The sequence below is a fragment of the Rattus rattus genome, chromosome 11, assembly GCF_011064425.1.
Source record: "Rattus rattus isolate New Zealand chromosome 11, Rrattus_CSIRO_v1, whole genome shotgun sequence".
NCBI lineage: Eukaryota > Metazoa > Chordata > Mammalia > Rodentia > Muridae > Rattus > Rattus rattus.
Genome location: NC_046164.1, coordinates 67,025,287 through 67,169,086, shown reverse-complemented (window position 1 = coordinate 67,169,086; position 143,800 = coordinate 67,025,287). Strand labels below are relative to the sequence as shown.

Sequence of the window (143,800 nt, the reverse complement as noted above, 5' to 3'; positions counted from 1 at the left end):
GCTTGGAGAGGGTGAGGGGCTGGCTTAGAGTCACCAGGTAGATCTGCACTTAGCCAGAGCTAGCTCCCCATCTCCTAAACTCCCAGACAGCTGCCTTAATCCAGAGACTTTGGGAAAACAGGGGAGGAGGGTGAGTCTAGATTTCTAAATCTTCAGTCTCCGTCCTTAAAACAAAACAGATAAGACCCCCAGCATCCCTGGGTTACCTACTACTGGCAGCTCCCCGCTTGGCTGCAGGTAAGAACATAACCATCCAACCCACAGACTGAAAATTTTCTCCTCGAGCCAGCAAGATGACTCGGATTACTTGCCACCAAGATGGTCCTCTTGAGTTCATCCTGGGATCCACATGGTGGAAGGACAGAACCAACTCCTGAAAACTGTCCTCTGAGCTCAACACACAAACTGCAGAATAGCCCCCAATGAAATTAACAAAGTATTTCTATTTAAAAATAGAAAATATGGAAAATCTCTCCTCCTTGCTGTTGAGAACCTCTGTTCACAATGGCCCAGACCCCACGGTGCCTCCACCTCTCTCCTGGAAAGGACATTCCCTGCCTGATAATCGTGCACTGAGTACCTACCTACCCTGGGACAGGTGTGGTGCTCTGGGATCACTTGGGTCCCAATAGCTAAAGATTCACGGAAAAGTGAAGGGGTTGTTCAAACTTCATCTGGGAATCCCACAAGAACAAGCTGCCACTTCTGGAGTATCTGATCCATTTGCCATTATCCTTCTCGAAGCACTCATCCAAGGACCCACAGCAGAGATCTGGTCCATCTTCAATATCCTGAAGAGGAAGCTGAGGCCCAGAGAGGGACAGAGATTTCCGTAAAGACAACAGCAGCAGCACCACCACCGTGTGTGGACAGAAGGTGTCTCCCTCCAAATTTCTATAGTCCTGTCAAATGTCTCCATGTGGTGGCATTTGAGGGAGGGGCTTCTGGAGGCCAGTTAGGTTAAGATGGTTGTCATGGCATTCTGTGGCTGGGACCAGTCTTTACAAAAAGATCCGAGAAATGGCTTTCTCTCAGCAAGGTGAGACCACTACAAGAAAGTGGCTAAGCCAGGGTGACAAGAGCCCTTCCAAACACAGAATTGACTGGGTCATTATTTCTAGGCCTTAGCCTCCAGTGTCAGTTGCCGGTGTCAGGGAAATATATTTCATGTCAGCAGCCTGAGACAGCAGCCACCCCAGGGTTCCATACCCTTTCGGGCGCATTTTGTGTACCCATGAGAAGGTATGCTGAACCTGTGTCAACAAGAATCCCCACTCTGAGTCAGGCAAAGATCTGGTTAAGTTATGGTGTCTCTGGAGTGCTCAGCCTAGCAGTGCTAAGAGAAAGGAATGCAGCTCACACCCCAAGTTCAAGAACCAGAGTCACCTTACGGCTCCCCCAGCGGGCAGGGATCGGCCATGGTAAGGAGTGGCTTGGGCCCAAAGTCTGCCGTTACCCAACCGTTAGAAGGGCTCTCCAACAAAAATGTTGGAGAACTAGAAGAGTATTTCTTGGCTCTACCAGGAGAAAAGAAATCTACAAAGTTGAACCTAATAAATGTTTAATTAAATGTCCACACAAGGTAGCACCGTGTCAACATATTAAATTGCTCAATTAATTAAGCCTAAAAAAAAATCTCATTACAGGTAAAAGATTTAGATTTTTCTCACTTTGCAAGAATTTCCCAGTAAGATTGTCCCTCCTAAGAAATCACAGCCATTATAAATTAATGTATGGGAAAAATTAAAGTACTTTTCTAAAACTCTTTTCATACATTTTGCATTGGAAAGGCTGTCCACAATGTGGAGATATTGACTTGCTTTACAGGGTCCGTTGTAGGGAGCAGAGCTGGGGGCTGGTTCCTCAAAACAATGGTATCCAAGGCTGGTAACAACCAGCCTTCTGGACATTGTCAGGCATGTTACTCAGTATCTTTGAGCTCTGGTCAGGTCCCATCCAGGGGGTCCATAACCCAACTGAGAAAGCCACACCACACCCTTTCATGTGTATTTTGAACCTCATCTCTCTGCCTATGAGACGGGTTGCTGGTCCTGTGTCAAGAGTCCTTGCTCTACTAAGTCAGGCAAGGATCTGCTTAAGATATTTGTTGGGGTTCAAAGCTCAAATGCCCTGGAGGGAGATCTGAAAGTGGGGTTAGGCAGTGTGAAACTTAAGGGGGTACCCGTGACTGCAGAACCATCCAGTCTTTAGTCACTTAACACCCAGTGTCGTTCTGAGGAAGGCACTGTTGGATGGGTTTGTCATGAGGGCATCGTACCAAGAGTCAACCTCAAGTACTTCACTGGAGAGGATGTCTGCCTACAGCAGTAACCAAGCCTAGCTGGCACAGCTTGCCACACACCTGGCAATAGGACCCAAGCATAAGTAACCTATGGTTCCTGGGCTACCATCAGAAAAGGCAGACTGGTTTTTGATGCCAATAACGAGGTTAATGAGAGACCATGAAAAAGGAGATGGGGTTGATTGCTACTATAAAATGCAGGCCGTTACAGAGAGCTTTGTTCTAAGAGAAGGCTGCAAAATAACAGTAGTAAGTATAGGATAACAGTGGGCTGGGGTGGGGGTGGAGTGGTTGGTCGCACGTGTCCTTAGGATGCAAAAAGCCATGGGGTTCATGCTCAGTTTACACAACCTGGGCTTGTTGTAGCGCTCACCTACAATCCCAGTTCCTGTGAGGTGGGGGGCAGAAGAAATGAAGTTTGAAGTCATCCATGATATGGAGTTCAAGATCAGACTCGGGGGGACAGGGATATAGCGAGCACATCATCAAGAGGACTGCCTGCTGCTGTCCAGTGCGCCGAAAGTCACTGCACAGGCTGGCAATGCATCATCTTCATATGATCTAGCTATACATCTTCATATGGTCTGCCTCTGCATCTCTCACAGGCTGGCTATGCATCTTGGGCAGCACAGACCTACTCACATCAGCATCCCACAAACAGTATGTTTGGGACAAACACTGGGACATCACTTATTGTTGGGAATTTCCAGCTCCAGTATATTTTAACGTTGTGTTTCTCAACCTGTGGGTCGCGACCCCTCTGGGACCCAACCAGCCTTTCATGGGACTGCATATCAGATGCCCTTTATGTTAGATTTTTGCATTATGATTCATACCAGTAGCAAAATTACAGTTATAAACTAGCAATTGAAAATAATTTTATGGTTGGGGGTCACCACAAGATGAGGAGCTGTATTAAAGGGTCGCAGGATTAGGAAGGTTGAAAACCACTGCTACTGGAATCATCATCCGACGTACCCTGGGTGGAGAAGCCTGTATCATTTTCTTACCCAGAAAAGTAAACGTTCAAAAATGATGAGAACAAGGCAGAAAATCAGAGTCACTATATATAATTGGACATTTCCGGGGAATATAAACACACACAGAAGGTTGTAAGTGATAAGCCACGGTGTAAAATAGGAAAGCAGTACATGAGGTGAAAAAACTACAAAATCTGATGAGGAACAGAGTCGTTGCACAAAGATGATTATCAGCTTCAGGCAGAGTTCAGGCCTAGTAAAAATACTAACATACAGTGGAGAACCTGGTGTGCTAACCCGGCCCATCTGTGTGAGCATTGTGGGTAACAGGACACTGAAATAGTGTGCTGCCCAATACAATATGAGGAGAGCAAGCATTGCTGTGTGATATTTCTGTAACAGAGGTGTGATGGTTTGTATATCCTCAGCCCAGGGAGTGGCACTATTAAGAAGGAGTGGTCCTGTTGGAGTAGGTGTGTCACTGTGGACTCTCAGCTCTGCCAGAACTATGCCTGCCTGGATGTTGCCATGCTCCTGCCTTGATGTCAATGGACTGAACCTCTGAACCTGTAAGCCAGCCCCAATTAAATGTGGTCCTTTATAAGACTTGCCATAATCGTGGTGTCTGTTCACAGCAATAAAACCCTAACTAAGACAAGATGCATGCCCTAGATCCAACCAAGATGGGATGGTAGCCAGATGCAGTTGGAAGGATTTATTAGTGCATTTTCTCATTGCTGGGACCAATACCTGACAAGAAGGAAATTTGAGAGAGGGAAATTTGTGTGGCTCACAGTTTGCAAGGACACAGTCCTTCAAAGTGGGAGACAGGATTGTGGTGGAACGGGAGAAGGCTGGTTATGTTGCATTTGCAGTTGAGAAGCAGAGCAGGAAGAACTTCGGGCGCTCAGATGCCTTTCTCCTTTGTGCCCCATGCAGGACTCCAGACCATGGAATGGTGCCACCCATGTTTGTAGTGAGTCTTCTCTCCTCAATGAATGAAATCTAGAAACTCTCATACAGAGGTGGTCAGAGGTTTGCTTTACGTCGATTCCAAATCCTATGAGTTCTCTTCTCATCGACTCCATTTGTAAACCAGCTCACGAAGAGTCTTTTCTGCTTCCTCTCTTTCCATGTCTCTATCAGTGCGACACTTTTCTTCCCAGGGGAGAAGACTTAGGCCTCATTTTCCCCAAGTCCTGTGTGATACTGGTATTCAAGGGACCCCATTCCCAGAGTCCATTATCCATCACAACGGACACTACTTAAAATGCCCTGTGGTGTTTAGAAAGGCCACAGTCAAGATCAAAGAAGGCTACTGGGACCTGACTTGAAAGGCAAAGTGAGGTTTTGAACAGGATCTTTCTGTGACAAAGAACTTCGCTAGGATATATGAACATGCAATGTGACATGATTTTGAGAATTGGCCTTTTATTTCTTGGATAAACATGCTGAAGCACCTGGGGGCAGTAAGCATCATGCTAGCAAGTTGCACTCAGGTAATTCAAGACAAGAAAATTCTTTGTACAACATCTGAACCTTCTCTGTAGGTTTGAGATTACGTTGAGCACAGGTGCACATATGAATGGGCTTATTCCTCAGGGATTAGACCCGAACTCCTTCTCTGCCATTGTTAGAGTAACCATGTCCAATACTGACTGGTCCACAAAAGCTTCGTGACCTGGTCCAGCTTCTACCACGTCTTTGTATTTTCCTCTCTTGTAGCCATTCTGGCATCCTGGATGTTTCTGAATATGCCCAGCCCTCTCCCACCTCTGAGTCAATGCATGGCTGTCCCTTTGCTTGGAGTACAGCAGCTACATTTCCACACATGGCTCTCCTCACTGCCTCTGGAGTAGCTGCCTTAATGCCTCCATGAGACCTTCTAGAGCAGCCTCTCACCAGGTCATGTGCTCAGTACCTGCCCTAACTTCATTTCTTCACAGTTATGATCTAGGAAGCTAGTCCCCTGATGGGACCCATCCTCAGGCTGCTGTTTCCACCCCTTGCAATTTTAATTCAGTTTCCCTCAGTGCATGCTTCTTACTAGAATCTCAACCTGTATGGGCAAGGACTCTGCTTGTTTTTTTCCTTCTGCTTCTATGGTCTAAATCTCCTGTGTGTTTGGGGTCAGTGACCATTCCTTAGTGAGGAGCATGTCCCACCCCAGTTGCACAGAAGAAAAGTAATTCACAATCTCACAGGGGATAGTCCACAAAGGCAGTGCAACTGGAGTGTCAAAAGCTATTAAAACTCAACACTTCCCTGGGCACTTGTGAGAGGCAACAAGAGAGTTCCCCCCAACCAACTCCTGCCAAGCAGAAAAAAAGGGAGGGAACCAAGACCTCTCTCCTACTGATTCCTGCAGAGAGCAGAGGAGAGGACCCACACAGGCCCAGCTCAGGTTCAAGAAAGACAAAGGGGACTGGGAATTTGAAAGGATCTGCTTCCTTTCATTGCCCTGTCTCCCTCCCTTACTTCCTTCCCACTATCCTAGACCAGTCTAGGACTCAATAAAATAGTCCAGGCTGGCTTCAAACTCTGAACTCTGACACCTCAGCCTCCTGAGTATCATACAGCCACCTAATATTATAGGTATGTGCCACCAGGCAGTTAACATGCTCCATCTTGAACCAAGACTGGACAGCAGACTGGAGTCACAGTTAAGAATCTGGCCTAGCCCCAGCACGGAGTAGGGGCCTGTCCTTTGCACTACAGGGCAGGCCAAGCCTTCAAGCTCTAAAGCAAGTGACAAGTAGGAGGATTCTGAAAATTGCTTTAAAAAAGTATCTCGTTCTCTTCCTCCAGCCTGAGGTGGTGAATCACAGTAAACAGAGCCACCTGACACGCTCCCATGTGCAGTGCCAAGCACAGCAAGTGGTCATTGGCAGCGCTTAGCACTGGGAAGACACAGGTGCTGGTTAGGACATAACACAGGAACCAGGGACCCCCAGAGTTGACCGTTAGGAAAATAAGACCAGTCTCTGGTTGATGACTTCATAGGAAGCTGCAAGGACAGAGGCCAGGTTTCACAGCCTGGTGCAATCCCTGTGGATAGAGCCCATGGCTCCAGAGACTGCTTCTCATACCCCTCTCAGATTCAACCCTCTCTGCACCGTGAAAAATAGGCTTTCTTAACTATTGGCCAATGCAGCCAATCTAATGTGGCCAAATTCGCCAGGGCATGACTTAACCACCAGGCTGTTGGCTCAGTGTTAAGAAACACTGAACCATCCTGTGTCTTTTCCAGCTCGGATTTTGCTTGTTCTTAACACACAACATAAGTGTAATGCCAGCGCCTGCCAGCCAAGCCCTTCTCTACTGATCCAAGCTCTTCTCTGCCACTCAAGCCCTTCTGTGCACTAGCATCAACCCTAAAAGATGTGGTTGGGTTTTTCCCCCAAACTGGAGAGTGACTGGAACCATCTGAAGCCCACAAGGCATTCATAACAGAAAGGAGACTGCAGAGTTTATATTTGGAAGTGGTGTGTTTCAGGACAAGGTCTCCCTGGTAACCCTGGCTGTCCTGAAACTCACTATGTAGACCAGGTGGACCTTGAACTTGCAGAGATCCACCTACCCCTGCCTCCTGGGTGTTGGGATCAAAGGACTGTGCTACCATGACTAGCTTATAATTAAAAACATGTTTTTAATTGAAATAGAATTATATCACTTCTCCATCTTTTTCTTCCTTGATCTTCTCTCAGCTACCTTCCCTAGGGCTCCTCCCAGGGTCCCCCCCCCGCTCCAAATTGATAGTCTCTTTTGATTATTATTGTTACACTTATTGATATATATATATATATATATGCACATAATACACAATACTACCTTAGTTTGGGTTTTACTGCTGTGAACAGACACCATGACCAAGGCAAGTCTTATAAGGATAACATTTAACTGAGGCTGGCTTACAGGTTCAGAGGTTCAGTTCAGTATCATCAAGACAGGAGCATGGTAGCATCCAGGCAGGTATGGTACAGGAGGAACTAAGAGTTCTACATCTTCATCTGAAGGTTGCTAGGAGAAGATTGGCTTCCAGGGAACTAGGATGAAGGTCTTAAAGCCTATGCCTACAATGATGCACTTCCTCCGACAAGACCACACCTCCTAACAGTGCCACTTCCTGGGCCAAGCATATTCAAACCATCACATTCCACTCCCTGATCCCCATAGACTTATTCAAACACATGAGTCTATGGGGGCCATACCTAAAACAAAGCATAATAAAAATACATTTAGTCCAACTTCCAAAGCCCTCATAGTTTATAGCAGCCTCGACAATGTTAAAAGTCCAAAGTTCAAGGTCTCTTCTGAGATTTATCCAATCACTTAACTGTAATTACTCAAAGCAAGACAGAAACCAGCCAGGCAAACTCCAAAGTCTGCATCTCCATGTCTGATAATAAAGCAGTTTTCAGATCTCCAACTCTTTTTTTTAATCTTTGTTGATTCCAACAATCTTCTTTCTCCTGGGCTACTTCCACTCCCAGTTAGCATCTTTTCTTAGCAGATGTCCCACAGCTTGCATCTTGAACATCTTGGGGTCTCCAAGGCAACTTCAACACTACAGCTTCTTGTTCCAGTGTCTGGACTCTACACATAATCTTCTGGGCTCCTCCAAAGGACTTGGGTGATTTCTCCAGCTCTGCCCTCTGTAGCATTCTAGGCTCTGATTCACTCCACTCCGTTGCTGTTGCTATTCTTGGTGATCATTCCATGGTACTGGCATCTCAAATACACTGGGGTCTTTTGCATCAATTAGGCTTCACCAATAGCCTCTCATAGGCTCTCTTCATGGTGCCAAGATTCAACTTCTTTGCATGACCCCTTCAGTCCTGGGCCATCAACTGCCACTGGGGCTGCACCATCACCAGTGGCCTTCCCTGGTTTCTCACAGTGCCGAGCCTTATCTGCTTTCCATGATCCCTTCACACCTTCAAAACCCAGTACCATCTGGGTGATTCTTTCACATTACTAAGTCCAGCTGCAGCACAGGTACAACCTTGGCTATTTCTGGTTCACAGCTTCTTTGTGTTCCCACTTCCCAGAATTCACTTTAGTGATACTGGTCTCTTCTTAATCACAACTAATTTCTTAGCTACAACTAACCAACATCAATTGTCCCAATAAGTAGTACGTTCTATTCTGGACTCTAAAGCCAAAGCAATATGGCCAAAGCTGCCAGTTCTGTTCCCCACACCCCATTCTATCACCAGCTTTTTGTTTTCAATTCCCTCATTGCCTAACCTGTGTTGTCCTTGATCTTGCTCTGTAGATTGACCTTGAATTCAGAGATCTACTTGGCTCTGACTCCTGGGATTAAAGTTATGTACCATCATGCCTGGACTTAAGCTTCTCTTCACCAAGAACTTGTTCTGTCCCAGGCTGGCCTTGAACTCAAAAATCTACTTTTTGCTTTGTCACCTGGGATTAGAGGTGTGTACCACCATGCCTACACCTAAACTTAGCTGGGTGGGATCTTGCCTCAAAATCCCACTCCTTTAATCTGTTAACTCCTAGAGTATTGAACTCAGCTCCATTCTACTTCCTAGTGCCCCTTTAATAATTAATTGTACCATATATTTTGTATTTTTCCTTTCTCATCTTGCTCCTTTTCATTAAAATACTCTTCATAAGAATAAACTTCAGTAACCACACAACAGAATTTATTCCAGGCTGTTTTGAGACTTCTTTTTTCAAAGCATTTAATCTAAATTTCTTTACCTTAGCTTCCAGCAGACTGTTCTGACATCGCCAAAAGCAGCTACATTCTTCATCAAAATATCACAAGAACAGTCTCTTAGCCACATATTAAAATTCTTCTCCTTTGAAACCTCTAGAACCAGGCTTCTACAGTTCAAATCACCCCTAGTAAGTCTTTCATATTCCTACTAGGATGGCCCATTAAGCCCCCCTTAAAGCATTCCATTGCTTTCCAAATCCAAAGTACCAAATTCCACATTCTTCCAAACAAAGGTATATAGTCAGGCCTATCACAGCAATATCCCACTCCTGGTACCAACTTCTGTCTTAATTGGGGTTTTACTGCTGTGAACAGACACCATGACCAAGGGAAGTCTTATAAAAGACAACATTTAATTGGGTCTGGCTTGCAGGTTCAGAGGTTCAGTTGCCTGAGAAGGCATTTCCTGCTATGTTAAACAAAGATGCAATGGCTGGAGTTATAGCAGTCCTTTTGCAACCGTGAGGAATGAGCAGAAAGCATTTCAGCAATATTAATCCTCGCCTTCTTTGAGCTGCTGGACAAATGCCTACAACACCCACCTCTAGACACACATACCCCTGTCTAAGCTTCGGCCAGGAGGGCTTTGTTGTGGTGTGTGTGTGTGTGTGTGTGTGTGTGTGTGTGTGTGTGTGTGTGTGTGTGTAGGTGTTTATTAGTTAGTACCCTTAACTAATACAATAGCTAACAGTTTTAGATGCTTACTAGAAGCCTGGCCTGGACTTAGACATTTTATAGCTGTTATGGATTTGATTTCCCTAATAATCCTTTGAAAATGGTGTTCTAGTCAAAGTAAGTGTTTTCTCCCAGAGCCCATATCTCTAAAGATTCCATTAGCACAACTCTATCCGATCCAACTGTTGCCTCATATCACAGAGCAGTCTCTGCTATCCAACACAGTGGATAGAGGCAGGGAGGAGACCCGAGCCAAGGTCCTTTCTTCCTTCCAAAGGATAAGACAGGAAGTTACAAGTGGGAATCAATGACTTAAGGTTCTAGCCCAGTGGTTCTCAGCCTTCCTAATGCTGTGACCCTTTAATATTGTTCCTCAGGTTGTTGTGGCCCCAAACCATGAAATTATTTTTGTTGCTTCTTCATAACTGTAATTTTGCTACTTTTAAGAATCATGAAGTAGATATCTGATATGCAGGATATCTGATATTTGACCCCTGTGAAAGGGTCATTCGACCTCAAAGAGGTCATGACCCATGGATTGAGAAACACTAGTCTAGGGGTTCTGAGGATCCCATGACAATTTTGTGCTTAGTGCTATCCAGTGGACATTTAGAAGGCTCAGAAGGTGTGATGAAGCTCTGGGTATTTCCAGGTCATAGGGTGAGCTAGCCTCCTTACAGGCCTCCTCCAGAGCTAATTAAATGAGTCCATTCACAACAGGCCTCTGTGTATACCAAATACTGTCAATCACCAAGGAGTTTTAGAAGTGAGCACCCTGGGGGCACTTTAGGAGAGGGTAAATATCCTCTATGACATGTTTGTTTGCCTCAATTTTCTTTGTGGTCTCCAGGTTTTGCTTGGCAATATTAGGTAAATGGTAAAAAAAAATGAATAAGTGTGTGTACGAATGAGCCTAGCTCATGAAGGAGTGTTCAGTAGTCCATTGGCAGGCTCTTCAGGGTGCATTCAAACACTCACGTGTAACACAATCTCCACTCCAACCCCCCCTCCAACAATCTCTGTCTCTGTTTCTTGTAGGGCATGTGGGATCTTGTAACCAGGCAGGCATGAGAAATGGGAATCTCAGAAGTAAGAATGGCAGGAGTGAAGCCATTCCCTATCTGCCTCTACCAGCTCTGGAACCTGTAACCTAGATACCCCACTGAGGACCATGGGCACTGGGTCACCTAGCATAAACACCTGGGGTTCTCCATGCTAATGAGGCATCTAGATAGTGTTAGGCCAATGAGCTTCCCTTTCTGGGCATTCTTTCCCCAAAAAGTTTTTTAATCCCTGGTTCATAAGGTATTTGCATTCACATTCACCATCACATAAACCAGTATGAAAAGCAAGGATCATCTCTTCATCAAGGACTACCTCATGGAAGGCCTTTGTCTTAAAGAACTGCTTCCAAGTCTCCCAAGGCCTTCTCTCTTCCAGCCCCTCTGTACTCTTGGCACTCACTTGGATTCAGACTGGTTCTGCCCCTGTTGGGGGCTCAGCTTTCCCCTTCCTGCCCTGAATGTGGATGTCCTGAGGGGAAGCATCAGGGATCCCTTTTCCTGACTCCCCGCAGTAGGCCCAGGTACTCAGGAGACTGGGAACCACAGCAATCGTCCCAGATGCTGCTGTTTCCCACCCGGGAAAACAGGAATCGAGGACCCCCATTACGGACTGCATTCTACCTCCCCTGATCAATGGCACGCCAGCTGTGGCCAGACACTCCAGTGGGGACAGCAGTTTCTGTCTTTGTCTATCTCTTTCTCAGAGGAAATATGAAGTTACTAGGCCTTCTTAAGCTCTGTTGCTTGCTTCTTAAGCAAGAGTCAAAAGACCTGAGAAGTTAATAGGGCATTAATGTCATAGCCACTCCAAGACAGTGCTCCACCTGGTAGAATCTGATGGGGAACACCTTAAGAAACCAAGTTCTCAGCCATGGTTCTTCCTTCTGCCCAAAACAAGATAAGGAGCTATGTATTCGAGTAATGGCCTGGGGGTCTTGGGGTTCTGAGACCCAAGTGACATTTTTGAGCTGGCAAAGGCAGGTGTTAGACTCTGACCATCATTGAAAGTTGTCCTGCAAGAGAGACAGTCGAGAATATGTTTCCTAAACACATGTGTGAGGAGCTGGGTATATTTGCACCAGGTAGGCATACTGGAGGATGCCTTTAATCCCAGCATTCAGGAGGCAGAGGCAGGTGGATCTTTTAGAGTTTGATACCAGCCTGGTCTACATAGCTAATTTCAGGACAGCAGGGCTACAGAGCAACTGTCTTGGATGGGTGGGGGGAGCATGTGTGAAAGAACGGGAGGAGGATCTGTGGGTGTCGGCCCTGTGCCTTGCTCAGGAATGAGGCTGCCAAAACCATTAACAGCTCCCAGAGCCTCATTATATGAACACAGTTCTTAATAATGGGCCCACAGGGAAAGGAGTCAGACCACACTTGAAGCCTGGGCTCAGCTGTGGAAAGACATGGCCCCTGCCTGACTGGTGATCCCACTGAGAACCACTTGAGGAGAAAAGGTACAGCATTAAAAAAAATGAGATATGAGGTGGCCTCAAAGGAGGAGGGGTTCTGTCAGATTTGCCTGGGATTCATGATGAACGGACCTGCTCACAGTTTTAAAGATTTGCTGACCCAAATAAGTGGAGCATGCAGATGTTTAAAAAGCTTTCTACAAAGGAGTGAGTCCCTGCTAGGTCAGGCCTATCATCCTAGCACCTGGGAAGCTAAGGCAGGAAGCAAGATCATGAGTTCTAGCCCAGCCAGGGGGAGTTTCACAACTGTGGGAATTATTTAGATACAGCAGAAACTACCTCTCGCTGATGTTCTAGAAGAAACCTGTGTGTCCAACTAGGTCTTGAGTTTTGTTCCAGACCATTCTTCATTCAGTGTTTATTAGTTATTTCTAAAGAAAAAGGGGTCAAGAAGAATGAAGAGAAGAAAAGGAAGAGGAATAAAGGGTGAGTGGATGGTGCCGGGGATCTTAGCCTTGAAGCTGCTTCCCTTCCCTCTCCCCCATCCCAAGTGAGGGGACCACTACTTTAGGCATTCATTCATTCATTCATTCATTCATTCATTCATTCATTCATTCCAGCATTCCCAAAGTCGTGTCTGCAATGGATGCTTGTCTTTTACCATCTTGTCCCTAACACAGTGTTTGCCGGACCTGTCAATGAGCAGTTGTGGGGTAGACAGATGGGTGGGTGGGCGGATGGATGCACAATGGCAGACGGATGCTTCAATCTTTGAGGTGTTTTTTTGGAACCGTGTTTTCCAGGCTGGCACATAGCTCATGAAATATTTTTTTTAAGGTAGAGTTTGTGCATATTGTTCCATTGGAAGGGGGCCAGACAGTCAGGGAGGTGGAGTCATGCTGCAGAAGTGAAAAGCACCCTGTGGGTTTCACTGGTGTCTGGGATGCTGTGCCTGGAGCGGAAACATCGGGTCACATTTACTTCTTTCTGTGAACAGCTTAGGAGTTGCATACAAAATGAATCCTCCAAACACGCACCGAAGCTTCTCTCTGTTTCTGTGTTGCTGTTTTCCATGCTCAGGGGGTTGGGGGGGTGGTGGTGTGTGGAGGAGGGGCAATGAGATCATGTGAGGCCCTGGCCCTGAGATTCTGGCCCTCACGTACTTTCTTTTATTCAGTCTGGCTCTCCATAGTGCAGACAGATCGTATAGCGCTCTTGTACACATGTAAATGTTTTAGTGAAAGGCTTATAAGTACAAGAAAAGGTTTTACTGATGCCAGACCCCTCCCTCCACTTTCTTCAAGCTCCAGCAGGCAGAACAGGGTCTACCCAGAGTAGGGGGTTCAGAAACATCTTAGAATGAGTGTCATTTTGTCACGGGCATGTTACTCACAGTTACTTGTCAACCCACCACCAACCCTGGCATCAGGTGTGATTCTGATCTCGCAAAGAAGGAGCTAGTCAGCAGTGACAACTAAGTGAACTGGAACTCCAAAATCAGTGCTGAACCAGGACATGGGGCTGCAGGCATAGAATCCCAGCACTTGGGAGGTGGAATCGGAAGGTTCAAAAGTTTGAAGTCCTTCTTAGCTGCATAGGGAGTTTGAGCCTAGCCTGGTATAACGTGAGAGACTTTGCCTCAACAACAAAGAAACAAAAGCAGTTGCTGCCCAACTCTGGAGCCAGGGCATCTCACCCTAGACGTATCCAGCTGTTAGCCAACCCTTCCTTCTGTTGGTCACTCTCTGACAACCTGCTTCCACTGTCCCTAGGAACAAGGAAAGGACAAGCAACAGTTACACGGCTGGTGGCTAACAGGGCACATAAAGGGCAGAGGATGATATCCATCAGAACCCATGGGGGAACAGCAATGGCTCACCCCTGCTCACACCCATACCCTTAGCTTGCCCACTTTTGTTTGCTACCACATTCTGAAAACTCAGATCAGCCCCGAGTTTTCCTCATCTGTCTTGTCCCAGCCAGGATGACAAGAGTCCTGAAGACTTGACTACGGTGCACATTCTGGCCTCCAGCCTCTGCCCAACCTCATTATTTCAGAAAGATGATACCCCAGCCAGTGGAAAGACACTGAGTGCGCAAAACTCCTTAATTGTGGGTTTCCTTTCGATGCTTGCTCCCTTAATACGTTTGGAAACTATTTTATGTAAATTATATTCCTTGAGGGGGACGTTCCTAGTGCTGGGGAGGAAATAGGAAGGTCAGACCCAGGGAAGCCGCTGCCTCTTGCTCAGGAGGCAGTCCTGGTACCGATCAGTTTTTCTGTTCTGAATCAAATCCTAGGTGATCTCGGGTGTGAGTGTGCGCTCCCAGGATGGTCCGCAGGTGCACAATAGGAAGGCAGACATCTTCCCGCTGAAGGTAACTCTGGAGCAGGAAGTGTACACCAGGCCTGGAGGTGCCTGAGGGTGGGATAGGCCTTTTAGTGTGGACACTGGAGAGTGGTATAGAGTCACGGGAGATCCTGACTGAGCGGCAAGCACAGCTGGGCAAGCATCCTAACAGGGAGGTGTACGTGCTCGGGGTGTGGGTGGTCTAGTCACATAAGAGTCTCGAGGAGAGATGTCAGAATCCCTTTAGCTCCTCTACATTTCCGCCTGGGTGACCCCCATGCTCCTCTTGAGGTGTTGTTTAGATCATGGAGCTGAGCGAGTCACTTTCTGTTTCTCATCTTTTACTTCCTAACTGTGTGACCTTAACCATGTCTCTTAACTATTCGATGTCTCAATTACTCCTACTTATAAAATAGGAATGCCAGGAAGGACTACATTACCGGATTAGGCAATTTGTTCTCCACCAAACTCTGAAGATGGTGTTTGTAACCTGGGAAGGGTGGCCTAAGGATTGGCTACCACCTCATTACTCTCTTTCAGCCCATTTTGCTATAAGGAAAGAACTTTGTATTGTACGTCACCCTTGACTTCTGGAACCCTTCACTTCCCAAGGCCAGCACAAATAAATGACAAACTGGGAGGAAGGGATCCTGATGTCACAGATGTAAGAGGATGGAGGCTCTGGCTGTGACTGACTAATGGCAGAAAAGTCCACTTGCGTCCTTCCAGAAGCCGTGGGAACAGACAATGATAACACGAGGGAAGGTCAGAGAGTAGACCAAGAAGAGGTAGGAAGAAGGCTGCAGGAGGGCTCTCTGTAGGCTCAAGTTTCTGCTGACTGCTGAGTGCTGGAGGAGGTGGGTTCTAGAGTCACGGTCGGTCCAGTGCAGACGTATACCTGAAGAAAAGGAATGCTCTCACCTTTCCCTGACTGCTGGGTTTGAGAGCCATCACTTGGCAGCCCTCCTCTGCCCCCCCCCCAGGAACCATAGATTGCATGCGTGCATGTGTGCGAGCAGCAGCGAGTGTGGCGGTGAGGGTGAGGAGTGTCTATTGCTACATGAACTCTTTGTAGTGAGCAAGTGTCCTGTGCATGTCCAGGAAACAGCTGACACGGGGAAATCTTTTAATGATAACGGGTGCTTTGTAAATGTAATAACAAATGAGGGTCCTTGGGCAAAACATCACGGGCATGAGCACATTGGGAATGCAAATGTTACCAGTCGGCTCCTGAGCTCTTCCTTAAAAGCCGCCTCGGAGTGAAAGCTGTTCACTTTTAAACTCAATTTACAATAAATGTGCCCCACCATGACCTACTTGTTGGGTAGATGGATAGAAAACTCTTGCCCAGGAAGCTCACACCTGTAGCAAAGTTGCCTGCCTTTCAGAAGAACAATTATGGAAATCAGTAGCTCACTTAAAATCGTCCTAAATAAATGACTTAGAAAGTTGCTTTCCTGGGAGGCCCCGGGAGAAGCCCACAGTAGGTGGTCAGGACCTGGCTGTCCAAAACCTCTCAAGTCTTGCTGTGCTGACCTGCCCAAGCTTACAAAGCCAAGTGGAGCCGAGCAATAACGGAGGCCTAAAAATATATCAACTAAATAAGTGTGTTGTGAGGAAATTCCAAGCTTTATTAAATGCACTTTTGGTGAAAGAGGCCCTACAGAGAATTTCTTAATAAATTTCAAAGAGAGATGTTGGTCACTGGAGGAGCCTACATAAGCAACCGTGGCATCTGTGGAATGTCAAGCTGGAGATGGCCTGAGGCAATGATCTGGCTAGCACCACAGTCAGTCTTCTTAGAGTGGATCAAGGTCTGGAACAATAGGGTTGGCTCAAACAGGCACAGGCAGAAAGTTCTGTGACTATCCAGGATGCCCCAGCTTAGGAGGAGCATGAGAGAAAAGCCACCCCAAGGGCCCCCAGGCCTCAGCCAGAAGAAACACTGCCCTTATTTCAAACACCTTGCTAACTCATTCCAAAGCCCAACAACACCCACATTCAGGAAATTCTTCCTAATGTTTAGCCTAAATCCTTCATGCTTCAGCGTCAACTCATTACCTCTCATTGTGTTTAAAGCAGAAATGGGGAACAGCTGCTCTCTCCCACTGCCTCAAACACTCCAGCTCTTTCATTTCACCCATCCCCTGAATCTTCTGCTCTCCAGAATAACACTCCAAATCCCAGAACATTCTCCATGGCTTACCCAGACCACAGAGGCTGAGCATGTCCCAAGGGCTTCCTTTAACTCAAGACATTGGCCCAATGCGTCAGTCTTCTGTTTTGAGTGCCGTCTTTTGCTTGGGGAGATGTTGGCCTGGAAGTAACACAAGCATCCTCCCGGAAGTTGGAGGAGATGGCCACCACCAGTGGCTGCCCCAGCATCACCCATCAAGCCTCTTTGCTGCACAGCCACACAATATCCTTTATTAGTAATTCTAGGGCAAGACGTGTATTATCCTCTTTGTATGTAGATCATCTCATTTAACACAACAGCTCCATTGAATAGATACTTCGTGGGGTTTTGTTTGTTTGCTTGCTTTTTGTTTTTGGTTTGTTTGTTTTTTGATGTTTTGTTTTCCAGACAGGGCTTCTCTGTGCAGGTCTGGCTGCCCTGGAACTCAATCTGTAGACCAAGCTGGCTTCCCACTCTGCCTCCCAAATGCTGGGATTAAAGGCATGCAACACCACACTTGACAGTTTTATGTGGGTAAAGACATGGCGTAAAGAGTTCAGGACTAACAAATGGCTGAGATTTGAACCCGAGTTCTCTGACACAGAACTCTGTGACTCAGTTCTCCTGCTCCAATGTCAGGCTAAGATCTACCTCCTGTGCCATCAAGCTCTGCCAAACCTGGGATGCCCGAGACAGCGCAAAGAGACAGGGTCCCTTTCCCACAGTTCTACTGTAGGAGTGAGGCTTCTAAGGCATGTATCTCTGCATGCACATGTATGTGTTCTTATGGGATCAGAGGATAGCCTCAGGTGTGGGCCTTGCCTTCTATCTTGCTTGAGACAGGTTATCTCTGCTGTTTATCCCACTTCTGCCAGAGTAGCTGGCCCTCGAGCTTCCAGGGGTTCCTCTGTCTCCATCTCCCATTTTGCTGTAGAAACACTGGGATTACAGACATATGCTACTACTCCTAGCTTTGCATGAGTTCTAGGAACTCAAACTACCGACTGAGCTATCTTCCCAGCTCTCTTCCTAATTCCTGATCACAGTTTTCCTTCCCCGCCTACGGAGCAGGCTAAGATTATATAACTCTTAAAAAATTTCATTTTTAAGAGATGTCATAAAAATCAACTCAAGCTGGGTATGGTGAGGTGCCCCTCTAATGCTAGCACTCTAAGTCATGATTGGATGATTCTGACTTTGAGGCTAATCTGGGGTACACAGACTGGGGGGGGGCAGGAACAGAATAAGTAGAGAGAGTGAGCTGCCTACTTGTTCTTGTTCCTGGAGGACATTTGGGCAGAGATATGTAGAAGGAAGTATCCCTAAAGAACAGACAAACAGGGCCAGAAGGTTGAGAAGGAGAGGATCCAAGGCCCTAGAGTACTTGGCCCATTTGGCGGATTCCCAGTTCTGAGCCCCTCCCTTCAGAGGGGTGGGGTTTGCTGTTCTCTTGCTCCAATCAAGCTGATGCTTTACACTTACACCCTCTCCCTGCTCTGGCCTTCTTTCTTTCCTCACAGTCAATTCTTCCCTGTATCAATTCTTCCCAAAGATCTGCATCTCAAAACAAAGACTCAAACAAGATTTAAAAAAAAAATCCCAATGAAAACCTGTAGGCTTTGATTTTTCAAAAGCTAAGGGTTTTTAAGTGCTTTAGCCTCCCTTCTAGTCCCCTCCCCCACCAGACATAGTGGAAGGGAAAGGTTAACAGAGCAAAGGAGGAGGTGGACCTGCTTAGAAATAGTTCTTTGGGGCAAATCCAATCTGTGTTGTCAGGATATTAGCAGTTCAGTTCACGTCACTCAGCACCGGCAGCTCGATTCACTCGCAAACACCATTCACAAATCAGCGCGAATCAGCAATGGCTTGTAGATCCAGAAGACACAGAGGGGCTCTGCTGTATGCTGTTTAGAAGTTGTTCCTTGGGGCGATTCCGATCTCCGATTGTCAGGATACCAGCAGTTCAGTTCAGCAGTCTTAGGAGAGCAAACACGAACCAGCAGCAGTGGCATGATCCAGCAGAAACAGCCAGGCCTCCGCTGAATTCACATGAGTCAGCGGGAGCAACCAGGACCAGCAGGGACACCAGAAGTTCTCTGCCATGCTTCTCTCAGCAAAGACGAAGACATGAGACCAACGAAGCATTGCAAAGCTAGCTGTGGAAGCATGCGCCACTCACGAGTCCTATTTATACTCCCTCCAAACATCACATGTCCTCCCACGGGCCGTTCCTCAGCAAAACACCACGTGAGTCTTAACAAAACACCTTAAAAGTCTGTTTTGGCAAAACTTCACGTGAGTCCGTATCAGCTGACATATCCAGAAACTTCCACTTTACCCTGCTAATCAGCCTCGGAAGCAGCAAGGAACTGCAGAGCACCACCAGAAGTTTTTTGGTGTGTTTCTGTGAAACCATGACAAATGAAGACCAGCAAGAAATGGTAAGGCATACCATCTAGCATCACCCACTGTCTGTCAGGTTATATTTATTCTCTTCTAAACATCATTCGTTCTTTCATCTGTGTGTCCCAGCAGAACATCATTTGACATAACTAACTTTCCAAAGAAACCAGAAGTTTGAACTGGTTGAACCAGCGTTAGATTTTTTAACATCCATTGTGAGGTATTAAGGAGTGGGAATAAGCATGGTCTTCAGGATGGGAGTGGGTCAGAAGGGCTCTGCTCTCACAAGTGGGTTAATTCGTTACAGGTTAATGAGTTACCTGTAGTAGGTGTGTTAAAAATGCTAGCAGGGCTTTTCCTTGTACAAACTGCTCTCACAACTGACTCTGCACTGCCTCAGTATTCTGCAGAATCCTCTGCAGCGAGATGACTCTATAATCTGATGTGGCCCCTTGGACCTCCAAGCATCCAGAGCTGTGAGAATCATGACAGTTAGTTTTAAATGTCAACTTGCTATAACCCAAAATCTCCTGGGCAAAGAGATGAATTCCTGAATGGGAATTGCCTAGATCAGGCTGACCCATGGGCATGCCTCTGGAGACTACCTTGATTGCCTTAATTGAGGTAGAAAGTGTCAGCCCATCGTAGGCAGCACCATTTCTAAGACTAGACCTTGAACTGTGTAAGAGTGAAGGTGGCTAGCTGAACACAAGCAGCAGGCAAGCAGGCACCTGAGGACATTCCTTCCTCTCTGCTCTTGACTGAATGTGAAAAGAGCTGCTGTTTGAGATCCCGCCTTGACTTCCCCTCAACAATGGACTGTGACCTAGAATTGTAAGCCACATAAACCTTTCCTTCCCCAAGGTTGCTATTTTGTCACAGCAACAAAAGTGAAACTAGGACAAGAACAAACCTTTATTCTTTATAAACTATTCAGTCTCAGACATCCTATTGTAGAAACAGAAAAAAGGACCAAGAGACGCTTCATGATCCCATTTAATGATCGTTAAATGCATTTGTATACATTTTTCTGTTAGTTCTTGACCTGTTCCAATGTAGAAACTTAAGCTTTGTTTTATAGTTTCTGAACCCAGTCCAGTGCCATGTATTGGCTAGACAATGGAACCATTTGAATGCCTCACTAACCAGATACAGCCCGTGAGACATACAAGCACACATGCACTCGCGCGCGCGCACGCACGCACGCACACACACACACACACACACACACACACACACACACACACACACAGATACAAATCCACACTTACCAAAGTATTCCAGAGATAAACAGGTCTCTTTGTATAAAGGCTATGCTAACTACTCCTACTATTTCCAGCATACAGCTAGTTCCAGGTAATTCAATAGTCAGGCCACAAAGAATCACACTACATTACTATGTGACCTTGGACAAGTCACTTGTGTTCTCATATGAGAGAGGAAGAGTGTTGGTCTGGCTAATACTTAAGGCCTTTCCAGTCCCAAGTTTCCATAATTCTGTGGCTATCTATAGACTTATCTAAATAATCACAAAGACTACTTCATGCTAGAGAAACACAGTCATAATAAACTAAAGCAAAACCAAATGCCGTTCAGTATCCTGTTGTGAACTATAAAATGTCCCTAAAATCACATTTTCCCCTTGAAACAGGATGTAGGAAAAAATATTTTCCTATTAAATCCTTTTAAAGTGCAAGGGAAAGCATTTATTCTGTGATTCGCCATCCAACTCAATAAAAACAAGAGGGTTTGGCTGTCTTAATTACAGAAGACACTGTCAAAAGGCCAAGTGCAGAAACCCAAGCTGGAGACCCTGCTGCCACACCAGCAGCACAGTTCTCGAGTTTTCTGGGGGGACTCTTCAAGGGTGTCTTGAGCAGTTTATTCTGCTATTATGTCAGAGGAGCCAGTAAATACGCTTTTATGAGGTGATTTATGAAGCTCCTGGGGTGGAGAAAGCAAGCGTCGGGAAGAGGTCACATCAACTTCCAAGGCTGTGGGGGCAAGGAGAGGGAGACTTGAATTTCAGGGACTTGATTACATCATCGTTGGGAGCTAAGTCCTCTGACACGGAGCAAGCAAAGCAGGGTTAGAGTTTGAAGTGAGGGAGAAAGGATGAGAAACTTCGGAATATTTCCTTGTAGTTTAGGTATCTAAAAGTTTCTAGATTAAGCCTTTTGAGGACAGAGGTACTCATTTCTTCATCTCTGCAGAAACTAGAGTGTTATGTATATGGGGGGTGGGGGCAGATAGGGATGCTTTCAAATTGTATTGTAAAGACACCATACTTCGCAGTGTACAGAGGAAACGGCACAGGCATGTTTCAAAGGCTCAGCATGCATACACTTCCCAAGTTAGTTTGTTCTGTGTTAACCCCTTCCCAGCCCGGATGCCCCTAAAGGAGCACAAGCCCAATATCAGCAACAACGAACAGACTCAGCATTTCTATCTGTGCTTGAGCCCAAACACCCACTGAGGGATGGGTACCCAGGATCATAACGAGACTCAGACATAGAGAATGTCAACGTGACTGACTAGCCCACAGAAGGAGGAGCCTGTGCTCTAGGGAGACTAGTGCCTTTGCCTCTCCCCAATTCTCCCTCATAACCTCCTAGCAGGAGATGGGAAGGGAAATATTTTTAAGATGATAATCTGCCAGCTGATCTCTGAGTAAAGATTTCTGTTGCAGCAGAGTAAGGCCACTTCCAAAGATGTCCTGAGCCCTACTTTCCAACTATGTGTTGGATAACATTGAGGTTACACATGGAATTAAGGTCAACAACAAGTATCTTAGTTTTCTGCCACTATAACAAACATCTGATAAAATCATCTTGGAAAGAAAAGAAAAGGTTTATTTGGAAGTTTTGGGAGTTCTAGTACACAATAAACTAGTCCATTATTTTTGAGCCCTGTCACAGAAAAACTGCTCACCTCAAAAGAGAGCAAAGAAAAAAAAAAACCCGAGGTTGCCTTTGAAGGTACACCCCCAATGGCCTATACACTAGAGCCTTTTACCTAAAGATTTCATCACTTCCCAACAGTGCCAAAATGAAGGCTAAGCCTTTATGGGTCTTTAGAAAAAGTCTATAGAATGCACCCCTCTTAAGGCCAAGACAAAAAGTTCCAAGTTCAATCGATTAGAAGTGATGATCCACCAGATACACACGTTTGAAAATAAAGTCTGGTTGCTGGCTCAGCAACCAGATGACAGCTGCCAGAAAGGGTGAAGAATGTTTAGGGGTGGTCCATGCCTAGAGGAGTCACACTGGTAGGCTTGTTCCTGGCTTTTCAGGGGGAGCTCAGGGAAATCTTTTGCCTGAAGTCAAACAGCTAATGACTCAGTTGGGATGCAGATCCAAGTCCTTCTGTCTCTGATGTTTTGTGTGGGTTTCCTGGCACCCTCTGGCAATTGTTTCCTGGACTTCTGAGGTTGTTTAGATGTCCCAGCAAAGTTTGCTAGGTATTAAAATCCTTGAGGCTCCTGCTGTCCACAGAGATGAAAAGCAAGTATGGAATCCTAAGGCAGTTGGCTGACTAAGCTTCCGTGTCTGAGCACCACTAGCTTGGTGGGTATGCTAGCTACAGAAGTGCTTCTCTTGAGCTCTTCTGAAGCTTTTGATCACCAGGGTCCACACATGCATGGTACCTAGAGATGGATTCCATCAGACATCGAGTGCTCAGCAGCCCTTGGACACTAGCTAGTCACTCCCACCCCACCCCATTCATGTTATGACTCTTAGCATTAACGTTTTATGGAATCCAAGGACCAGTCTCTCAGAGCCACAGTGAAGACTTTTGAGTCCAAACTCCTGAGACCACTTCTGTCAGATAACAGCTTCAGGGCCGAATTCCAAGCTGTGTCAGGTTGTGTGTGTACCATGTCATCTTTTCCTCACTGGGCCTGCACTCTTGACAACTTACTTGTATACTAGGAGACTACAGGAGTCCCCTAGGAAGGAAAGGTATCTTTTCCCCAAGGCCAATGCTAATGACAGGAGTACCCTGCTAAGAACCAGTTAGTTGGCCTGTGTCACCACATATATTCCTTGTCTTCTTTGTGAAAATAGTAGAGGACGAGGCTTAGTTGGAGTAACTTTCCAGATAAGCTAATATCCCCATGGCGATTGCCTGAGATATGACTGGCAAAATTCAGATTACAGGTAATGCCTCACCATATTTGATGTTTGTAAACTCTATCTTAAAACCTATCCACATAGCTCTGGGGTGATAAATGGAGTATGGCCAAGAACACAGGACCCATTTTGTCCCTGCGATGAGAATCTTATGCAGTGCTGCTCTCATATTGGCTCACCTCCAATTCCAGGGGAAGCTTGTCACTGACTGACCTCTGGAGTGCTTGTGAATATGTGACCAGCATTTCTTCTCTCTCTGATTGCTCATGGAACTTTCCAGAAGTGGAACATCTTTCCAGAGTGACAGGCTGCACCTCAGATAATGGAGGCAGTTGAAGAACTTGTAAACATACCCTCCTCCATCTAAGAAATTCCTTAAAGGACAAGCTGGGAGCGAGAGCTGTGACATATGTTGCCAGCAATGCATGGGCCCTGTGTTGTTGGCCGTTGGATGGCCTATTCACTGCATCCTAGATGAAAGGTGCCCTTGTTGGCATCCTTTCTCACTAGATTAGGCTCAATCGTTCTCTATCCTCCCTTTGAGGATGTGGGTCCTGGTCACCTGCAATTCTCTGAGAATGGAGGATTGTAGGGAGATCAGAATTTAAAGTCAAGAAAGACACAGACCTAAGACAGCTTGTCTACAGGAGATGTGTGCTCAAACATGGACAGAGGACTGAAAGAGTGTCTCAGACTAAGTGAGGCAGACCCAGAAGAGGCCAGAAAATGAAGCAGGGGTCAGGGGAGGGAGGAAATTATGATATGCATTTGTTTCCTGGGGTTGCAGTAACAGGAACAAATCTGGTGATTTAAGACAACAGATATTTATCTCCCACAGTCCTGGAGGGAGATCAAACTGTTCGAAGACCCACACATCCTTCTGAGGCTCTTAGGGAGAATAATCCCTTGCTTCTTCAGCTTCTAGTGACTGTCAACATTTCAAGGCAGGCGGCTACATCTGCCTGTGTCTTCACATACTTTTGCTGGCACCTTTATACAGATACCGTTACTGACCTTAGGTCCTATGTTGTCATTCACACATGTAACTGTAACTTGGCTATTTTTTCCTTTTTTTTTTTTTTTCCGGAGCTGAGGACTGAACCGACCTTGCGCTTGCTAGGCAAGCGCTCTACCACTGAGCTAAATCCCCAACCCCTAACTTGGCTATTTTTAAAGTTCTGCTTGCAAAGTAAGTTTTAGGTTCTAACAGTCACTAGATACAGGATCTGAATATAAGGTCTAAAAAAATTCTAGATATGGACATAGTTCTTGAACATACATCATTTAAGTCATCCCAGGGTGGGAGAAATTCAAAGGAGAGTGAAACAACCCATAGGTGAGGGCAGGTGCCCTTTTCTTTAGAACTTGTCAAGTCTCATGTATTCATTTGTTTGCCCTCATTTGGGGGTGTACAGCCTGAATGGAGTTCACTTGGGTCTCATCTACACCGCAGCTTTCTCTGAATTTACAAATCTATATGGAAAACTTGGAGGCTCATGCCCACCTTTCTACCCCACCCAATTGCTCCAAGTACATGGCTCACAGAAGGCACCACCCACCATTAATATGTTTTGTGGAGCTCAGCATTCCTCCTACATAAAACTCCTTCCCACTTATCTACTTTCTAATTTCCTGGACCCCACCAAGGTTCTGGCTTTCCCTTTGTTCCCCTAATTCAACTCCTCCACTTTGTTATGCAAGGCAATTTTACTCTGCCCCAGGCTTACCTTTGCATGGTCAAAGACTCATTAATGTCTGCATAAAACAAAGCACCATTTATGCAAGATGCAAGGCAGAATCAGAGGTGTAGATTCTCTCTCTCTCTCTCTCTCTCTCTCTCTCTCTCTCTCTCTCTCTTTCTCCTCAAGTTGTATGGACAGTGTTCTTCAGGAATGATTAAGTGCTATACTCTGGATGTTAAATAATCTTTTACTTCTTTTCTGTTACACAAACATTTCCTTGACATATATTTCTTTTAAACATGTCTTTAATACTGTGGTTCTCAAACATTTTAATTTCAGAAAACTTTTACATTCCTACAAATTTGTGCAGGGCCTTAAACAATCGTTGCTTGCATGGGTTTTATCTATTGATAGTTACTTTATTGGAAATAAAATGGAAAACTTAGAAATATTTATCCACCTAAAGTAATCAGGATACATCTACTGCACATTAACATAAACATCTTCATAGGAAAATAGTTTTCAAAACAATAAAAGACTGGGTAAGAAGAACTGGCACACGCATCTTTGCAATTCTCTTTTAAGTCTGGCTTAATGGAAAACAGCTGCCCTGCATTTAGCCTATTGTCAGATCAGTGTCTCTGGGAAACCCAGCCACACAGCTGATCAGAACACACAGATGTAAAGGCCAATATGAGCCTGGAATTATTACAAAACTCGCTTTTCATCTCCATGACAGCTAAAAGCCCAATTTTAGCACACATCATAGTGTGCTTCCTTTTATGAGGAAAACAAAATCCAGAAAAGTTGATACTGAAATAAGACTAAACCATGGGGGTCACACTCCTGGACAAGAAAACTCCAGGCAACTATGGCTGCTGAGAGAGGGAGAGTTAGCCTATCCCTCTAATTGGTTGTCCAATACGAAATGATAATCCCTGAAATCATACACACATAAACAGTTTCAGCAGATTGTGCTTGCATAGCAATGGATACTTACATATATATGCAACAATTACAATTAAGGAAGAAGAGGCTATAAATTTGAGACTGAGTTGGGAGACATGGAAGAAATCGGAGGGAGAGGACTGGAGGCTGGAGAGAGAAAAGGGAAGGAGGGAAAGTGGCATAATTGTATTTTTAATTAAAGGTGTACACAAAATAAAATAAACCATGAACAAAGCATCCAGAAAAATTTTATTAGCTGACTTTAGTCAAGTTAAGTAACTCTCTTTTTTTTCAATTTCCTCCTTTCTCTATAATAACTATGACTCAAGAGAGCGCTTTTCAAAACTACTTATTTAGGAGGAACATAACACAGTTATCATTAAGCTCAGTATGCTTCACTTTTCTCTGGTTCTCATAACTTCTGCTCTCCACATCCCCGCTCAGGGATCTCTGCTCTAAGCCTCTTCTATACCATAAGTAAAAAAGACTGAGGACAATAATATTATCATCAACTGCAGCATTTACGGGCTGCGTACTAAGAGTTAAACAACATGAGAATGCGCATTCTGTTTAATTTTCTGTGCATTCTAGGAAGGTGCTAGCTTCACTTTACCGAACTGGCTGAAGGTTTAAGAAGAGAGCCCTCTGGACTCTACCTCTATACACTTACCCTTTCCTAGTTCCTGCACCCAGACGGTCATAGTTCATTGCTTCTTAAGTGGATCACTTGACGACATAGGTCAAAGGTGTTAACACTCCCCACCTGTCAACCAAACCTCACGCCTGTCTTCTAAAGAATCATAAGTGAGCGATCTTTCTAGTTTCCTGATGCTTTCGTTCCTGAAGCCCAGTTTTAGAAACCCTGTGAAACTTCCAAGCGTCTGACCCCGCTGAAGTTTGCAGTGAGGAGATGCACTGCGGGTAGCTGTCTGGAACGGAGATTCCCTGCGCTGGGCCGAGGCCGGAACCTTTCTCTACTCGACGCAGTACACGGGCTGAGAGCGGAACCTTTCTTTTCTGCTCACAGTTCCCAGGCGGAAGCGAAATCGGAACGTCCCTCAGCGACCGAGCTCTTGCTGGGGTCGCTTGCTGCTGACGTGTGCCGACCGGCTTCGGGCCGCGGCGCGGGTCGCTATGGCGGTGGACATCACACTGCTCTTCAGGGCTAGCGTCAAGACAGTGAAGACGCGGAATAAGGCTCTGGGAGTGGCCGTGGGTGGTGGAGCCGATGGCAGCCGGGACGAGCTGTTCCGCAGAAGCCCTCGGCCCAAGGGAGACTTCTCCAGCCGGGCCCGTGAAGTGGTAAGCTGGTTGCTATGGGAACGACCGGCGGGAGTCAGGGGCGAATCCCCACCAGGGACCCTGCACCCCTAACTGGGCCCTGCCTCGTTAGCTCTTGGTGAAGTGAGAGAGTCTCTAGCAAGACAGAAGAGTCGGTCTCACGGAGCCAACAGCTGGCTCGGGGTGGCGACAGGTTTATTCTCACGAAGAGGGACGCATATCTGGGCACTGAAGGAAGCAAGTTTTGAAGAGGCTCTTGGATGTCCTTGAATTCAGGCTAACTTTTAGAGGCAGTGAGTTCGCCGTGGCTGCTGACTTGAGTGCCTTGAAAGAGTTCCCACAGTCTTACGCTTCCTGTAGTAAAACTCACCACTCTCTCCACTTGCCCTTTCATGTGTTTGTTTGGACCTCCTCTTGTGCATAGGGTTTAATAAAATCCACGCTCAGCAGAACTCTCCTTTGACCTTGCCTCCAGGAATAGGTAGAACTCAGTACCTCCAGAAACTGGTTTAGGATATCACCAGTGTAGGGTAAAAGCTTTTTCCTTCAGAACTGCAACACTTAAGCAACACCTAGTGTTGTAACTGTCCTCTAATGCTTTCTGTTCTCTGGACACAACCGGCTTTTGTGTCCCCCAACATAGGAACCTTTTCCATAAGGGTAGGAACACGTTGATATTATTTCTGTATGTGTGACGGAAAACATTGCTTAGTAATTTTCCTCGGATGGATGGATGGATGGATGGATGGATAAACGAATGAACAGATATTGTTTCCACTAAACAGGGAAAAGGAGATTGTTTGCATTATATCCCTTTGTATCTTTGACACTAAGGGTAAATGTTATTTTTGTTGCACCATATACAGTCTGTTCTTTTAAAGAAACACACACACACACACACACACACACACACACACACACACACACACACACACACACACACACACACTGGTCCAAAGCATTGAAAGGTACAAGTCAAGGGAACCTAAACTTTAAGTATAATTAGTTTTCCAGTAAGCTCACCTCTGCTTGGCACATAATCCATTGCTTGATACTTATCTTTTTGAGACAGGGTCTTTCCATGTAGACCAGGCTAGCCTTGAACTCACAGAAAGGTGGCTGCTTCTGTCTCCCAAGTGCTGAGATTAAAGGCATGGGCCCCATACCAGATGACACTTGAATATTGCTTCATATATATATATATATATATATATATATATATATGCACAAGTTAATGAATGACTGTTTAATACTCAAGCACAGAAGGTGGTATGGACCAGATAAATGATGCCCCTCCCTCCAACAATAAGCATCTACTTAGAACTGAACTTGTGACCAGCATTATTTTAGAGTAACAGGATTCTACTGTTGAGTTACAAAGTTACAGTGGTGGAGAACCCTGCCTTGATTCCTGCTGGTATTCTGTAGGGCACAAGGGAAACAGTAGTTAGTTCCGCTTGGGAGAAAGGCTTCATGGGACAATGATATCAAATATCCATTCTAAAATAAGAGTAGTTGGTTTCATTACAGATAAGGTCAGGAAGGGCATCACAGCTAAGTTAACAACAGCATACTGGCCATACTCCTGGATGCCCTCACACCCAGGAGTACAGGGACAGTGCAATTAGGCTTGATGGGCTTTTTAAGAAAAAAGCCTGTGGGGGGGGGCATGAAGTTAGGGGAGGTAAAGAGGTGGGAGTGGATTTGAGAGGAGTTAGAGGGGAATGGTGGTAAATATCAGAACACATACGGAATTCCCAATGAATTAAGAAAATAATTTTTTTTTTTTAAAAAGAAACCAACGTGCACAAAGGCATGAGATAGTACCAGCTTAACTTAAGTTGGGTTTGATTAACATAAGAATGTGAGACACTCAGAAAAAAAGAGTGGTATGGTACCCAGAGGGGAATCTAGAAGGACCTTGTAGATCACTCTGCAAGAATTTGAACTTTGCCTTCTAGACCAGTGGTTCTCAATTTTCCAAATACTGTGACCCTTTAATACAGGTCCTCATGTTGTGATGACCACCTCCCCAACGATCATAAGATTATTTTCATTGAGACTGCGTAGGTATAATTTTGCTACTACTATGAATTATAATGTAAATATCTGATATTCAGGATATTTAGATGTGACCCCTGAGACAGGGTCATTCAACCCCACAAAAGGGGTCACAATACACAGGCTAAGAACCACTGCTCTAGACAGTCCAATATTATGTAGACAGTAAAACCCTGAAGAAGACCCAGGAGACCACATTGTTGTCTTAACCATGTTAGCTATTAGCCAGATTCATGCTATTAAGCAAGGTTTATTTACCTATAAAATGGTTCATCTTTATCCAAAACAGACTTTAAACCTCCATTGGATCTATCATATATGTCATATATAAAATGTCTTATCATACCATGTATCATGTTGAAGGAGGCATGACTCGATTGAAGTAAGAGGACAGGAAAATAAGGTGTCATCATATTTCTCTTATGAGTCAGGCCAAGCTGTTACCACAGTGTGTGGACGTCACCGTTTTGGTGTGTGGAGGCTCTTCCTGGGAGGTTTATTAATGCTGCACAGATTTTCAGTGCTTAGGAATAGGGGATTTCGGAACAGTTGAGTTAAGATGCACAGTTCAGCTACAGTCTTGTGAGGAGAGAGCCCCGTGGTAAATTGGACTGTTCCCCAAGTGCTGAAAATGCACTTTTGACTGTTTTCTTTTAAGGGCCTTACGGATGAAGATCCTTAGAAGGTTCAGGCAGCCCGGATAGTGGAAAGACAGTGGTGGCACTTCTGAGTCAAAGTGAAATATCAGTAAAGGCAAACATGTGGAACCTGTTCTCTGCTGCCTCTGACCACAGAAGCCAGCACTCATTTTCCAGTAGGTTACGTAGTTCAGAATCCCTCAACTCTGTCCCCTAAGAGCCATTACCAACTGTTGGGCTTGACATTAAGTTGAAATCTGCTTGATATTCTACTGGGAAATTAGTTAAAAATCAATTGTATATCTAAACAGAACCATAGACTTTTAAAGGGCCTGTAATTCATCTTGTTCAGACTAATCTTTTTAATAAATGGGAAGACTTAAAACTCAGACAAGTGCAGTGACTGGCCCCACGTCTTTGCAGCTGAGGTCATGGGCTAGAGCCAGAGGTAGAAGTGTTTTTATTCCTCTGTTCTTATATCTTAAGTATCCCCATAAATTTTTAAAAAGATTCATTTTTATTTATATATGCATTGCATATGTCTGTATGTCTGTGTGACTGTGTGCCATGTATGTGGGGGTCCCTCAGGAGGCCGGAAGAGGACATCAAATTCCCTGCACTAGAGTTCCAGGTTGTGGTAAGCTGACTGACATGGGTGCTGGGAACTGAACTTGGATGTCTACAAGAGCACTAATCACTGAGCCATTGCTCACCACCACCCAATAATTTTGAACAAAGCTGTTGGACTTCCCAATGTTAAAAGTTTTCTTCTTGAGTTCATAGTGCCTGGACTTGGACAGGCTTGGGTTTGAATCTCTTTCTGGCTTCATAAAATCAGGAAGTTACTTAACCTCTGTTATCTTTATTTTCTAAGAATGATAGCCACTTTAGAACATCACATTACTGATGAAATAAGAAATTGTGTGCAAGTGCCTGAGAATCTGAATTCTTTGGTTACAATAGTTACTTTTGAACCACCCACAACAAAATACATGTGCTGGCTCACATAATTAATGGCTTAATGTGTCTTTCTGTTGTTCCCGTTCATAAAACCCCAAGAATGGGCCCGATCCTGCTTGGACCTCAAAACCTTTGTTGTGGTCTTAGGAATAAGGTTCTTTAACTGGCTAGGCCATATGTCTGCCCCAGTCTGTGGCCAGTGTGACCTTAGGAGGGGAGTACTGTGTCCAGGAGTTAGAGCAAAGGGTGATAGACAAATGACTTCTCATACCCGACATGCCTGATACCACCAAGCACATTGAGTATCCAACCTTTACTCATCTATTAGGATAGATGCTTCCACCTTACCTGCTTGTTGTTTGGGAATGGGCTGGGCTTGAAGATGCCATATTGGGGCAGTTACTCTTCCTCACTAATTTACAGAGGTTTCAGAGGCCGAAGGAGCTACCGCACGGCTCCCTGGAGCCTGTTGAGCAGCTGAGTTGCATGCCCAGAGCTGAAATGGCTCCTGAATAGCTCAGAACAGTGATCTAGGAAACCTTGGTTATTGCCGGGTCTGCCAGGAAGTCACTGCAACCTCTCAGGTCCAATTACCACATTTGACAAGACTGAAAACTTAGACTGGATAGTTATGGAACATAATTACAGATGTTCTGACTCTAAGTCAGGTTATAGTGCTTCTGAGTCGGTAAAGAATGACGACGTTTTTTTCTTTATTATATCTTGACTTTGTGAAGGTTGAATTTATTTGTTGGTATATTGTTCATCCATCTATCCTTAGGAATTCATTAGCTTCAGTTATTGGCTAAAATCCAAAGCTCTTTTTAAAAGTATTTGTTTTACTAGGAGTGTGCTCTCTCTCTCTCTCTCTCTCTCTCTCTCTCTCTCTCTCTCTCTCTCTCTCTCTGTGTGTGTGTGTGTGTGTGTGTGTGTGTGTGTGTGTATGTATCAGTTCATCTGAGGAGGCCAGAAGTCAGATCCCAAAGACTGGAGTTACAGGTGGTTGTGAGCTGCCTGATGTGGGTGCTGGGAACCAAACTCAGGTCCTCTGAAAGAACAGCAAGTGCCTTTAACTGCCAGGCCATTTCTGTAGCCCTCTAAATTTCATAGAGTGACCCAAAGCCAGGAGTTGGCCTCCTCCCCGCCCCCCTCTCTCCTTACGTCTCACATGCTCCCTTTCACTCCGCTCCTGCTGCCATCTAGTCATCGCTGCTCTTCTCTCATATTCCAGGCCCCTTCCTATCTCTGGGTCTTTGCAACCATCGTTTCATTTACATGAAACACTTCTCCCAGAATCCACATGGGTTGATCTCTGTTAACCTCATGTGGATCAGATGTTTCCTAAGTAAGGCCTTCCTTCCTCAACTGTTTTGTATAATGTGGCAACCTATTTCTCTTCCTTGTAACATTTCGCTATTACTAATGGATCGTGTATAGTTTAGTTAGCTTCTCTACTTGACTATGTGCTCCCTAGAAAAGAGGTCGTGGGCTGTACTGAACCCATAGCGTCTAGAACATCGTGGGGACATAGGTTTGCGGTGTCCACCTCTTGAATTAGTAAACACTAATTGGCTGTATCTCTTTGCTTTCCCTTTTGGGCTATGCAGGCTTCCTTCTCATTCTAAAAGTTGCAGTCCTAATAGGACTTTTGACTGTTTCAGATGTTGATTTATACTTAACCCAGCATCTGTTATAAATAGTAGCTTTAGCTTTATTAATGAGGATCAGGCCTTCTCTTAAGGAGAAGCAGACACAGTGCAACTTGGGGGTGACTGACAAGTGTAACTCTGCAGCATCCAATTCTCAGATCCTCTTTGGTTTCCCATTTAGGGGCCCTGATATTAGGGCCTCGTAAGTGAGCTGGAACCACCTGGATTATTATCTGGAGGGGCTTGAAATAGATTTTACCCAGAAATTGACGGTAATCCTAGTTGAACGGGATTTCAGTGAGGGAACACATTTCAGAAGCAGCATCTGGTAGCAGGTGCAAAGAGCCAGAGAGAAACGGAGGAGGCAGGAGATGGGGCCAGACTGCAGGAGCAGAGAAAAAAGCTGTGGCTTGTAGATAGTGGGGAGCAGAGCAGGAGTGTGTTGAATCATACTGATTTATACAGGGCATAATCTGTTTTCCAAACAAAGTGAGGAGTGGTTTGAGTAAAGCTGTGGTGGGAAGGGAGCACAGGAAAGACACATTCATTATTCAGGCTGCTTTTATGTCTTCCCCCTCTCCTTTAGGACCCTCAGGAACAACAAGAGGGTCCAGAGACCCACTAACTGTCTTTTACCTTCATATTGCTGTGTCTTTGTGGTTTACAATAACTGATGTTTCCTGTATGTAGAACTCAGGGCCCGAGACTCTCATGATGTCAGTTGTGAGCTCTTTCTGTGGATTGCTCTTGTGAATTTTGCCCAGGATTTAGGAAGAGTACAGCTTTTGAAGTTTTGTTTTTTAGTAATTGGTTTATTCCATTACCTGATTGAACATCTGATGTGTGTTAGGCGTTGTGTGGACACAAGGACTTGGAAAATACAGATAAAGGATGCCTAAATTCCCTGGGGGAGAATTAGTGGAAACCCCAGAGAGAAAGGAGTAATTTAATTGGGGCATCAATGTTGAGAACCTTTATACTGAACTTAGGAAGGTCGACTATTGTGTGAGCTAAGACAGTGAAGCACAGTAGGGCCAGCCAAGCAGAGGCAAGACAGGGATAAGAAGGGCCACTTATTGGGTGAGGCCTGAATGATGGAGTGGCCCTAGACATGGGGATGTTCTGGATTTCATAGGTGAGGGTGCAATCTTTGGTCTGTAGGCCAGATCCAGCCTGTTCCTTGTTGTTAGTGAAGTGATAGTTCAGTTTTCTTCAAACAGGCGTAGAATGCTCTCATCCACAGCAATAGCACTGTAGTCTCACAAGCCTGTAAAGTGTAAGGCTGTATTTGAGTCAGGCCACTCTGAGGAGTGTGCCAGTTCTAGGGCACACACTGTAAAAGTTAAAGCCTGTAACTCTTTTCTTTAAAGTGTGTGTGTGTGTGTGTGTGTGTGTGTGTGTGTGTGTGTGTGTGTGTGTGTGTGTGTGCAAATGGGCATGCATACAGAAGCCAGGGGAAGATGTGATGTATCTCTTTTATCATTACCTGTTCCTTGAGGCAGCTTCTCTCTAAACTTGGTGCTTGTGTTTTCTCAGCTAGTCTGAAAGCCAGGAAGCCCCATCATCACCCTGTCTCTCTGCTTTCCTTGGAGCCAGGGTTACAGGCATGCACTAGATGCCCCTCTTGTTACAGAGGTGCTGTAATCCAAAAGTCATTTCAGAACTGTGCAGCAAGTTCTCTTAACCTCTGAGCTATCACTGTAGCCCTTGTGACCCCTTTCTGGCCAGAAATCTTTACACAGCTTCGTGTATGTAGATTATAAATTAGGCACACAAAGTAAATGTTCATTGATAGTCATACATTTTGTAAAACAATTATTTGGAATATGTTAACTATCACTTACTGGAAATGAAAGCAAGTTTTCTTACTAATGCGAATGTTTATTTTTGCATAAAGAATCAACTCTTGGCTAAATATTTGATATTGAAAGATCTTGAACATTTTCAGCATTTCTCAGAGTTAATTGATATTTTGATTTTTAAATTGTCAGTGTGAAAAATGCTGCTTTATATATATGTATCATACAAAAAAATGGCCATGCTTTGGGCAATTTCAGAAACTGTTGGAAATTGAGTTTTAACCTGAAGCCAAAATTCATTAAATGATTTTTTTAAATGAAACTTAATTTGGTAATTCAAACAGGACTTAGAGAAAACAAACATTCTAACAAGATACACTCCAAAGATACACTAATCTAATATTTCCATGCTGAGCAGTGGTGATATTAGAAGTCTTTGTTTTCTGTATTGAAACCATGACTCCTGTAGAAGAAACTGCCGTGTTTTGTAGAATCACTACAGTTCATAACATGCAGTAGCCTTCCCTCTAAGCCTAAAGGTGTTTCAGGCAGTGCTGGCTAGCATCACAGGATGTGACAGCATGCACAGTGCTATGTGTTTAGAACCAAGGCTGCAGTGACATTACACACTGTTATAGGCTAGGAGTGAGTGCTGCCAGAATATTTCATTATGGGTTAAAATTTGAGTTTAGTTTTGTCCATTTTGCCTTCAGAAACTTCATTGTTACCACATTTTTGGTCTCCTCCATTTCTAGTTTGTTGATTAGGGATTTGGTTTTGTTTGGATGTGAAGTGCTTCTTTCCCCTCATAGGCTCATATCTGTGAAAACTTGGTCCACAGAAAACTAGGCTCCACAGTACTATGTGGAGATATTGTACAACGTTTGGGAGGTGAGGCTTAATTGGCAGAAGTTGGCCACTGGAGGGAAGACCCTGTGGGTTTATCCCTGTTCTGTACTAGCCTCAGTGTGTTGCTTTCTTATCCACCAAGATGTGCACAGGCAGCTTTATGCTCCCACTGTCATAGACGGGAGCTGCCCTACCTTCAAACCTTCTTCACTGATGGTCAGCAGCCTCTCAGTCTATGCGTTGAAATACGCTTTTCTTCTCTAAGTTGCTGTTGTCAAATATTTTATTCTCAATAACAGGAATGCAATATAGGGGTACTCACTGTGTTTAGTATGCTGTTGGCTATCCCAGCACATTTTGTAATCAGTTAGTGAGAAAAGAAGGCAAGGAGAGAAGGAGGAAGTGGGGGAGAGTGAGGGAATACCCTAGCTTTCTGGGTGGAAAATTAAGCAACGCTAGTTTACCTTAGTAATCCTTCAGATTTAAGAGAAGGTGCTGGCCACTCATGTCTTAATTCCACACAGAAGAGAATAAATCTGAGAGACACAGGGTTTTTGCACTTAATTAAAACGACAAGTGATACATGGCTCCTGGTGGCAGTGCTTCCTGGTAAACCTTGATTGGACTTTGCAGCATAGACCAAAGGAGATCCTCCAACTTTGCTGTGCTTACGTCTTGGAGAATAGATAGCTACTTAATCCACATGCCCAGCCAACAGCACAGGCTAAGACCTGTCTTACACATCCAGAACAAATAAAAACCAGAACTGGGCTGGTCCTTATGGCCACTCAGCCTCACTGGGGTGCAGACCTGGACTAAGGCTTAGACGCTCTATTTGCCTCATTGTTGTGGTAGTGATGATTGTGTCCCATGCGTCTGTGGTCAGTGAGTTGATGATACTCTTCAGCATGGTAAGAGCAGTGTGAGTGGAGAGGTCCTCTGTCCTCATTTTAGCTTGCAGAGCACCAACAGTTCATCATGTCACCTCCTAACTTAGACCTAAAATTATTCCTTTCTCTGTGACAATTTCAGTAAAATTCTTTCTGTATAGGCTCTGGTTTCACCTTGGAGGGTCAAGAATCAGATTTGTCTGTACATTACAAATATAACCGTGTCTGTTGGAGCAGATAATCAGCTAGCCTTGTGCTAAGTTGTTAAGTCAGAATACAGTTGGACTTCCATGTTGTAGGGTTCTCCTACAGAAACTGTGCATTCATTCAACTGTGGGTCGAAAAGTTAAAAACTGCTTAAGTACTGAACATGCCTTGATATTTCTTCTTGTCACTCTTCTCTGAGTTATCCAGCCTAACAGCTGTTTACCAAGCAGTGAGATGTTTTGCTTTATAAACATTTAAAGTATATAAGATGGCATATTTTGTGCCATTTAATGTAAGAGACTCAATTCTGTGGAATTTGTGTGCATAGGGACTCTAAAACCTGCCTCCTGTATCACTTAGAAGGTGACTGTGCTAAGTTGTTGATTTATTGCAAACACTGTAACATATGCTCAGGAGAGCCCACATTTTCAAAAACTAGTCATTTTTAGGTGGCTTCTCTAGGCAAGTGGATCTCTGAGGTCAAGGCCAGCCTGGTCTATGTATCCAGTTCCAGGCCAGCCAGGGCTTTGTAGTGAGACTCTGTCTCACAAAACAAAACAGAACAATAAACAAACAACCCTTCCTGCCAAACCACAAAATAAATAAAATTCTCTTAAAAAGAAACTCCTTGAAAATTCCTCTTAGAGAGCGCATAAACCCCAAGGAATGAGAGGTAGACTTGTTGAATGAACCTGGTAACTTACACACAGAAAGCTTGCAGCACAGTTGACATGGTAAATGCCGAGAGCTTTCTGTCCTGGCTTTCAAGTTTTCTCTAAGTCTGGAGGTTCTTGCTTGTGTTTCTCCCTATATGTTGTGGTCTAACGTTTGTCTTTTTGTCAAAATGTTTTCATCCTTGGACTCGCAAGCTGGGCTCACCCAGTTAGTTTTTCCTTCCTTTTACAAGATGTTTCTTCTACATCTTGAGTCAGTGATAAGAAGGCTACTAAAACAAACCACTGCCTTTTAAAGGGCACTGTCGTCAGCTCTGATTTTGTAGTTCAAGTAGAAGAGACAAGCAACAAGACATTGTGACTCCTGAGAACTGAGAAAGGAATTAAAAGTGTGTGTTTTGAGTTAGAAGTCCTTTTGGCCCTAGGCAGTAATTAGCTGTATAGTCCTGCAGACCCCTACTCTCTGCACTCACTGTGCTTAATGAGAGGTTGTGAGTCGATGTTCCTTGGGAGCCTTTGCAGTAGGATAGTCTCATGGTTTGTTCAGCCTCTGTCCTGACATTCCTAGAATGTATTTTAACATTCTTCTTGATGACAACTGATCATTGCCTTGAGATATTTTCCCCAAGTCCCTCTATTGCTTAGAAATTTTCATTCAGTTTAAAAAAAATGATTCTTTCAAAGTTGGCATTTTGCAAGTTTTTTTTTTAACAAATGAGTTTTAATAATGGTACATACTCCCACGATGAACTACTATCAGTGACATACGTAATTGAAGCTGGTTGTTTTAAAATTTGATCATAAAGGTGGTGTATGCTTATTAAACAGAACAGACAAATAAGAATGGGCATTATGTATAACTTCCCAGACTTTTATTTAACTGAATATAAGATTCTCCTATAGTACACCCCTGTTTTTGTTCTGCCTTTTCAGGATTTTCTCTATTCCATTGTGTTGACCTTCATTTTTCTGTGTCTGTATGCATTGCTATAGTCCATTAATGTATTTGGCTGTTTGCCTATTAGAAATGTCTCATAACTGATTTATCTGACTACCTGTTGAAATACTGAGAGTAAACTGCTCCCAGCTTGGCACTGTTTTGAACTAATGGAACATTTTTACTAAATTTGTTTCGGATTTATCCTAACTTCTTAAAATAAGACAACAACTAGAAATTTAGTTTGTTTTATGTTTAATTTTTCTCAAAGTTTATATGTCTTGATATTGATAAGGAGAAAGTGGTTATTGGATCATTTGATAGCATGACGTTACATTAGAACTTCTTGTGAGAATATGGAAAAGGTGGTAACTAGTAGCTAGGTCTGGTCACTAAAGCCCATAATTCCAACTCCTGGGCAGCTCTGGCAGGAGAACTGTCCTGTTTGAATGCTGCCTGGACTTAGTAAGTTCTGTGGAGCCTTAAAGAGCAAGTACAGAGGCCGGGTGGGGGAAGTGGGGGGATGGCGTCATAACAGTGAGTGCTACTGGACAGGAAAGTTCTCTGGCTCCTAGTGCAGCCAGTGATGTAAGGCAAGTCCAGATGGGTGGGGTGAGGTTTCTGGCCTGATCATGGAAGTGTACAGACACTAGAGATGATCCGGAATCTATTTAATGGCCACTTAAAGTAGAACAGAAGCATTTACAGTCATAGCAATAACTTTGAAAAGAAATGTAAATGACTCAGATCAGAAGACCTGGGTATCTAGAAGGACACTGTGAACTTGGGAGGGTGAGCAAGTATTGTAGGGACTAGTCAGTCTAAAGTAACTTGTAAGTTTGAGTCAGTTCCCACCAGAATTCTAAGAACGTTTCTGAGAAGAACATGGAAATAGTTGTAGAGTTCATCTAGGAAGATAGCAGTGAGGACAGACAGGTAACCGACCTTTTCAAAACAGCACAAAGGTGTGTGCTGGCAGAGCGGGGTGCTGGCCTTCTCATGCTCAACGCTTGCCACAGCTCCGCCCTAACCGATACAAGTAGATGTGATGCCCTCTGAGGCCTTTAGGCCTGGGACTGTGAACTCCTTCAGAGTTATTCATGATTTCAAAGGAGGCGTATAAATCATTCTTACATGTCTTAGTGTACATACAGTGTGAATGGACTAGAGATTTAGTTAGGAGAGGAAAATAGAAGAAAGTGGGAAGCGGATGTTGGCATACCTTGCTTCTAGAGGTGGAGGGGTATTCTTGAGTCTGCAATCAATGACGTTAATGATCCTGGTCCTGACGAGAGTGTAGGAGAATTCTTAGTCAAACATGGCATGGGGAAGAGTGTATCAGGGTCTAGGAAGAGTTCCTTCACTGTCAGCTTAGGTTTAAAGGTCAGTGCCTAAAGTCCTCACAGTTAAAACTGTGGGGACAAAACTCCGGGCATGAACATACCCGCTAGCTGGAGAAACCTTAGGAACTAGGCTGTTGCTACTTGGGTGATGAACTGTGAGTGCCCTTGTTTCTGCTTCTGTCATTCAGAATTTCTTTAATGAACACATGCTACTTCTGTGTAAAAAGCAGAACAGAAGGGAAGCACCTAGAAGAGAAGACTTTACTTGCAGTAGGAATTGAGGAAGAATTAAGGCTTTTGAGTAGAAAAGTGTTATGGGACGGAATATACATTTATGTATTAAATGTGCTGTGGAGGGGCCCCTATTTAAACGATGTCTGTGGTAAAACCTTTTGTAAAAGTCATAACTTTCCTGCAGCTCAGCTCAGTTGTCCTTTTCAAATTCTTTTAACCTGCCCAAGAAAATCACCCATAAATGTTGTACTGATCCCTTAGCTTCCTGGTTGTCACTGTAAAATAAGCCTTAACAATAGCCACTGTCACTGAGCACCTACCCTACCTGGCCTTGAGTAGCAGCTGTCATTGACTGTCCTGAAGGCTAAGGGCCTTAGAAGAGGATGGGGTTCACCCTCCCTGGCTGATGTCCTTAGCACTGGAGATGTGAGGAGCAGTGAGAGGGCACTTGTCCCTGGCTGGCCTGCTGCATCTGTAGGCTCTCAGGTGTACATTTTCTCCTGAGGGAGATGCGTGCTATGGCCTCCCATTAGCTGGTGGCCCTCTGGGCTCTGCTCCTTGATGTATTGTCACATCAGTTGTCCTTAGAAGCATAATTTGACCTATAAGTCACATAGATTTGAAAGTACTTGACTAGTTTGGGAGAAATAAAGCTAGTACTGCTGAAGCAAGCTGTGTGTGTGTGTGTGTGTGTGTGTGTGTGTGTGTGTGTGTGTGTGTGTGTGTGTGTGTGTGTGTGTGTGTGTGCGCGCGCGCGCGTGTGATATCTTTATATTCCTCCTTCCCTTTCCTTGTTCTGTTTTCCATGCTGGCTCTTTTTTTTGAAAAAATTGTCTAGCAATGGCTTGTTTCTTATAGATAATGTTGATGTTGGTATGTTCTCTGGGGGAGTAGGAGAAAAAAGCATGCTAGTGAAATCACTGAGAAAGAAGTATACTTAAGTTTGTAGGGAATAGACATTGAGAAAATATGATTCTGCTTTTCATGGAGCTGGGGGCTGAGATGGCTTTCTAGAATTGCCCAGTAAAGCAAGGGACCTGTCATTTTGCCATTGGGTGTAGGACCCTAATGTAGGGGAGAAAGCTGACTACTGCTCAGGCCTTGTCTTGCTCAGAGTCTCCAGTAGTTGAGGCAAAGGATCCCCGAAGGCTCAGCTTCCACACTAGCATTGTGTTCTGGGATAAGAGGAAGAAAACCACCAATTTTCTGGCATCTGACAGGAGACATTTATTTAGCCTGTGATTGTGCCATGCTCATATATTTGGTCTTGAGAACCCAGCAAAGAGAAGAGTTGAATTCTCATGGACTTCTATGCTAATGGGCACTTACAGTAAGCAAATACCCACAAGACTTTGGCAGGAACTCAGAGTTGTCTCAGGTACTCCCAAGGCGCCTGTAAGTGGTTAGGCAAAGTGATGGGAACTTTGGGAGTTCAGGAGACAGGAGTTTACATCTGGGTGAAGTTGAAAGGCTATTTTGGGGAAGAGGCAATGAGTATGTCTTAAAGGCCCATACATTTTCCATGTGTGGGAATGAAGAGAAGGGAGACAAGCTAGGAGTGAACAGCAGACTTCCAGGTGGATGCTCAGGATGGCGGCTCAGACTGAGTAAAGCTCAGCTTAATTAGGATGAGGATGAGGAGGCCATGGATGTGCCATTTATCCCTTGGCTCCTGGGATCCACTCTGTCTAGGCCCCCCTCCCTTTGTTCAGGATGCTTATTTTAATGGAGAGTATGCCAGGATGCCCTTGCTTCTCTGGTAGGTAGGAGTCAGCAGGGGAAGCTCCTGTGGGATAGTAGAAGGCTGGATGACAGAGTTGGTTGGGTATTCAGATACTAGCTTTGTATCTACAGCCCATGATTCCACTTGGTATCTGCTCACTACCTAGAGCCTTCCTTGTGCATGTCACACATCTTGTATATCAGGATGGATTTAGCTAGTAAGTAGCGTGATAGCAGCCAGCCATGCTCAGGGCTGCATTACAGTCCCACTCAAGCGAGCCTGGAAGACAGTGACAAGAGGGAAACCCCATGACTAGCTAGCACTTTGCACAATTCATCTCTGCCTCTCTTTTTAAGGTGAGTTTTGTTTGATCTCTGTTTTGCTGCCTTTCTTTCTAGCTCAACATTGCAGAGGAAAAGTCAAGTACGTTGAGCTTCAGTGTGCTGTTTCTTAGTGATATGGCAGTTTATACTTTTCTTCCAAATGCGCCCTGAAAGGTTAGAGGTGGTAAATGGCTCATGGCACACTGACTGTAAAGCTGAACTGAAGTGGAATCTGTAAGCCATTATCAGATTCCAAATCAAGCTGCTGTGGCCTTCCCCAGTTTTTGTTTCAGTGAAAGTGTGTTTTCATTCTGTCAGTGGACAGTTCACACACCTACTATTAAAGGAGCATTCACAGTGAATACTTGATGTGAAAGAGACTAGTTAAATACTTCAACTCCAAGGGATTCCATTAAAGTAATAAGGAAATTACATTTAATTTTGAATGGAAGAAAGATTTTTAATGCCATCGCCATTAAGCATTTATCATCTACATGCCATGCTAGTTTTTGTGAGTGAATTCCCAAAGCACAGTTGGTCTCTGTATAGGTAGAGAGGAAATATTCCTGTCGAAGGCATAGTTTGATGCTGCCTTCTTAACTGTGGAGAAAAGCATACTTCTCCAAAGAATAGAATGTGATGGTTGATTGGAAACTTTTGGAACTACAGTTTTTAAGAACTCCTGAAATAAGAAAAAATATATATAAATGAGTCCCCAGATGAAGGCGTGGTGGGGTACTTCACAGTCCTAATTGACTCCAGACACAGGCCGAGATTTGTAAGCAAGCTGTGACAAGAGGAAGTGAAATTAAATTAAGAGTAGGAAGGGGAGAAAGAGATATGGAGGAGAGGTGATGAATTTTTTGAAAGCTTCTAAATGTGTGTCTGTGAGTAAGCGATCGGAAATCTGCAGCCATGCATCAGTTATGCCAGAAGGGGAAATCTGGAAACATCTCAGTCCAAAAATAGACCCTTTCTCTTGTTTACGACTCTGTCTTGATGCTCACTGCTTGGTGCAGTCTAGAGAGCTCAGGCACTTGCTTCTGGACCATCTCACTGACCAGCAGCATAGCATCATCTGCTGTGAAGCACAGGACAAGGTGTCTTGGAGGACAGACAGCCTTTTCTGCTTACACTTTGACCTTGTGGCATTGTTGTAGATCATGTAAGTAAATGCCCAGGAGTCAGCTGTCCTCAGTGACCACAGTTGTCTTCTGCAACCCACAGCTGTAGTTGTCTCACTTATTTTCCCCTTTCCTGGTCATCCCTGTCATCTTAGTGACATGGGCCCAGGGGACAGGCAGGCCCTTTGTCCCACTTCTGTTACAGCATAGAGCACATGGTTCAGTGTATATCTGGAATCAAAAGAAGTTAATTATCCGCAGTGTTTTTGCCCTCACATCTATTTCACTGTGGCTGTATGAGTTCAGGCCCTGGCCACCTAGAGCTTGAACTTGTGGAGAGCATCAGGCCTTTCATCTCTCTGTAGCCAGTCCACTATGCAGAAAATGTAATTTTCATTGTCTTTCTTTTAACTCAAAACCCTCCATTATCACCCATTTCCCACAAGACAAGCTCTCAGTTGCTTAGCTGGTATCTAGAAGACTCTATAAAACTAGCTATATCCCTCCGGGCTGGGTTCCATGCTTCTCTGATGGTTCTATCAGCTTCAGCCAAGCTTCCCTGTTTTAATCCCACCTGCTCTTTCTCCTGCCTGGACCACTCCCTCTCCTCTGCTTTCTCAGATTTGACTTACCTCGTACGACCTGCCGTACTCTCACCTACACTGAACTGGAGCCCATTGCTGTCTGCTTTATTTATTTATTAAGTGAGGGACTCTATCTGACTTGTAACACCTTTTATTATTGCTATATGTAATTTGTCGATCACACAAAAGTTATCTTTCAAGATGAAACTGGAAAGGAGCTGTTGTGTGAATTCTGCATGGCATTTTTTACTGTAGATGGAAGAGGAGATGTCAGGACTCCGCCTTTCTTTTCCCTTTCAGAGAATGTAAACATCTAATGCTCCTTGTCCCTCCTTGTATGGCCACAGCCTGGCAGAGTCTGGCCAATAGTATGGTCTCATACATGGCTATGACTATAGATGAATCAAAGGCTCTCCACGGATATTTGTTTATTTTTTGACCAACAGGGATAAGTTTCCTTCTTCAAAGCCGTACAAGCCCATTTTCATTTTGCCTTTCCATCCTCAGCAGTTCGTCCTGCAGCATGGCTCCTTTGTCTGCCTTGGGTTCATACTGAAATTTAAATCAGTTTCCTGTCCTCCTCCTCTCTGGGAGGCTGGAGAGCAGCTCAGTCCTGTCCTCACTAGAAGCCCTCCAGCATATCAGACTGCCTCCAGGAGAAGTTTCTCAGATTAAGTTAGCCCAAAGCCTTTCCTGTTCTTCATAAAACCATTTTGTTGTTGTGAAAGAAGCAAGCATTTTGTGTTTGTTTTTAACTTCTTCCAACTCTTCATAAAGCTTAGTTCTTCATAATACCACTAAAGGGTAACTCTACAGGGGCCTGGTAGACATTGTCAGGAATGGAAGACGTTCTTTTTTTAAATCTCTTTCTTCTCTTCGCAGTATGCTGTTCGCTGCTTTCCCCTAATCTTGTCAGGTGTAACCTGGCATCTACTCTCACCTCTCAGTGTTTGTTGTTATCCCCACATTCCCTGACTTGAGCAGGTTAGAGTATGCTGGCCTTACAGGTAAGTCAAATTTGAGAAAGCTGAGGAGACGGAGTGGTCTAAGCAGGAGAAAGAGCAGCAGCCAAGCAGGGGGACAGGAAGGTAGATGGGATTATGATATTCTTTAATATATACCTTGATTCTTTTCTCACAAATACTAACTTACATATCAGGAGTCTTATAACCATAACAAATCACAAAGATCCCAACACAAATCAAATTGGCTTAGATGATCAAAAGTTTTTATGGATTGATATTCCCGACTGGCTGGATTTAGTTGCCCTAACAATGTCACTACATGGTGAGTTTCCTTTGTTCCCTCTAGTCATTCTTTCAGTGTTGATACTTGTCTGTAACAGCTTTTGTTTGTTTCTGTACTTCATTTTTAGGTCACAGGAGCCTATTGTTTTTTGTTTTGTTTTGTTTTGTTTTGTTTTGTTTTTTGAAACGATCTTTTTATGTAGTCCTTGCTGTTCTGGAAATCACTATGTTCACTCAGGCTAGCTTTAAACTTGCAGAGATCCACCTGCATCTGCCTCCTGGTGCTGGTATTAAAGGCATACTCCTCCAGCCTGGCACCATGGGCCTTTTTATCCCACTGTAAAAACACAAACATTTGCTTTAGCACTCTCTTAAAGATCCCCATAAACCCTTGCTTCGTGGTACCTGAACAAGAGCTGCTCTGTCCTTGTAGCATCCACACAGATGCTTGGCCTCAGCTAGTTGAATCAAAGGCCTGTCGTGAAGCTCAGGCCTCCCTAGGAAATGGATAGTATGTATATTTGGGCCATTTAGCTCATAGATCTTCAGCTACAGTCTGTCACTACTGAGGGATGGGGAGGAGGTTTCCAAAGGAAATGTGAGAGCTCCTCCGAAGGAGCTGTGTATAATGGTGGCAAAAAGAGCTGCCTTGTAGTCAAAGTTGTGCCCCCTCACTCCATGTCAGACATATTGTTAGCTCACTCTGAACTGAGAGTTATCTCTGAGAACTAGGTCTTCCATTTCTCACTCTTGAGCTCTTCTGTTTGAGCATCCACTATGTCTAACAGGCAAACACTAGTAATATCATCTCTGATCTTGAGAATTCCAAGTCTAGTGAAAGGACAGATAGACATTAAGGTACACAGGGAAGCCTGTTATGGTAAGTGCTGTGACCACAGTGGCAGGTGGCAGAAGGGGAGCTGACTTCTCAGCTTGACTTTACAGGTGACAAAGGGATTCCCTCAGCTGTGAAAGGAACAGCTTTCTACTGAAGGCTGCTGTGAACTATCAACAGGGGACTGACACAGGCAGATAGAGAACTCAGTCTGCTGCCTCTGGCGGGTCAGGCTGGCAGCAAGGATCATGACCTGGCCAGCCACCACATAACAAATTTAGGCAAACCCTGTAGAGGCCTGAATTAAGTCGATAACTGTAGGGACAGAAGATTGAGTGAAAATGTATCTGATAGGAAGTAAGCTCCATTGGATAGAAGAGATGGCATTAAAGATGTCACTGAGGTTTGGTTGGGGTGGGAAGTGACTCAATGGATGCTGTTATATTTTGTGCTATTATCTGAGATACATGGCCAACAATTGAGTGACACACTGATTAGGTAGCTGCCAAAACAAATGTGTATTTCAAGACTGGTTTCTCTGCTGGGGATGAGGACCCAAGCGACATGAATATAAGTGGAGACTAGACCTCGCAGAGTGAAGAAGAAAGGGCTTGGGGTGAGTTGTAGAGAAGGACATTAGAACATAGGATATCCAAGGCGTTGGCTCTTGAGCAGGAAGGCATGCAGGGGCGTCCATATAACACACAGGTTAGAACTGGATTACGGTGGTGTCACCTAAGATGGCTTATAGCAGGGACCCCGGAGTCCTCTGTTCCTAGAAAGTGATTTGTGGCCAAGTTACTTACTAGCCCTGCTTTCCTCCCTGGTATAGGTGAAGAAAGTGGTTTTTAAGTGAGGGAATTAAAATGAATAAAGGCCTTGAAAGTGCTCAGCCTAGACAGCAGATGTGTGTGCCACTCTGTATATGTACTTTGGCCTCTGCATTGGGCTACAATCTAAGGACAGAAGCTTATTTGGTCTTAAATGTGTTTGTTGCTCTGAAAACCGGGGCTTCCTGTGCAAACTATGCAAGTGCCTGATGCCTTGAAGGCTTTTTAGATCATGTATTTTTTTTCCTGCTTATTATCAGTTTGACCACTGATGTAGATGTGATCATCTTTTGTTTCTTCTACATTTTATGTATTTTTTATTGTTCCTAATGCTTTGTAATGTACAGTTTCCTATTTTTCCTTCCTGCCCTCCTCCTTTTTCTCCTTGCCTTTTCATTTTCCTTCCTCAGAATCTTTCCTAAAACTGGCATGCTCCATTAGTTGCCCACATTGGGCAGTTCGTGGTGTATTACTTCAGTCAGGCTACTTTCCTCATCTATCTGTAGAAACTGGCAGTAGTTTTGAGTCTTCTCCATCAGGGTCCAGAATCTGAACTTGCTGTCTTTCTTCCTCTTCTGTTTTCACAAGTCCATGTCTTAAACCACTGACTGGATCTGTGTGCCCATAGTAACCTAGGCAGCACGAAGCTGGAATCCAATTTAAAGGAAAACATTGCACCGCCTATTAAGTTTTGGTCTTTTTCGAGCCTAGATTAAACTAGGATGGTGTTAAGAGTGTGAACGTATTGCTGAGTCCCTAACCCTCATGAGCCTGGCATCGTGTGTGTTCATTTTTCAGTAACTGGGTGGGTCACTTTTTTATTTATTATGAACACAAACACTGATGCTAACTACTGACATGTGAAAGGAAAGAAGGCGCTGGTGATGAAAACCATTTAATGATTAGTGAGGAAACAAATATTGTTTAATGAAAATAAAAACCATGTCGAAAGGGCCTAATGCTGACTTTTGGAAATATAAGCATGTTGCGGTCTTTTGTGTACCCTCTGTCCTGTACAGTAGATATTGTTTAAAATTGCTTGGGAACTGGAGCTTGCAATTGTGAGCCTGGAATGTCCTGCAGATAATTAAGTTGTGGTCAGGCTTTGGAAAAATAAAAAGTTCTCGAACTATGATTTTATAAACATGCTACAATAACATTTCTTTATATTTAACAGTTTCTTATAGAAAGTTGATACTCTCATGAGGCATTGATTAAAGGTAAAACATCAAGAAAGAAAAAATATTAAATTAAAACTTCACTTAGGATGTTGACAGTTGGCTTGTAATATTAAACAGATGTGTATGTTCCTGGGGATAGTCTTCTTTCTGAACTGAATTGCTAAGTTGTACTTTTTTTAATGACAACTACAAATTTTTGATCAGTTAATAATTTTAAATGCCCGTTCTACAATCTTCAGTATCTAACTTCATCTGTAGTTTGAGCCTTCTGAATGATATAATGACTGGTGAGACCTTTGCTGCCTCTTCTAAAGCCTTTCATTTTCTCCACCCCACCCCCAGTCCTGAAGCTTAGCCCGGCTCTTCTGATTTCATGATGCCGTCTTGGAGATTGATTCCTTGAAATAATTTTAGGATCATTGGGTGGAATTCTACCCTGGCAGATTTATGTCTGTAGTTTCCTCCCATGTAAGCTTTGCTTTGGCATTTGAGCACACAAGCTGACCTACATTGTGGTATTGTGTTTGTGTGGCCAATTGTAAAGGCTTCATAATATGTCTGTAGAGCCAGCCATGCAGATCAGCCCATACCCCACACTGTGGGGCCAGAGAAATGCCAGTGAAGGGACTTATAGGAAGGGGACATAGAGGAGACCTGGTCAGGAATGAAAGAGCTGCAGTGACCTGGCTTAGGAAGGCTTTTACCCTTGCAGTCTTTGAGGCCAGAGTCTAGTAAGGACAGTGGGCTTGGGAGGAGAAAATGTGGGTTACATAGGCGGGTGAGTTTCCTTCGATGGCATGAAGTGAAAAAATACTCGGTGACATCATAGAGTCTTCAGATCTTTTTGCATGACTAGATAAACTCTATATTGTTGTGTTTAGGCTAATGCAAAATTTAAATATATACATTTTTGTTGGTAGTCCTTAATATGCAAGCATCTTAAGTTTTCTGGAAGGTGTCTGGTTACACTGGACAGAGCTTTGGGACCTTGGGTGCACTTATTTACCTTGGAACCATAGGTTGTTTGCACAGTGTTCTTTGGGGATCAGAGTTTTGTTGTTGTTTTTTCTCTACAGATTGCATTTGGACAGCCCTGATTTGAGGTCTTAAGTATATGGGAGATATGTTTAGTAAACAAAGGCTTGCTAGATTTTCTAAAAAAAAAAAAAAAATCTGTTTTATAATATAAAAGTGTATTTTGTTCCAAAAATAATGGATTCTCCTTAATAGCTTGCTTTTTCAGTGTGACTGTTCTTTGTTTATATGAGTGTGTATATATGTGTGATGTATGGTGTGATGTATGTGTGTGTCCATGTGTGTGTTTATGTATTTGGTATGTATGGAGAATGAATTTTGGTGTCTGTTGTTTTCATAATTTAATTCAATCTGCCAGTTTTCCTGAAAGCGAGACTCACTGGTTAACTGCACCCTTTTGGAAAGGCTTGGAACTTTGAGCTATGTACAAAAATAAATTCAGTAGAATTTGTTACTCTAGAAAGAGCCATCCTGTCTTAAGACTCTGAAAGGCAGTAAAATATATCATTAGGGAGTTGTATGTATTGGTTCCCCCTAGTCTTTCTTTATACTGCTGCATTCCAATTCTCTTCCAATGTTCTGCTATTAAGGACTAATGCAAATATTTTGGATAGTTCTCTCTAACCAGAATTCATAATTATTAACAGATTTAAGTAGAAAATTCTGTTTCACTTTGCTATTCTTACTGCATCATAAGATAACTCTGTAAATGATATTCACTTATAGATATTTTGGCTAGCTCGCAGATCCTAATTTTAGTATTACGCTTGACTGAGCAGCAAGCTGCTGTGATCAGCTAAGGGAATTGTATTGGGCAGGCTTTATTTTCTCTGTCTGTGGTTTGCAGTGGCTTCCACTCCACAGAGAAGCACAGCTTTAAGAGTTGGCTTTTAGTTTTCATTGAATAAGGGCAGGGAAAGGGAGAAGTTTCTTGGAGCAGGTGATGACGATGTGCTTGTACTGTGAGATTCACACACTGCCAACCCTCAGAGCCCTCATTTGGTCTTCACTTTTCTTCACATAGTGTTTGCATCTTCTTAGCTGTTTTGCAGATAAAGTGGTGTGTTAAGGAAGAGGAGTTACAGTGCTCCTTCCCCAGGATATGGGTTCTTGGGTCTCCTCACCTCTCAGTTACAAATTGGGAAGGTGTTTTATTGGTCCCTAGTGGTCTGAAATAGGAACTGCGTCTCTTGAGTTTTTTGTTAGAACCCTTCATGAGTTTGATGGGAAAGAAAGATGTTAATAGTAGTAGCCGGGTTATCTTATTTAAAGATGCTTTTTGGGGCCCAGCTGTATTACCTTTCCTGCTTGGGCTTAGCTGCAGTCCATCAGAGAGCATGGGTGCTGGGTTTGCCTGTACTTTAAGCCACACGGGACTCAGAGGGAAGGACAGTCTGAATATGCGTGTGTGCTTAGCAGGTTGAGGAGCTCTGTCTGGGACTTGCTTTTGTCATCTTTCTGTCAGGTTTATCTTACTTAATTTTCATGAAAATAATGTGTTTGTTACTGTGGTCACACTGTGATTAAGCTTTGGCTGATGTAGGATATTTTATTGTCCCTGTCCTGGAAAATTATAGCAGTTTTTATGAGGAGTGGTTTGTGGGTTCACACAGCCCACTCGGAGTGCCACTTACTATAATTCTCTTCTAAAAGAACCATAAAACATCATGTAAATTGTTTAAAAAGGGAAAGGTCTTTTCTGAGAAAGACACGACATCTCTCCAAGCTTCATGGCTTGGCCCGTTTATCTGGAGCAGGAGAGTGAGCACAGAGAGTGCATGCGACTGAGGCCAGAGAAGCTGTGAGCTGCAGCTGCTCAGCTCTAAACCAGGCGTTGATGGAGTATAAAGATTCGTATTCTGTGACTTTGGATGAAGTTAAGGAAAAGGGGAAAGCAGAGGTGAGGAAGGAATTGAGAACATTTTTTTTTTTTAAATAAGTCCTCCGCACTCACATAAGGAAGCCGTGTGCTCAGAATCTGCATTAAGAGATGATTTTTTGGTAGCCAGTCTTCTGAAGCTTGTATTGAAATTCACATGTAGACTGACCTGAAGAATCTCTCTTCCCTTGGCAGTTTCTCCATGCCATTTGGCTTGCTGTGTTCAGTTTATGTGCAGCACATGAAGAAAACGTAAAACGGCACAATCCCAAGGCCAAAGTTCTGTCATGGCTTTGTACAAATGCCTTATTCTGATCCTATCTTGGTTTGAGCATGAGTCTTACAGAGAGCAAGGGCGGAAATTGGGAACGATTTTCTACAGCAGTTATATGCTCCTCTGCTTCTAGTCATTCAATGCAGGTCAGTCTTAAGCAGAGCAAATCGGCATAAGAAAATCTGTATACATGTGAAGTGGGAAATCAGGGTAGTTGTTCATTTTCCGTGAAGATATAACTTATGGTAGATTTAATTTTAGAATTTCCTGGGTCCTATAACTTACAGTTGGCCTAATTTTAGAGCTACTTCCTGGGTCCGTGAAAGATCATTATATTTGCAATGATTTCCTTTAAAGGCAAAAATGAAACATACCATTATCTTTGTGCCTTAGAAACTGTCTGATTTTGTGACAAAAAGAGGTGACTATTAATCACGTTTGTGTGTCTTACCAGGAGTGTTGGTGAAACTGTCAGCTGTGACTATGAAAACGATGTTTTCAGCTGAAAAATTTCCTACATGCGTGTGATTTCAAGAAGAATAGTAGCTTAGGATTTATTCTGTGGCCATAAAATCCCCTTTGCTGTAAAACCTGAACGCACACAAAAGCAGCTTCTGAAAATGGAGGCCCTGAGATCACTGCACATCCTGTACTTTCCGTTTTCACTTCCCTGGAGTTAGGACATTTCCACTCTATCAGACTAACAACAAAAGTGAGCTCAGGGAATAGAAAATGAAGCTGTAATTGGAATGGCGATTGGAAAAAAAGGATGTTCCTAATGTCAGGATGTGGGTGGGAAAGCCATGAGGAATGCACAGACAGCCTACAAGGCAGCCCTCCATCTCGAGCTGTTTTCCCCAGGGTCATCTGACAGGGTTGGGGCCCCTTGTCCAAAACGTTAGCCTGAGAAGAGTCTGCCTGTGTATTCGGCACACCAAGCAAAGGCAATGGCATTTCAGCCCGGGCTGGGAGTCTGTGCAGATTTCCACAGGGACCCGGAGCCTATACATCAGGGTGTGTGCTCTGGGGATTTATGTGGTGCTGTGTGGTGACTTCATGGTTGTCCTGCTGGATAAAGAATGCTGTGTTTGTTGGGGAGGGCCTCTTTTTTAGATTAGGAAGTAGTTTTGCTTGTTTTGTTTTAGCATAGACAAAATTCCTGGTCATTTGCAATTCTTAAAGAACCATATGCAAGGGTTTAGTCAAGAATATGCTTTGCTTTACAAGTTGCCCAGCTGGAAGATAACCACATTAATGTTGCTAACAACTTGTGTCCAGAAGAATGTTTGCTTTTCTGTTTTTCACTTGAGTCCTTTAGGAAGTATTTTTCATGGACTTCGAGTGATACCGACTCATTTATCAAACAGTAACATTTGTATGTGAAAATCTTCATTGTAAGGCAATTTCTGCCAGAAGAGAGGCAGAGTCTTTGAATTTCCCCCCAAAACTGCAACTTCAGAAAATATGTAAGAGATGTAGCAATTAACCTACATGCAGGTTTCTAATACTAGAAAATGGGCAGCTAGTTACATTCAAAGACGGGATCTGATGGGCCCAAATTGCTTAAAACAGCACAGTTACTGAAGATCTTCCCTAGGGAGCTTGAGAAACCATTTAACAGATGAAAGTACATTCTGAAAAGTCTGACCTTACAGGCAATCATAAAATGAATCAAAACAGTGCTTTTTTTCCCCCTGAAATGTACAGAGCCCATCTGTGTCTAATCCAGTAATTATAGACTGTGTTCAATTACCTTTTCAAACTTGGAGCAGACTGGAGACTAGGCAGTGAACAAACATAGGGTTTTGTCTAGACCTCAATTGACCACAGTCTAAAACGTGAATTTATATCTAATTTTATTTTTTGTTTGGTTTGATAGTTCTTAGAGGATTCATTTTTGCTACTTGGTATTTCAGCCTCTTGATCTCAGACACTGCCTTCTCTCATCACAAAAGCTTTTGTATCTGCTGTGGCTTAAGCTGTAAGGAGAGGTTTAGTTTTTGAGTAGTCACTGTTGCCTGCAAATCGATAATTTGCGCTAGAGAAAAGGCTCCATTGGGCTGGGGGAGGGGATTTTGCCAGTGAGTAGCATTTTTTGAAATAGTCCTTTAAATGTGTTGCTGCTGACTGTAACTCTTTGTTGTGTGGTAAGGAAAAATGAGCATAAAAAACTCTTGATAATTTCACTTACCATTTAAAAAACTATGGAGATGACCAGAAGAAATCTGTCTTTCCCTAGTCCATCAGTGGTACAGGTTTTGTGTACATTCATTTTTTATTGCGTTTGCTGGCTTTGTTATAAGATGTGTTTCCCTTAAGTCAGTTTATGCTCTGATGAATCAGCTTGTTACATTTTGTCCAAGAGCCTTGTCAGTTCAAGTGTTTTTGTTTTTTGTTTTCCAAATGCAACACAAAAGATTAGCATGACCTGGAACTGGAGTGGACTTTTTGTTGTTGATGGTGTTTAGTACCACTTATCTCATGCTGGTAGTGTTGCAAACATGTTTTGGTGAAGTTTCATTGCATACCAGCCAAAAATTTTTCCAGAAACTTTAGGACCATTTTTAGTATATGATTTTTAGGTAGCTGTGTTCCCTTAGATCGCTCCCTTCTTTGGAAGGTCTAAGGGTGGACATGAGGGATAGACTAATTAATTGTACTTGGTCATATAGATGACCTTTCTGGGAGTCACCTGAAAAGAAAATGAAACACAACAGGACACGTAGACCTTTTCTGAAGTGAGCTCTATGCTAAGAACATATGGCACTGGACTTCCTCTGTCTCCTTCATGGACCCCATTCTGTGATACTGTTAGCACAGTATTACTGTAGGCTTCCTGGTAGGAACTGGAGAGACACTTTGGATCTTCTGCCATCTATCCCTCTTTGCTTAGAGAGAGGTTTCTCTGTCTGTTTACTGAGGCAGCTCCTTCCTAGCTCCTACTCATTGCCCAGTGTAGGGACTCCCATGGTTGTGTGGGTTTCATAGTAGCTAATTAACCCTGCTCACACAGCTCCCACTTAAGTATAAGTGCCTTCAGATCAAGGCTGTGTGGGATGTTCTCCCATTGTATCCCAGTCTCAACTAACCTATGCAGGCAGTCTGCTCTTGTTGACTAAGTAAGGAAAAAAATGGATCTTCCATTGAATTCTTACAATTGAAAGGTCAAAGTGAAGGATCCTTAAAGTTAATAGAAATTATATCTGAATGGCACTTAAGTACATACTCTCTGTAGCTTTATTTTCCACTCTTAATTTTTAAGTGATAGTCATAAAATTAGTTTTGTCTGTGGAGTCTCAGTTTCTCCTTGACACTTCCCTGCCTATTGCTTTACTGACTCACTGATGGCTAATGGCAGGTTTTATGCAACTGCTTACCCCACCTGCAGTGAGAAAATTGAGAAGCCATTCTCTGGTTTGCACATCTGCAAGTCTTCATAATTCTTATGGAAACTTTACAGGGATAGTCACCTAATAGAATTGAGTACGTGAAAGATGCTGCTTAGCGTGGTGCTATCATAATGGAGTAAGTCCTGGCCTTTGTGATTTTTGAAGTGTGAAATGAGTGCTGATGTCTTCTTTATGACTACCCCACACTCTCTCCTTGCTTACTTGCTATCCCCCACCCTTGGTCACAGTGTCCTGGCATTCCTACTCTCAGGTTGAAAGGGAATGAAAGCATGTTTATATATAGGCAGTGATGTTTACTTTAAACAGTCCACAGTTCTCCAGATACATCTCAGACCACTAGCTCTGCCCATTCTTTTCTGTTGGTATCAATTTAAAATGTATTGTGATTTTTTTTGGGGGGGAACTTTGGAGTTTAGAGACAGCGTGTCACATTTAAATAATCCACTTAAGGATTGAAAATACTACTTTTTTGTGATATGCATAAAAATACTACTTTTTTGTGATCTGCACACTGGTGAGTGTGGGCCCCCAAGCCACCTAATACACCAAATGTAGAGAGGACCGTAATCATTAGACCCAAGGCAATGGAGGTGAGGGGAGGTGGGTCTGGAAATGCTAGGAAGGTTGAAGTCTTCAGCGTTTGGCTTCATGTCCTCAAACCACCCACTTCATGCTTTGAGCCTGGCTTTCTTCTGACTGGAGGAAAAAGAGCTGTTTCTACAATAAGGAGTTCTATTGAAAGTTAGAGACATAGGCCTGCCTGGGGCAGAGCTGAGATTGGAGAGCCGGGTTACAGAGCAAGGTGCAGGCTACTGTAATCCACAGAGCTTAGTTCCTAGGTTTGCTGCTGAGAATTCTGGATCTCCTGACTCTGAGTTCTTCTTAGCTGTTGAGGAATCTTAAGATTTTTTTCTTCAACTTTTATTGCTTCTCTTAGCATTCTGAATCGGATGCTCTCATGTCCATTCGATACGTATATTATCATATTCTTGAATTTTATTCTTGAACCAAGTTGGAAAGTTTCAAGGCAAACATTTGGTTTTCTGTTAGCCCACAAATTGGGCCATGGTTGTTCAATGATGGCCCTGCGTTAACTGAGGCAGTATCACATGTTAAGAGTATTTTGTTAGGAGCCCACAGAGCGTACCAAATGTCAGCCCTTTGCCATGTCTGACTGTGAGTAATTCACCAAGTTCCATCTTCAGGTACCTAACGTATCATCTAGAAATGTAGAGACTTGTCGAGAAGCCCTGAAACTGTAGCTGTAATGTGACCTGCTGGCCCCGTGTCCCAAAGTTAACAGTGGTTTTTCCAGTGATCTGGAATGCGCCTTGCAGGACTCCACCTGCAAGCCTGTCTCAAAGGTGGAAAGCTGTCCTCAGTGTTGTGAGCTGTTGGAGTGCAGGCTGCTTACGGTATGTGGTGCTTGTTAGTCAGCATTAAAGGGATGCGTATGGTGGGTATTTGCAATTCCTTGCCACCAAAGCACCCTCTATCAACGGCAGGGCCACCCTCCTTTTGGACGCTCACTCTACCTTTGACCTTAGCCAGGATCCTACTGCAAATGCTGCTCTGTTCCCAAGTGACTTTTGTGCCTATCAGATCACAGGCCCAAGGGTAGGAACCAGACTCCAATCAGGTTGTTTAGAAGCCGTCTTAGGATTTTTTTTTTCTAACTAGAATTAGGAAAGAGTCGTTCTTTGTGTGGAAGTCTGGGTCTTACACAGAGCCCAGGTGCTAGAGGATGACAGTCTCACTGCAGTGCTGCAGTGAGAGATTGACAGCTAAATGCAGAGAAAACACGGGTTGGAAATTAGCAGTTCTGGAGGAGATTTTGGTGTTTGGCTGCAGTTGCTTCAGAGGCCCAGGTGAGCTGGCATCTTTTCTGTGGTTGGGTCGTGTAAGCCAGTCGTGCTAACTGGGGAAGTGCTGCCTCCCCAGAGCCTTTGCAAGTGTTTGGAGATGGCTCTGCTTCACTCAGGGGCTGATACTGGACCTTGTAGGTAAAGTCAGGGATGCTGTTAAATACATTCCGCTATTTAAGTTTCTCCCATAAATACAACCTCCTCCTGACCCCAGGCAAATTATAATGAAACCCCAAATTTCAGCAGAGATTGATAAACCTGAAATTAACCCATCCTTCATTTGTGACATTCATGGTAAATGCTAACATCTTCCGTCCTCTTTTCAGAAGCTAATTAAAGTTAATGTCTGTTCTGGGGACTTAGCTAACCTAGGAATATACATAAACTACTTGTAAGTGTGGCTCAGTGAGCAGTACACACTCTAGACTCTTATATCCGGTCTTCTAGCATATAGCTGCTGCTTTAGAAAGGTGGATTCCTATTCTCTCTGGGTCAGACCTACAGGCTGTCTTAAGCACCTGGGCATCAAAAGCACTGGAGTGGTGCCTGCTCATATCTTGTCACTAACACTGCTTCAGAGTTATACCACTCACCCCCAGATTTTCTCTGAGAGTGACGTTCAGTCTACATAGGAAGGAGGCAGTCACCATTTAAAGAACAATTATCATTAAAAAAAAACAAATGTTGTATTACACGAGGTAACAGCAACAGAAATAACTCTCAGGGTCTGCTAAGTGTGGGCTGGCAGACAGTGGGCTTCCTTGAGTCTCTTCAGAGTACATAGAGTTGTGATTCACCTGCCAGCTCCCCTTTAGACATGGAGTGGGTTTCCCTTGTAGGCTTGGCAATTTGAACACTTGTAAGTGACTGGAGGAGGACTGGAGCAGGAGCAAAGGGCTGCTATTCCTCACTTAGATGAAGAGCTTCCCCCAAATCACTACATTTTATATAAAAGCTGATAGTTCTTTTAGATTTTTTTCTAACTTTTTATTTTCAAACCTCATTGTTCTGAATAATCCAGATTTAAACTACAGGATTTTGCGAGGATGCATGTGAAGCCTTCTCCTCCTTGACACACAGTTGATATTTAGTATTCATCCCTTGTTGGAATGATGAACAGTGATTTCCTCCAACTCTGGAGATCTAAATAGTGTCTCTAGCCCAGCTCTCAGGTTTGTAATTTCTGCTCAGACTCCTCTGATTAGAGGTATCTGTAGCTATCTGTATATCTGGATGTCTGGAAAACAGTAAGTTTGCTTGTTGTTTGTCACACACACTAGGCACATGTCTGTCTCAAGGAACATTCACTGCTTGTCCCTTCTGCTCGGAATGCTTTACCTGGGACGTACATATAGATATGCATGTGGCTGACTTTTGGGCTCTAATTCAAACCTCATTCTCAGAGGTCCTCATGACCACCGCGTTGAAAGTGGAACTCAACTCTCCTTCCAGGCTCTACCTCAGTTCCCCTACCTTACCCCTCATGTGCTTCCTCTACACCTATGCTTATGCAGAACTTTATTAACCAATTTCTTCATTGCTGCCAGTTTGTTTTCTCAAGAACTGTGTAAATGTGATTGCCAAACCCTTTGAAACCATTCTACTTCGCCTGACTAAAGGAGTGTGCTCTTGGGACTTACTCACAGATGAACCTATGGATATTTCCTTCCTGCCTCATCACAGGGCAATCTCTTGTTACATGGAGCACTATGGTTACCGGTCACCTATGGTGCAGGCCATGTCTGCTTCCCCAATTTTGAATTGAGCTACCATGAATGCTTATGTGTAGGTGCTTGTGTCAGCATAAAGTTTTCATTTTTCTAGGGTGATACTTGGGAGTGGGATTTTAGTTCATATGGTGTTTGTTAACTTTCTCGAAACTGCCTGTAAGCAAACATACGAAGCAACATTATTTATGGTGACAAAATATCCAGGGTCCATTAGCACTGACTGCTTTGATTGAATTTTAGGTTTTAGACTGTATAGGAGTTTTCTCTCAGTTTTCCCTCCCCATTCCCTCCCATATTACTCTGGTTAAACTAGACTAAAGGACTTTGGGACGATACAAAGATACATAATACATACATAATACATACATACATACATACATACATACATTTTGTATCAGTAGAAGGAAACAAAGAATTGATACATGCTACAACCTGGCTGTCCCTTGAAGACATTGTAAGTCGAAGATGTCAGTCTCTAAGGACCACACAGCATGCGAATCATCCATATGAACTGTCTGGAAGGCAAATACATAGGAAATCAGAAGTTAGAGAAAGATGTGTGCAGCAACTGATCATGAACATGGGCTTTAGAGGTAATGCAGAAGCAATGGATAAGAACAATGCTTGCATAATTTGTAAATATTGTGTAAACATTAAATATGGTGTAAAAGTAATAAGTACTTTTAAATGAGTAAATTGTGTACTGTATAAAATAAATCTTAAGATATATATTTTTTAAATTTGACTTGCTTTTTAATATGACTGTCCCATTCTGTTTTACCATCAGCAATGAATTTAAATTATGTTTGTCAAACATCTCATTGGCATTTGCTATGTCAGTACTTTTTATCTGCCTGCCCGCCTGCCTGCCCGCCCGCCCATCCATCCATCCATCCATCCATCCATCCATCCATCCATCCATCCATCCATCCATCCATCCATCTATCTATCTATCTATCTATCTATCTATCTATCTATCTATCTATCTATCTATCTATCTATCTCTGTGATTGGAATTGAGCATGTCAGACAGTACTGTCCTACCAGGCTCCCCGTGGTGGCTCTGTGTCACTGGTCTGTTAGGAAGTTGGTATCAACTGTTCCACAGTTGCCAGTGATGCTGACACCTTTCATGCACCTCTTTGCCTTCTTTGTAAGCAGTCTGTTACAGTCTCTTGCTTACTTTTAAATCAAACTGTTTTTCTTGACTTGAGTGAAAATCCTTTATATATTTTGGATATAGGTACCTTATTCATGTATATAATATGAAATACTGTCATAGTCTCAGAATGTACTCATCTTCTTGGCTCTTAAAGATACTTGTTGATCACCTTCAGGGTTCATCTGTTGACTGAATGCATAAGTGTCTGGTACAACAAGGGAGAAACTCGGTGTTCAGTGACTGGATGGATGGACTCCTTCTTTTACCATGTAGCAATAGATTTTTTGTTTCTTCCTGACAAGCAGTATGCTGGAAGATTAGAAAAAGTGATTAGGACATTTTCTGATTGCAATATTTCTTTTTTCTTACTACCTCAGAAGGATCAGCAATCTGTGGAGATTGAAGAACTGGTGTGATGCTGGCTGACTTTTGGATCCTTTCTCATATGCCTCCTAGTTTCCTGTTCCCCCTTTTGACCCACCTTCCCCAACCAACTGTCTTTGCTGGGCCAGCTTCATCTGAACTTCATGTTCTATCTCAAGAATCAAATGCATGCTGAGTATGCACTTAGAGGCAGCTGTGCTTCTGACCTCTTGAGCTTCCCATCATTGCTACACATTTTGCCCTCTTCCCTTATGTTCTTTTACCATCTCTGTGGTTTTGCTTCAGAGGACTTCATTTATTTGTAAATATTTATTAGTGTTTTTCTCTTTGCCTCACTGGAAGCCAATGACTTTAAATATTTTTGTTCATGTATTTCCCAAAAGAATTTTGAAACAACTAGGTAACCTTTCTATTTGCAAAGGATATAATTTCTTGCTATTTTAAAACTTAATATATTATAATACAACTTGCTGACCCATCTTCTGAATATATCCCATGGTCTTTAATGATGTACTTGGTCATCTCTGCAGTGTATCAAGTCTAGCTTTGACAGCCCTTTCCAGTTCCAGGGGCCACGGCCTTGCTTTTCCCTGATGAACTCAAACTTCTGCCTCATATCCCATCTGTGTTTGTGCCCGATTTTGCATTGGCCATGCTGTTGGGAGCTTCTGTCGAGCAAAGATGAATGTGTGAGTTGAACTGAAAGTCTGACTGTCCATTTATTTGGTCAGTGTTTGGATTTGCATGCTGACAAATGTGAGATTTCAAGTGTTCCAGTGGTGGCCAACAATCTTTCAGTGCTCTGTGTTGTTTCCTGTGTGGGTATTATTGACAAGCAGATTAACAAATGTGCAGGCTTCACTGGAGGGGCCTGTCAAGTTCTGAGATGGAACCCCTTTGTCTTTCTAAGTGGCTATGCACAAGCTGAGGGCAGCTCAGTGTTCAGGACCTGTTCCATTCTTAATTTCCATGGCTTATAGACAGGAAAAGCAGTCAATGGAACTTTATGCAGTTATGAGCCCAAACTGTCATTTTTAAAAAACCTGTCAGATAATAACTCATTTTCGATTAATTTTGTTGAATAGGGGGAGGAAGAAAAAAAGGAGTCCCCGAATTGTGCAGATGTGGTTGGTCAGTCATTAGGACCATTCCTTCCTCAGCTTTAACCTGCTGTTGTGAGTCTCTTAAATGGGGGAAAATATTCTTCACGGCAATTCTTTTATTGACTTGGTAGCTTCCCACCCACTAACTGTCTTTTTGTTGCTTCAGTTAGCCTTTATTACTTTTAGGTAACAAAATTCTTTTCAAATGCTCTGTTTGGACAACATTTAGGTATCTTTGATGCCAAAACACCAGCTTATACTAATACAGTATTCACACAATTAGAAAGAAGTGTTAGCATTTCTTCTCTCTCACCTGTGGTGCTTTTGAGGCATCGGATAGATAGATGGTTTGGGGTATTTCATACCATGAGGCTCTCAGTGTGTGTCAGGTTAAGTGTATGGTACTGTGGTGAGACATCTCACCGCTGATGGCAGCTTCCCCTTCTGCAAATGTGTGGACTCTGGTGCTGAGTAATATCCTAGATGTCTCTGCTTTGCTGCGGAAAATCTAACACAGATTTTTGATTGCCTTTTAAAACTACACTCCTCAAGGATACCTTATCTTTACTTTGGCGTCTGGTTTTCTGTGAAGTCATAATTTTGGGTCAGAATTTCCAGCCATGGCATCTTGTTTTATGGAGCCCGAACTGAGAATTAAAAACTAGGCTATGTGTTTCAGTATGTGAAATGAATGTTATCTCTGTGTGAAACAGTGTGCACTGTGTTTAAGGATCTTAGTTTGCAGTATTATGCCAAGAGAAGCAGCTTGCACAACAGTGGATAGCTCAGAGGAATGGGCTGGGTTTGCCCTTCCTCCATTGTCCCATGACATAATGGGATGTGTGCGTCACATCAAGGGATAAAAGCATAAGAGGGCAGACTGCCAGCAGCTAAGGTGACTGCCTCACTTCCCAGATGAGGAAACTGGGATCTTCACTTTGTTCTGAGTGAGTGAGACTATGCTTGCTAATAGGAGTTGAAAGGAGTTAGGGTTAATCTTGTTAGGGGGAAATCACATGGCCTGCTGTTTGACAATGCAGGGGTCCTGTGCAGAGAAAGAGCCCCCTCCCATGGCAATGTTGCTCAGAGGCTGCCTGTGTCTAGGACTAGGAGAACTTAGGCTTGTGAAACAGGAGACAGTTTGGCAAAACTTTTCAATATTCAGTAATGTTTTCACTTTCTACTCTCTAAATCTACTCTTCAATTTTTATCCTAATGAATTACAAAAGTCAGTGGTTTGGAATGGGAATGCTTTGGTGTAGCAAATTGGTGCTTGTTATAGCAGGATTTGTCTTGCAGAATTAAATACCTGGTTGTCCAGCTATGGAGACATGACTCCATCGTGATCAGCGTAACAGATGGATGTTATGTTGCTATTAGAAGTTTTAAGAAGTTTTTGGTGCCAAGTGAAATAAGTATGCTGTAGAATATGATTTCATTCGTGTGGAGGCTGTAGATATACAAATAACAGTACATAGTGTATTTCAGAGCTGGCAGTGTGGCTTGATTTTACCTTCTCTTTGACTCTGCAGAGTTCATAAACTGTCTATCATAAGCAGAAAACAAGGCCATAAAGTTTTAATGCAACCAAATAGACAATTATTTTTATAATATGTTATAAAGTCATTTAGAGTCTTACTGAAAGTAGGCTCATAGATACAGCAAAGTGAAGATGGTGCTTGGCTGAACTGTCACACAGCTGCCCTGTCTCTATCCCATGCTGTGGACCCCACTGGTAGGGGATAGCATCCATCCAAAATCGAAGCAGTAAGGTGAGGCCCACAAGGAACTGTCTTAATGGGCAGTCATTTTATTTGACCCAAAACAAAAGAGCACATGCATTTGAAAAGCTGTTCTCCAGTAGGGAAAGAACATTGCTTTATTCTTTGAGAGTGCCTACTTACCAGTTAGCTTCACTGACTGGAAGGTAACATTCAGCCACTTGTAATGCTTTGATTGGTGACTGGAAATTTTCATAAATCTGCTTCCCAGAACATTCTATTATATGGGTAACTTGACCCAATTCCTCTTCTTACCTGGTTCTGGTTTAATAATTAAATTGAGTTAGCCATTAAGTAACAAGTAGTTGTGTAGAAGCCAGTGAGTAAATACCTGGAAGTCTGAGAACATACCTTTCCCCAGGCCAGGCAGAGTACTGTGTTCTCCGGTACAGCCCTGGCCAAGAAGCTGTGCAGATGAAGCTGGTTTCTAAAAGGTAAGCTTTCCCAGAGCGTACTGTGGTTTTCTTTACTCTGAGAAGTCTTTGAAAAAAAAAATCCAAAAATATTTTGAAGCCCTCAATTCCACTTTATAATTTTGAATTAATAACTTCTTACTACTGTAATTTCATACGTTTTATACTACCCCCAGGAAAAAAAGTATTTACTTACTTCACATTTCTTATATTGATTTCAGTTGGTCTCATTTTGCATTACAATTATGGCTTTCCATTCCATGAAGTATGGCTTAGAGTTGTGTTTCAAATTTGAAATGGCTCATGCATTAATAAAGCTACTGTTTTTAATTTGAAAGAAATGTTCTCTTAAGGAAAGTTGTTAGGCCCTGGGATGCAGTTTTTAAATGTTTGTCTTGTGATAGTCTCAAGTCATTATTCCCCCAAGAAAAGTGGCATCTTTAGCCCTTCACTTGCCTGTTGGGCCAACTACATTGATTTCTTTGCCATCACCAAGGGGACACAGAACAAGAGGGACAGTGCTATGTAGATGAGCCTTCTATACAAGGCCTTGGGACAAAGGTGACATTTTACCCAAAGGAAATTCCAAGTGGATCCAGTGCCCAGTCGACCTCTTTCTGTACTCCCTCCCTCTGATGGAAAACCGTAGGCGGTTGGTTTCTTAAAACTCAAGCTGCTTCTACTTGCCTAATGTGAGGGTTATGAATGTATGCCCATGTGGATATAAACTGGTTTTACGGCACTCGTTAAACATCATGACTTCCTGTATTTGCTGATAATTTTGTTTTGACAGTGAATTGATTGGGGGCGAGGGGTGTTTTATTTTGTTTTGTTTTTCTTGACAAACAGAACTGATTTCTTTGGAAAACTTACAAAATCTTTTATTTTGAATTGGAACAATAGTGTAGACAGTCCAAACTCATGCTTTATTATCTACTTAATGAATATTCATGAAGCCAGTCTTCGCTGCTGATTGAAGGTACACTGGAGACATTACCATTACTGGCCTAATGACATAGTGCTCTTTTTGCAAGAAGTAAAACATCCAATATTGAAAATTTTACTTCTTTTTGTTGGGAGTGCACTCCACCAGGGGTGGGAGAAACAAAAACAAACACTTTCAAACTTAGGAAAGACATGTAAATTAGTTACAAATTTCTGGTTATAATATATACCAAGAATTCTCCTTTTTACAAAAGAATTATTCTCTTTATTTCTTCATTAGTATTTGTAAGATTCATCTGAGCGTGTGTGTGCGCGCGCCTGTGTGTGTGTGTGTGCGCGCCTGTGTGTGTGTGTGTGTGTGTGTGTGTGTGTGTGAGACGACACATTTGTGATTAGTGATTAGTAATTAGTGATGTCCTCTTTGATAGAGCTGGTGACTTTCATATGTAAACACTTGAGAGTACATCTCTCTGGCCCAAAGCCTGTCATCGCCTTATGTTTTTATGCTTAGATGATAAAGTTGATATTAATAAAATAATAACAATACACACCTTATCCCAAGCACCCTTGATCATCTCAAGACAAGGCAAGGGTGTTGGAGGCCCAGTGAGCACCCTGGAATTTTGTGTTTGGGCTGGTGCAGCATGAAGGGCTGTAGCAGTGGAGTAGGGGCAAAGGCTGTGCAGCCACACCCCCGCTCGATTTGAGTCCAGTTCTGGGACTTAGTAGCTGAATGCATCAAACACAGTGCTGTGCCTTCTTGAGCCTTGGTTCCCCATGTGTGAACAGGGATAATGAATCTCCTCATGCGCAGTAACAGCATCTAAGGTCACCAATCAGGATCAAGATGAACCTATACCCAGTTTACAATCTTCCATGAGTGCAAAGGATATATTTGATATTAATCATAGAATAGTAAAGCCGTTGTTGTGCCTGTCATTCCAGGGCTTGGTCAGTCAATACCAATTAAGTCAAATGATTATTTTTTTCTCCTAATTCCCCCCAACCCCAGAGGCATGTTATAAATACATTAGCGACTGGAATATGTTTTCCCTCTTGGTGGATTTACAGTGTTTCTAGGAATTCAGCTTGAGCTCAAGAAGGAACCTGGTTCCAAATGGGCAGAGTAGAGATGTTCATTGTCTCTGCATGCCTAGCTCCGAGGCAGGCCATGTCCTCTCTAATGCCAGTCTAGTACCTAAATTCTGAACCTTTGTCCCCAGAACTGCTTTGGTTGAGAAGCTGATTTTGTGGAATTTGATTCAGTGAAAAATATAAAGAAAACTGTGATCTTGCACTGGGTACACTGGGGGACTCCTACCTAGTACAGGTTACTTGGCAGTCTAAAGGGTTCTGCTTCCTCAATGGCTGTAAAACCACTCCTTAATCCAGCTACTTGAGACATCTGTTCTTTTTTGCATCTTAAGTTCTTAAGACTTTAGCCTCCATACATGACACTGCAGCAAAATATGACTGTTAGTAATTTCTGCTAGACCCACACCTAGGTTCTGATGCAGTGTTCTTTAACAAGGGCAGAGTTAGGGATGCTGTGTATCTTTGAACCCACAGTCACCCCCCTGAGTCAGCTTGAGAAGGGTATACAAAAGCCATTGGTTTAAAACTTGTTAGGATAAGTGTCCTAGGCCTCAGCTCTCCTTTCCTAACAGGAGGGTCTGAGCAAGCCCAGTGGGACTGGAGGAATATGGACATTGGCCTGGAGGGGAGGGACAGGTGAGACAGGAGAGTCACTAGCCAGGGCACTAGTAAGGATCTGAGCCCGAGGCTAGCAGATGAGCCAGGAAAATGATGGAAGAACTGTAGAGTTGAGTGACCAACTGGCTGTTGCAGTCCAGTGGGAGACCGTGATCAGCTATGAGGCCTCACAACTTAGCCATGGTGACATGGGAGCTCTAGAGGCAAGGTTGCTCTGGATGCAAGACAGAGATGACGATGTGAGAGTCCCAGCAAGAAGCAGGAATGGAGGATGAGGATGGAGATCCCAGCAAGATGTCTCGACAAGGGCAGAAGACCCCTGTGTAGTTTTGGATGAGGACTGATTTTGCGTGTGTGCCTTTTCCCTCTCTTGCCTCATTTGCTACTCATGTTACTGTTTAAGAAGTCAGAGCATTTTTATGTTCATAGGGCAAGTCCCTCTGGCTCTTAGTGCTTTCCAGTTTCAGTGGAAGATAATAGATTGTTCTACCTTTCTCTTAGGAATGTAGAGAAAGGGTAAAGGGGAAAAAAAAACTTGATTTTGCAATTGTATATAGCAAAAAACTTTAGAGGAAGGTTCCTTGCATAAGAAAGGTGGTATAGGGGTTGGGGATTTAGCTCAGTGGTAGAGCGCTTGCCTAGGAAGCGCAAGACCCTGGGTTCGGTCCCCAGCTCCAAAAGAAAGAACCAAAAAAAAAAAGAAAAAAAAAAAGAAAGGTGGTATAGCCACAGGGGCTTTGTTCCATGCTGTCTGTTCATCAGTTGCCCTTGTTCACGTTCCCAGCACACTGCATGCTCAGTACTTGCAGTGCAAACCCTGACTGAGTGCACACCCCAACTGGAGACAGAGCACCACAGGGCTCTGCTGTCTACTTTGAATTCTTATGTGTACTTTGACTCTTTGTGAGAGTCATGTGACACCCTTAGAGAAAATAATGTCCCTGCACCATTCCCAAGTTGCACTGTACTTAGCTTGTGCCAGGTACTTTACTAGTTCCTTTACATCTCACCCTCTGTGAAGTACATGCTGATATTGTTCCATTATACAAATGAGGAAACTGAGGCAAAGTAGGATAAGTTTTTGGGAATACCCACATATTTCATGAGTAGAGGCACCATCTTAGATGCAGAATCTGGCCCCCAAACTATTTCTCATCCTCGTTCTTGTGCTGCCTTGGTTCTCAGCTCTGGTGCAGCCATTGCCCAGGAGTTTGTGGATACCAGACATCTTCCTTCTCCTGTTTCAAGGTCAGTGGTCACTGCCTTCGTAAGCATACAGACCCTACTGTCTGCATGAGAGGAAGAAATAAAGACACACTACGGTAAAAGCCAAGGAATCCCTCCTATTCTTGTGTCCCATGGAAATGGGGGTATTGGCTCTTTGCTGCCTCAATGCCTGTAAGAGGTAGGGCTGGGCAAATTGATTGGTGACAGCCCTGCTGCCACAACACTGGCACTGAGCTGTACTGAACTTATACTGGAAACTAGAATGTATATTATCCTTAGACATGATTTCTAGATAGTTAGAAGCGCTATTCTTATCAACACTTTATAATAGATTTTTTACATTACTACCATTTGTAACTATTACAGTTTGAGTGGGAAGTGAAATCTCATTGACACACAGTGAGAAGTGGACAGGAGGAAGCAGCCTTTCCGAGAACCTCACTGCTGTCTCCCCAGTCCAGTTAAAAAGGTCCTTTCTTTTTTTACTACCACTGAGGATTAACTTTAGCACAGCAGAGGTAAACACGCTGTGGCGTTGGCTGAATCCCAGGGGGACTGCCTGCTTTTAGTATTTAAAATGCCTCAGGGTATTCCGTCTCTTGTCGTACAGACCAATTCATTAGAGACACATAGTAGACTTTCTTAATCTTTGTTAAAGTTTCCCCTTGCAGGATGTGAAGTGGAGTGAGAAGCAAATACACTCTGCCCGCAGCGAGGCTGCTTATAGAACGAATGAGTGTTAAGCTCTCTTAGTTCACGACTTAAATAAAGAAGCATCTTTCTGGCTTCATTTTGGTGATGGAAAAGCTCAACGACTTGTAGCCTGTAGTTCTGCTGTTTACACTCTACTGTGTGGCCACATCCCATATTTAATGTCTAATTTATGACACGATCAGCAATATCTTTGTTTCCAAATGGCAAGTTTAAAAGTAGTAATGAGAATCAGAATGTGGCTGACTTTTCAAAATTATGCATCATACAGAGAAAAACTTGAAAGTACAAATTTTAAATCTCATAAAAGCTAATCAAATTTAGTAGTATACGTACTCCCTCTGCATCTGAATTTCATAAGCCCTAGGATTGCTGACTGCCTGAGGAGTCTGTGTCCCACCCTCAAGCATACATTCCTTCGCCCACTCGCCCACTAGGGAAGAGACTTCCAGAGGAGCCTGGAGATTGCCCCAGCCATCCCCTGGCTTCCCAGTCAATGACCAGCTTGTCTTACTCTCAGGTGACCGAAGAGTCCACAGCATTTCTCATTGTCCTATGTGTGAAATAGAAATGGCAGAGTGAAAGTTGACTGGTGACACAGCTTTGTGTTAAGAAAAAGTGAATGGTGTTTTCCCAAGAGAAACAAAGTGACTTCCGCCAGGAGGGATTCCCTCCCCTTCACCCCCATACTGTCAGTGCTGAGTTAGGGTTGAGTTACTTCTTACTTTCCATGTTCCTGCTGTCTTACTCGAAAGAGCTTTTTGGACGTTAGTGTTTCACTTTCTCTTCTGTAGCCATGGTCCCGTCCTGGTCCCTGGCAGAGCCTTCCAACACAGTTTGACTCATGGTGCACACAAGTTCAAGAGTTAATGAAATGTGTTTGATTAATTTATTACAGAGCGCTGCCTCAAGTTAAAACAGTTTTGCTCTGTGGAAAATTCTTTCTGTTCAAAAGAAGGTCCTTATTTCTAAGAGCAGAGCTCTGATTTTAATTAAATAAAGAGCATTTTCTGCAATTTTTTTTCTAAAAGCTTAAGACTAATTTCTATGGTTACTAGGGATATAAATCTCTAGATTGCTTTAAAACAAAGATTTGTGTTCAGGAGAGAGTTGACAGCTCCCTTTAAGAGAAGCTATTACTTAATTTTACTTTCCTAAGTTTAAACACATAAAAATATTTGTAATGATACCCCAAAGGCATCATAAAAATGTAAAATAATTGTACTCTAAAATATCTAAAATTACAGGAAATAGACCTCATTTTAAAAAATGAACTAGGATTCATGACTAGGGAACTAGGGTGTGACACACTTCAAAACCAGTCTTTTGTTAGAAGGCTTTTTTTAATTATTAAAAAACATTTTGTTAATTGTACAGACTTTAAAATATGTCAGTTCAGTTAGGAAATAATTTTGTTACTTTTAATTTTTTCTACTGTGTGGATGCCTTCAGTCTCCTGCGAAAGAAGTCATCCGTGTGTAGAATTATGTGGGAGCTCTGGGTTTGTGTCTGTGACTCCGTATTAGCCTATTCTAAGTATCGTTCACAAAGGCCCATGCTATGGGCACCAACACTGCTGGCGCATTACTCTTCCAAGGCGTTCTTTCTCTTTCAGTGCTTAGTGGGAGCTAATAAACGGTTCAGCTTAGAGGTGTGTTCTATTTTAATAAGCACTCTATGAAATATTTGGTAGAAAGACTGCAAAAACATTTTCCACTTTTTAATAAATAAAGCTAATCTTTCCCTTCTTTCCCATGTGATGTTGTGGTTTTTCTTTTGCTGTTTTTGTTTACCAAAATGTTAGCTGGGCCATATATAATAAAACACCCCCATTTCATTAAGAAAGCAACATATGTCTTACACAGTGTTTATGCTAAAGACTAGATGTTCTGTGCAAGACGATCCTGGGCCAGGAATGCTTTGCATTAGCTTCCATTTATATTTTCACAGCAGAATGGGGGAAGGAAATGCCGGACCCTCTTTTTTTCTTTTTTCTTTTTTAAAGAGACAAGAAAATGCAGTTGAGTGTGGGTATTGAAATGCCGTGAGCTGCATATTTGAGCCGACGTAAACATTGATCTTTGCAAATGCACAGGAATCAGCTTTTATCTTTCAAGCAAAGCATTTCCCATAGTTTTTGTGGGTTTTTATTTAAGTTGGGAAAACTTTGGAAGTTTGTGTGAAAGTCTAAATAAATTTAGGGAAGTCGTGATTAGAGTTTGATAGTAAACACTGAGCAGCAAACTGGGAAAGTCTATTAAAGTCAGATGCAGCTTAAATAACGTTTGCCCAAAACTTACTCTCAATAGGAGAGGGACAGTGACTTATGCGGGCTTGGAACAAAGGCTTGGCCGTGATTCAGAATCAAAGCTGAATGTGAATTTTCTACACGAGGTTTCTAGTGTTTTAAAGAGCCTTAATGATTGTTACAGGTTCTCACAATGCCCTTTCCTAATCGTAATAACTACAGAAGTCACTTGTATATCCATACCTGTGTGTTCCAGTTTAAAAGCTAAGCAGTTTCCAATAAAATTTAACATTTTTTCCCAAAATAAATCTATGTGGAGATTTACAATTCTGCAATGAGGGAAAAAAGTAAATTTGTTTTGTTTAGTTATTGAAATGTATGAAAATACAGATATATAGGTAGAGATAAAAATAAAATTGAAAACTTCAAATTTGTTTCAAATTCCAAATTTGTTGAAAGCTTGACCTGGAAGCTAGTCGGTGCTTCTGTCCCTTGCTTGTGCTCTCAGGCTGGGGAAGCGGCTGCATTTCCCCAGGGTAATTCCAAAGGGTAGGATGCTGCAGCTGGCCAGTTGTTACACAGGGCTTGGAATGGTGATCAGGCTAACATCTGATCAGAACTGGCCGAGGGTCTCATAAACCGTTGACTCTTCTTTCTCCTAAACAAGACCGTGTGATCCTTAAAGTGTGTATGCTTATTGTCGGGGGTACTTGGTGTGACATTTTGAGAAGTTTTATTGCTAACAAATTGAGACATGATTTTAAAGTGAGATTCTTTGTTAAGAATAGAAATGTTTATATTTGTATTTTTTAAACATCTTAGTCATCTGAAAAAATTGTTCAAGAAAGTACAAACTTGTCTTTACTCGGTTTACTGTGAAAGCTTTCGCACATGAGTTTTAAATATAAAATTTAAGTAGAGACTTTAAAATATTTTGTGTCCCAGTAAAATCATTTTTGAAAGTATGAAATTTGAGTCTCCTAGTTAAGGTATAGTATATGTCTTTATTTTCCTAGCTGTTCTACTCCACCCTAGAATGCTATGTCAGGAGCCAAGTATTCTATCCTATTTGAACATTTAAGTAAACTCGTTTTTATCAGGCAAGTCTTCACTTTGTAACATTTAACAATTGTCAACTTGCTGTAGTTACTTAAGTTCTAGAAACCAAGGGTTTGTTTTTGTTTTTGTTTTTTTGTTTTTTTACATTTCCACTTTTTCAAAGAAAATATATTAGAATGCTTTGTAACTTATCCCTTGAACAGTCTTTCTGCAGTGTGTGTGAGAGAGAGACCATAATGAGGGAAAGGAATCTATTTTTTTGAGGACAGAGAATGATTAGGCAAGGCCCTGGATTTTCTTGGAATGCGGCATCGGTGCTGTTGGCAGAGGCCAGCATACTCGGCATTTCATTCCCATTCACTCAGCTGAATGAGGATGGTGGAGCCGGGCCGTGGATCTTGTTACCAAACCCTCTCTCCAGAGCTTCCCGGGAGAGAGTGCTTGCTCCATCCTTTGCTTGCATTTTGCTAAAGAAATAGGCTAGTGCAGAGCAGAGCTCTTCTGTTATCAGAGCAGGGGTTCTGTTGAGTGTGAGTGATTGTCATCTATCAGGCAGCAGAGACAGTGCATGCCTGTCCTCCCTCTCCACTGCTCACAGTTGCTTTTGCTGGTCCCTTGCTGATGTGAAGCAGAAACTGAACAAGGTAACAGTTTTGATGGTGAGATTAGAGGTAGCCAGGCAGACTGTCTCCTGGCTTTTAGAGACCCTCATAAGCTCAGGCCACCCCCTCCCCTTGTTTAGATATTATTTGCTCTTTTGAGTTTCGGATTACAGGAGCAATTGATCTGCATGACCTATCTTGAGAACTTTAACTCTGCAGTGGAAACTTAAACCAAATGTGTATCCTCAAGAGACAAATCATCTTAGGACTAGGCTGCTGTCACTTTGATGTACTGTGCTGCTTGCAGGGGACCCATGCGGTAGAGAGCGCCACCTAGTGAATACAACTTGTAATTGCTACTATGGGTGATGAAAGGCTAGATAATTGGTCTAATGCTTGCTTGTTCTTGGCTCAGAAAGAAATTTTTATGTTTTTATGTTGTTCCTAAAAAATAAATTTAACCTGTGGCAAGGATTCTAAGAGAATGAGATGGAGAGCATTTGAATCTATCTGTGGTTACCCACTTGAATTTTACTTTGTTTGCTGTTGCCAACTTCACACACAGTTCCTCCCTTACTGTTGTGATCCATGTTTGTAGTGTGCGTGAGTTCATGCATGTGTGTGTGTGTGTGTGTGTGTGTGTGTGTGCACGTGCGTGCATTTTGTGTAGCAGTGTTTAGTAGTCTTCAAGGACTTCATGGGTAGGTAAACCCATTTTGTTGCTGCAGATTCCATTTGTCCTGAGGATGAGTATGAACTATTGAGCACAGTTGGCTCTGGGGTCATATGCCTCTGCTGTATGCTAATATGTTTACAGCAACTATGAAAAAGTGCTATTTTAGAAATCTGTGTATACATTGTAACTTCCAGTAAACTATTTAATCCTTATTTTTTAATGACGAGTTCTTGATAAAATAGCTCTATCTCTCTCTCTCTTTTTTTAAGATTTATTTATTTCATGTCTATGAGTAACTGTCGCTGTCTTCAGACACGCCAGAAGAGGGTATCAGATCCCATTACAGATGGATGTTAGCCACCACGTGGTTGCTGGCAATTGAACTCAGGACCTATGGAATAGCATTCAGTGCTCTAAACCGCTGAGCCATCCCTCCAGCCCAATCAATAGCTCTCTCTTTGATTTGCTGAATGATTATGGACATTTGTTGAGCTGGGAACTGTGCTGGGCCTTCAGAATCAAAGCGAACAAGACACTGTTCTGAGCTTTTTAATCCTTAACCACAGAAGGGAGTGGACACCATGTAGGACACTCTATAAAGGATAGCAAATGCTTATCTGCTAAATATTTTCTGCTATGGATGGAAAAAAAAATCTTTAGCAACTGTTTTTGAAGAAGCCAGTAAATAAAACCAAAGCATGATTTTCATGATCTTGGTGCAGAGCAGTAGTAGAAGGTGGCATAACAGCTTCTTTCTGCCTTGTCTTTTGGGTGTAAGTTTATTCCACAGAGTCCAAGTTTGGAAGTACATGGCAAAGAATTCAAAACAATAACACATGCATTCTGGGGTTGATTCTAGAGTTTGGATCCTGGCTTTCTATTCGTTAGTTGTGTGACCTTGACAGGCTTCTTCATTTGGGCCGAGTAGTAAATTTGGTCATCAGTGCAGGGTCTCTTTCACAAGAGCAGGGCAACTAATGATTATGCATGGAGGTCAGTATGAGCGATGGGCCCCAGGAAGGTATGTGGGGAGTCAGGAGGGGATGTGGTAGAAAGAAAGAGACTTGAGAGCAGAGGAAAGATTCTGAATAGATTGTACTGGGCAGGACAGGCTGGCTGGTGGATGCAGCCCATAGAAACTTGCTTGGAAGGAGACTGTTGTCTACTTGCTATGGAGGACCTTGAACTATGGGCCATGGGGTTAGAGAACCCCTACCCCTCTCATTGGTTTGGTTTCTCAGGACCTCATCCAGGAAGAGTATCTTACCTCACCGCCTGCCACACTAACATGGAGTGTCCATGACTGCCCTTAGCATGATTCCCAAGGCTACTAACCATGGCCTCTGATCCATACCTGAAGGAACTAGTCTGTGCCTTTAGTTAGAAAACCTAAGCTGCTCTGGGGCTCATGTCATTGTAGTTGTGTGTTCTGTTCATCTTATACTCTGTTTTGTAGAATTACAAGAGGCCATCATTCTCATTGAACTCCTGCATTCCGCCCAACCGACAGACCAAACCAAAATGGAGTCATTCATGCTAAATACTGCTGAACCAAACAAGTGTTTGGTTTTTTTTGGATGCAGGAGATCCTAGTTTATCTGAGTTAGTGTGACAAGGTGACTCCACCAAGAGGCTCACTGTTGGCTGATCCGGATCTATAGCTTGGGCTGTCTTGCAAAAGCCTTGCTAAATGTCTTGTTGGAATAGAGGCCAGCTCTTCATGAGTGGCAGGCTAAACCAGTGTAATCAGGGGCATGCACATGTGTTTTGTGCGTCTGCGTATGCCTTTTTCCTTTTCCCAGTCCTGGGCACTGAACCCAGGGTCTTATACTTGTGAGGCAGGTGCTTTACTGAGCTAAATCACTGCCCCGGTCTCTCGAGTGCCAGGGTCATAGGTGCGTGCAGCCATGCTGAGCCTCCAAGTTCTTTGTTGATTTCTTTTTGTTAAAATATAATTACAACATTGATGCTTTTTAATTATAATTGTTTCAATGGCAAAATGATCAGAATTACAAATGACAAGAGGCCAGAAAAATGCATGAATATAATGAAGACAGAATCATCAGCAGCACTCTTGGGAAAGTCATCCTAGCTGATATAAAGCCAGCCTGACTCAATGACTCAGGGGCGAGTGTTCCTGCCAACACAAGGTTTCCAGTCTATTCTGAACATCACAGTGATTTGTGAGGCTTCTGACCTATATATTTAATGTAATAAATGTGGCCAGAGTCCACATATGTTACTTCAGGTAAATAATTTAGGAGAGTTCTGAGAATATTTAGCCGAGAGAAAGGGAAGCTGCTGTTTGTTGGGAAAACAATACCCCATTTGTTTTCCAGCCCTGAGCATCGAGCAAGGGACCTAATAGATGCTGGGTAAGCATCTGCCGCCTCGCTGTGCTCCAGCTCACTGAACTGGATTCAGAGGAGACATTTTTTTTCCCTACTGTTTGAAGTGGAATAACTTCCCAAGAGGAAGTGGACTCCCTGTGTGCTGTCCTTCACAATTAGGTGTCTCCCGGAGCTTTCTAGGCCTGGGAATCCAGGCAGGGGCAGTCAGTTTCTTCTTTATGCTTTGGTACTATGCAGCTTCTGTTAAGCAATAGAAGGTCTAGCAAAGTAGCAGCGCCTGAGCTTCGGAGGACCCAGAGTGCACTGACTATCCCCAGAGAGATGCAGTATGGGATGCTTGGAGAATGGGGGTGCAAGTGCTCTGTTCATTTAGCGTTAGGAAGAAGTTGGGCCCTGAAAGGGTGTGTGTGTGTGTGTGTGTGTGTGTGTGTGTGTGTGTGTGTGTGTGTGTGTGTGTGTGTGTGTGTGTGTGTAAGTAGTCTGGGTCCTCCGAAGCTCAGGTGTTTGCTTTATGGCAGGTGCTGCTTCAGATCGGTTCAGTTGGTGCTGTGTGGGGGCTGCTTAGCCTCCGCTGACAGCAGTGAGTTCTTCTGTTTTGCATTCACACTAAGAACACAGCATGTTTGTTTTCTAAGGCTGTGTGATTTGTTTTGGGGCTAGGAGCTTAGTAATGTTAAGGAAGCAATACTTTTCAGGTTGTTAAGTCAGCACTAGTTCCGGGAACTCTAGGTCACTGTGCTTTCCCACAGAACACACTACTACTCATCTTTGTTCAGTGTTCAGCCAGCCCTACTGTCTGCCATTCAAGACTTTGGAAAGTTACATTACAAGGGTGAAACTAGAAAAGTAATCTCTGATATACATGGTTTCTGTCTGTTTAGTAGAAGATGCATTGAATTCTGGGAGCTTTTCTGTAGTTAGAACAAACTGGTTCTCAGAGTTCAGAACAGAGCTTCCAGACTGACAGAGCACCTTACATGCACAACTGATGAGGATCAGATTCAGTCAGCTGACCTCAAGAAGACTTTCACAGACACAGGGAGAAGAATCCCAGTGCCACAGGTAAAGCCCCTGTGGTCCCAGTAACTATGAATAGTCAGTGATGGGAAAGACAAGGGTATGAACAGGAGCCTGCTGAGTCAGGCACTGAGGTATGGAAGGGGCAGCTCCTACGGTAGATACTTAGCAGGGTGAGTAGGCAGAACTCACAGGTATGGTTTATTGGTGGGCATGATGGCGGCCTGTGGTTTTCTGACTTGGGACTTGAGAGAGAGGGAGTGAGGGAGGTTATCAAGTCTTTATGGTGATGGACAACTGTGAGTGAGCCATGAGCCGAAGTAGAGTGGAGTGGTTGGTTGCTCTAGTGTCCTTCCAGGACATGCTTCCTTTGATGCACCAGTGAAGTATCCAGAAGACAACTGGAACGCAGAGAGAGGTTTTATGGACTTGTAAATAAAGTTGTGATTAGAATGAGTATACCCAAAACGGAAAGGGTCCAGCCAAGAGCTGACCTCTATAAGCAGATTCTACAGCCTTGTGCAAGCAGAGGATAGCCCTCAGTGGTAGCCATGCTGTGAAAGCACAGAGACTGGGGAGGGGCTCTACTGGGAGGACTATAAAGGAACCACCCAGAAGCCTCCAGTGGTTTTCAACCTTCTTAATTGTGTGACCCTTTAATACAATTCCTCATGTTGTGGTAACCCCCAGCCATAAAATGTTTTCATTTCAACTTTATAACTCTAATTTTGCTACTGTTATGAATTGTAATATAAATATCTGATAGGAAGGATATCTGATATGTGACCCCTATTGAAAAGGTTGTTTGACCCCTCCCCCCAAAGGGGTTGCAAGTCACAGGTTGAGAACTGCTGCTCTAGGGACTGCCACCCCTTCAGACTCTGCCTTCAGTGAGGGCCATCATTTTGTACTAGGAGAAAATGGAAGGAGCTAGGCCAAGACCATAATACTTGTTTACTTAATAATTGTTGGAAGAAAAAACCTGTTATAGACAACTGAGCCAGCTGTCAGAGCACAGTGGATGGGCAGGGCTGAGCCAGACTCTCTGTAGGTGACTTGTTTAGTGCTGGAAGCGTCTTTCCTAGGACCTACTCTCCCAAGGTGACTTCAGCAGGGCTCATGCTTTCCGGAGGCGTGACAGTTTGTGACTTCTCAGGCATTTAGTGATTGCTGGCGATTTCCTTTTCAGTTAGGACCGAAGTTAGTAGCTCCCAGGTTAAACTGGGACCCAGTCCTCGTGAAAACTCACTCTAGCTTATCAGAGCCTGTCAAGCTCTCACACCGCCACACCAACCCTGCTGGCCATGCTGCACAGTAACTGACACAGCTAGTTGTGCTCACTGATTGAATGACAAATAAATAAATAATGCTTTTGTGTTAAGGGAACATTTTACAATATGCCAGGGGAAACTACTGGAGTCTCTTTAATCTTGAACAATGCTTGCTTCTTTCAGAGGCAAATTATGCAGGTCGGTACTTAGTGTTCTGAACTCCATTAAGTCTTTGTTGGTAGTATTGTGTGTGCCTGTAGAACAGAGTTCTTACTGTCTTGGGCAGGGGAGAAAGCTACAAGTCAGACCACTGCTGCAATCAGAAAAAGACACCAACTACTGCTCTGAACTGCCAGCAGCAGTAGAGTGGCCATCTGAGGAGTACCACTATTTTGCATAGGGCTTTTCTTTTTGTTTGTCTTGCTTTGGGTAATTTGCAAAGCACCCACAGAGGAGCGGAGAGCCAAGCTGTTCAGTAGGTGACACATAAACAAAGCTGGGGCTGCCCCCCACAACGTGTCCACTCTGCCCAGTGCCATATTATAAAAACTTTCCAAACTCATCCAGAGTACACATGTAGGTGTAAAACAATGTCCTTTAAGTTTCAGCCAGAGCATAAAAGTAAGTTGAAGGAATCCTTTGATCCCAAACTAAAAGAAAGAACTAGAAAAGTTTAAAAGCCCTTGGGGGTAAATGTTCTTTTGAATGAACGCCTGGTATTGCTGCTGCTTTAAGGCTCATGCTGCCATCTAGTGGACAGAGAAAAAGTGTTCAGCTGATTCACTGAATTAGAATTTTCGTACTTGCTATTCTTTTTTTTTTTTTTAAGATTTATTTATTTATTTTATGTATATGAACACACCGAGCTGTCCTCAGACACACCAGAAGAGGGCATCAAAACCAATTACAGATGGCTATGAGCCACCTGGGAATTGAACTCAGGACCTCTGGAAGAGCAGTCAGTGCTCTTAACCGCTGAGCCATTTCTCCAGCCCACGTACTTGCTATTCTTGAGTAGAAAAAAAAACCCAACTCGATGTGAAGGATTAAATTAAAGAGCTGGGAGTGGTGATCATACCTTTAATCCTTCATTTTGGGAGGAAAGACAAGCATATTCTTGGGTGAGGCCATTCTGGTCCACAGTGCATATCACACAGGCCAATCAGAAGAGCCGCTTTACCAAATCGTACATGTTTTGTGATAGATCATACTTGTGCAGCTTATAATTTTTCACCTAACAGACTTAACAGTTAGATTTCATGATGCAGCTTGGATAAGATGAGAACATGAGAAAGCAGCTGTGGTAACTGGAATGGTGCGCAGTATGACTTGGGCCTGATCTTGAGCCTGAGATCTGTGTACTGAGTATGTGACCCAAGATGTGTTACTTTTCCTGTACGAGCTTCATGTCCCCAACTGGTTATGGGAACAGTGGTGATCAGTGCAAATGGCAGGACCCTTAGAACAAGAAAGAGAATGTGTTTGAAAGTGGGTGCCACTGCTCAGTGTTGGACAGACTCCATCAGTGTTTGTTAAACAAGTTAACATTCTAATCATACTTGAGTTTTTCTTTGTGCGTTTAAATGCCCTAGAGCACCTTTCTGGCCTGCATTTGTAGTACTAGTCAGGACCCTGTGGGAAGCTGGACTAACCTTTCCACACATCTCCACACAGACGTGATATGCTGTCAGGGAGAATGCTGGTCGTCTTCAGTGCTTCCTGTGCACAGAAATGTGAGGAACACTGTGCAGGCCTCCTGGGCAGCTCATGATAAGTCTGAAGAGAGAAGTGTGTGTACACAAGCTACATCAGCATTTATCAGCGTGCCACATGGGAGGTGTGCAGAGCAAAGTGAAAATCCTCCTGAGGTGGCCTTTCCAGAAAACCTTATAGAGAAGTGAAAGTTCAGCAGATCTGTCAGCAGGAGCACAAGACAAGAGGTCTGAGTGAGCAGTAGTCACAGGACACAAGCAGGCCAGTCATTCTCTTCCTCCCAGGACACTTGTCCCAAAGGGCTGTGGCCTGAGTTTGAATCACAGACATATATAGGTACTCTAAAACATGGTTTGCTTTGGTTTCTGGTACTGTCGATAGAACTAGGGCCTAGAGGATGATGAGCCTAGGACTTACCTAGGCTACACCAGCAGTTCCAGTGTAGGCCTTTTTTAAAACTTGAATTCAGCCATCTCAAAGTAACCCCTCAAGATAACCCCTTGCTCCCTGCTCCTCTGTGGGAGCACCTATGAAGAGGATAGGGATCCATTTGGTTTATATCACTGTCCAAATGATCTCTAACTGTGCTGCTCCCAGAAGCCCTGATTATATGTGTACAGCTTCAGCCTCGGGGTCCATCCCCCATAACACCTGAGAGAAGAAACCATTGTCTGAATACATTGTGATGGCTCATGCCTGTCGTCCCGGTGCTCCATATGGAGACAGGAGGACCACAAGCACAGGGCTGTCCTGAGCTACATAGAAAGACCTTGTTTTATCACACACCCCTCTCAGCAAAATTAGAAGCAAAGTTTCTGAGTTTCAAGCTTCAGAAATTCTTTGAAGCTGTGCTGTATCTACTGTTGAAAATAGTGCCCTCGCTCGTGTCCGCCTGTCTATATAAAGTGTTTGGCATCTTTTCAATTGTAGATTTCTCATATTGGGAAGCTGAGAGATTTTCTCCTGGAACACAGGAAGGAGTACATTAATGCCTACAGGTAAGCGAGTTCTTATTTCTATGACTTTATGTCTACATTGCTTTCTGTTGAACAGTCTGTTCCTCTTTTGTCCTCATTTTTTACTAACTCAGACTTGTAATGGGAAAGGTCAGTGTCCCAGTTTGCTTTCTGTTGCTGTGATAACACCATGCCAAAAGCAACTTGGGAAGGAGCAGGTTAATTTCATCTTATACTTCCATATCAAGGTCTATGATTAAGGGAAGTCAGGACAGGACCCTAAGCAGGATCCTGGAGGCAGGAAATGATGCATAGGCTAGAGGAACACAGGCTACTGGCTTGCTTCTGTCCATCCTACTTTCTTATACACCCTGGGTACCACCAGGAAAGATACCACACCAGTCATCAGTGAAGAAAATGTCCTACAGCCTTGCCTCAGACAGTCTGATGGTGGCATCTTCTCAGTTTTCTTCCCAAGTGACTCCAATTTCTGTCACATTGATAAACCCTCAGTAGCATTTCAACCAGGCACTGGGAGGATATCCGCAGAGTGAAGCAGGACACCATGGCAGGTTTGTCCCAACACACTAGTCACATGGCACCAGAATGTTTTCTAGTCTGTGTGTCTGGGTCTTCTGCTTTGGAGCATTCTTGTGAACCTGTTTCCAGCATCCCTGTGTCTTACTGGGTCATGCTTTTTGTTTTTTTGGCCAGTTCTCTTTCTGATGACAGTCTCCTTCTTTTGACACTTAGAGACAGAAACCTGGCTTGGCCGTTGTTTTTATTGCACATCTCATGAGTGCTTTACTCAGCCCCTTATATGCTGTGGTTGCATTCCTCCTGGTGGTGATGTTTCTAGTAGCCATGTGCTTACGTCACCATCTGAGTGGATCCGCCATGAAGATGCACTGCACTGGTACTGGCTCACCTTCCCCTCTTAAATCAAGCCTCCTAGATCCCTTTCGCCATAGTGCTCCAGCCTTGCCAGCCTTCCTGGAAGGCTCCAGGCTCCTCCTAGCTGCAGGGCATGGCTAGATGAAGTGCTTCCTGTTTCCACAGGTCCCCCTTTCAGCTTTGCCCCTCAACTTTTATACCATATAGTATATGGAGAGCAGAGAAGAGTCCAAACATGCTGAGGCCTTAAACTGTGTTTTCTCATATGCCCCGCCCCAGACAGATCTCTCCTATTAGTGTTTATGTCTCCATCATGAACCTTTATAACCTGAATCACAGTATGTAATTATTTAATCAATTAATAGGTTTTTGTCACTTTGTAAATTATATGAGGTCAGAGACCGTATAGACCTCATTTATATTTCTATAATGCTTCAGCTGTATGTTGCACTTAATCATCATTTCTCAAATAATACATGAGTATCCCTCATAGCCCTGAGGCCCATGACTAGCCACCCCTTCACATTGATGGGGTTTTGGCAACATCTTAAGAGATTTTGTTGCAACAGTGGGAGGAGTGCTACTGGCACCTGGCAGGTATGGGACAAAGGCATGCCAAGCATCCAGCAGTGCACAACATAGCTTTCTGCAGCCAAAGGGCAGCTAGCATTGACCCAGAAGGGGGTGCCTCAGCCTGACTGCTGACTCTCCACACATACGAGGATCTGTGAACACCTGCCCACGGTCTTCCTGCAATTCTAGATGCTTAGAGCACATCAGGGAGTAAGGTAGAAATCTGTCTCTTCCTTATAAAGCCTGCATGCTAGACGATTGGCAAAGACTTTCTGGTGACAGGCGAAGGCAGAGTGAGCCATGGGGTGGTTGTGCTGGGACATTTCCAGTTTTTTATGTAGGACAGGCCCCTTGAGGCATCCTCCTAGTACATTCCTCTGAAGCTTGAACTCTCTGGCAAGATCATGTCCATCCTGCCTTGCCTCATTGTCCCTCCTTTCCATCACTGCAGAGAACTTGACAGTCCCACTTGTGCCCTGTGTCCCTGTCCCCAATGCTTCTGAAATGCAGCTGCACACAAGGGTCCCATTGTTTTTGATGGTTTGACTCTCTCCTTCCCTTCCACTCACATACTTACCTGCTTCCTCCCTCAGCCACTGCTTCATGTCACTGCCAAACATCAGAGTCTGCCAACTTTGGAAAGGGGGTTAGCACCTCAGGCTTTGTGGGCCATGTGTACCTTCTGTCACATGTATTATTTGTGTGTTTGATTTATTACCTTTGAAACACAGAAAGCATTCTTAGCTTCCAGATCGCAGGAACCTGGACCTGAGGGCTGGGTTTGGCTGCAGTTTGCTAAGCACTGGTGCATGCCCATCATCCTCACCATGTACTGTGCTGGAATCCGCCAAGAAGAGCTCCATTGCCTGCCTTCTCTGTTCTCTCAGGCTTATTCACTGACTTGCTCATCATCAACTCCAGTGGCTTCTTTCAATTATGTGTAAATGGAGTGACACAGAGCACACCTTCTAGTACACAAAACGCTCACTTATTCTATTATTTCTTTTTTTATATTCTATTATGCTGAATTTCATAATTTGGTTATCCATTTGCATAAGAACCAGATGCTTTCAGGATGCACCAGTGACTGAGCACCTTCTGAAGTTCTCGTAAACACAAATGTTCATAAACAGCTAGGAGAGGGATGTCCAAGTCCTTCACATGACAGATGTGTGTTTAGCCTTAAAACAAACTCCCAAGCCAAGGCCTAATGGCTCAATGGGCAGTACTTCTGACTGTGGATTGGAATGTCAACTATTCAAAGTCAACTATGAAGCAGTTTTGCAAGGCAATTTCACACAGTCTGCCACAACAGAGTAGAGGTGCCAGTGCTCCACAAGCCACACCAGCATCTGGTATGGACCGTCTTTCGTTATAACCATTATTAGTATGAAATAGCATCTCATTGTACTTTATTATTTATTTGTTTATTTGTTTGTTTGTTATGTATACTTTATACAGCTTTCTGCCTGACTGTATGCCTGCAGGCCAGAAGAGGGCACCAGATCCCATTACACATGGTTGTGAGCCACCATGTGGTTGCTGGGAATTGAACTCTGGACCTCTGGAAGAGCAGACACTGGTTTTAACTTCTGAGCCATCTCTCCAGCTCATTGCACTTTAAATTAGCTCCTAGAATGTCTTACGCCCTTGACTTCATTACAGTGGGGTTGTCCCTGGTTGTCTAAAGGGCACTGGATCCCACATCATAGAGGTGTTCAAGACCCAGAATGGCAGTGTGTGCTTACTGGAATCGTCTTAAATGGCTGATGATACCCAGCATAGGGTCAATGCTCTTAAGATACTTCCTGCTGTAGCATATGGGAGGACAGAGAAGAACCCATGCACTGTCAGTGAGGACGCAGTCCTCTTGCTCTGAAGTTCTGTGGAACCTCCTGTTAGAATGCACTGCAAATGCATAGGACTATCTTTTCACTTCCTCTGACTATGGCAGTGTTTGCTGCCTTATCCTTAACTTGCACCATAGAACTTTGCGTGTTTTTTGCCTCTTTTGTCTTATTTGTCTCTACTTTGCATTTGGAAAGTACCATAAATATTGTGTTAGTCTAATTTTCATCCGTGGGGCAAATACCTGAGAAAGCAACTTAAACATAGAGATGATTTGTTTTATTTCCTGATTCCAGGTTTCAGGTCAAAGTCAGTTTGGTTTATTAGTGTAAGCCTGGTAAGGTAGAAAGTCATGACAGATAGCGTGGCAGGGCCAAGAACTGAGAGAAATGGGATAGCTTCCCTCTTCAAAGACATATCTACTGACATGCTCCCTCCACACAGGTACCACTTGTCAATAGCTCCTTGAAGCTGTTTGTGGACTGACTCATGACTCAGTACTATCAGCTGGGGACCAGGCCTCCAACAGAGGCCTTTGAGGGCCATTTCATAGTCAGTCCTCTGTCCCCACACACTCAACCCTTGTTTGTCCATCTGTGAGGTACGTGCCACTCCTAAGTACTATGTATATATTGAATTCCCTCTCCTCATTTTTACTGAGTGCTGTGCAAGGTCAAAGACAGACATTTTGCTCCTTGTCACACAGGCAGACAACACTGTAAATAGGCGGGGCACTACAGAATAAAAATAGAGCTCAGGGGTTTGGAAGACCCCGTCTCATAAGGAAACATGTCCTTGGAGAAGTGACATTTGAGCTGAGGTGTAAAGGAAAAGGAGTTACCTAGTGACCAAAAGAAGTGAAGGAATTGTGTGTGAGAGCCTGTACCAGCTGGCCCCTGGGGACAGTGACTTCCTACTGTGACAGAGTAGCAGTGCTGAGAGGAGCCTCCACTCAGTCTCGCCCCTTGGCCTAAGGCACTGTACCACCTGGACAGTGAAGTATGCGTTTGCCCAGAACGTCCAGAATGCTTCTGCCTGGAGTCTCAGACTCAGCACGCAGGAACACTGTGGTGTAGGCATTTGGACCTGCCCTGGCCGCAGTATGGTTCACTGTGGAACTCACTAAATCATCAGAATCTGGCCATGACATTATCATGAGCCTCTTTCTCAAGTGGTTGTCTGTCTATGTGAAACAAGTGTCTGTACTTCAGTCCTCTACTCAAAAAAAAGTCCTCTATGCAAAATGACAATAGTTTATATACATTCCTCAACAAAGAATATAAGCAGTCCCTAACACTTCTCTCAAATTTAACAAGCAATTTTATGCTTTTAAATGTTTTGGTGTTTCGAAATATCCTGAGACATCATCCTGATGCAAAGTACTGTTTTAAAGTCTGCTGCTAACTGGCTGGTGAACACTAGATGGCAGTGTAAATTTTATTTCTGAAGGTGTGCCTCTGTCTGTATCAGGTACTAATTCTACAGGTCACTCACAATTGAGTCTGCAGTTGAGATTTTATAGACCTTTCATACAGGCATGGTCATTCCTGAGGCCTTCCAGGCTTCTTAGATGTGCATGAGCCCTGTGATTATGCTGTCCTCTGATGGGATCCTGGATCACCTAGGAGATAAGCCTCTGGGTACTCGTGGGGAACTATCTGGATTAGGTTAACTGATGTGGAAAAATCGACCTCAGTTGTAGACAGGACCCCTTCCATGGGCCAGGATTGGGAACTGTTTGAAATAGAAGAGCTGAGTGCCAGCTTTCATTGCTCTCTGCTTCCTGATTGGATGTACCATGATTATCTGCTTCTGGCTTTTGTTCCCTTCCCTTCCCTTTCATAATGGAACCTTGAACTGAGACCTAAATTCTTATGTTGCTTCTGTCACAGCAACAGGAAAAGAACTGAAGACAGGTTCCCCACATAAAACATCACAGTACATGAAGAACAAGGATTCTTATATGCTCAGATTAAGCCGACTTTCCAGGAAAAGCTAAGACTATAAAGAGCATTGTGCTATGGCTGGACTATGTTGAATGTAACTGCAAACATGAGAAAATGTTGGCTGTTAAGCAAGATTTTGAATGAGTAAAAGATAAGAAGAGAAAGGGCAGAGAGGTCTAGTCTCAAGCCAATTTTGTTAGAAAGATAATAAAATCCTGAGGTTTCATTCGCATTAAGGTGTAAAGACTCCTTGTTAATACTCCCATGGCTTGGAGAACAATCAGACCAGGTGGATGATGAGTGCTATGGAAGGTAGTCTGGCTCTGGCCACCTCAGCAACTGTTGAGAGTCTGCAGAAGCCATCTTATCTCCAAACGTCAGTGTCTTACTTATGCTAGGTTGGGCCCTGCCCACTGCCTGTTTCTATACTGGCTGTTAGCTAAGGTCAGTTTTAAGTGTTTAAATGGTTGGAGATTAGATAAAAGAAGGTAACGTTTGCTACATTTGAAGTGATGTGAAATTCCAATTTCAGTCTGTTGGGAGAATGGTACCATTATAATGGAGTTTGAAGTTGATTGTGACAGAGGAAGAGACATAGCAAGTTTCCAGGGTTCCCAGAACTGCACAACTAACTGGAAACTCAGTTCAGCCCACCACAGCCCCTAGCCTGTCTCTTCCCAGCCACAGTGGTGGTGAATGCTGGGGCTGGTGACCAGGGTGACCTTGGGGACTGGGGCTTCAGCTTGCCAGCTGTTCGACAAGCACATCACTTGACCCCTTTGAGCAGCACATATGACAGTGTCTCTGAGGCTTCTCTACTCTTAACTGGCCCAGCATTTTATAGAAATTCAGTCTTTTCTGCTAGCCCTTGAACCCTAGTTCAACCTATCCTTGTCTGTTGCCTTTGAAATAGCAAGGGGCTTTGGGACCAGACACACTTCCGTCCACTTTGACTGGGTACCATTCAGTATGTACAACTCACTTTCTACGCTGCTTTTCTTTCTGATGTAATGTGGGCCACGGTCTGTGAGGATTGAATGAGGTCTGTGTGAATTCCCTTGGTGAGTGATGATTAAGTTAACTCCACGTCCAGTGATGCTCTGACCATCAAACAAAGCCTGGGTTGGGGTAAACTAGGCCAATGGGCAGGGCTTGAGACTGTAGGTGAGCTGGTTATGATAGTATGGTTCTAAGCTAGACTCAGTCAGGTTAGTGCCACTGATCAGCCATAGTCTCTGGCTCCCAGCTAGCCTGACCAGGTCCCTTTGCTGAGAGAGAGTGGAGTAAAGGAACCTCTGCTGCCTGGGCAGCCAGTCTAGGCATGAGGGTGAGCTGGGAATTGGAGCTCGGTACATGTGCAGTTCCTTTGGCTGGAGTACCCACTCATGAGGGATGGAGGAGGAGGGGAAAGCCAGTACACACAGAAGCGCCAGGACAGGGGAATAGGTGTCCCCATACTGTGTTGCCCATGAAGACGGGCAAGAGTCCCTCATCCGCTCCCACCGAGTTCTCCTTCCCTAAGGTTGTAAACTGTTGCCAGCCTTTCAGCTTTACAGTCCCCTCCCAGTACAACGTGCTGGCCTTGGCCTGCTTCTAGGAACATTTTATAAGCAGTGTAATCACAGAATTGAAAGAGTATGGGTTGAAATACTGCCTTCGGACCATGAGGCTTTGTTAGGTTGACATAATTAGGAAGCTATAATTTTTTCCAGAATGTAGAGCTCAGACTTTATTGACCCATTTAATTTTTTTAATAATGGCATTTTACTAGAGCAGAACAGCATGCAGCCTAGGCAGCCTCTGGCTGGATCTTAGAATGACCTTAATTAAAATAATTTCTCTACTCTGTACCTTTTCCATAATACCCTGGCAACAAAACAATGCCACTTGGGAAAACAACTTGGTTGGTTTCTGTTGTTGTTACTAAAAGACTGACAACACTGTCAGTTTCCAGTGTCCAAGGTCAAGTAGGCCTATATAGTGTATCTGAGGACTCCCTCCTCCCTGAGTAATCAGTATTCTCAGATTAGCCTTTAGAATCCACTCTCACTGAGCTGGGCTCCTTAACTGGGACTATGGAGCCAGAGGATAGTAACCCAGTGTGTTTTGAACCAGTGTGGTATAGGTAACCTGGTAACTAGTCATATTCTTTCAGAAGCCATCACCTTTCTCTGTCTGATGGGAACAGAAACATTTCACTTCACTGTTCCCAGAAAAGCCATTCAGCCTGCAGATTAGGGACATGTAACAACTTGCCCTCTCATCACCTGAAAGTAAGGAGTCACTTCTTCAGACACCTGGGGAAGAACATTCCAGAAGGAGAACCAGGACTTGTATGGCCCATATGCATGCAGCACGAATGGAAAGTGAAGGAGCAGAAGGCTGATGAGCCCGAGCCAAAGGGCTGGTGTGGGTGAGATGAGCCCAGAGCCTTGTTTCTCCTAACAGTCTTTGCTCTTAGAAGCCTTTGGAAGGTTTGTTCAGAGGGCCTGACAGGATCCAAATCTTTGAGAGCATCCACATGGCTGGTATGCCAGAGCAGACGAGAGGGTGGGCAGAAGCAGCAGACTTAGAGCCAACTTCAGCTGCGGACTGGGAGGGAGATGGTGCTGGATAGAGTCTGGGCAGTGTTCTGAAGGTGAAGCCTACAGGGTATGTAGATGCTCTGTGTAAACTTCAGAGAGGCAAAGGGGGCTAGGATGCTGTCAGGGTTTGGGGTCTGAGCAGCAGGAAGGAATGGACTCACTGCTGCACAGCCTGGCGAAAGCTGCTGGAGAGCCTGTCTGAAGAGAAGGTGGGGCTCGGCTTCAGATCTAAAACAGGAGTGGGGCTGCCTAACGGCTCATTAGCTGTGTCTGTCCGAGTTCAGTGACTTTCTCCTTTCACTGACTTGTGGTACTTCAGAGACCTCCCACCATTCTTTAAAGCTCCTTGTGTTCTTCAGATCTTAGCTGCACAGAGCCCTTGCCCTGGTCCATCCTTCAGAGCACTGTGATGGTGCTGGAGATCCTGTCTCCAGAGCTTTGCTTCTTCTCTGCTGAGGGTACTTGCCCTCAGTTCCCAGTGCTTCCTGGGTTCCTCTTGTGTGCTGCTTCTTCTTGAGCACACAGACTCAGATCTCAGGGTCTGTTTAAGTTTTGCCTAAAATAGCTGTTCTGTTCCAGGCAGTTCTACATCCCTGGTTCTTCCTTTTTTTTTTTTTTTTTTTTAAAGATTTATTCATTTATTATATATGAGTACACTGTAGCTGTCTTCAGACACACCAGAAGAGAGCATCAGATCTCTTTACAGATGGTTGTGAGCCACCATGTGGTTGCTGGGAATTGAACTCAGGACCTCTGGAAGAGTAGTCTGGTGCTCTTAACCACTGAGCCATCTCTCCAGCCCTGGTTCTTCCTTTTCAAACCTCCTGCTATCACCTAAACCTTGCCATTCTTTTCCCTCCTTATGTCTGCCTCATTAAAATGGGAGCCTTTCTATTGTAGCCCAGGCTAGCCTTGAGCTCTCAGTCCTCCTATCTTCTCAATCCTGGGTTCCAGGGGGTGGTTGTCACACCCAGCAGCTCCTTTCTGAAATTCAAGTTCTACAAAATTTTATCATGCCCCTACCCTTAATAAGTTCCAGGAAACCGAGAGACGAGAGAAGCTGGGCATACAGCTAGTTCTGTGGTAAACATTTGCTTGTCATGCATGAGACCCTAGTTCAGTCCCAGCATTAACTGGGGGAGAGGTGGGAACAAATAAATAATACAAGCAAATGAATGTGGAGATGAATAAGGCAGATTCTCAGCTCAAGGTCAGTAGCCCCAGGCCTGACCTTCCACCACTGTACATGTGGCATGTCACCTCATCTCCTCTTTATCACCCCCAGCCTTTCCATTGGCTACAGAGTCCCTGACCAGCTCTGGCAGTCACTAAGGTCAGCAGTCCAACTGTCCTGCATTGCAGCCAGTTTGAAGTCTTCACCCTTCTCTTCTCCTTCCACTGTTACCTGCTTCCATTGTTATTCTTGCTTCCTTCAGCCGTGCCTGCCTCTCAAGAGTTTGTAGATTCCTCCATCCCCATCCGCTACACACACACACACACACACACACGCGCGCGCGCGCGCACACACACACACACACACACACACACACACACACACACACACACTGATCTGAACTCTCCTGCCTCACTGACCATGGTGGCACATACCTGTAACCCCAGCACTTGGGAGGTGGAACCAGGAGGTTCCGAATCCCAAGGCCGTCTTCAGCTCCCTAGTGAGATTGAGGCAAGGTTGACGTACATGAGACCTGGTTCTAAAAAACAAAGAAGAATTCTAGGGATCGATGAAGTTTGAAACTCCAGAGTAGGCTGCCTTGGTCAGACTCCACCTCTGTTGGTAACTGACTGTGCAATCTTGGCAAGTCAGATAGCCTCTCTGTGCTGCAGTTGCTTCACTTGTAAAATGGGGATAAAATAGCACCTACCTGGAAGCTTTGAGAGTTACGTAGGTAAATGTACGTAGCCTCCTGGATTAGAACAGTGGTCAGTGTCAGTGTGTGCAAAGTCTTGCTAGCCATTGGCCTGTGCTGTGTGATACAACACATCTTTATGCACAGGCCTGCCATTGTCTCCTGCTTGATAGTTTATTGAAAGCTGGATCTATATTCGACTCCTGTGTGTAGCCTAGGCATTAACAATTTAATTTCATTATGTGTACTCCCCATACATATTATATGCCCAGTATATGCTCTAAAGTTGCTGTGAATCTAACATTCCTAGCAAAAACAAGGTTATAGTATTTAACTTTCCATGTCCTTCAGCATGTGACACAGTAAAGCATTTGCTATGGTTTTTTTGTCACTTCTTCACCCTCAGCTTGTGACTGCTTCTATATAAAACTATAGTCAAGACAAGGTCAGTGATGTTTTGACCTTGAACTAGCTATTTCTTGATGTACCTGGCAACCAAGTCAGAAGGAAAAATATACTCCTTTAAGTTTCTGAGCCAGTAAATAAACTTGTCTTTTTCATTTCTCCACCTTTCTCCTGAAGTTAATTGACCAGTTCAAACTTGGACCTCACTTAGTCGCCTCTAACTGAATCTACTATTTAGATGTAGTGACATCCACAACACAGGCTTTTTTTTTTTTTTTTTACATAGTCAAGGAAAGAAAACTTGAAGTTTAGATATGCAAATCCCATGAGAATAGTTTGTAATTTTTTACAAGATGTTTAATCTTTTCAGAATAGTATGGTTTTGTTATTGTAACTTCAGTTGTGGCCTTGATAACTTTAGCCTGCTCTGTTTCAGATGCACACTGTGTATCCCATGCTCTTAAAACACAGTGAAGCAGCAGGGTGGGGGAACCCTCTTGTAAGCACTCCAGCTCCCCACATGTAAGGCCCTAACTTTGGCCGGCAGCTTTGGCTCAGTACCATTGTCTCCTTCCCTCAAGCCTGGGCCTGTATCCCGGGTGAGATGTCTGTTTATACACCCGACCCGCATCCTAGACGTTTCCGTTGCTTCCATACCCAAACAGTCTGTATTGCCCATCAAAATCTCTCACATCTGTCACTTCAACCCCTCAGACACTGTCTGTACCGAGCCTAATTCTCTTGGACAATGGCAGTGGTCGCTCCACTGTGATTGGAACACCCGAGGTTAGGATTCTTCAGTCTTGAGGCAGTCTGCTATGGAGAAACCATGCAGAGTACAAATGGCTCTGTTTATAATCCTCCAGGGGTTATCCTGCTGGTGAAGCCAGCACGGGGAGTGGAGGGCAGAGTGTCTGTGTTTGAGTTTTAAGTAAGTGCTCACTGTAACACTACCTTAAAAGGAATGGTGCATGGTGCAGCCATGTGTGAGGCACATCAGTGAGGAGACACGGTGAGTGCATGCCATGTGCTGCCCTACCTTGGGTGCCTGGTTGACATAGGACCAGCCCAACTTTTCCTTTCCTTACTTCACTCACATGTGTCCAGGTGTGGAGTAGATGCTATCTATATGTTCACTCAAACCATCACCCACAGGGTGGGGGATTGTATCTGTTCTTTGTCTCCATCCTGCCAGGACATTGCCTTATATTCTGCCTGTCCTACCCAGCACCTCCTCCTACACCATCTGACCATGCTCCACGGTGAGCCCTACTGTCCTCTTCTGCTTCTTTTTGCTGATCTCTCCTACAGTTGGGTGCCTTTTGTGGAGATCAGAAACAAGCCTTGCTCAGTTTTGAACCCTGGCCTAGTACTTATCCTGAGAGGGAACGCATGACTTGAGGATGCCTTTACCTATATAAAGGAATCAGATATGCATATGCACTGAGCACAGGCCCAGCATATACTCAAGATTAGTCAGGCACTCTGTGCTCCCTGTTTTTACTGGGGAAGCAGACACAGGCACACGGTCCTTCCACATAGTATCAGAGGAGAAAAACAATAAATGCAGCGGAAAAAAGCAAAGCAGGGTCAGAAGCAGCACAGCCAAGGGGAGAGTCAGAGGTGGTCCCAGCTCTGTCCCAAAGCAGAGAAACAGGGCAGCTTTGCAGTGCAAGCCCAATAATCTCCTGACCAGCACTGCATGAAAAGTGGTGTTGACTGAGTGCCGTGGAAGCCATTGTTTCCGGAATGAAATCAGAGCCCTTACCATAACAGAATGGAAACCCTGTGACCTGTGTCACAGGTGGAAATGGAATGGCCAGGATTCTGTCTGTCCTCTGTCCTCATGGCTAGATGAACAGGTGAGTGAAATGGGGTGGTTTGAGTCTCTGTATTATATAAGTGACCTTTCATGCTGCAGCATGTGAGTCTGAAGTTCATCTGTAAAGTGCAGAGTATTGAACTAAGGCGGAGAGGTGTCACTGTTACTGATTATGCTACCCTCCCCCACCCCCATTCTCATACCCATTGGTCTGGACACTCTGCTCCAAGTCTTAGCTTCAGGATCACTTGGTCAGAAAAACCTTTCTTCTTGACACTCTACCAAGATTGCATTATGTTCTCACTGATGCCACCCTCACACTTTCTTCCTCTTTTTTAGCCACACCATGACTGAATGTGGGAGGATGACAGACACAGAGCGAGACCAGATAGACCAGGATGCTCAGATATTCATGCGGACCTGTAAAGACGCAATTCAGCAACTCAGAACAGAAGGTGAAGTGCTCTGAAAGATGCCAGCAGATCCCATGGATGTCCCAACCAGTTCAGCAGCTCACTATGCAGCCACTTACCACTCCTTCTTCCTTTCTGAATGACATTACGATTTTATAATCCTTCCTGGTCAGCCATCTGAGCTAGGGTGATCAAAGCCCTAAAAAGACTGTCGCTCTGAGAGGACCTCTCTAAATACAATCCATAACCTACTAAAGGCCAAGGTCAGAGGGACCAGATTGTATGTGTGCAAGCATTTGTATATCTGTGGAGACATGCATGCACGGCTGTGTTCTGAGTGGCTGAGGGTGGAACCGTATTCCCTAAGATCTACTTGTCCTATTGAAATCAACTCCCATACAAGACATCAAGGTCGAGAGAAGGCTCGGTAGCCATGTCTTAAAAGCTATGTACTGGAGCTCTGCCACACAATAGCTCTTTGGCCTTAGGCAAATCATTTCATTTCCCTGGGCTCAACTTTTAGGCATATCTCTTACAGTTCACTTAAATTCTAACAGTGTGCTTAGAACCCTGCCTGACACCAGAAGCCTAGCATTATCTTCCTTTCATTGGTTTTCATCCCTGTTGCAGAGCTAGATGGCTTCTCAGTCTTATGTCTTCTTGATTCTTAAGCATGCACATTAATACTACGGAGGTTAGAGTTACCAGGTGACTTCTGGTGGAGGAGCTTCTGAGGAGCCCTGAGCAGCCACTGGGGAAGTCTAGTGAAAGCTTGCCAGAAAAATATGCAACATAGAAAATCCTGTGTCCAGCATTGCAGAGCTCCTAGATCATTATGTGAGTCCCAAGTTATGTGGTCCTCTGGTGAAAGCATAACCTGTGCCCCATACTCTTAAGGACGTAAGTTAGGCATTTGTGTGACTTTAGGCTACTCACTGCCTCTGAACCGCAGTTGGCTCATCTGAGGTCGTTCTGGGAAGTCCTGTCATCATGCCTTCCTACTGGTCACCTAGGCCCTGCACCAATAGCAGGATCTTACTATAGGAATTGCCACAGGCTTCTGTGTGGTAGCTCGTCCTTGTGGCTCGTCACTGCGAAAGGTTCTTAGAGGGCAGTATAGTATGGATACTGCCACTCAGTGTCTAAGGGGAGGAGCAGCCACGGTGAGCTGAAAGGCAGCTCAGGCGGAGCGTGTCTGGGTTTCTAGCACGTGTGATTTAAGCATGTCACTTGAAGGTGAGCCTGAGCACTGGATGCTGTTAATACAGCCAGGTCAGCATTCCGGAAGGCGCTGGATCAGCTCCACTCCCCCGGTGCTGTAATAAGCTATAAATTATTTGACTGCAGTTTCTATGGGTTTAATCTCTCACCTGGTGAACCCTAATAAATCTTACTCTTAAAAATGTAGTCTCACTTGACATGAGGCTGTTTTATAGCTACGCTTTTGAACATGCTTTCAGTGAAGCGCTCTGGGGACGCCGACTGTTCTCTGGGGTCCTTGAGCACAGACCTAAGTGCTGTCCTTTTCTCTTACAGCCCACAAGGAGATTCATTCCCAGCAAGTGAAGGAACACAGGACTGCAGTTTTGGATTTCGTTGAAGATTACTTAAAAAGTATTTCATTTTCTTCTAAAGGTCAAATGTGGTATTTCATAAGAGATGCAATTTAGATGGGGCTTTGCTAGCTGAAGACCACAGTGTCTCATTAGTTTTAATGACACCTTTGCCTGAGAAGCCATTGAAATAGTCTCTGTTCTGGTTTCTTTCTGCTTCACCAGGAGTGTGTAAGCTTTACTCTGAACAGAGAGCCATCCGAGTGAAACGCGTGGTGGATAAAAAAAGACTGTGAGTATCGCCGCCTTTGCTCTTCCTCAGTTAAAACAGGGCCCACAGGAATGGTAACCAGAGCTCCTAAAACTCCAGCTCTGTACAGGGGCTGCTCTGTGAGCTCTTCACCAAATGCTGCCACAGGAGCTGAGGACACACTGTGTACCGGGTGGTGCTGGTTAACTCGGTTAGCCCCAGCAGCCGTGAGGTGGATTCTTCCATTTTCTGATGATGCTGAGGTTCAGCTGGTTATCAAACCCCGCAGTCTCATGGCAGCCAAACTGGTATTGAGAACTTAACAACCTCTCTTTCTTTTTCATTGGGAGGAGTAAGGAGATCGTCTGGCTCTATAGTCCATACTGACTTTAAACTGGCATTGAACCCATAGCTTTTGTGCTTTGGTGTTCAGAGTGCAGGGCTTACAGGCGTGTGGTACCTACCTCGATTCCCACCCTGCTCCTTAATTGCCCTATGAGGTAGGACACTTGGAGCTGTTTGACCTTGGTCTCTGCCTTCATATCTCCATCTTTGAAAGTTTTTCCAAAAAAGAGTTTTCACAGTGACCAGAGCTCTCCTGTGTGACAATATGACAGAATATATTCAGGATGCCATGTATACTGAACCCATCCCTCCCTGTACTCCAACACCCATTTTGGCATGGTGGCTGCCAGTTTGCCCAGATAGCACCCAAGGGAGCAGGCCTGACTCTGGTGATGTCTGTCTGTCATCTGCATGGTAAGGTGACCAGTCTGTTGCTCTCACAGCCCCCAGGGAGGAGAGGTATGTCTGCCATACTGTTGCAGGTAGGGACAGAAAGAGGCCTCAGCACATTCAGCCTTAGTCTTGCTTTTAAGTAGAAGTTTCCTCTGCAGCCCACACTGATGTCAGTCAGATGAAGAAGGTACAGCATTACCCTAAGCAGAAGATGAGGAAGGTGCAGCATTACCCTAAGCAGAAGATGAGGAAGGTGCAGCATTACCCTAAGCAGAAGATGAGGAAGGTGCAGCATTACCCTAAGCAGAAGATGAGGAAGGTGCAGCATTACCCTAAGCAGAAGATGAGGAAGGTGCAGCATTACCCTAAGCAGAAGATGAGGAAGGTGCAGCATTACCCTAAGCAGAAGATGAAGAAGGTGCAGCATTACCCTAAGCAGAAGACCCGGGGGAATAGCCCTGTACTCTTGGGCTTTGGAGATGGTCTCTACTTCTCAGGCAGGCCCTCAGCCTCCGGATGTGGCTGTTGTGGGAACTGCAGGCGTTCGTCACCACTCTGACTCTTTCTAGTTCTTCCCTCATAGACACAGACGTCTGCTAAAAACATACATGACGCTGATTATGTAACTCATGCCCCCTTCTGCCCAGGTCTCGCAAAGGTCAAATATAGAGATTTAAAGCTATACTGGTTACATCAGAGCTTTGTTTCTCAGTCAGTCCCCAGTTCATCTGCTCTGGCAGGCCCATGTGGGACTTTGTTCTGAAGGAGCTTTGCTTTTCTTGCGCCTAATTCTTGTTGAATTCTCTTCCCACGGAACCTTTTTTACAGCCTGTCCTGTCCTTCTTGTGAACAAAATTGTACTCATTCTAGCCCAACTCAAATGTCACCTGTCCTATGAAGTGTTCCTACTGCTGCCAGGAGTGTTGTGCCTTCCTTCTTAGTCGGTTCCCATTGTGTTGTTAACAGTCAGACACACACACACACACACAACCACCATCGTGTTTCAGCCCATGGTGCTATACCTGTCCTTTGAGGAAGCCAGTGGGCAGAGTGTTCACCATTGTCGTGAGGGATCAGTGGTTGCTTCTCTCTACTGCTGTTTGGGTTCCCGATGGCTGCCATTAAGAGGTTGGTTTGAAGAGTCTGGCTGCCCATGTTCTGTAGCTTGGTTGTTACTATCCCGTTTGTATGGTGAAGGAAACCATGCCTGTTGAGGTGCGGCTTGATTGCCCACTGTAATGTCTTGAGAGTGTAAATGGAATTATGTTGTATTATGAGCCTAAAATGTTCCCCATCTGTCCTTTCACTGTGTTGACCTAGCTTAAAACAACCCCCTAAGGTGAAGGGCCACATTTTTGTAGTTTTCGCAGTCCACCAGGGACTGATGTGTAGTCTCCTATGCACAGTGTAGTCACAGCTGTGCTCCAGGTGGCCTGCCGCAATAGTCAGATGACACCAAGCTACTGTATACTATGTCCAGTGAGACAGAGGCACTGTTGGAGTTTGTGCATCCTTGCTCCTTGTTTTATACTCAACCCTGCAGCAGACCAGCAATAAGCAGTGAGGAATCTGGCACTAACTGTGTACCACACTTGGAGGAATACTTACTTAAAAAGGAACTTCCCTAGTAAGTGGTAGATGCCCAGTAAATACCTGTCAGGTGGGTGTGGAGGTGCTTGAGGTAGAGTGAGCTGACTCTACCCTCCCTGTGACTCAGAGGTCTCTGTTACTCAAATGCCACTTTGGACTAGGGCACTGGGCTTTATGTAGAGTGACTTTGCCCTCCTTGTTGGTGCATAAAAAACAGAGAGCAGTCCTTCTGGAATGACTTTTCTGTTTGCAAAGTGTGCTTTCACTCTTCCTCTTCTTCTTCTTCTTCTTCTTCTTCTTCTTCTTCTTCTTCTTCTTCTTCTTCTTCTTCTTCTCTTCTTCTTCTTCTTCTTCTTCCTCTTCTTCCTCTTCTTCCTCTTCTTCCTCTTCTTCCTCTTCTTCTTCTTCTTCCTTCTTCTTCTACTTCTTCTTCTTCTTCTTCTTCTTCTTCTTCTTCTTCTTCTTCTTCTTCTTCTTCTTCTTCTTCTTCTTCTTCTTCTTCTTCTTCTTCTTCTTCTTCTCTTCCTCCTCCTCTTCCTCCTCCTCCTTCCTTCCTTCCTTCCTTCCTTTATTTATTTTTTGCTTCAAAGCCAAGGAAAAGCTGTCTCTTTCTTGCTTGTTCTACAATTTCAAACACAATTCTAAGGTTTTTTAAAGCCAGGGACCTGTGTTGATCACAGTTAGACAATGCATGGCCTTTAGTTTGAAAAGTACACTGAAGTGAATCAGGGGCATAAACAGATCTTTGTGGTGACATTTTTTTTTAAAAAAAAAAAAGATTGCTCCCCCCTCCTGCCAGGTTGCCTTGAGCCAGCTCATTTGTAATTTCCCTGGGGATTTTAGTAGACATTCTCTGTATAATTAGAATCTGTTTTTATCACCTTCCAGAAGTGTTCAACTTTGTCTCTGTCTGCTTCTCTGCAGCCCTTTATTTATTCTACATTGAAAACTGGCACTGCCATACTCCAGGGTGATAGGCATTAAATGAAATGTTCAGTGCAGCCCATCCCCCTTCCTGAACCAGGAGATGGGGAGGGGTAAAGGTGAGTGTCTGTGCTGCCCAAGGTAGGGTATCAGAGAGGCAGTGAGAGGCATGCAAAGACGAGAATATCCTCTCTAGGAGAAGGAGGAGTGGTGCTAGAGCTGAGGGTCTTGGTTCTCAGCTGATACAGAAGGTGCACCAATGCTTAGACCTTGTTAATAGGGGTTAGAATAGTTTTCAGTTCCCATTGCTCAGTCTGGAAGTCAATGTGGTGTGTATCTTTGTGACCATGCACAATGTAGGTTTTCTAGATCTGTCTACTGAGAAGGCCTGTGAGCAATGATGCCACAGTCTGTCTGTCTGTCTGTCTGTCTGTCTGTCTGTCTCTCTCTCTCTCTCTCTCTCTCTCACACACACACACACACACACACACACACACACACACACACACACACACACACACACGTTTTGGTTTCTAAGTACCAGTTCAAGGTTTGAGGGGCCAGGCTTTCTGGAGAAATGGCCTATTCTTAGGCTGGATTAAGGACAGTAAAATGAGCCAGGGACATTTCTGTACTGCATCAGGAGACAAGGGAAGGATTACAGAATGCCAGAATGCGTGATGATGACAGCTCTGAAAGGGTTTCTACCGCCACAGTGGAGTGAAAGCTAAAGGAGGGAAGCAGGCTGTAGCCCAGTGAAGGATTATATGACTGCTGTTCTTTAGTCTGAGTGGTCGCAAGGCTGCTAGGAGCCAGGTTCCTACTATCCCAAAAGCTGAAGGAAGAAGAAGCCAGAATGAGCCCTGGGTTGGGGGTTGGGGTGAAAAACATGGAGAGTAGCTTTATTGATAAAGAACCAGGTTTATTGATAAAGAACCAGGTGGGAGCTGGGTCCTAGGCACTTCCTACTGGGTGATGTCATTTCATCCTTATAAGTACCTTAAAGGCAGAGTTTTCCCCATTTTCTAGATGCTGAGAGTGAAATCATATCCATAGTCACATACAGCAAGTAAGAGGCAGGCTAGACTCAAACCCATGGTTATATCCACACCTCATTTCTGAATGTCTTTTTCATGATGGTTACTCAGCTCATGACTTCAGAATCCAAACTCTTAAGCTAGGATCAGCGGTCCATGGATTCAGCATCTGCTTAGCAATTAGCAAGACTAATTTGATATAAAATGTTAAGCAATATTTCATTTTATAATTATACTAATACACTTAATGTTTAATACAGACTAAATCCTGTCTTGTTTCTTTTTTTTTTTAACTTGGATTTTTTTATTTACATTTCAAATGTTATCCCCTTTCTTGGTTTCCTGTCCGTAAACCCCTTATTCCATTTCCTCTCCCCCTTCTTCAATGAGGGTGCTCTCCCACCCATCCACCCACCCCTTCCCACCTTCCTGCCCTGACATTCCCCTACACTGGGGGTCCAGCCTTCGCAAGGCCAAGAGCTTCTCCTCTCATTGATACCCAACAAGGCCATCCTCTGCTACATATGCAGCTGGAGCCATGGGTCTGTCCATGTGTACTCTTTGGAGGATGGTTTAGTCCCTGGGAGCTCTGGTTGGTTGGTGTTGTTGTTCTTATGGGGTTGCAAACCCCTTCAGCTCCTTCAATCCTTTCTCTAACGGGGACCCCGTTCTCAGCTCAGTGGTTTGCTGCTAGCATTCACCTCTGTATTTGTCATCCTCTGGCAGAGTCTCTCCCTGTCTTATTTCTAAAAAGGTTCCTTTGAGTTTGTTTTGCAGTACTGGGATCAGGACTGTAGGCGCGTCAGTGAGCACTGTGTCCTGAGCCCTGCTTCCTGCCCACAGTTGTTTCTGCTATTGACAGTTGTCTCCTTCCTCATGCTTTGTTTAGTCAGGATCTGGAGGGCATTAATGAGCATCTGTTCTCTATAAATATCCACTCACTCTGTTAATGTTGGGTAAAGAGATGTTCTTCATGGAATTGACACGACATGGACTCTGGAGCTGGGCCCTGAAGTCTTGTTGCAGCCTTGCTACCATGTGGCCTCAGCTGCCTTCTTTATAAAAAGGTCATTTAATACTAGTACCTTCTAGAGAGATTCTGGAGTTGGATAAATTTGTCTACATTTACCCTCAATAAGAACTAAGTGCGACCTAGATGCTCGTCAAATACTAAGTGGTGTGCATAGGCCAGGCCCAGTCAGCGCACATGGACTTTATCCTTTTACTCACAGGCCGCCTGGCCCATAGGTGGAGGCCGCATCACAGATCTTTTCAGCACCCTGCCTGTAAATTTTATATTTTCAGATAAGTTTTGGTAAAGCTGTTGTTTTATTTTGGTGATTGAGTGATTGAGTCTTTTGAGAAGGGCTGCACACTGTAACCAGGTTGTCATATAACTCCTCCCTACACTCCTCCTGCGTCTGTTTCCTGAGTGTTTGGATTATAGTCGTGCACCGCTTTGCTTGGCTCTAAAGCACATTATTTTATAGTCAGTTTTTCTCCTCTGTTAGCCTTTTACTCATATTTATAAAGTATTTATTCATTCATCGTGTGTTTATTGAACTGCATTAGTCAGACTCCCATCTCTAACAAAATTCCCACGACTGTCAACTAAAAAGGAGGACAATCATGGTAGTGCCTGTCATTAATCTAGCACTCAGCTCTCTGTGAGTTCAAGGCTACCCTAGTCCCACAGCAAGTTCTAGGCTAGCCAGGACTACATAGTGAAACCCTGGCTCCATAATTAAAATAAAATAAAAAATAAAAGTCAGAAGGGGAAAGTCTGTTGGGTTTCAGAGGTTTCAGCTTATAGTTTGCTTGGCCCTTGGTGATACAGTCCATGGCAAAGGAAGCCTGCTTTCCTCATGGCAACACAATTGGAGAACAAAGAGAAGGGAGGCCAAGGTCCCCATGGCCACTTCAAGGGCCTTTCTTACACTAGCCCTACCAAAAAGGTTCACTCATTACAGCCGTACACTCGGTAAGTGTATGGCCCTGTCGGGGCTTCTTTTCAGTCTTAGAAGCAGTGCATGCAGGCACTTGTCTAGCTAAGCAGCACACGCAGCTCACACAGACAGACCTGCTCTAAGGAGGAATGAGTGCATGTAGATGAGCAGGGGCATGCTTGTTAAATAAGCTGGGGCCTAGACAGAGGGAAAAGTGCTTGCTGTGCAAGTGTAAGAACCAGCATTCAGTTCCCTAACACTCATGTGCGACCCAGGATTGATGGTGCTCACCTGTAATCTCAGCACTGGAAGCAGAGACAGGTAGTTCCTGGGGTTCACTGGCCAGCCATGAAACAGCGAACTCAATAATAAATGGAAGTCAGATATGGTGGCATACACCTTTAATCCCAGTACTCAGGGAGCAGGGGCAGGCAGAACTGGTCTGCCCAGTGAGTTCCAGGCCATCCAGAGCTACATAATGAACACAAACTCACAACAATAAAAATAAGGTGGAGAATTCTAAAGGAAAATTCCTAACATTAATCTCTGACCTCTAGACATGCACATATGGGTAAATGTACCTGCGTGCAACACACACACACACACACACACACACACACACACACACACACACAGAATTGGGCAGTAAGATGGCTTAGTAAGTAAGGGCACTTTCTGTATCAGCCTAAGGTTTGATCCTTAGAATCCATGGTTTAAAAGGAAAGGAAAGAAAGATGCTATAGCCCACATGTGTAGTCTCAGTACTCCTGCCATGCGATGGGAAGGGGAGATAGGAAAGCCCTGGGAGTTCCCAGAGAAATGGGAGGGACCCTGCCTCAGCAAAGTGGAAAGAGAAGATGTGCATACAAAAGTTGTCTTCTGATCCCTGCACATGCAGTGCAGGCCTGCAGACACTCATGTGCACATACTAATGATAAATAATAAATAAAACTTAAATTTTAAAAATTTAAGAAAACCTGTGAAGATCTCTAAGTAGCAGAAATGAATGTGTTCCCTATAGTGGAAAAGGAGACCACACCGTGGGCAGAGAGTATGAGAAGAGGTGAGAAGAGAGCTACATGCAGAGCTTCCTGGCCCAACTAGCTGTTGAAGACTCGTACTCTCCTAGTTAAACGATTTCAACAGCGTGTGTGTGTGTGTGTGTGTGTGTGTGTGTGTGTGTGTGTGTGTGTGTGTGCATGTGTGCATGTGTGTGTGTGTGTGTGTGTGTGTGTGTGTGTGTGTGTCTTTGGCAGTATTTTTGTATTAGTGTAAAACTACTGCATTGCTGTATACCCACTTCCTGGTGTGGTGTCCTTCTCCAGGGCAACCTCCGTGCATGCAGGGACTAAGCACTGTGCTGTGGCTAGAATGCCGAAGGCCATGTACTGTCAACATAGAACCTTCACACTAAGGTGTGACATATCCGTTTGACTCCTAGACCCCAGTAGAGGGGCCAGAGTCACACGTGACCCTCTCTGTTGTCAGAAAGGGATCCTGTGTGGGAGGTGAAATAATAGCTTCCAAGTATTTGTCTTTAGATCTAAGCTGGAGCCTGAGCCTCATACAAAGAGGAAAGAACCCGCATCTGAGAAATCCTCTCAGAATGCTTCCCAGGACTCTGAAGAAAAGCCTGCTGCTGAGGACTTGCCAGGTATGAACCAAGATAAAAGTCTTGCTTTGCGCTTCTTCCTTCTAACTTGTTGGCAGGAATATGAAAGCAGGGAAAGGCCGCAGTTCCCGCCCCAAGGTGGTAAGCATAGATGCCCAGAGCAAAGGAAGCTTGGAGGTGCTTAGTCCGAGGACTCTGAAGGGCTGCTGCTCTGCGCACTTGCTGGGTGGAAACTGAGGAGGCATCCTTGAACCTGCCTGCTCAAGGGTGGTGGAAACCTCCACAGTGGACGTCTGCACTGGTGGCAGGCAGCTGCATGCCCCCACGGTGGAGTATGTTTTCTCAGGGGTCTCCACAGTCAGGCAGGCCCTTGGCATAAGATGCAAGTGTAGGTTTGTATTCCTGGTCATCACAGACACAGTGATACTCCTGACCGTACATGTCAGAGAAATGCACAGTTTACATCAGATGAGAGTGTCATGGACTGCTTCATTATGTGTACAGTCCATGTACCTCTGCATGTGAGGATGTGCTGCAACCCGCATACGGTGTAGCAAGCAAGCAGGTTTCATGTGGCAGCACCACTCACTGCCTAGCAGCTCACTGAAGCTGTAGCACCTGAACGTCTTCTCTGCCATGGCTGTGGCTCTGCCAGCACTGGAGGGTCAGCCTCTCTTCTTTAGAAGATCCTGAAAGGCTCAGGGCCTGGGCTAATTTTCCAAGGTGAAAGCTCATAAATACTAGGTCCAAGACTCACTGGTATGTGGCCTGGCTCTTGCCCATCTCTATCTCATGACTCCCAGCATTTCATAAGTGTTCCACATGCACCGTGGCTCACCACCTTGGAGCAGTGGGAACAGCACTTTTGGAGCCTTTCATTGTTCCACACATCCTGACTGAGTGACAGGCCTGACTCACATTGGATCTTTGTGAGTGTTTTAATAGGTGAGGAAGCCAAGAGTCAGAGGAGTTATATAAAGCTCGAAGTCCAGCACTGAAGAAGCCCAGCGGCCTTGCATGTGGGTGGTTCTGTTTGCACAGTCTCAGCCCATTCCTGGCTCATAGCTGTGAGGTGAGGTGTGCAGGGGCTCTGTTATCTCCTGTGCCTGCCTGGGGCTTCCCCACACCCCATGGGCACAACTCCCAGGAGGATATGGTGGACATCATAACTGCATTTACTGAAGCTGGATGCAGCATCCATATTCAGTCTTTCACCTTCTCAGTAAATCCTTACAGGCTGGTGACAGCAGGGAAAGCCAGTGCTGACTGAGAGCCCAGAGGCAATGCATCTCATGAGAAGATACTCAGTTGTATTGCTGACCTCAACCCTACACTGCTTGTTGTGCCAGGCCTTGAGATGAACTTCATAATTAGTAGAAATGCCTCTCCTTTTGGGCTCACAGGGAAACAAGTGAGGCCCATATGCCAGTGCCCTTTCACTGTGGTGCCTGTGAGGTTGAGGAGAGAGGTGGCATTCCTATGCTCTGCCTTAGAGTCCACATGATCAAAAAGTTGTCTTCTGACTGGGTGAGCTGGGAGCAGTTCTGAGCAGTGTGCAGGAGACAGCGCATGTGGACAGCAGCACTTGGGCCCTACACTCACACCCATGCTCACTGAGCATCACTTTGACTGCCTAGACATGGAGCAGGAGATCAGCACTGGTCACGGGGGCTCACTCTCAAAGAGAGTGCGACGGCAGCCCACAGAATGGAGAACTACTTACATGGTACCGCATATCTGATGAGGCAGTTCCACCACATGGATGGACACACAGAGACTTCTCAACTGAAAGCTAAACTCACACCCAGCTGGAAAATGGGCAAAGAATCTGAATGGCAGTTTCTTTTTTAATTGGAAAAAAATTCTCATACAGTATATTCTGATTATGACTCCCGTCCTCTCATTCCTCCAAACTCCTGCTCACCCACCAGGCACCACAGCCTTCCTCTCTGTGTGTCTTTAGAGAACAAATAGGCAAACAAACCAACCAACCAAAGTTGATTTTAAAAAATTAAGAAAACACACACACATACAAGCACAAACCCCCTTAAACCAGAGTGAATGGCAGTTTCTTAAGGACATCTGTGCATCACAAATAAGCATCCTAAAGGACCTAGCATCACCAGTGACCAGGGGACACATGACAGCTTCAGGGTGCCTCATACCTCAGAGGGCCAGTGTGGAAAAGGCAGCATGGTGCTGTTTGCCTCAGCAGGGTAGGAATCCACCAGGCATTCCAAAGCGGCAGTGTGGCTTCTATCTTAAAAGCTCTGACACTGCTGAGAGGTGGCATGGAAGCTGGCAGGCTGGACTGGAATCTCTTGCCACAACCCAGACACACGATACCTGCCACCGGGGACTACCGGCTACATGCACACCCAAACACATAGAGCAGAGTGATGAGTGCTCGTGTCACAGTTTGTGTGTGTGGGTTGGGAGCTTGGTAACGTAGAACCTTGAGGCTGAAGAGTGGTGAAAGGGGCGTTGCTGCCTCATATACTATCTGACAGCAAGGTGGGGGAGGGAGTCCACATTCCTGAATGTGCTGGGCCTTTGGTACCTGCCTCCTGGGTGTTCATGTGGGAACACTGTTGATGGGGTGAGCAGGGACACCTTAGGGCTAGGAGCTTGGCAGATCTTGGGAAACAGGCAGTGTGGAGCCCTAGCCTGGGCTAGGGGAGAAGCAAGGGGAGAGGAAAGGAGGGGAGAGCAGGCAGGCCAGGGAGAGACCTGCACCAACCTTTCATGTGCTGCCTTTTCCTAGCTCGGCTTTTCTTTCTACCCCAGGCTTGATGTTGATAGGGAAAATCCTCCCCTACAGCCAGCTCTCTCCTTCACATGGTTGTGTGTCTGCCCTTTCCACCATGCACTAGAAAGTGTTTCTTCCTGTGTGTGCTATCTTCTAGGCTGTCTGCGAGTGCTGGTTTTTAAGCCTGGCCTGTGTGGATGTGTCTTTTCCTTACTTTGCCTTTCAGGTTTCTTTTGAAACCTGAGATGCCACCCACACAGGCATGTTCTGGTACCAAACAAGGTGAAACAGTTCTAGGCAAGGGATGTTATCCTGTTTGTCATACTCCCTTAGCCACTTGGCACTTGTTCATTTAGTCAGCAGGTTCACACTTCTGCTCATGGTTGCCCTGTCTCTTCCAGCATTAAGGCCTTTTCTTTAAATATTCTGCCTGCCAAGGCTGCATTCTTCCTTCTCTGTGGTAAGCAGTTTTCCCATCTTGGTTTCTGGGTATTCAGATGTGTTTCTCAGGTGAGTCTTGGTTCCTGCCCCTGAGAAGGTCAACGTTGCCAGGGAGAATAGGATTCCGGCTCCTAGAAGAAAGTAGTATCCTAGGAGAGACCGAAGTGGGGACAGAGCACAACAGAATGTCCTGGGGACCTCAGGAAGATGGAGCCTCAAGCAAGTTAGCCAACACCAAAAGAGAAGCTTGGCAGTTGTAGGCAGAAGGAATGGTTAGAGCAAGGGAAACACTGAAAGGCCAGAGGGATGGAGGCCCATGTGGCCATGGAGGACGTAGTCACTAGGCCCTTGGGAGCACAATTATCAAGGAGCACAAATTGTAAGAAATAAGGTTGCAGAGGCTGACTGCGGCAAAACCACAGAAGGCCTGGGATGCGGGTAGGGCATCTGGATCTGATTGGTTGACTCAGTTTGCTGTGAGCTCTGTGCTTCAGGCTGAGTCCTGGGGCCCAGATCAGAAGGGCTCAGGTGGCACACAGCTGAACCACCTGGAGAGCACAGAACTTCTCCATACCGATGTAGCTAATCCATGTTTGGATCTGTTATGATGGGCTTTGTTTTTCTAATTTTGTTTTTGTATTCAAAGGGGAAGGGAAGAAAAATCTGAAATGAGGACCATACTGAAGCCAGATAGGGGACAGACATCACAGGGGTGTGAGTGTGATAGGTTCACACCTAGTGTGTTGCTCGGAACAGAGCCACTCTGCCTGAGCATGCTTTGCGATGTCGATGTTTCCTCATGTCTGTAGCTCTGCTTCACCTGCACTAAGGTATAGGTCACTGCTTATGAAGATATGTTCCTAATAGTACCATGACTTTCATGCAGAGTAGGCCTAGTCTACCTTCTCTAGACTCTGCTGTGGTCATGTGCTTTCCCACCCAAACCCTTGAACTCTGACCACTCTGCAGGACTAAGATCAATAGAAAATTGAGGCGAAGGAAAGGAAAAGGGAAGGATATAGCATTTGCCTTTGAATCCCTGGCAAAACAGTGATGGAGCCCAGGGACACTATAACAAACAGAAACCTGCAATCACCTTTGGGGTCAGGCTTGTTGTGGTCTCCGCTGAGTGACCCTTCCCTTCCACCAGACGGCCCCACTTCCATGTACAGACTACACCCATTGTGCTGGGTGAGAGCTCTTTCTAGGCACCTGTGCTGTTGAAGGGACGTTGTGTGTTTACCTTGTCATGAACAGAAGGCTTTCTAGAGGAAGATGCTCATGCTTTTGTGGCTATCCTAGAAAAAGACTTAATAGTGCGTGGGCTGGGCCATGGAGCCGCTGCTGTACATTAGCTAACTGTTCAGTATGGACCACGCTGCAGAACTCCATCCATTCTTTTTGGTATCTTCATGCCTGTTTCTTCAGCTGCCTATTCTGAGTAAATAACTAGCTTCCTACTTTTGTCCTAAAACTTTACTGTTTCCTTTCTTAACAGAAAAGCCTTTGGCTGAATCACAGCCTGAACTGGGAACCTGGGGCGATGGCAAGGGTGAAGATGAGCTGTCTCCAGAAGAGATACAGATGGTAATCCTAACTGCTTCCCTTAGCTTCTGTCCTAAGACTGTGAGTAAGCGGGAGCTTGTGCAAATGTCCTTTCCCTAATTTGATATTGAGCCCTAAAAGTGTAAACACATTTTAGATACATACACTTGCCCACTTATTTTAGATACACTTCCTGTTAGGCTTTTCATGATTTCAATTCACGGCAGCACGATTTCAACAGAAATTAGCTTGGATGGTCTTGCTAAGTGTGCTCACCAGCAGGGTAGCAGGCATCGTCTTAACTGTGTCTTTATACTTGCAAAGATGGTGCTTACACTCGGTTGAGTCTCTGGTGTCATAGAAATGAGAGGGAACATGGCGATGGCTGAAGGGTGACAGGAACAGCCATCAGGACAATGATGACCTCCTGGTAACCTGTGCCCTGTGTTAAGTGCTATTCTTTGTCTTTTCTGAGTGGTTTCAGGGAACAAAGTTTTGGTGATAGCTTCCCAAATGGCAGCCTCCTGGCTGTGCAGCATTGACGACGAGCGTTTGAGGACTCATCTCCCTGGTCCTTCTTCAGACCTGCAGCATTCGTCATCTCCTCCTGTGCTTGGCAAAGAGTAGGAAAGGCTTTGCCAGTAATCCCTTGCTGACAAGGGTGGAGCTGGATTTCCAGCCTCTGTAGACAGGAGGATCTGTGGCAAAAAGAAGCCCTCCTGTCTAGTAAGAATAGGCTTTGGCCTTGGCTTAGCCTTCAGCCTTTCAGGAAGCTGTTTGTGATGCTGGCTTATTTCCCTGGAAGGTGCTCTTCTCCCCACTCCGGTCTGACTTCTATCGTGTCTCCAGTGTGACCTCTTGCCCTCTCTGACCAGCCAGCTGCCCTAGTGTCCTATTGTATTCTGTACCCTTCTCTACTGTGCTAGCACAATCGTGGCTCACTGACATTGCCTTAGTCCCAGGTCAGTGTTTGCAGAGGGCTGCTAAGTAGGTGAGTGACTGGTGAGTGTGGCATAGATGCTTCGGGTTCTTGTCAATGGTACGGAAGGCCTATCCACATGCTGCTTCCTCAGAATCAGCTGCCCAGCCCGGGTGACAGGCCCAGGATCTCTTACTCAACATCCTGCCTCACCTTGCCTGAAGCAAACAACTGAAACAGATGATTTTTCTTTTAGAAAGTAGCATAAACAGGTGAAAACCAACATTTGGGAAGTTTAAGGAGCCGCTGCCCCAAGGCCAAAGAAAGGGCTGTGGACTCAGCCAACCACAAGCCACGTGTACCTTCATTTGGAACCTCTGTGTACTCTCCCTACTCTCAAGGGCAGTAAGATGCTGCCTGGGGCTGCTGTTGGAGAGCTACTCCTTGAAGGACAGACCCTTGGGAGGTTTCTGATTTGGGCAGTCAGGAAAAGGGGGGCACAGGGAACAGTAGTTGATAATTCCATGTCAGAAACCTTGAAAGTGCCATGGGCATGGCAGAAGATGTAGACTGCCAGTGGGTTTACTGGCTTAGGCTAGAGGCATCTTAGGGCCAAGAGGAGGTCCTCTAGACACTGTAGACAGAGATGAGACAGGGCCATGAGTGTTACCTGTGAATGCTACAGTAGAGGCAGAAAACAAGTGAGTTCCAACACATCTGGACTGTCTTCCCTCTGACAATAGTGACAGGAATGTCTTAAAGTCATGCTGTTTGTCACCAGTTTATACAAAGGGAACTTGCTGGTGGGAATGCTGGGTTGTATTGCCCCAAATGTCACCCAGATGTCACAGATTTGCTAGACATAACTGCCCCATCTCTTCAGTGAGAAAGGACACATTGATCAGGTTGTAAGCAGAATGAAAATTTGTGTCAGGCCACACTCCCTTATGCCCCATCATTCTCTGCAAAAGGAAATCTCCAGAATCCTCACAGGGGTTTGCTAGAGGACTTTGATTTTCTCCTGGAGCAGTGCTGAGCTCCAAAGATCTGTTTATCTTTGCAGACATGTGACTTAGAAACCACTGGCACTGTGCAAGGTAGTCCTAAGGAAGCCGACAGGAGGAGGGTGTCTGCCATCACAGGGCATAGTCCTTTTGAGGTAGTGGAGAGCTAGAGCTGGAGATCCAGGCAGTCAGCTGTGACTCCTCCTCTCACTAGTTGTCTGTGTAACTTGGGAAGCAAATGAGCCTCCATGGACATCAAGCTTGTCAGAATGGATGCCCTGCAGAACTCTAGGGAGTCACAATTGAGAGCCGCTCAGCACAGCCAGGGAGGCCTGTCCATGACTGACATGACCCACACCTGCCACAGAGCTACCGAAGTATCAGAGTGAGCCTCTCCCAAGTCTGTGGTGTCATCTTTCATGTCCTGCTGTACCAGCCAGACCATTCAGCAAAAGACTGGCACTGTACACTGTGTGTTGGGGCCCTGTAAGCCGTGTCTGCAGTGCTTCCAAGCGTTTGTTCTGTTGCTGCGGGTGGGTGGGACACAGGCGTGTCACGGACTTTTTATAACAGGCTACTTAATGCTCACCTAATGCCATTCTTGTCGGGGAGTAATTGCTGAGAGTCATATTGCAAAGTCTGACTAGCCCAGATTCAAAGGTCCAATCCTGAAAATGATAGGGCAGAAATACTATATTAGTGGTTTATGATGAAACTAGTTTAGCAGATTGTGGTCATAACTCATAATGAGTTTTGGAACTTTTCCCTCAGTGTGAAATAGTCAATTAAGCCCTCTACTGGCAATTTAATTCTTTCTTTTTAACAAAGAAGCTATTTCTAGGTGCTGCAGCATGGCCACTGAATGGTTTTTGCACGCACAATCGATCGCTCTCTAGGTGTAAGGCATGGGGCAGGTGGATGGGACCTTGAGTCAGCAGAGGTTTGTGGCAGGCATAGTAAAACTCAGTTGTTTTCTAATGTCAAACATCAAGAAGATAGCCGTCTTTTAGAGCCCACATTACTCGTACGTGCTCCATTCATTTTACTCAAGTAAAGTCACCTTTATTTATTGATGCGTTCATTGAAGTAACTTTGAAAGACACGAGTGTGACTTCTTTCTTAAATCTCTGTAAAATGAGTCTGTGCAGGTGTCCTCGGAGGCAGTTCATGGCACCAAGCAGCCAGTTGGCATGGCTTTCATACTGAGGCCCAGCACAATTCATATATCAAGAACTTAGGTGTTGGGAGAATCTGAGTCCTCACAACTTGAGATGGGAGCACTTCATCCTGCCTTATTTTCAATTCTAAAGCCTTAGCAGTAGTGACTTTCAAAGAGGAATAGATGGAAACTCAGTCTCTATAGAAAGATATTGCTAATGGACTTGTGTCTTTTAAACCAGACTAGAAGCCCTTTCTAGAGGCCAACTGGAAACGCTGCCTGACCAGTAAGAGTCAGAGAGAAAAGGGAGCTATTGCGCACTGTGCTTGCACCATGGCTACCCTGAGTACTTCTACCTGTGTTATGTTACTTAGCCTCATCCAGAAGGGAGTATTGCAGCCCCACTGTGTGGTGAACCACAGACACCTGTTCAGGGGTACCTGAATCTCAAGTCCTAGATCCTTAGGTGATGCTGATAAGACGGCAGTGGGAGCACACCTGTAATCTTAGCACTTATGAATGAAGGCAGGAAGACCCACAAATACATAGTTATAAGCCAGCCTGGGCCATGTATGCTGCTTGTTGGCCATTCTTCCCCATACCTGAGAACAGCTACCAAGGTAGGAAAGGTTTACTCAAGTGCTTGGTTTCAGAGGCGTCTGTTTGCTCTGGGTCTATGTGGCAGAAGGGCATGGTGCTCATCTTACAGCTGCCCGAAGAATAAGCCCCTAATGACCTACCTCTGCCAACTGGACCCACCCTCAGCTCCTTCCTTCCTCATTCTGAACCAGAAACTGAATAATTCAGTGACTGGCCAGAGCCTCAATGGTCCGATAACCTCGCAGTGGTTTAATGTGCTCGCTGGAAACCAATGCTTCTTTCAGCCGTGAGCATTTTCAGGAGAGAACTTATATCTAAACATAGCACATTAAGTGATAAGTATCTCCTAGACTGTGGTACATCGTATCTCTGGGCATATAGACATCCTGCCGAGGTGTTGACCACAGAGACCAAGGCTTTGGTTCAGCCCTGTACCTGGCCAAGTCCCTCCTTGTTGAGGAGGCAGCATGGCTGCACAGTAAGACTGACCCCAGAAGGTACCATCTGTGCATTTTCCAAAGCCAGACAGAAATAGCAAAGGGCCACAGCTGTTCCATTGAATCTGAGGTGAAAGGGATGTCCAGGCATCTCACCACTCACTTTAAAAACCTGTCTGGAATCTGTCTCCCAGAGAGTACTCAAGTAGACAACATACATGTCTTAATGACTTCCTTACCTACTCTTCCCATTTTTCCTGACATAGGCAGAAGGAGAGTGGTTGGATTATTCACCTGCCAAAGACATAGTTTCAAAGGTGAAGGACCTGGGATTCTAGCTGCGACTTCATACCTCACGGTCAGGGAAGGATAAGGCTCACAGCTGTCACAAAGAAACTGATGGCCATCAGAAAGTTGCTGACTAACTAGGACCACCTAACCAATTTCATGAGCTCTCACATCTGGCTTCCATTCCATGAGGTATATGGCCAGCATAGCAACCTCCACCACCCAAACTTTGGGGCAAGCTTGCCATTCAGAAAACTGCTCTAAAACCAGTTCCTGTGAATGTCCATGCTTGGGCCCTGTTGGACTTCAGTAAGTGGTGATCTTATGTTTGCTTAGGGCAGTGGTTCTCATGATTCTGGGACTCTAACAGTGCTTTCACAATCCATCAGAAAACACAGGCATTTACATTACAATCCAGAACAATAGCAAAATGTGTTATGAAGTAGCAACAAAATAACTTTATGGTCTGTAGTTACTACAACACGAGGAACTGTATTAATAAAGCATTGCAGCATTAGAAGGTTGAGAACCACAGATTTCAGGGAACAGGGTTTGTCTGTCTGTTTTCATTCCATTCCATAGCCTGCCCTGTGTGGAGGCTGCTCTCTGCTGCAGCTCCTGAGCCCTCTCTTCTCCCCTAACCACGTGGGATGGCTGCTTCTGTTCCTAAGCTGGCATACAGAGCTCCTGAGTTCAGGGAACCTGTGCCGTTGTCTGACTGCTGGAGCCCATGTGATGATTTCAGAACTGTCAGCTGCTAGGGCTTAGAAAGGCAGCACAGCCCTGTATCCTATGCATGGGCTGGAGGAAAGCAGAGGGCTTTGTTCCCAGACAGCATTCCAGTAGTAAGTCACCTAGACTGATAGGTGATCGTGTTTAGGAACAGTTTTAAAGCATCTAAGGACAAGATCTAAAAGGGCAGGACCATATTTTATCATTAGGGGAAAAAGAGAGAAAGGAAATGCCTCCCTGGAAAACAAACTCGAGCATGCCTGAGGGAATTGGTGCAGGTAAATTAGCACCTACAACTGAAGTAATTACACACGCTCAGGATATACTGGCCTCCTAAGTCACTGCTGTGTGGACAGTTAACAGCTGATGCCTTCAGACTCAAAGTGAGGGTTTTATTCTCTTACCTGGTCTCTGATGCCTAATGAAAAGAGCCATTAGTAATACTACATTCACCGTCTGCGAGGTCCTGCTGGGAACCACCCCATCCTCCTTCCATGCCCATTTTCTGATCTGATGAGTCTAGGGTAGAATGAGGCCTCTTTGTGCTCTGATGGGCAGCAGGGTTTGTGTGGGGCTTAGGGTCTCAAGAAGAAAGGTGACTCTGCCCCTTGAGAGGAGCCGGTCTCTGAACAAGTTAAGAAATGTCACAGTGAAGTTGCATGCAGGGGAGACCCAGAGGAAGTGCTTCCCTCTGCTCTGTGCCCAGGCCTTAACATGGCACCTGTGCTGGAGTCCCCAGCCAGTCAGAAGAGATAGGGGAGTGTGACATGCTCCTATGCCTGTGGAAGTGGCTGAGGCTGCTGTCACAGAGGTGAACTTTGGCTGGATTGCAGATAATATGTATCCGAAGCCTCTTCTGCTGGGCCAGGTAGAACCAAAAGGGAAGCAGTGCACTGGTGTCATGGGCAGTGGAGTACTGAGCCCAACCCAAGGAGCCGTGTGTTACCTGAGTTCTTTTCAGAACGTTTGCTCCACAGAAGTCATTTTAGGACAGGGCAATATGAAGTAGGTGTGGGGCTCACTCTGAAAGGGCAGTCGTGCTACCTCCAGGCAGTGGGCAGCCCTAATCCTGTCACACAGGCCCTTAGGTTCACAGGTCTGTCCCTGTCACAGGCCAAAAAGCCTGTCAGCCTCTGCCTCATAGTCTTCCCCACACCAAGTTCTCTGACTAAAAATGCTGTACCTGGAGATAGGCGGCAGCAGTGGAATCTCAGCAGAGAGCATGTCTGAGGCTGCAGAGGCAGCTTCCTCTGCTCGGCAGCTACTCTGTGTCAGCTGCTCCTGAGTTCAGACCCAGGAGGACTCTGAAGCCAGCATAGCACAGTTGGTCTTTGGGCTGGCTAGCATTTTCTTCCCAGAATGCGGTACTTTTCAGACAGTCTGCTGGCGGTGCCCTGTGCTGGCCTATGGGAGTGGGCAGTGATGCTTAGGAGCTGGGAGGTGTGTCAAAAGTTCCTTGTTGCCCCTTTCTTGGGCCCCTTCTGATAACATTCTGAGTGTGTGTGTTTCTTTGCAGTTTGAACAAGAAAACCAACGACTCATTGGTGAAATGAACAGCTTGTTTGACGAAGTGAGGTATGTATATAGCTAGTAACTTGATGACAGCTTTCCCAGAGACTGGGGACTTTTTCCACTTGCTTTGGCATCCAGGCGCCCACGTGTAACAGGGCAGGGCTGGCTGGGCCTGTGGGAAGAGACTGACTGCTTCAGCATGCAGAAAGAGCACACACTAAAGACAGTTTACCCCAAATGTGGAACCATACCACTAGCTCAGGGCTGCTTGGGTGGAGTGGCTGTAAATGTAGGAGGGGCCTTGTCCCAGGAGTGCCTGTTTCCAGGTGACCAGCTCACACCCACTTGTCAGTGAGCTTCAAGGGCCTGTGTTCCTCAGGAATGTTACAGCGTTGTGGAAACAACAGCTGAGTCTTTGCACAGCCCTATTTCATTCAGGGTGTGGCCCCTCCCAGCCTGGGGACTTATTTAGAGTAAGGGTACTCCCAGGGACAGCCCCAGGGATATTTTGTCCCAGAGGTGGCTCTTACAGGCCTCCTGCCCACCCACCTTCTCTATGCCCTGACACTGCTCCTTCCATGTCTCCTGTCTGCCCTTCCCATGTGTTCTACAGGGAACCCCAGCTCCCCTCGCCACTCACCTTTCTCCTCCTGCCACTGACTCATCCCCAGCTGTTCTGGAGTAGTGAAGCTCAGCCTGAGCCAGCTTCTACTCTCAGACCCTCATAGCCCCTGCCCACCCACCCCATGGTGGAAAGGACTCACCCAGTGTTTCGGGTTGGGCAAGCACTTGATTGCTAAACCAGATGGGTGATCAGAGAGTGAACTGGAGCATTTTCTTGCCATAATGAACTGGCTTATGAGGAAAATGTAAAGATGGGCTTTCAAAGTGGCCATGCCTTTTGATTGTCCAGCATGTATCACAAGGTAACTAGGCTCTGCAGAGGACTTAGCATGCCTTCCCACTCCTCCCCGTGTCTGGCATGCCGGCCATCTTTTGCCATCACTTTAATGTTTCCTTCAGAAATGTTACCATTCCTTAGATTACCAGGAGATAACAACCAATGTGTCACCTGTCAATTCTCTTTTGAAGGCAAATCGAAGGGAAAGTCGTTGAAATTTCGAGACTCCAAGAGATATTCACTGAAAAGGTTTTACAACAGGTAAAAGGACCCAGAGGCCCAGTGGTTTTGAGTTTTGACTTAGGACTGACAAGGAGCTCGGAGCCCTCTTCCAGAAGCCTCTGAGCTGATGCAGATTAGACAGCGCCATGTCTTGTTAGCCAGTCACACCACTCAGAGTACCCTGGCATAGCTTCCAGTCACCCCACAGCAACCCTCTGGGGCACAGCGGAGGGCTCTGTGTAGGGCACAGCTTAAGAGCAGAGGGACCCACCCCTGTGAGCTAGAGCACCTAGTGGTAGTAGGAGGGGACAGTGCAGGACTGGGAGCGAGGCAGCTCCTCCACACCATCGCTCCCCATCTTAGAAAGGGATGAGACTGCAGGACTGCTGCTCTGTTCACAGTAAGCACAGAAGAGCCCTGCACAGTGCAGCATGGAGAGCTGCTTCTCAGTTCACTGTGCTCCAGAACTTAGGTACGGTCTCTCAGCCAGCCTGTGCTGCTGCCTGGAGCACAGTCTATAGGGGTAGGATTGCTTACAGGTGAGCTTAGGACTACAAAATGCCTATTTCTCTCTGGGATGTTGGCTCACTCACAAAACAACTGCCTGAACCTCACAGCGGAGTTGAGACAACATGGATGAGGTAGAAGCTAACAACAGTTGGGAGTGCAAGGTCATAAAAGTAAGATTCTCTTTATAGGTATCTTTTTAAAAAAAGATTTATTTATTTTATGTACATGAGTACACTGTTGCTGTCTTCAGACACCAGAAGAGGGCATTGGATCCCATTACAGATGGTCGTGAGCCACCATGTGGTTGCTGGGAATTGAACTCAGGACCTCAGTGCTCTTAACCACTGAGCCATCTCTCCAGCCCTCTTCATAAGTATCTTAAAGAGCTACTGAAGCTACGTGTGAAGGCCATGAGCCCTGGAGACAGGCTTTGTGCAGACACTTGGCCTGATGGCCATGTCAGCTGCATGACAGAGGAAGCCATCAAAGCAAGCTCTGGCACAGCGGCTTGCTCTGAGGAGAGTCGCCTTGGCTGACATACAGCCTTCAGGGTGACCAGGCCACATTCTGGATACTCCACCCTGTGTGCTGTCGTCAGTACTTCTCCTAAGCCCCATTATATGAAGTGGCTGGTGCCCCATGCCTCACTCTCAGAGCCAACAAGTAGTACCACTGACCCACCTGGCCTTTCAGTGGGACTCTGACCAAGCCAGGTAGTGCCCTGCTTTAGTAGCACCACATACGCCATCATGAATATGGCTTCTACATGGTACCCCAGTAACACACCCTGGCTGGCCATACAGGAAAGGGTCCAGTATTCAGACTTCTACTGTCCCAGAGGTCTAGGCAAACAGCCCCACTGAGAAAGAAGAGATGTGCCCTCGAAGAGGTGCAGTGCTTTATGAGGTCAGTGTCCCTCTGGAGTCCACCAAGGGCCCCTTGAACTGTGTTTATGTCAGTACCTCGGGTTGTTTATGGCAAACTCCTCAGCTCCTGTTCTGTGTCCCCCCAAGTCAGTGTGTTACTACCCACATCCCTGGCCCATGGGCCATGTGCACTCCAGTGATGTCTCTGCTGGGGACTGGGTGACTGAGGAAGGGGTCCCTAAAGCCCACATTAGAGCATACCTCCTTCCCTTCCGCTCAGCAGGAAGACAAAAACAGCACCTCATGGCGGGTATGCTAAGGTCTCCAATAGCATTGTCTCGTGGTCAGAGGCCAGCACCCCTACTTCCAAGTTCTCTCAGCATCTACACAGGGCATTTGCAGCCAGCAGTTCATGTGTTGTTCTAACTCTTACCCATTTAGCAATGTGTTAAAACATGCTGTTTGGATGGCTAATGTGTTTCAAAGCCTGTAACATCTTGAAGCTGGCTGCTGGACCTTATAAAGAATAAACAGAATGCTGGAGGAGAGCCCTTAGTGGGAGTGGCCAGTCCAGAATCAGCAGTTCATATTCATCCTTGTCACTTAATGAGTAACACTGGAGAGATAGCATATAGTGTGAGCTGTGCAACCTGACACTAGAGCCTTATCCTAGTCCTGCCACTCAGACAGTATGTGACCCTCTGTAAACTAGTAGACATCTCTGAGCCGTAAATTCCTGTTTGTTGGGTGAGGCCCACCTCTCTGGAGATGATTCCCAGACAGTGTAGGTGCAGCCTGTGGACCTGGGAACATGGCAGCACGAATTGCAGAAGAATGTTTTCTTGTTGGAGGAAAGAATGACTGAGTATCCCTGATATTCTTTCCTTCCACAGGAAACCGAGATCGACAGCATTCACCAGTTAGTTGTGGGGGCAACTGAAAATATTAAGGAAGGCAACGAAGACATACGAGAGGTGGGTATCTGGTGCTTTCCAGTCTGATGTGGCCCAGCCCTGCATCCCAGCAGCCTGAATGTCACTAGTGAGGCTGTCCAAGAGTACTGTGTAGTGTTCAGGGCCCATCTTGCAGCTGTAGTCATGGGTTTATAGTCAGAGGCAGCCTAAGAGCATGTGTTCACAAGACCTGCTGGCCAGCCTCCAGCCGATTCTCAGGAGAACGTAGCTCCCATCCCTGCAAGGACAGGGTGGGAGAGCATCCAGGAAGGGTCAGGATAACCTGAAAGCAAGGATGAGCCAACAGAGGGCAGGAGCCCAGAAACTGTGGAAGGCACCGAGCCTAATGAGCTGACCATCTCTAAATCCCAGGCCTCCTGCTTGTCCCTGTGTCACCATAGATGGGCATCACTGGAAAACCCAAGCCCTGGTTCAAATGGGAGTAAGCCCTGGGGAATTGAGTCCTGGGATGTTAGGCTTTGCCCAACAAGAAGAAGTTGGGGACAGAGCAGGCAAAATGGCTCAGTGGATAAAGGTGTTTGCTGTCAGGCAGGACAACCTGATTTTAATTTCTGAAATCCACATGACAGAAGCAGAGAATTAACTCTATTTTCCTCTGACCCTACCCCTACATACACCATAGCATGCATTCCCACCTACCCAGCATCGAGATAAATGTAATTTTAAAAATTAAGTCCAAGGCCTTTGTTCCCTGTCAGGTGTCCATACACAGTGGCTTTTGTTCCTATCTAATGAGAGCATAGGATCCACCAAGCGGTGTGTGGGGCACCTAGGCTTCTGAAACAGTCCAGGGCGATGCTAACACCTGTGCTCCCTCTGCCAGGCCATCAAAAACAACGCAGGCTTCCGAGTGTGGATCCTCTTCTTCCTCGTGATGTGTTCCTTTTCCTTGCTCTTCCTCGACTGGTATGACAGCTAGCCCACTAGGGCCTGGCCTGGCCTGCACCACTGCCCTGGACAGACCACGTGCCAGCGTGTGCCTCATCTGCTGTGGAGTTGCTTAAGGCCCAAGGGCTGGGAAAGCATGGCCCCCAAGCCAACCTGTACACCTCAAGACCTGGAAATACATGGACTGCCAGTATGCTCTTCAGGGTGCAAGATAAAGGCAGTCAGGAACTGCACCGTCAGGACAGGCCACATGCATGGTGGGGGCTGAGCAACGCAAGGATACAGCACGCCTCCTATCCCCATCTCCTGCCTTTCCCACACCAGTAGCTTCAGGGAAGAACATGCCTAATGTTTCTAAAATCATTAGTTCTTATTTCCTTGTGGCATCTAATGTGTGCCGGCTGATATGTGGCCATTTTGTCACCATTTTGTCACAGAAAATAATTCACATCTGCCTTGTCAAGCTAATAAACGCAATTACAGCCATATATTGCAATCAGTGAGTCTCCACTGAGCCCCTCTGACCACCACCTGCTGGACAGACTGGTGCCTCCATAGGCATCTCTACTGACCTGCCACATCCCCACACACACACTTTTTAACCTCAAAGCTAGGGCCTAGGGGCGTGGGAAGCCTCATTTCCTGCCGCTGGGTCCCAGAATTTGTGTTCTAAGAAGGGCGTGGATCTCAGAAGAGTGGGCCTTCTGCCCTTGTTCCTGCATACTTGCCCCTCTAGAAGAGGCCACAGGGTTGCCAGCTGAGAACTAGAAGTATATGCCGCATGGCCTACATCTGTGTACAGATGTTTCCTGGGTCACACAATTCCTGCTGAAGCATACGAGTACAGATGTCCAGTGTGCGGCTTAGGTACCCACGAGCTCTTTATTTGCAGAACGAACATGAGACGTTACATTGGGAGAGTTCACAGTGGGTAAAGGGCTACGTTAGAAAACACAACAGGGGGTTGGGGATTTAGCTCAGTGGTAGAACGCTTGCCTAGGAAGCACAAGGCCCTGGGTTCGGTCCCCAGCTCCGAAAAAAAGAAAAAAAAAAAAAAAACAACAGGGCCTGCCTACTGCACGCTGTACACAGTCTGAGGGTCAGATCCTCTACAAGACAGGTTTGGCACATGTTTACTGCTCTATGCATTCCTCACGACCTCCCAGTGCACTGCAAGCTCTGCCTGTGGGACCCCTCCCGCTGTGCTGAGCTCATGGTCTTTGTTTCAGAACACCTCAACAATAAAATCTTGTCTCCAAACGACAGTCTTGTCAGGAAACGACAGTGGAGCTGATGGTGGTCACCCTGCTTGTTCACAAAGGTCTCAGACTATGCTATTTATTTCTGACCTACTAAAGAACGCTGAGACTTCTGACATGCCCACCAGACACAACACATTCTGAGAACATGGACGAACACAATCAGGAATAGCTTTTTCTATTTAATTGTCTTACACATTTAGTTTACCTACTGGTGATTTTGTAAACATATACTTTAATGTCAAGATTCAAATTGAAACATAAACATACTTTTCTTACAAAGATTGTGGACTTAGATATTCTATTTTCAAGGTGCCACATCAGCCCCCCACCAGCCGTCCTGCCCCCTTCCCACAGCACAGGAGTCACATCTGTTCACAGAATAAAAGCTAAAGAAGCCCTGGCTTACCCAAAATTACATTTTCACTTTGCCCACTGGCTAATAAAACAAAAAACCAAAACTGCACCTGCATTCAGGGCTGTACGTGCAAATATATCATAACAGGAAAGGAACAAGCCAGTGGGCTTTCTTCCTATCTAGCACATCACCAGCAGACAGCCCACCCACAGGATCACAGGCTCGGCAACCCCCTGGCCCAGAGCCAGCTCCTCCCCACCCCATCCTCGTGTTCTGCGCAGGGGACATAGCAAAGAGAACCTCCCAGAACTGCCCTGGCAGGGCTGCGTGTGTCGTGGTGCACACCTTCCCTCCTCTGCGCCGCTTAGCAGTGCATCCACACCGCAGTCAGCAGAGCGTGGGGTCACTCTATGTGTGGAGTAAGGTCTGCAAATAGCAAAGGGGCATAAAAGAAAACGAAACCACCAAATGCACTGTTCTGATGGCCGGAGCCCTGGCATAGCCAGGGTGAATTACCTCTTGACAGTATCCAGTGAGTCCCAGTGAAGGAGCTAAATGGCGACTCCTCGGCATGGACAGTGGCATCAAGCTCTCTAAGCAGTGCTTTTCTTATGCCTGTGGGTGGTCCGCAGCAAGTTTTATTTGCAAAGCAGCATTAGCAAACAGAAGCAATTGCACCGTAAATGAGTAATCTCTAAATTATCGGTAATTATATTTAATGAAATGTCCCTCAAAGTCCCTTTGTTGCCTTCAAGTGACACATTGTAAGGAACCTGCCCCTCTTGCTAAGCTGACTTCTCTGCAGCTTCGGTCTCCTGTTCCGACAGTTTCTCTTCTGACAGAACTGACATCCACGGTGACACTGAGCGCGTGATGCTCTGCTTGGCCAGGTTGTAGTGATTTATGACAGTGTAAAATTTCTCCCGGGCACTGGAGTCTTGCTCCGTGTAGTAGCTCTCCAAGCCTTCTGGGATGCACTGGGTATTCTGTAAGACAGGAGGCCGTGGAGCAGCAGTAGATACAAGGGCATGCCAGCATGTGTCTGCAGCTACTGTCCCCCAACAGCTCGTAAGCATCTCCCCTGAGCTTGCAGGGAGAAACACTAGCATGGACAAGAGAGGTGGGGCCTGCCCTCAGAGAGACAGCTGTATAGAAGATGGCTGTGCTGCAGTGCACTCCCAGGACAGAGGTAACAGGCGGTGTGCCTCCCTTCACACTCATCTATTAGAAGCAAGGACACTTTTGACACACCTACAATCAACTGAAATAAGAGGAAAGCACTGGGAAAGGCTTTCCTCAGGAGGCAGGGAAATGGCTCAGTGGGTAAAGGTGCTTGCTGTCAAATCTGGTAAACCTAGTTCAACCCTCAGGAGCTTCATGGTAGGAGGAGAGAACTAGCTCCTTCCTGCAGGTTATCCTCCCAACTGAGCCGTGCAATTAGCAGAGCAGCTGGTGACTTCGTTTCTGGCCTGCCTTATAGCCCTATAAGGGCATGTAACTTAACACCAAGCCAGGAGAATCCGAATGGTGGTAACCGCAGCTTTGGGGCTGGCTCCCAGTGAACAGCTGTCCCCCCACCAGTGTCCACATCTCCCCTTCTTTGACTGTCCAGAGGATAAGACCCCAGAAGCCACAGGGCAGGGAAAGATGGGACCAGAACTCTAGATGACTGACGCCCTGTACTGCCTTCTATCTGGATTTCTGAGACTAGCACTCAGCACCCCATCCTGTTGAAGACACCGTTCCTCATGCCCAGCCATCCAAAGCCTGTCCGGCAAGCCTGCACGGATGGGAATCCGAGACCCCGCAGCTGAGTCAGGTAGAAACCTCAGCTACCACCTGTCACTGGGAGTTTTAGACCCAGACACCCATCTGTTTAAGCCTAGGGTAGCTTAGCAGATCTGTGCAGAGGCCGTCTATATTCCAAGTGTCTTCCCGAGGAGTCTGAGTCCAGCCAAGGCCACAGCCCAGGGAGATGAAAGCCCTTCTGATTTTCACCCATGATACACAGTGCTGTTGCTCTCCCTCAGATGACCTAGTTCCTCCAGCTCTAAACCCAGGTTAGCTCGCCAGTGTAAGTGGTCAGGTAGCCCAAGACACCAGCAAGTAGTTTCTAGGAACTTAGTGTTGAGTCTGAAAGCCAAGGGCAGGTCCATGGACAGCCCAATTGGATGCCCTGCCCTAGAGAATGCCCTGAGGATCTCAAGCCTTCTTTCCTTCCTCTTGCAGTAAAGGAAGGGACTGCAGTGTGCACCCACACACAGGCTTCCTTTTTGCTACACCCAGGTCTTTAGAGTACTTTCAGGCCAGTTCTCTCACTGTGAGGTTCATGCCACTCGGTCTGTGTTATAAGTGGAAAAGTGGAGCCCGAGGAGGTGGAGAGGCTTCATGCAGCAGATATGACAAACATACATGCAGATATGGGAACACGGGTCCAGCTGGGACCTCCCGTCATCATTGTCACCGCTACAGAAGGGCCACCCCTCCAGGGTGTCGATCCCAGATTCCCTAACTCAGGGGCATAAAGAATGTGAAACAGACATTTCTATCATCTCTACCCACAATGGGTCTAACCTGTTCTTTTCCAGAATCTGCCATCGGCATCTTCAGTCCAGCCAGCACTTGAGTTCCTGCCTCCATACACGTGACCTCAATGTGTGCACCAGCTCCCATACTGCCAACCCCTCTCAACCCTCAGAGGTAGAAATACAGCACTCAGGGTGGCTCGGACCTGCGCAGTGGGGGCGTGACATGGCGCACCTCTAATCCCTGGCTGCTAGCTTCAGTAAGATACCCTATCCTAAAAGAGGGGGGGGGGGAAGCTCATTGAGACATAAGACGCAAGTCTTTAACTTGGCCTCAAGTGTTTGCACATGCAGTCATGCGTGTGTGCCATGTGTGGGTGTGAATGGAACCAGGATGCAAAGTGCTGTCCTTATTCAGCCAGAGGCCACTGGAGCTGGGATGTCAATCACCCTCTGAATCCAGATTTACTCGACATCACTCTGCTACTGCTTGCTGCTGTCACAGGGCTGAGCATGAAGGATGTTGATGGTGAAAGGAGGCTATGATCATGGAGAGCAGTCATCTGGGCAGCTCTGGAAGCTACTTCTGGAGGGTCCTGTTCTTTCAGAGTAAGCCCTCTCTCCTAAGGACCTCTTCAACACAGAGCCTGCTATGGTGTTGGGCCCAGGACTGTGGGGAGTGATCAGCAGGTGGCTAAGAACCTCGCACGGCCTAATCCATGGGCAGTGATTAACTTAGCCCTGCTGGTCACTCACCGAGGTCTGACTGACCTCCTCTCAGGAGGCGTAGAGGGCAGAATATAAAGAATCCCAGTAGAGCAGCCAGCATGCAGGGCTTGCGGGTCATTGCTGTGAGGTCTGGGAAGGTTTGAATGGTAAGATGAGAACATTAACAGTGCGGGGCCCAGTGAGCACTCAGGACCTCTGAAAATACACCCGTGGTTGGAGCCTCAAGGCTACAACCCTAGCAGCTCAGCTTAGACTGTGCCCTGGGTGTCCTTTCTGGGCTGTCATCCCTCAAGCCTCTCCTCAGAAGTGTCTCCACCCCTGATGAGGTAGAGACTGATCAGCCCTTGCCTGTGGAGAGGGTCTCAGCAGCTCACTAGTATAAAGCTTAGAAATGCCTGCAGGCTCCCAGGAACGCTGAGCTCTAGTTGAGAAGAGACCACAAAGCAATGGAGGGTACGGCACCCCAGGGGCTAGCACTGCCTACAGCTGAAGGCTACACACAAAACCTAGCTTCAGGGTCAGACCACAGTCCCAGCTGAGATCTCAAGTGGTCTTCAGAGCCCAGTCCCCTCATCTTTAAAATAGTGCCTACAGGCTGGCTGCTTCCCCTGTAAGGATGAAAGTCAGGGTGGGACAGCTCAGAAAGAAGCCAGGGTGTGGCCTAAGATGATAAACAGATCAGACACTCCAAGCACCCTCCAGAGTAGTCTTGAGTGTCCTGATACACTGCAGGAGAGAATGGCGAGGTAAGCCAGCTAGGACTGGAGCTGACCGAGCTGCTCTAGCCTGTCACTCTTTCCTGACACACCCCTTTCCAGTCCTCAGAGAAGTGGGAGGGAGGCCGCAGGGAGGACTCCTGTCCAGTCTGGCACAAGCACAGCACAGGACCCTGCTAAAGTTTTGCATGCATCCAAGACCTGAGGAGCAAGACACCAGGGCAGGCATGGGCATCTAGCGGCAGCCAGGAAATGGCCCTGCCATCCAGGAGCCTGGCTGAGAGGACACAGGTATTGTCTGACACCTCCCACATAACATGGCCACCAGAGGATGCTGTGAGGCCCTCTGAAAGGCTGATGGTGTTAAGCACCTCAGAAGTAGCTGGGGCACGGGTCACTCTGTACCCATGTAGAGAGAGATTCTCACACACCCCTTTGGTAAAAGAAAGCAAGTGCAAAGCCTCAGTCACCTGTGAGAATGTCTTGGAAGGAGCATAACTGTCACGCGGCCTGGGCAGGACTACTGCAGAGTATGGATAGGTGGATAGGGTCTCACTATAGCCCAGGCTGCTGCTTCCATCTCAGTGCTAGGACCCAAACACACACACACACACACACACACACTCACACGCACAGACACACACACACACTCACACACGCACATACACACACACAGACACACACACAAAACCCTGGTTCTGTCTGCCTTCTAACTGCCTCTGCATACTTCTCAGCTTGGGCCATTTGGCTGCTTGGTAGAACTCAGGCTTCTGGGGTTCCCTTTCCCCCTAGGCAGATTCCCAGGGCTCAGCTGATACACTTACAGAGGCCCCTAGATAATAAATGCATGCTGAAGAGTGGAAGGAACTTAAGGACATGCCCTTGGGCATGACAAAGTGCCTCTGAACCCTGTTTCCCATTGGTAAAAGGGAAGAGGCACCCCCTTAGGATCTCCAGGTGGCCAGCCAGGGCAGTGTGGCTCACAGACCTCGGGACCAGTCCTCCACCCCTGGAGGTTGACGTGGAACGTGCCATGTGCCTGAATACAGAGGAGGAGGAAAGCCTCCCCCACCCACCTAGCTGTGTCATCCAGACACCCACTACCATCACCTGCCACCATTAAAACACTGTTGGAAACTGTACAAGCCCACAGCGACGCACTTCCAGAAGTTCCTGGGGAGTTCTGGATTCCCAAGGAAGTGCAGACCTGCCTTTCATACATGTAGATCCCAGCCTCCTCCCACACCGCTAGGGATCTGATCCAAAGTCAGCCTGGGCCCTGGCCTCCCATCTTCTTCATCATCCCTCTTCTGCACCACCTTCTCCCACAGAACTTGGGTTTGCTGAGTGGAACCACCAGTTTTGGCTTCTCACTGCACTGGGCAAGGAGCCTGCCCCAGACCAGAGAAAATGGGCCAGGCAGAAAACCCAGGACAGCGTTGTGGTTGGTGGAGTGCTGGCCCATCATCTGTGACAGTGGCTACAGGAAGGAGCTGTCTCCTACCCATCCTGTTTCCCACAGAGGTGCCACATGCCCCCTATGATGTCAGCCTGAGTCACCCAGCTTCAGGCCAGGTGGTCCTGGTCGGTCCCTCCTGGCCTCCCTAATTCAGTCTTCCTGTCTATCCACACTGGTCTGCCTCTCCGTCCCCATTGCGTCAGTCATCCAGACCCTCTCTCCCCTGCCTGACTGCAACAGCCTCTTCTGTCAGCATACTGTCTGCCCCTCTCAGTGTCCAGGTGACCTAAGGGATCATCCTCATCACCCTTTTGGGGAGCCTTTGCTAGGAACTCAGGGTGCTGAGCAGTGTACAACCTCCATGTACTTTGGCCACTCTCCCAAATGCCACCAAGCACGCCCCAATCCACCTTCTACTCTCTCCATCTCCTACTTTGCCCTATGTTCCAGAAGCTGTCCCAGGATGGACCATCTTCTAGAAAGAACAGACTCAAGTCCCCACTCAGTATACACATGCCTGCCCTCCTGCCTGTCTCATGTTTCTTGAACCAGAAGGAGTTGGGAAGGTGGGGTCTTTGCTCCTGGGTGTGGCTTAGCACTCTGAGCAACCAGAGTTCTAGAATCCTACAATCGCTACAGGAGGAAGGAAGGGCTGCAAGGCAGAAGCCATGTTAGGACCTTGCAGTGTGTAAGAGGCAGAGGAGGTTCTGTCTGTGGTTCTGTCTACATGAACTTTCAGGTCTTCTAACTGGCTCTGCCAGGGCATCTCAGCAAAGCCCAGACACATCCATCCAGCAGGGATCCACAAGCGGTACAGGCAGCACCCACTCAGTGCCTGCTCTGTTCACACTTGAGCAGCTCCAAAGCCCGCACAGGGCCATTTCCCATCAGCTCTGGAAAGTTCAGAAGCAGAGCGAGTGAGGCATGGAAGCCTCTCTGCCCGGCTCCATCTCCTACCTCCGCCCTATCTTCCCTCCCTCCAGTTTTGCTTCCTTAGTCCTCTGTGTAAATGCATCTGCACCCACAGTAGGCTCATGGGAAGGAGGCATAGAAGCAGAGAGAACATTTCCACGTGTGCAGGTGCCAACATGGCCTCTGCACAGGAACCCACAGGAGAACCCAAGAGCTTGGGGCAGGGCTTTCCTCTTGGTCATTGCACCCCACTCCCGCCAGATACCCGATGGAAGTGTCAGCCTGGCACTTTCTGCCGCAGGGGGCGGGGCGAGCTCTTCCCCAGGGACAAGCCAGTTTCCTCCCAGTGACCCCACTGTGCTTTCTGCCTCCTTGCCTAGCTGCCCAGGCAGGGTCTTCAGCGAGGACCCTCCCATTGAAGGTGCACAGCCTGCTGCTATACTGCCCTAGGATTAGGGAGAAAGTGGTTCACATCCTGGGGGTCGGGCAATGGGAAACAAGGCCTTACCTTCAAGACAAACCCATCAGGGCACGCACGGTCATACTTGTACACTTTGTAGACAACCAGGAAGACGACACAGGTGAGGAAGGCCAGGGCAAAGAGGACCAGCACGGAGACCTGTGGGAAGAGGCAGAGAACGCCCTGGGACTGGGAAGACAGCTGACTGGCAGGGACAAGCAGTCATTCACACGGAAGTTATGTGCGCCTGCGCAAAGAGCTTGGGGAAAATCACCTTGGAGTGGCCATTTTGTATGGCTCTGATTTTTCAACACATCCACAGGTCACCATGTGTTTCAAGCATTTCAGGCTACAAGGAAAGCTCTGTGCACAGACTCGGGAAAGCCTTGACATTGGCCACATGACTCCCAGGCGACTTGGGCCCTTGACAGAGAAGTGGGGCCTGGAGCAGGATCTCAACCCAGGCCACCTCACCCGGAAACACTGCCACCCTGCCAGGGAGCCAGCTGCCTGCCTCTCACTAGCTGTCCCTGCCCACAGGGCTGAGTCCGGGAGGTGCTACACACCTGTAAACCAGGCACTTCGGGAGGATCAAAAGTTCAAGGTCATCCCCAACTACATAGCAAATTCAAGGCCAGGCTGAGCTAATTGAGATCCTGCCATAAAATAAAATAAAATAAAATAAATAAAATAAAATAAAATAGCAGGGCTGGCAAGATGGCTCCATTGGTAAAGGCATTTGCCACCAAGGCTGATGCCCTGAGTTCAATCCCAGAGACCCAGTAGGAGAAAACTGACTCTGAAAGCACTCCCATCTCTCTGTCTCTCTATCTCTCTGTCTCTCTCTGTCTCTGTCTCACACACACAAAGGAAATTAATATTGTATTCTTTTTTGGTTTTTAATACTCCATTAATGTTTTTTAATATTAAAAAATCATAAAGCAAGGGGAAAATGGTTGTCAGCCTTACAGGTATCTGGAAAATGACAGAGTACTAGGAAACATGCTCCCAACCCCACAGTGAAATACACAGTGTGTCCAGCACAAGTGTCTGGGGCTGGGGCCCCATTTGGAAATGAGCTTTTGCACATGGTTGTGTTCAGATGAGGTCATTAGCTTGTCAAGTCTGGCCAGTGTCCTTACAAGAAAAGGAACTGAGGCAGAGACACGCACTGGAGGGAACATCATGTGTGGATGGGGGCTGGAATAATGCATCTCTACCAAGTAGCAAGCCCAGAGACAGTGGTAACTTCACAACGGGACCCTGAGACAGCGTGCCCCACAGACACTTTAACTTCAGACTTCTCTTGCCTCCAGAAACCTGAGAACACTGGGGATCCCCCCGGCAGCCCTTGTGGTGGTTTGTTTGTTCATGCAGCCACAGGATTTGTGCTAAGAAGCCCAGGCCACCTTCCTTGAAGACAGTTCCCACACACATTTCTTCTGCAGATACCCCAATCTTTTTTGTGTCTTCTCATTTTCCTACCCTTCAAAGCCCTGGCCAGTCTCCGGACCCCAGGGAGGGTTTGGAACACCCCAGCCTTGTTCTGAACGCCGGTTATACGGACAGGCACCAAATAACAAATCACGAGCTCCTCCCTGACTCCAGGGAAGGAAGTGTGTCCCAGTTTGGAGACCTTCATGACCTCCTCTCCTCCCCCACATACACAGCCTCATGAGACAATGGTAATATTCTAGAACACGGAACAAAATGACAGAGTCAGACGTCTGCAGTTCCTCCAGGTTTCGGGGGGCGGGTCTCCTGGAGGCCTTCTCTACAGGGATGAACAGATAGTCCACCTTCAGGAGAGTTAGACCACCAACTATTCATCCTTCCATCAACAGCAGGACAGAGGAACCAAAAGACACGGATGAGCTAGCCCTTCACAACAGGGGCTGGAAGGAAGATGGCCTGAGAAGGGCACCCCCTTGTGATCCTCAGTCTCTCATCTATGAAACAGAGGTTCCAGCCCCATGCTGATGTTTATGATCTGCAAGAGATCACAGGCAGGCACTCAGTGGGCACACCAAGCCCTTTTACCTAGTGTTACGACCTCCATGCAGAAGCTGAAAACCCTTCACCCTTGGTTCATGACAAAGGCCTAGATATCAAAGATGACAAAGGCCTTCATCTGGGCCATCAGGACACCAGGAGAGCTAGGAACCCGGGAGGGGCCATGAAGGAAGATATGTGGAAGCTTCTCACAATGACCCAGTCCAGACACAAACCAGCCTCAGTCATGTTGTGTGTTAACATCATGGGAGCGCCACCCAAAACAGTGACAGCGACTATCAGGAATGAGAAATGGACACCAAGATTGCTGAATGGTGCCCGAGTCTCCCTGTACTTGGCCTGAGTGGAAGACATGGGCACAAACAGTGGGTGCCACTTGAGGGCAGAATTCCTGTGACCTGGGGCTCCTGAGCTACCTTTTAGGTTTGAATATTAAAGTGTTCACCTAAGACGCTTATTGCTGAAGACTTAGTCACCAGCTGGTAGAGCTCCTGAGGTGAAAGGGTAATGGTATGGGCGCCATCTTTATCAGGGAGTTACTCCATGGACAAGTTCATAGCTGAATAGACTCAGGAGATGGGGCCTGGTTAGAACAAGTGAGCACTAGGGAAAGGGAGGGAGCTTTGAAGGGGCATCTTGTCCCTGGCCCCCTGGCTGCCATGAGTGAGCAGCTAGGTCTCACTCACTATTATTATCTAGGTCCACCTCTCCATTACAGCACTTTGCCTCAGTGCAGCAGTAAAGGTTTTCCACATTAAAACAAACAAAGACATGGCCTTGTCATCCCAGCACTGGAAAGACAGAGACTGGAGGGGACGGCCACCCCACCTAGCATAACCGTTGATTTTCTGAGGCAGAGAGAAGCCTGCTCTCCAGAGGAGGTGGTTGGGGCCTGAGAATGACACACAAGGTTGCCCTCTTCCCTCCACACATACACAAGAAACAAACAACAGCCAGATCCCCAGCGTTGTTTTAGTGACACAAACTGGACTGAGAGCCTTGCAAGCCATCAAGGATCTTGGGATGGGAAGATAACCCGGGTTATCCAGGTGAACCTCGTCCTCGTCCTCTTCAGAGTGTCAGGGTAATTCAGGGACAGGACACAGAGATGGGGAAATGGGGGAGAGTGGAATGAAGGCACAGAAAGGCAAGGACCAGATCCCCAGAGCCCCACCATAGCCTAGGCTGGCACACAGCCCACCTCCAAATGAGTACTTACTAGGCAGGCCTCTGGCACCTAGGACCAACCTAAGAATTGTCCACTCAGCAGACTCCGCGTGAACATGGCTTGCAGGGGTCCAGGTATTTGGGGGTTAATTAAATAAATATTCTCATACACAGGATGAGGGCATACCCGGTATAGCTTTGTCCTTCGTATCCTGAGGAGGCCTAGAGAGCCACAGGCTTCCAGATCAGGCTGACCCTACCCTTCTCAGCCAGGGACAAAACCTAGAGATTCTCTTGACAAGAAGGGATTGACTCACCAACTGCTGCCCTCTGGGCCATTTCCAGGTACAGGGGATATAGTGCCTGGGTCCACGTTTCATTTTGAGCCAAGGCCTCATTAAGCTGCCCAGGCTGGCTGTGAACTGGCACTCCTCTTGCCCCAGCCTCACAACTGACTGGAATTGCAGACCCAACCATGAAGCCCACCTACTGCCATAATTTTCAAATCAGACAAGTGTGTGTCAAATCAGAAGGAAAAAGAAATACAACAAGGGGTATATGACAGACTGACTAGACTTGTCTCTAGACCAAGCCTGTCACCATTTGCTTTTCTCTTTATGAAGGGGCCTGTGAGACCAAAGCCCTTTCAGCCCAGAAGGCCCTACCTTCTCCCACCTTAGGAATCCCTGAGTAGCCCGGAAACCTTCTCGGGTGATCTGACATGAGCTACCCAAAGCTACCCAACTCTCAAGAGCTGGCTGACCAGCCTGCAGGTTCCACTGCATCACCCTGGTGTCAACTCAGCACAGGCAAATAAGAAGTGTCACAGGAGAGGCAGGGCACAGAGGCAGCTCTCAGTACTCTGGAGACCTCCTGGAGGAGCATAAGCCTCAAGGGATAGAGTTCATTGGGAGGTGAGAGAAAGGGGAGGTGAAGATCAGAAAGGCTTGCAGTATTAAAAAACATGGTGACTAGTTGCATCATGACCAGGCAGAAGTCGGGACATGAGCCTGCTGACTGAGCTGCCCATGGGCACATCAAGGAGCTAGAGTCTAGACAAGTCCTCCGTGTGGCAAGACCCCAGGAAGTAGGTCGATGTGGCTAGGCATCAGAGAAATGCAAATCACACCACAAAAAGATGCCCCACTACGCCCACTGAAATGGCTGTACCAAGAGCTGGCGATGTACTGAGGAGACCCTGGAACCCTGAGAGCAATGAAAAACAATGACCCTGATGTAAGAAACAGTGGCAGTTCCACAACTTATAAACCACAAAATTACCATGGCAACCAGCAATCCTACTCTTGGATATTCACCTAAAAGAATGAAAAACAGGCCTTCGAGTAAAAGTTAATACAAAGAAACACTATGGTTGAGAGGATAAATAAAATGCGGTATGTCCATACAACAGAATATTACTTGGCCTTCAAAAGGAATGAAGTTCTGATTCATACTACAACAGATGAACCTTGACCATCTGATGCTGAGCAAAAGTCAGACATGGAAGCTTGCACAGTGTAGGTCCCACTTCTGTAATGGGTCCAACAAAGGGCACCATGGGAGCAGAAAACTGATGAGTGCTGGGAGGGGTTGTGGGGAGGTGGGGTTCATAGCTTCGTGGTTTCGGTCAGCTTCTGTGATAATGAAGTGTTCTGAAACGTGACAGCATGACAGTTGACAACTGTTTAATGTCACTAAACTGTACTTTGAAATGGTGAGTTTTGTATCTGTATTTTACCACTATCTCTTAAGTGGACCAGAGGAGGAAAGCAAGAGTCTGAGTGTGTCCCTGGATTCTGGTATCTCCAAGCTAGAGCAGCCCTGTGCAGGAGGTCAGCAGGATCTGCTGACTGAGCTAGAAAGGAACAGCGAGGAATGGACTGTGTCCCTTGGTGAGACTGAGGTGGCAACAGGGCTCAGGGTGTGACCCAGTGAGAATGATGGTGAGGAGAGGGGGCTCAGGGTGTGGCCCAGTGAGGATGATGGTGAGGAGAGGGGGCTCAGGGTGTGGCCCAGTGAGGATGATGGTGAGGAGAGGGGGCTCAGGGTGTGGCCCAGTGAGGATGATGGTGAGGAGAGGGGGCTCAGGGTGTGGCCCAGTGAGGATGATGGTGAAGAGAGGGGGCTCAGAGTGATCCCAGTGAAGCAGGGAAGGACACCTAGATCCAGCGTGATGGCCAAGCACTGCTCAGCATCTCCCCCACTTAACCTTCTGCCTTTCACCAAAGTGTCCCCGTCTATGTATGGGTCACAGTCCTCCTCCAATTGCCAAGGCAGTGGCTCTCACAGCACTTCCCACCAGGCACAAAGCAGCAGAATCCTAGCCAGGAACAGCGGGGGAGACATTCACAACCCCACAGACACGGGGTGGGTGTCCTAGGATGTGGGTCTGAGTCCTGTGTTCATCTCTGTTACAGCTGACCTTGGGCTCCTCCTTAACGAGAAGAGCAAGGGCAAGAAGGACAAGGCTCACGACGGGCCCAGGCTGAGCAGGTCGATGGTGCTAGGTCACTTGCAGTCTCCGTCCTCCATCCCTCAGGGGGAAGGGAAAGGAACGAAACCTTTTGCTGACTAATACAGTACAGGAAAAGAAAGAGGGGAAAAAAATCTCTCAAGAGAATGAATCTTGAAACCTCCAAGTGTTTACAGAACTAAATATTTTAGGTACCAGAGAGAAGAGAACACAGACGAATACAGAACACCCCAAGGTGATTCAACCCGTGCATTATTAAAGTTGGGAAGAAGCCCCCACTCCATAGCTACACCCCGAATCTGTGGATTCGCAGCTGCAGACCTGGGTGCTCCTGGTCGCAGGTCATCAGGGCATTTAAACGAATTTCTAAGGTCTCTCTTCCTACCATGAATGAACACCTCTTCCCTCACCATACTCTACTGGATGTAGAAAAATTACATCACCGTTTATAAACAGTTAACAAGTGTGACTTAGGACCTGCCATGGGGATTATTAGACAGTGTGCAGAGCAGGCACACAGGAAGCTCAAGGTCATTAAGGACGAGGGAGAAAGAAACAAACCACCCACAGCATCCTTTGCAACAGCATGCCAAGGGACAGCTGCACTGCAGCATCCACTGACAGCTTTGAGGACCATCCTTAAGTGGCCTCTCCTAAGATATCCTGCCGGCTCCTCACTGACCTTGAAAGGCGGGCCTGTGAGCGAGGCTGGCCTGAGAGGGCTGTGGCTCCATCCCCAAACCGGTAACTGGATGGGGAAGGGATAGTGTGTGGACCTCAGAAGACAGCCCTCTTCACCCTGACAGCCACAAAGCACGGGGAGCAGAAGAGCCCGGCAAAATCTTCCCCAAATCTGCCTCACTGTGGAGCATCTGTCTTCCAGGACAGCAGCCCATCACACACTACCTGCACAAGTGGGAGAGCACAGTTTTGTTTTGGGTTTTTTTTTTTTTTTTTTAATGTTTAGGTTTAGCTCATTTGAGCAACATCCTAGCCTACATTTACTCTCAGTGTAAAAACACCTCTGATTAATTAAATGGCTGCTCTCCCCGTTGACTCAAGCCTCATTGGAAGCCTAGGCTTTTGGCTGCCACGGGGTGATTCATCCTGCTATCCCTGTGTAGCAATCTTATGAAGCCTACTCCACGCCCCCTGCACCAGCTGTTACCTAGCAACCAACCTAGCAACCTTGCAGCCAAGAGATTAACCCTTCAGTGATAACCACAGTGTAATATCCAAAAAGACACTTGGTTTCAAGGGTGTCCTCTGAAGTTGAGATGGGTCACACCTTACCAGAACAAATAAAGGACAAAGAGGCTCCCACATGCACACAACTTGTCTCTTGCTTCAAGGTCTTAAAGGCGGGATCTCCTTCCCCAGATTTATACACATACAGAAGAAAAGATCCAAACTATCACCGTCAGAATGGTATGCTGTTCCTACTACCACCACGAATAATCCCTGGTGGGAGACTCAGAGGGTGAGCCCTTGATTCCAGATATCCTGTTCCTTCCCCAAACCTCCATGTTCAAAAAAGACCCCCAACCTTTAGCCAGTTGAGGCTATTGTGCACGGCAGGCACATGGCCTATTGGATGTGTGCACTCAGGGACATGGACAATATCACTAAGTCTTAAAGGCCAAGAGAACATTCCAGAAGGGTGGACAATCCTAGCATCTCTAATGGGCTCCAGCCCTCCAAATGTCTCTGCTGCTGTACCAGACTGTGCCCTCCATTAAGAAAAGCACAGAACCTCAGGAGACATTAATCCAACGGTAGACCTGACTAAAATGAATGTTGCCTGAGTGCAACCTTGTGGAATTCCCAGGTGAGGAACACACTTTCTGGTTTGGAAGCATCTCAGAGCTGACAAAAGCAAGAGGTACCCTAAGACCATGGGCCAGTCCTCTAAGGCCCTCAGGACACTGATTGCCTAGTGTGCTCGGAGAAATCAGCCCTTGCAGCTGAGTTGCAGGGATCCTACTCTGCTTCTGCCATTTCCTGACTAAGGCTGGTCATCTGCTGACCCTGTGACAACTGCCCAAGTGTCCCCTATAGAGAGCACATACACGTCCATGGCCCAGTAAAAAGGCTGGATCAGGAGAGCTACCTGGCTGTTAAGGAGCCCACAGGGACACCCTAGAAATCATGCCAAACCCCTTTCACAGGAGTCTACCAGAATGATGGATGAGTCACTCATTTACTTAGCCAGCTCTTACTGAGAGTGCGGTAAGCGCCAGAGAGATGGTATCGAGGACTCCGACAGTGCTGGCACAGGCTACGCATAAGTGCTGTCTGCACACACAGGCCTCACACCTTCATTTTTGGCCAATATTCCTATCTCAGGGGGCTGCTATGGCCTGGTTTCCTTTTTCAAGGTCATGAGGCAGGTCAAGGGGCCTCTGCTTCATGAGATCAACTCTGCAGAGCCTGCTTGGGATAGCAGATCACAGGGCCCATGCCCAGAGAGAGGTGTAGACTAGTCCAGCTTCTTAAAAGAGGACAGACAGCTGGAGGGGCTGGGGCTGGGAGTTGTGACACAGAGACAAAACATGAGAAGAAAAAGGACACTTGTCAGGGGTGCCATCCGGTTCAGCTGCCGGAGCAGGAAGGAGACCCGGGTTCTGTGGGGTGGTAGGCATAGGACAGGGTCAATAGAGGAAGAGGTGTAGTGAGTGACATCCTTGCAAACCTGTGTCCTCTAATGCCACAAGCCAAGAGCAGGCTTCCTGCGCTCGAGCTCTGTTTCGACCTCCGCCTGATTAACATGGAGAGAGGGATGACATCCTACTTCCTGAATCGTTTGTGGCATCCACAAGATTAAAAGCTTGCTTCTGTAAGCCCCACCTCCTGGCAGAGGGCAGCAGGAGCTCATCTCTGGGAACCTCAGTGTAAAAGGACAGAGAGGGGGACAGAGTCCTGCCTGGGGCTGGAGCTCAGATCATGGGCGTTCATAATGGAGGTACTGGTTTTAGAGCCCAAGATGAGGGAGTCCCAGCCATCCTAGGGGTGAGTCATAAAGAAGGCACAGAAGCTAGGCTTAGGGAAACACGGACAGCCGTGTGTGAGACCAGGCAATACTGCCGTGTAGAGCAGTCCTCTAGTGGGTCCCCATTGTATCCCGTATCTTCCCAGACACCCGGGAGAAAGCAAGAGAGTTGAGGTAGGCCTCCTGAGACCAGAGGCCTGCCACTGAGATGGTAGAGACTGTCTGAGGCCTTCCTGCGTCTTCTGAGCCCTACGGTTCTGGCAACAGAAGCCAGGTTACCACGCAGAGGCCCAGCCGCGGCTGCCTAGAGCCCTGGGGCCAAATCTGCGTCACTTGTGCCTCAGGCAAGGGACCTAGGGACCTGTCTCAGGTGAGAATGTGAGAAAAACACAAACCAAGAACGCCAAAGGGGCCAGAGCCCAGCACATGGAGACACTCAACAGATGGAGAGGATATTTGGCTACCATACTACTCTTTGACCTAAGGTGTAATAGGGACAAAAATCCAATCAGACACAAGAAACCAGGACATGTTTAGGCAAGATGACATTCAGACAGTGTGGTTTTGACATTCAGGTCTGCTCCTGTACTTGATCTCAAGAGCCCATGATGCTGATGGGGGAAAAAAAAGGCAAAAGATGGTAACCATGCTAATTCCATAGTAGAACAGAGATGCTGACCTCAAGGCTGACCTCAAGTCAACCCATCTTAATACTGTCATGAACCTCAAACATGTTAAGAGCCACCCCTGATTCAGGAAGAGCAGCTCAGCATACCTGACACCCTTCCACACCCACAGAGATGCAGACACAGACCTCTGCACTTCTGTACCTCAGGCCCCTATTGGAAAAGCATACCCGTTACTAGCAGGGAAGAGGAAGGAGGCTGGAAAAGTCAGATGCATCACCTGTGCCTCAGGCAAGGGGCCTAGGGACCTGCCTCAGGTAAGCATGTGAGAAAAACACAGACCAAGAACACCAGATGGGACACAGCCTGGCACACAGACACACTCAACAGACGGAGTGAATATCTGGGTTCCATACTACTCACTGACCAGCATCACCAGGGACACAGAGGGTAGTGACACGCATGGAACCCATTGTACCAGGAAGAACCCGACATCAGTGAGAAGCAACAGGAAGCAGAAGGGAGTTTGTATTACAAACTCCATGAAAACACTATGCTTTCCTGGATTCCCTTGCAGCTATGAACTAGGGTTGGTCCTGCAGTTGGTTCTGTAGTGTGTGTTCCCACGGTCACCCAAGAACTAAGCAAGAGATAATAGAGATGCTCTGCAATGTGCCAAAGAGTAGGTCTGCACCGGCACACCCGTGAGGGGGTTGCTCATATATCCTAGTGGATGGCCGTCCATTTATCCAAGACCACTGATTAAGGTCTGAGGATGGCTTCCAACTAACCCCGTTGAATCTGAGCCAGAGGCACCATGTTTATTTTCTCTTACATCTTTCCTGAAGAGTGGTGTTGCCGGAACACCAACGCCCCAGCTCGTTCCTCAGCAGAGAGCAATTTAGAGGACACGCACCCTTGTTGTGGGGAAGGCTCCTCCCACCAGAGCTCACTGGTACTCAGCCCTTGCAGCAGCCATTGCTGGAGGTAGCAGAAGGTGAAGAAGGATTGGGGGTTGAACACACGGGCTCTGCGGCCAGGCAGACTCTGGTCATGGCTCTGCCATAGAGAGCTGGGACCAATCAATGAGCTTGCTGTCCCCTCCCCGTCCCCATGAGGTGGGAAGTAGGAGAGCCTAGCACCCCAAATCTACAGGAGACAGGCTTGGAGGCCAGCCCTAGTTCATATGGGAGACCAACCCAGTGAGCAGCAGTACCCACCCTCTCATGAGGTGGGACCCTGTTCATTTTGGGAGCCTTGGAGGAGCCTGCATAGGCACAGGGCCCTGTCTGGGTAGGTAGGTGTTAGTGTCTTGGGCTTTCGGCTTCCTTCCTGTGACTGTCAGGCAAATATTTCCATGTTTGGCAAATGTTTGATCATGTTTATTGCCTTTGTCTAAAGAAGTTCATGGGTAGGTTTTCCCTGTTGTAAAAATAAACAATGTCTGATTATTTTGGAGGAAGAGACAAAGAAAAAGGAAAAACTTAAAAAAAAAAGCAAAAACAAAACCCTGGAGAGCCACCCAGCTGGGACTGGAAGCTGTTGGCTCTGCACAGCCTAGATAAGTAGAAACACATCCTGTTCCTGTCCCTCTACCTCTCTGCAGCCTGGCAGACGCCTCCCGGCCTGAGGGCAGCAGCTCAGCCTGGACCACTCACCTTAAACCTCTCGGTGACACCCTCGGTGATGCTGACGGTGAACTCGGCTATCTTGGGAGGACGCGCTTTTCCTTTCTTGCGGTCGGGTTCATATTCGGTCTTAGTTTTCACAACGACCTTAGCCAGGAAACAGAGAGGTGTATGGTCAGCGGTGAGCCAGATGTGTTCAGACACACCTGCCCTGAGCAGGTGGGTCTGGGACTCTCAAGTTCTGAGATACCCACCATTCCTCCAGGCAGTGAGAACAGCTTCCCTGAGAACTCTCCGTGTAGGCGCTTTCAGAGACATTGCTATTCATGGGCCGTTAGCCGTCCCAGGAAAAATACAGAACTGGGGGACATAGAAGTGATGCTCACTGGCCAAGGCCACAGGAATACTGGCTGGCAGACCGAGCACCCAGTGTAGAAGAGCGCTGGCACCCAAGGGCGAGGGCCTGGAAACAAATTTCTCTTGGACTTCAGAGTATGGAGGGTCTTTCTTTCTTTCTTCCCCCACCACTCTCTCCTGGGAACCTGGGAACCCACTCATCTGTCCTGCACAAACTTCCCTGCAGCCCTGCCAACTTGACGTCAAACTGGGAACGCACGCTAAAGCTACAATAACATTCCCATCCCGGTCTCCCCCAGCTTTGCCTCTGTTGGAGATCCATTGCCTTTCTGCTTCCCTTGCACGGGGAGAGTGAGGTGGAGGAGTTACCAACCTCTAATCCCCAAACTCACTCCCCAGAGCAGGTGCCCAGCAGTGGCTATGGGCTAGGAGAGAACCAACCACCCCCTACACTTCTGGAGGGAGAATATCCTTTGTCGTTCCATGGTTTAAGAGACACTCACTTGCCGGGACAATAGGACAAGCAGAACTGAGTGACTCAGAACAGGCCCCGAGCAAATTACTGGGGGGACTCTCCAGCCATGACCTGTGGGGCCAGCCTCAAATGTGGTCTTAGTGAAAGCAGCCTATACCTGTCACTGAAGCAGAGAGCCCTGAGCTTCAATGTATACTGTCAGGTTTTACTTCACTCTCCTGAAGTAGACAGGGGGTGTCCAACTCCAAGGCATCGTGTTCCAAGGCAGCACTGAGCACTGCCCTGCCATCCTCACATGCCAGCTGCATCCCTGTAGCCTTGTGACCTTGAGCACACTTTTTTTGAATCTACTTCATTTGACCATGAGTACAGAAGGCTTCTTCATGTCTTATTCATACCTGGAGGTTATAAGGCCCATGTCATCTGGAACTGTAAGAGTGAGGACTTCTAAGGAGTTGGGGATTTAGCTCAGTGGTAGAGCGCTTGCCTAGCAATCGCAAGGCCCTGGGTTCGGTCCCCAGCTCCGAAAAAAAAAAAAAAAAAAAAAGAGTGAGGACTTCTGTGATCACTTAACCCACCTAAATTCAAACCGTACCCACCACTAATGGACAGGTGACCTTGGACAGGTCTAAAAAACCTTCTAGTCTGGCCCTTCATTGCTGTGTCTGTCAAATGAGGGCAATGGTCGTGCTTGCCTCTCGAGACGTGGGCATGTTGGAGTTTAACCTAGGAAGTGCTCAGGACAATGCCTGGTGTGGCAAGTGTCCCTAATTGATGTTAGGCAAGGCTAAGTCCCTGACGTGTGGCAGCCCTCAGCACCAGTGCATATTTTCAGGTGGGTGCAACCTAGTTTTCCAAAGTCACATCCCCCACCTCTCTGAATCATGTCAGGTGGGAGAGGTGCCCAGTTAGAAGCAGAGTGAAATAAGCAAGAAGGATAGAAACTTCAAGGAGGCCGGTGACCTTCAGCATGATGACCTTGGGTGCATGAGGTGAACTCTGAGAACCTGTCTCCTCTTCAGTGACTTTGGAAGCCTTCTAGCTCAAGGACCTGTTTCCCACGGGAATATCCTTTTCTGGAGCATCCCCATCAGTCACCTCAAGAGAGGAGCGACTCCGTACCTTAGCCACTTAGCCTACTCCTGGGCAACAGGACTAGCTGGCAGAGTGTGGGAGCTGCCTGAAGCCCTCCTTCTTGTGGTCAGCCATGCCAGGCAGTTTGGGAATGGAACACATTGAGGGCAAAAGAGGATGCTTGGGCTGAGCTGAGGGACTCGCCTGATAGAGGTGCTGCTCCAGGACACGGAGTTCCTGGCACAGGCTTCTGGTGCTCCTTGGCTACATGTATCAAGGCGGGAGGGTTCGGGAGATAGGAACCAAGCCCTGACAGCCCACCACAGGGTGGAGGTCAAAGACTCAACAGCCCCGTTGTTCTTATGAAAGCCATTCTGGACAAACAGCCGTGGCATGGGGTACACAGGTTCGTGGCACTCAGTGTATGAACAGCTGATTTCCCTTTCTCAAAGGGAAACACCTGCTGGCAGCCCCCCTTCCCTGCTCCCAGGTTGCCATCTCCCCCACCCCACCCTCAGAGAAACACACACACACACACACACACACACACACACACACACACACACACACAGACAATAGAATTAGGGGGATGAAACCAGTTTGAGACGCTAAGCTTAGGAGTGAAAGAAACCTCCACCAGCCACCATCGAAGACCCACTGAAGGTCTCTTCTATACCCCATTCTATTGCTGCCCAGTGAACACAGAACCTGGAGCCAGCGCCTCTTTATCGGGAAAGAAATGAAGGCATCCGGGAATAGTGAGCGAGCTCCTTTGTGTGTTTGGACTGTAGATGCAGGGCGTGTAACTCAACATTAGAGTGCGGTGATGCTATCTACTTACTACTTTAAGGGTAGAATTTGCTTTTAAACATTATGGCTTGAGGATGGCTTTGTTGGAGCAATGATACCTCACTGGATGCAGTGTTTAAGAGAGGAATCTTTAAGTCAGGGGAAAAAAAAATACCATCAGGATAAAGATGGTCCAGGAGCCTTGCTGAGCTCGAGCTCAGATTTTGAGATGTCACAAAAGGAACAAAGAGGAATGAGCGCACACCCAGTGAGGCAAGTGGAGCTGAAACCCTGCACGACAAGGAAGGCACAAGGACCAGCTCACTCCTGACCCCCTAGACTATGGTACCAACCAGCAACGCTCACGAGACTCCCCCCAAATCCAGAGGGGGGTACTTTCACTGAGGAGTCTTGCCAGACAAAGGTGTCATCCAAGGCGGGGGGCCTCCAGCATCAGCAAACCCATTATCACGAGGGTACATTGTGCTCGCCCTACCTTCCTCCTCCAGGCTGAGCCCGCCTCCACCTCTCAACACGCACAAGGCGTTTCTTTTGTTTCAGTTGCAGCTGAAGATTTAGGGGTACACACTCAGCAGCGCGGGAAGGTCGGGGACTCATACCTTATCTGGGGGTGGGAACTGCAGCTGGTTGACATCGAGGGGCGTCATCAGAGGAATGGTGTCGAAGCCATCCTCCAGCAGTGGCTGCTTTGTGCCCTTCTCTGCGAAATTGTTCCCCAACTTCACCATGGCTGCGAAAGACACGAGGCTGCGGCCTGCGGAGGGAGGGCCGCGCGGGGATCAGTGCGAGCCTTAGCCCAGCCGGCTGGGGTGGGGCACAGCCAGGAGGACTCTGCACACCCACCCGCTGTCCCCGCATCTGCCGTCCCCGCCTGATCTCCCCAGAGAGGTGGCAGGGACACGGCAATCGCAGTTAGATCAGAGTCTCAGGCTGTGTATTGACTGACATTTCTAGACTCCCACCCCGCAGGGCGCATCACAGCCGGGTGAGGGGACGCCACCCATGTCCAGCCTTTCTGGACGCGTCCCCTGTCCAGCGGCGCTGGCCTCCTGCGGGTCTCCCGCGGCCCTTGCTTCAGAGATGCTCGGCTGCCCGCCCCGCTCGCCACCCGCACTCACCCCACGCCTGGCTCCGGCAGATCTGGGCTTCAAGCGCGCTCCGAGGCTCCGCGTCGCCCGCTCCCGCGCACAGCAATGGCGGAGGCGGCGCCGCGGCCGGGGGATCAGCGATTGGGTTCTGTGCCTCCCGCCTCCGCGCGCCTCCTCCTTCCTGCCGTTCCCGGGGGCCGCGCGCGGGAGTGCGCGTGGGGCCGCGCCGATGCGCCTCCGCCTTGACGCAGCGCCGCCCGCGCGCGGATCGGTCGCACAAAGGAGCACGCGGCTGCGGTGGGGGTCCCCCGGGGACCCCGCGCGCGCCCCGACCGGAGGAAGGAGAACCTGAGACTCCCGATGCCTGACTAAGGGAATACCCCGGCGGGCTGCGCAACCCCGGGGCGGCGGCTGAACGCAGGGCGATTGGGAGGAAGGAAGGGAAGGGAAGGGAGGAGGAGATGCTGGGAAGCCAGGGAGCCCCAAAGGTGGATGAACACAAGGTGCGGCCCACTGTCGTTCAGATCTGAGAATTCTGAAGGATGACAAAGATTTTCGGAGGACAATGTGGGTGATAGACCTTGGCGGCCCTTCGTGTGAGGCTGGATGGGAAAGGGAAGTAAAATGAGGGCGAGTCCCTATAAAAAGAGGGAGGTTGCAGGATGTGAGGTAGTGCTGTCCCACTAGGGATGCATGCCTAGAGTGTGGGAACAAGTGGACAGGTGTTCAGAGCTTAAGGGTTTGCACAGGAGAGGCAGCCTAACCAAAGCCATCTGTGGTCAGGGCAGAAGGGAAGGTGGGTACTCCAGAGCTCAGCTTCAGCCCACCTGGATAGTACAGAGACCCAGAAGGAAGAATGAGACTCTAGCTCCCCCAGGCAGCTGTCGTAGCCACCCCGATGAAGGCCACTGCAGGTTACAGACCTCTAGCCAGCCTTGCTTGCAGGATGCAGGGAAGGAAACACTACTTGGATGTGGAAGCGAAGCTACAAAAGGAGTAGGGCTGCTCGCCAGCGCGGGAGGAGCAGCGCCTCACCATCCGCGACCATCATTCTATTCCCCAGAGAACTTAGATGTCCCCGTGGTTGTTACTGGCGCTCTAAATATCCCCCAGAGGACCATGGGGAATAACAGAAACCTTCAGGGGCAGCCTATAGATCCAGATTCCAAGCTCTCCAGGAGGGCCCCTGCTTTAAAGGAGGGGTAGGGATGCTGCCGGTGCCCAGGCTCTAGCAGGGTCCAGGCTACCTTTGAGTCAAGCCAGGTCAGCCTGGCTAGGGCCCAGAGTCTCCTCTGGGGTTCATTTGCAGGCCGCTCCAGGTGAGGGAAGGGCTTGAAGACACCTGTCTGACATCAGGTTGTCCCTTGGCAGCTGAGAAAGGAGTTAGAAACCACCCAGGTGCCAGCCTACAGGCATCAGGGGCCTACCAGTCAGACTGTCTGGTTTGTGTAAGGGAATGGCTTTGTCTCCATCTCAGTCTCCAGTCGTTTCACAGCACTAGCCTACTCCGGAGTCAGAATCGGTACAAGGAGACATAGGGTTGGTCACAACCTCTCCCCCTTCAAGACAGCCAAGGATCATGCTGTCCCAGAGATAGCCAGGGACATCCCGGACTTGCTGGCCTGGAGATTGCTCTTTTCTTCTGTGTGTTTTTCTTTGCTTGGATCTGGACCCCATGAAGGGCACTGGAAACACAAAGTGCACAAGGCACACCGTCGCCCTTCAAGGACAAAGCATCAGTTCCCACCAGGAGATGGGACAGAGTCAGAGCAGGGAGCACGCTCAAGGAGAGGAAGTATGTCCAAATAGGGAGAACGCAGAGCCAGCATATTCACTTCCTGTGACTCCTGGAACACGTGACCCACAAACTAGCAACTCTAAAAGAATGAAAATGTAGTTCGCAGCACTGGGGGCCAGAGGTCGGCAGTCAAGATGCAGGCAGGGCCCTATTCCCTCTGGAGGCTCCCAGAAAAAACTCTTCTTCTGGCTTTGTGAAACAGGCAGTCCTTCCGTGTGGCCACATCACTCCAAGCTATGTCCATGTTACTCCCAGCATAGCCCTCCCCTCTACCTTGTATATCTCACCTCATGACTGAGTTGGGGACTGCTCACTCTGGTGTCTTAAGCGAATGACATCCGTGGCTGTGTGTGGTAGTGACTGACCCATATAAAGTCATGCTCACAGATCCCCAGGATCAGGACGCAGGCAGATCTTTACGGGGCCATCATTCAACTCATTCCAGACATCGAGGATGCAGTGGTTTGGGCGCCCAAGTAATTTCCAGAGGAGATGAAGATATCTCTGGGGAAATCAGGGGGTCAGTGAACTACTATGTTGAAAAAGTTGGGGTCAGAAGTGACACATATGGGACCAACCAACGTAATGGGGGCTCCATTCTAGCATCCACTGTCCAATTTCCAGGGCCACACAGGATTGTTAACAGAATATGTGATTTATCCAGATGAGTCTTGGACATATACATCAGCATCCCTGACCCCACCGGTCATAACCTACACAAAGCCACCCCAACCCTAGCAGTCCCATACTGTTCCTCTGTACTTGGACTCAACCTGCAATTTCCAAGCCCAAGGCTTTCTCTGTCTTCCCTTGGAAAACTGGTTGAAGTCCAGACTGTCACAGCGATGTCTATTTATGAGCTGGTTTTCTGTTACAGAGGCTGAGTACTTGTTGTTGTAAAAATATAAAAATAAATGCTAGTAAGTCTTTTACCTAGCTTGGTCCTGCACCATGGTGCCCCAAGATATCTGCTAGATATCTTGGCGGAAACACATCCCAACTCTGCGGCGGCCCAGACCAGTCGCCCCACACTCCATTACTTAAATCTACACATTAAAGAACACACAACACAATAATCTTAGACCCAATTGATAAGATATAATTGCCCACTTAAACATACAAAGCCCGGTACCATCCATCCCTTAGGAACATTGATAACAACCTGTAAATACACAGAGCAGAATCTTAACATCACCTGCCATGGCTTCTCACCCTCTCCTGTCTCCCTTTCTCTTCCATTCTCTCCTAGTCTTCTCCTCTTCCTTCAAACTTCTCTCTTGCCCATCCTTCCTTCTCCTCCAATGACAGGCCACCTTCTATCCTGTACCTGCCCCTCATCTGTACTTTACAAATTCAGTGGGGAGGTGGTTCTGGTGAAGTCACCTGAGTTCTGACTATGTGACTAGGCAGCTGTCCTTGGGGCAGTGGCATTAGCGTCAAAATTCAGATAACTTCAGGGCAAACCACAACAAGTACTATGTAAAGAAAAATCCATTTAGCTCACAGTTCTGTGGTTCAAAGGCATGGATGGCATAAGTTAACCTTGGCTTAGCCCTGGTGATGTGGTCCAGAGAAGGCAGTGTGATGGTTTACACTGCTTGTCAGTTTGACAGGATCTAGAAGCGCCGAGATCACATGTCTGGGCATGCTGATGAGGGAGTCTCTAGACTGTGTTCATTGAGGTGGAAAGACCCGCCCTGACTGTGCGAGCCATGTGACAGTTACACCTCGCAAAGGCAACTTAAGGAGGGAGGGTTTGTTTTGGCTAACAGTTGTGCAGCCCATCACAGAGGGGAAGAGACGTGGCATTGGAACTGCAGGGCTGCTGGTCACATTGCATCTGCAGTCAGAAAGCAGAGAGAATCTGGGCCCCCAACAGCGAGATGGCGCTGGCACAGCAGGGTGTAACCTTAGGGGACAAACCGCCCCTAAGCCATAGGACCATGGCCTGGTTTGAATCATGTCTCTCTTTTAGGATCTTGGGCAAGTAGGCTAACCTCCCTGTGCCTCGGTTTCCCCATCTGTAAGCTGGAGACTGTGATAAAACCTCTGCGGTGGTATTGTGAGACTCAGGGCGCCATCGTTATATAGCTTCTGTAGTGGCTGTTACTGATGCTTTTACTAGTTTTACTTGCCCTGCAAGGTGAAGGATGCTCCTCATGGTCATATTGCTAGCCCTTAGGCTGGCTAAGGGAACTCATCCCTTGGAGTACTGTGTGCATCTGCAACTTAGAGGAGCACAGCGCCTCTAAGGACTGGGGTGGGCTTCAGGCTCTGAACAACCTCCAGCAGTCTGCGCCCTCTCGCACAGGAGCATGGGAGGAGGCTTCAGTGGCTAGCAACGCCTTCCACTGCTGGTCC

General features: G+C 46.1%; 2 protein-coding genes across 2 annotated transcripts; one reads left to right on the top strand and one right to left on the bottom strand.

The window, feature by feature from the left end:
- Positions 1-26,922: 26,922 nt before the first annotated feature.
- Stx18 (syntaxin 18) lies at positions 26,923-117,011 on the top strand. Its single transcript, XM_032916952.1, has 11 exons — positions 26,923-27,177; positions 78,744-78,811; positions 91,053-91,168; positions 92,663-92,740; positions 92,905-92,971; positions 100,706-100,818; positions 105,465-105,553; positions 112,167-112,225; positions 113,255-113,324; positions 115,555-115,635; positions 116,459-117,011. Exons 1-11 carry the CDS (start codon positions 27,010-27,012, stop codon positions 116,552-116,554), a joined length of 1,005 nt encoding a protein of 334 aa, XP_032772843.1. The 5' UTR covers positions 26,923-27,009; the 3' UTR covers positions 116,555-117,011.
- A 933-nt stretch (positions 117,012-117,944) lies between these two features.
- Nsg1 (neuronal vesicle trafficking associated 1) lies at positions 117,945-139,810 on the bottom strand. The gene is made up of 5 exons (XM_032916951.1): positions 139,672-139,810; positions 139,153-139,307; positions 135,868-135,984; positions 124,990-125,100; positions 117,945-119,126 (listed from the first exon to the last, which is right to left on the bottom strand). The coding sequence occupies exons 2-5, from the start codon at positions 139,279-139,281 to the stop codon at positions 118,926-118,928; spliced, it is 558 nt and encodes a 185-aa protein (XP_032772842.1). The 5' UTR covers positions 139,282-139,307; positions 139,672-139,810; the 3' UTR covers positions 117,945-118,925.
- Between the last annotated feature and the right edge of the window lie 3,990 nt (positions 139,811-143,800).

Excerpts from the sequence above, each read along its gene's own strand:
- Nsg1 (XM_032916951.1), bottom strand. The coding sequence starts at position 139,281 with ATGGTGAAGTTGGGGAACAATTTCGCAGAGAAGGGCACAAAGCAGCCA. Across the intron at positions 125,101-135,867 it reads GTGTCACCGAGAGGTTTAAG|GTCTCCGTGCTGGTCCTCTT; the intron begins GTGAGTGGTCCA and ends CTCTTCCCACAG. Across the intron at positions 119,127-124,989 it reads CTGATGGGTTTGTCTTGAAG|AATACCCAGTGCATCCCAGA; the intron begins GTAAGGCCTTGT and ends CCTGTCTTACAG.
- Stx18 (XM_032916952.1), top strand. The coding sequence starts at position 27,010 with ATGGCGGTGGACATCACACTGCTCTTCAGGGCTAGCGTCAAGACAGTG. Across the intron at positions 78,812-91,052 it reads GAGTACATTAATGCCTACAG|CCACACCATGACTGAATGTG; the intron begins GTAAGCGAGTTC and ends CCTCTTTTTTAG. Across the intron at positions 113,325-115,554 it reads CTGAAAAGGTTTTACAACAG|GAAACCGAGATCGACAGCAT; the intron begins GTAAAAGGACCC and ends TTCCTTCCACAG.